The sequence below is a fragment of the Neoarius graeffei genome, chromosome 15 (assembly GCF_027579695.1).
Source record: "Neoarius graeffei isolate fNeoGra1 chromosome 15, fNeoGra1.pri, whole genome shotgun sequence".
Lineage (NCBI taxonomy): Eukaryota > Metazoa > Chordata > Actinopteri > Siluriformes > Ariidae > Neoarius > Neoarius graeffei.
In genome coordinates, this window is record NC_083583.1 from 58495260 (window position 1) to 58639438 (window position 144179).

Here is a 144179-nt window from a genome sequence, read left to right on the forward strand (position 1 = left end):
AGAAGATAGAGTTCTCTTTAATTTCCCTTTAATATTTTATCAAAGCTTAAAGATGCACTAAATATTAAGGAAATTGATGTCCAATTGTTGTCTTACATTATGTTCATGTATGTAGGTAGCCTACTAAGCTAATCTGTCAATCATGTCAACCATCAAATTCCATGTAATTTCCACATTAATGACCTTGTAATCTTGGTTAATTTTAATTTTAACAGTGTGACAATGGTGAATGTGCATTGCTTGTATGAGAGAACATATAATTTAACATTTTAATTGCATTTATATTATGTTTTATCCCTGAGATATTGAAAAATCTCCAATCGGCGGCCATTTTGGACGCCATCTTGAATTTCTCAGAGAGCACAAGGTGGATTTCCGGGGACTTTTAGTATGTTATTCCTAAGGGTGTTCTGAACATATTCTGAAAAATTCAGCTTACTAATTTGTTCCGGGTTGGACTCAATTTTGAGCTAATGCTCTTGGGCTAACTCAATACTTGACAAACCTACTTATGAGTATATTTTATATGAACCACACCATAGAGCTTTTTATTCTTTATATTTCCAATAATTGTGGAACAGGTGATTTTATGAAAAATAATTATTTCTTAGTCAGGGATTTTTTTTTTTTTTAAATTCACTTGAGGGTTGCATTTTTCTACAATTTTCAGTGTGAGATGATGCTTCTGCAATAAAAATTGAATTTATTTTAAGGCTTTTAACACATCTTAACCAGGGGTGCTAATAATTGTGGAGGGCGCTATATATGTAGTCACTACCTAAAAGCAGAGCTCCTGATAAGTGTATGGGCAAAATATTTGCAAGGGCACAAAATCAACCTGAATAGAATCATAACATTATAGCATATGCATATGAATTGTGCCGTGTATTTTGCATCAATAAGTTGCTGCATTGCCTTGTGACAGTGATACCAATCATGAGCATAGTATCACAGTTACGAATACATATTTATTCCTTTGTTTGACAATGCATGCCACGCACCAGAAACAACACCACGACCAGTGGCGTGCACAGACATTTTGGGGGGCAAGTGCTCTGGGGGGAAAAAAGGGCACTTTTTTGCACATGTGGAACACCTTATTATAAAAGTCTGAGATTTAACCCTCCTCTTGTGTTCGGGTCGCCACTGACCCGTTTTAAAGGTGTAAAACAACCACTTAATGTTAATTTATTACATCAAGGCTTTTTGACTTTGCCAGGAATCTCTAGTTGAACAAAACAGAAAAAGAAATTTTTGTTTTCCTAAATCTGAAAATGGTCTAGCAAAAAATACAATACTTATGTGCAGTTGTTTCTGTATGCGACGGGCTACTTCACGACAAAATAATTACAGCTTGGGCTTAGAGGGCAAACAATACATTTTCACTCGATTCATGTGTTACCTGGCTGGTGGGGCAGGGGAAGAGCTGACTGACTGCCCGATGTGTTGTCTGCGCTATGACAAGGCCGTGGCTTCCAGGACGCTATGCTGCTGCAACCTCACATTGAATGCACTGCACGCTTGTTCACGTGACAGAGCAAGAGAGACAGAGGTCCGGTGTGTGTGCGGAGGGGGCACACATCGGGACATTATTTTCACACACGCTTTTAATGCCGCGGCTTTTCTAAAAGATCATGTCGACATTGGCCTCAGTAAACTGTTTTTTAAAAAAAATTCAAAAGGGCACTTTTTTGGACAGAGGGCAGAGGGGCAGGTGCTTGAGCACCACCTCGTGTCTATCTGTGCACGCCACTGACCACGACATATTATGGTGTGACTCTGCTGGGTGCCTGGTAGACAGCAGTGAACCAGCGCTTTCACTTTGCATCATTACTATATAGGTTACTATCCAATATCAAACTTGACGTGTTAAACAGTTTTCTGATTACATTTGTCAAATTCACGTGCGTTTGCACGCACACAATGCCATTAGGACCAATTACCATGCACCTGTTCCTGATGAGAGTGCAGTCACAGCGCATACATATAAGGACTCTCAGTGACACACAGACTTTGCGAAAGCCTTGTATTTTGGATCGTTTTTTCTTTGTGTTTTTGGACTGTGAGTATTAAATTACCTCTGATATCCTGTCTGTGCCTCACGCCTGTTTTTCAACTTTGCCTTTATCTCCGTTTTGGATCTTTTATAAATTACAATTTTCATCAGTTTCATGTTGAAATTATTTATACCACTTTTACAGTCAAACAGGCCAATAACGCAATATAAGAAACGAGCTGTGGTTTCCACCACTGTAATTTTTTTTTTCTTAAATTGCGCTTCACTTGCTATGCTTCATGGACCCTGGGTTTTAAAGGCTGGTTTAATTTAATGTCCTGTTTAGTTATTTTTGCAATATGTTGTTGTCGTCAACATAGCTTATATTTCACCAACCATAGGGTCTTTCATATAAGCGTCATCCACTTTATATAAACTACGACTTGAGAACTGCTGCTACTCACTCGTCCTGGATGACGGACTTATTTGCACATCTTTTGTTAATCTTTATACTATAGTTATTACTACATTTCCTGTTTCATTATTGATCTGCGTCATTGTCCCCCCATCCCTTGCCAACCTCTCCCTTGCTTAACTTATAAAAAGAGTTCATTCTTAGTACTTTTTAAACACTTGTGGTAGCTGTGTTTTGTTTTAATACTTGTACATGCCTATACACCGGGGTCAGAGAAAAACGCCATTTCAACCCTCTGTGTGTCCTGGACATATGACAGAATTGACAAAATTGATTTTGACGTTGACCTTTTACTAATACAAGATGCAGTGGGTACGGCCAAATGGCATGGTGGTGTAGTGGTTAGCGCTGTCGCCTCACAGCAAGAAGGTCTGGGTTCGAGCCCTGTGGCCGCCGAGGGCCTTTCTGTGTGGAGTTTGCATGTTCTCCCCATGTCCGCGTGGGTTTCCCCCGGGTGCTCCGGTTTCCCCCACAGTCCAAAGACATGCAGGTTAGGTTAACTGGTGACTCTAAATTGACCGTAGGTGTGAATGTGAGTGTGAATGGTTGTCTGTGTCTATGTGTCAGCCCTGTGATGACCTGGCGACTTGTCCAGGGTGTACCCCGCCTTTCGCCCGTAGTCAGCTGGGATAGGCTCCAGCTTGCCCGCAACCCTGTAGAACAGGATAAAGCAGCGAGAGATAATGAGATGAGAAGATGCAGTGGCTTTGGAGAGATTCACTTTCACACTGTGATATAACTTAAAAGGGGTTCAACTAAACTTCTTTGCCATTTATCTACACAAAATAATCCATAATGATGACGTGAAAAGTTTTAAAACGAAATCTCTCATTTAACTAAGAATTCAGACCCTGAAGTAAAGGCACCCCATATGGAGCTCAGGAGCATCGATTCCTTTTTGCTACATTTGTTTTATCTCAAGATGTCTCTAGAACGTGACCAGAACTCATCCATTTCTAAAGCTTTGGATGTTCCCAGGAGCACAGTGGGCTCAATCATTGTGAAATGGAAGAACTTTGGAACCACCAGGACTCCTCTTAGAGCTGGCTGTCTGGCCAAATGGTAAGCAAGTCCTCTGGTAGAGAAAGAAGAACCTGCTGGAAGAAATACTTCATCAATCAGGCCTTTATGGCAGAGTGACCGGTATAGAGCAGACACATTAAGGACCCGACCCTAAGATCATGAGGAAAAAGATTCTCTGGGCTGATGAGGTAAACTCAAAGCACTTTTTTTGGCACTGCTCAACAACTTGTAATAATGTGTCTATGGTGAAGCATGGTGGTGGTAGCATTATGCTGTGGGGTGCTTCTCAGTGGCAGGGATGAACAGACTGGTCACAATTAAGGGAAGTATCATTATAGCAAAGAAAACCTGCTCCAGATTGCACAAAACATCTGATATGTACCCAAGAACTGGGTAATTGCTGGAAAAGGTGCTTCACAAAAATGAATACTAATTTTACAGGGTCAGAATACCCAAACATTGTGTTTTTAAGTAAAATTTATTTAAAAAACAGGGATGCAAACAGTGCGCCTTTTGGCGGATGCCGCCTTTTTCACGGCTGAATCGCGCAGATCAGATTTTTTTTTTTTTGGGGGGGGGGGGGGGGGGCGTTGGAGTGTCTGATTATAATTTCAAAGTAAATTCTGTATTAAAATTACTAAATAAGCAAATCCGTTACAGTCCATGAAACATAGGAAGTACAGTGGTGCTTGAAAGTTTGTGAACCTTTTAGAATTCTCTATATTTCTGCATAAATATGACCTAAAACATCATCAGATTTTCACACAAGTCCTAAAAGTAGATAAAGAGAACCCAGTTAAACAAATGGGACAAAAATATTATACTTGGTAATTTATTTATTGAGAAAAATGATCCAATATTACATATCTGTGAGTGGCAAAAATATGTGAACCTCTAGGATTAGCAGTTAATTTGAAGGTGAAATTGGAGTCAGGTGTTTTCAATCAATGGGACGACAATCAGGTGTGAGTGGGCACCCTGTTTTATTTAAAGAACAGGCATCTATCAAAGTCTGATCTTCACAACACATGTTTGTGGAAGTGTATCATAGCACGAACAAAGGAGATTTCTGAGCACCTCAGAAAAAGCGTTGTTGATGCTCATCAGGCTGGAAAAGGTTACAAAACCATCTCTAAAGAGTTTGGACTCCACCAATCCACAGTCAGACAGATTGTGTACAAATGGAGGAAATTCAAGACCATTGTTACCCTCCCCAGGAGTGGCCGACCAACAAAGATCACTCCAAGAGCAAGGCGTATAATAGTCGGCAAGGTCACAAAGGACCCCAGGGTAACTTCTAAGCAACTGAAGGCCTCTCTCACATTGGCTAATGTTAATGTTCATGAGTCCACCATCAGGAGAACACTGAACAACAATGGTGTGCATGGCAGGGTTGCAAGGAGAAAGCCACTGCTCTCCAAAAAGAACATTGCTGCTTGTCTGCAGTTTACTAAAGATCACGTGTACAAGCCAGAAGGCTATTGGAAAAATGTTTTATGGATGGATGAGACCAAAATAGAACTTTTTGGTTTAAATGAGAAATGTTTTGTTTGGAGAAAGGAAAACACTGCATTCCAGCATAAAAACCTTATCCCATCTGTGAAACATGGTGGTGGTAGTATCATGGCTTGGGACTGTTTTGCTGCATCTGGGCCAGGATGGCTTGCCATCATTGATGGAACAATGGATTCTGAATTATACCAGCAAATTCTAAAGGAAAATGTCAGGATATCTGTCCATGAACTGAATCTCAAGAGAAGGTGGGCCATGCAGCAAGACAACGACCCTAAGCACACAAGTCGTTCTACCAAAGAATGGTTAAAGAAGAATAAAGTTAATGTTTTGGAATGGCCAAGTCAAAGTCCTGACCTTAATCCAATCAAAATGTTGTGGAAGGACCTGAAGCGAGCAGTTCATGTGAGGAAACCCACCAACATCCCAGAGTTGAAGCTGTTCTGTACGGAGGAATGGGCTAAAATTCCTCCAAGCCGGTGTGCAGGACTGATCAACAGTTACCGCAAACGTTTAGTTGCAGTTCTTGCTGCACAAAGGGGTCACAGCAGATACTGAAAGCAAAGGTTCACATACTTTTGCCACTCACAGATATGTAATATTGGATCATTTTCCTCAATAAATAAATGACCAAGTATAATATTTTTGTTTCATTTGTTTAACTGGGTTCTCTTTATCTACTTTTAGGACTTGTGTGAAAATCTGATGATGTTTTAGGTCATATTTATGCAGAAATATAGAGAATTCTAAAGGGTTCACAAACTTTCAAGCACCACTGTATAAGGATGAGAAAAAAAAAAATTTAAATCGCAAAGCTGCGCACATTTGTGCAGCCCGAGCGGTGTGCAGGACTGCGCAAATATGCGCAGCTTTGCGATTTAAACTGTTTTCTCATCCTTATACTTCCTATGTTTCATGGACTGTAACAGATTTGCTTATTTAGTAATTTTAATACAGAATTTACTTTGAAATTATAATCAGACACTCCAACGCCACCCCCCAAAAAAACCCCCCTGATCTGCGCGATTCAACCGTGAAAAAGGCGGCATCCGCCAAAAGGCGCGCTGTTTGCATCCCTGAAAAAAGTAAAACTGCAAATTTAATCCATTTTAAATAAGTCTATAATACAATAATGTCCAAAAACCAAAAGGCATCAGGATACTTTCCTACACCACTGCATGGTGGGGTTCTTGTGATTAGTTAAAAGTTGAATGAACTTCCCTCAAAATTGGAAAATTTGATGAGCTACGATTTTTTTAAAACAAAACACACCGTAGAGCAGCATAACCCATAGTAAATGGCAAAATAATTTATTTTTATGTAGTGATTATTAGATAAATGGCACAGTGGCATAGTGGTCAGCACCGTCGCCTCACAGTAAGAAGGTTCTGGGTTCAAACCTCACGGCCGACAGGGGCCTTTGTGTGTGGAGTTTACATGTTCTTCCCGTCTCTGCGTAGGTTTCCTCCGGGTGCTCCGGTTTCCTCCCACACTTCAAACACATTCAGATTAGGTAAAATACCCAGCCACTGGGGTTACACAAGCATACTTAGTGCTGATCCCAAGCCTGGATACATCAGGGAGGGTTGCATCAGGAAGGGCATCCAATGTAAAACCTCTGCCAAATCAAATATTCGGATCATAAATTGGATGATCTGCTGTGGCGATCCCTAACAGGAGCAGCTGAAAGAAGATCAGATAAATAGCAGAGGACAGGGCTTTATTTTGTAATCAATATCACAATCATGATATCCAAAAAGGCTTCGATATGCAAACGATGCCTCTGAATAATCAGTAAATTGTACAGTATTGGCTGATGGGCACTTGCAGTGACACATTGCAACAAACAAACAGTCATTTGAATGCTTTATTGTCAGTTTGGGAAAGATGGACCGACTGTAGAAAAAGTAGCAAGCTCTCCTGTTTAAACACCTCCATAACGATAGAAATAGTTGCCCACTGTTAGTGATCAGAGACGGGCATTTTAGGTGCAAGATTTATCTAGGAAAGATAAAAATAGGGCCTTTTTTCCAATTCTGACAAAGTCACCTAACAACATTGAATGGGGGGGAAAAATACTAAAATTAACCAGTAAAGTAAAACCCTGAATTTGGTCAGTGCACATAAAGTTGGCATTTCATAATACAAGTTAGACAAAAGATAAAGCAAATCTACAAATGCAGCTCCATTTCATTAGACAGAAACCTCTTTAAATAGGGAGTGAAGCTTTCTAAGGCAACATTAAATTGATAAAAAGGGTCATCTAATAGGCTTGTGTGGTACAGGAATGAAACTATACATTGTCTCTTCTTTGCTCATTTACAATATACACAGTCCTTTTTCTTCAGGTTTGGCCAGAGCAGCCGATACACCCGTTTGTGTAACAAATATCCTACATTTTGTGGTCTCCAAGATATACCTGCATGTACTCAGAGACACGATACGAACATACCTATGCACAAACATTTTCTCCTTAAAGTACTCTTAAGAAACTGGACGTTAAACATCGATATAGTCCTGGCTGGAATACATTCCAAAACTCGTGGGTATCTATCTGTCAGACTGTTTGAATTACATGAAGTTGTACTGTATTATAGCTGGATCTGGCCAAGTCATCAAGTTCATTTCCCTCCAACAGTGTCTTGCGTTTGCAAAGGTAAGTCCATATGTCTACAAAGGTAACAAATTTGTACCCAATTCCCAACTTCGCCATCTGAATATCAGATTCGATAATCAACTCTAAAACGTCCAGAACATATCATCTAAATAATTATATGACTAAATACCGTACAGCTATCTTCTGTATACGTTTCTGAAGTTTTCAATTTACGACTTCTTAACTGGCGTCCATCAACTGTTCTTCCACACTCGGGGCATGATTGTCCAGTCACAGCAAAATATATTCATTCTAAACAGCCGTTAAATGTTACAAAATGTTATGTAAGGAGGATAAGAGCATTTCAAACTTTTCAATTCTGGGGGGGGGGGGGGGGGGGGGGGGGACCCAAAAAAAAAAAAAAACACCCACCATGGCTGGAGTATAGAGCAAGTCCAAGCATTTTCATATGTACAAATATACCGTATGTCTGAATATAAGCAAACATTTACATCATAAAAGCTGTCCATGAGCTGCTACAGACCAGTCAAAAGGCTCAACGAAATAAAACGCATAAAACTGCTCTAAAACTTAATATGGGGGAAAACAAAAACCCCAGAGCTTCTTGGCTGGAGTACTTTGTTGGTGCTGCAATTCATGTCTTGAGATCCACGGTGCACACATTCTGCTTCCTGCTGAGGAAGAACAAACTGACCCAAACACTCAGGGATTCCCAAACTACACAACCAGTGTCGCTTTCCTGATCCTCATGTTAGACACATGGCCAGCCCTCCTATGACAAACGGGATGAGTTGAAAATGAGACACGGGGCCTGGACTAGAACACACCATGTGTATGATTTGGATGAGGGGAGGGATTTTCCTCCATTAACACCCTGACTCAATCCCTGTTCCTTCCCAGGGAAAGGTTTTCTTTAAGAGTTTTTAAATACTTCTGCAAGCACGTGTTCACAAGTTCTTCGTGTTCAGGTGCGTTTTGTAATGCTTTGTGAGGTGGTCGCTCCGCATGAATCGCTTCTGACACTTTGAGCATTCGAAGCGCTTGTCTCCTGTTAAAAAAAACAAACAACAAAACAGTAATATAATGATTAAAGCTGGCTGGATAAGACAGCATCAGCAAAACTCCACTTACAAGTTAAGCATGCACATTTGCAAAAGTTACGTAGATACACTTGTGTTCAAAATAATAGCAGTCCAACATGACTAACCAGATCAATCACTGTTTTTGGTGGAAATTATATTACTACATGGCAAATAATTTACCAGTAGGTGTAGTAGAGTCATAGAAAACCAACAGACCCAACATTCATGATATGCATGCTCCCGAGTCTGTGTAATCGAATAATTAAGTGAAAGGGACGTGTTCAAAATAATAGCAGTGTGGAGTTTAATTAGTGAGATCATTCATTCTGTGAAAAAACAGATGTCAGTCAGGTGGCCCTAATTTAAGGATGAAGCCAGCACATGTTGTACATCCATTTCTCTCTGAAAACCTGAGAAACATGGGTCGTTCCAGACATTGTTCAGAAGAACAGCGTGCTTTGATTAAAACGTTGATTGGAGAGGTAAAACGTATACTGTAAAGAAGTGCAGAAAATGATGGGCTGCTCGGCTAAAATGATCTCCAGTGCTTTAAAATGGACAGCAAAGCCAGACAGACATGGAAGAAAACAGAAGACTACCATTCGAATGGATCGAAGAATAGCCAGAATGGCAAAGACTCAGCCAATGATCAGCTCCAGGGTGATCAAAGACGGTCTGAAGTTACCTGTGAGTACTGTGACAATTAGAAGACGCCTGTGTGAAGCTAATCTATCGGCAAGAAGCCCCCGCAAAGTTCCACTGTTAAAAAAAAAAAGACGTGCTGAAGAGGATACAATTTGCCAAAGAACACATCGACTGGCCTAAAGAGAAATGGAAAAACATTTTGTGGACTGATGAAAGTAAAATTGTTCTTTTTGGGTCCAAGAGCCGCAGACAGTTTTTCAGACGACCCCCAAACACTGAATTCAAGCCACAGTACACTCTGAAGACAGTGAAGCATGGTGGTGCAAGCATCATGATATGGGGATGCTTCTCTTACTATGATGTTGGGCCCATTTATCGCATACCAGGGATCATGGATCAGTTTGCATATATCAAAATACTTGAAGAGGTCATGTTGCCTTATGCTGAAGAGGAAATGCCCTTGAAATGGGTGTTTCAACAAGACAACGACCCCAAACACACCAGTAAGCGAGCAGCATCAGGGTTCAAGACCAACAAAATGAAAGTTATGGAGTGGCCAGCCCAATCCCCGGACCTTAATCCGATAGAAAACTTGTGGGGTGGCATCAAAAATGCTGTTTCTGAGGCAAAACCAAGAAATGCAGAGGAATTGTGGAATGCTGTCAAATCATCCTGGGCTGGAATACCTGTTCACAGGTGCCAGAAGTTCTCAGAAACCGTGGTTATACAACTAAATATTAGTTTAGTGATTCACAGGAATACTAAATCCTTAAGATTTTTTCAGTTTATACAGTAAATATTTGGAGTTTGTAATGAAAAATGGAGACACTGCTTTTTTTTTTTTGAACAGCCCAATGTTCATTTTTCTTCATTTTCTGTAAAGTAATTAAAATATTGATACATTTTTCTTCATGTTTTGATGTAGAATATAATGTGCAGTGTTCCCAATGCATGGAAATAAAAACTATTATAAGGATTTTGAGCTTTGCTCACGTTTTTAAACACACTGCTATTATTTTGAACACAACTGTAAGCCTATAGTCAAGATTACAGTAACATACAATGTGGGGGAAAGAAATAAACAGCCATATCCAAAGGAAGAGCAAGAGACGGGGAGGGGAGACACATTTTCAAAATGTACCATGATTCTGCTCAATGCACAAAACGTCAAGTGCATTTTTCATCACTCCAACAGCCCGAAAACTCTTATAATGGATTGAAACTATATTTAAATACAGAAAATGGCTATAGCAGAGACATCATAAATTGAGATGTATCAGCATACATACAGAGCTAGGTTAGAATCATCACAATCAGGGCAACGTCATGATGATCGCAGCTTTGTGACTGTCTGGGAAAGCCTACAGACCTGGGGTGGGTTTCCCGAAAGCCTCTTAAGGCCAAGAGTTTCTTCAATTACCTCCTAAGATCCTGTGCTCACTCGAGGACCCAAACTGTTTTAGCGAAAAGTGCTAAAGACTCAAATTTTTCTTTAGCAAATTTCGCTTAGCAAGAAATGCTAAAAGAACAATTTTCTTTTTAGCAAAGTAATTTTTTTTTAGAAGTATGACCTATCTTGCTAAATGTTTCTTGCACGGACATAATACTGAAAAATGAATTGTTATTGTAGTTTGTTGGTGTTTCAAGTGTTTGCAAGCTTGTTTCCTGCCTTTGTCTTTCCATGTTCTTGATTTATGTTCATAGCATGCCTATTTATTCTTGAATCCTCTTATTTTGATCATTTCATCAACTGTATATATGTAATGAAATTGTGCGTTTAATTTAACCCGCTTAATCTGGTTTACAGTGTCCATATTTTTCATTATAATTATATCTAACGTCTGGTGTGATGTGCTTTGCATTCTTTGCTATCTATGCACCTTTTAGCTCTCTGCATGCTCTTGCGACAAGGCTTTCGCAGACAGCTTTTCACAGACAGCTTTTCGCAGACAGTTGTAATTTATCGTTGAGCGGGGAGTAATAGGCGTGCGCGATGTTATTCACCGCCACAACGCAAGGGGGCGCGAAGTCGCGAAATCGCTAGGAGTAGTTGGTGGGTGTGGTTAGTGGAGTGTTTATCCTCCGGTTACTTATAATGACTAGAACTGGAGTCGTATAGATGTACGTACTTCCTCACTTCCTCGATCAACCGCTCTTCGTGCTGCTCCATCTTCGCTCGTGTTTTTAAAAATGGTGGTCGTGAAAACAAAACAAACCAGGAAAGTAGGGAAGCGGAAGTGCGTGTACAGCGGATGTAGAGTGGACCAATCAGAGCCTTCTTGTCTGCGACGCTGTCTGCGAGGCTGTCTGTGGTGGTCACAATTTTTGGGAGGTGCGAGGGGGGGGGGGGGGGGGGGCTTCGCAGACACCATCTGCGAGGACTGGGTTGTCGGCATAAATTGGCCTTTAGTCACCCTCTGTAGCATGCTGTCTGGCTGTGTAACATAACTGCATGGTGAGTGGCTTCCAACTCTATCAGGGATTTATCACACCTATGGGTCATGTATAAATTTGAACTGGCCAAGTTGGCCTGGCCAACATCAGTGTCTGACTTGACCAATATCAGTGGCTGGCCTTGCTAATATATTAATTTTATTTTTTTCAAAACTCTATTTTAACATCTCAACCACCAGTATTGCCTCATGTGTGTGTGTGTTTTCATTATTGAGATGTGCGCAAGTGTGTGGTTGGGATTGTATGTATGTGTAATTGGGATCCGTGTGTGTTTAGGGGGAGGGGGGGTGTCTTTATGGGTAGGATAAAGGGAGCTCAGGGAGTTAAAATCAATGGTTGTTTCTTATAAATTAATCTCATAACCCAAATATAACGATATTCACCATTAATTTCTCAAATGAAACACTTGCAGTCAAAACTTTGAACCATGTGCGTCAAAACGCTCTGAAAACAAGGTACACTTGGTCGATATATCCTGGTTCATCTGTGAGCTCTTCCAAAGTTCTGTCAGGTTGATATTATGTAGAAAATGCATCTTTAGACTGGTTATATCATGTTTTTATCCCTAACTGAGAAAGCTAACAGAATATTCTAATATGTTATCTCACTTTTTAGATAAGTTTGTGTCATACGTAAAGTCGGATAATTTATTTTAAACAAACCTCGCTATAATCTTGTTCACTAATGAGCGAGAACTGCCGACATTATCAGCGCAACTCGGAAATTGATCATTTCATATGTAAGGTCCGATGCTATTGGAAGACGTAATTTGCGGTCAACCAATAAGAAGCTTCGAAACTTGGGGGCGTTGGTTATAAATCAAAACATCGAAGATGGACATGAAAGGTACTGTTTATCTTGAGAAATCGCAATTGTTTGATGGCTTTTGCTTAAACTTGAAATGACTTTCGCATAAAATGCGAATACAGATGATTTTCTTTTCGCAAATTGGAATAAAACTTCGCAATTTGCGGACGTGCGAGCGGCTAGCATGAGCCCAGAGATCCATCATCAAGCTAACGTGATTTTCCCAAACAACAGTGTAGCTAAAGTGGTCCTTTAGTTTGCTCTGAATTTACGAGAGACCCGGACCACTCGTTCACAAACAAAAGAGCGACTCGCTTACAGCCAAATACACAGAATGTGCTGCGTCTCCGAGGGACTCTCACAGTCAACCGGGGAAACTGGTGTTGAATCTGCTGCTGGTGTTCAATTATTTTTATTGTACGTATACTGCAAGTACATAGAGTTAATTAAATAAATAAAATATACACAAACACGTCGTGAATATTTCAATGTTATGGAATTACATATGGATATGGGAAATGTCACACTGATGGCCACATATTTATCAAATTTAACTCCATTAGGCGAGCGATTATCTAAATTTAGTGGCATAAATGAAACATTTCTGCACCTCTAACATTGTGCGCGCGCGCGAGCGAGAGAGAGGTTTTGATCTGTTTCTGCCCAAGAAGGTTGAATTGACTTGTTTTTAATATATAATTTTATAAGCCGGACTAGTTCCCTTCCAAAGTAACTCGCCAAACAGAAAATCAACTCGCCAAAATTTGTTCATGTATGAATTTTACTTCTGTCAAAAATAACACAGAGTAGTTACCATTGTTCATGACTAATGTGCATTTATTTCAAGACTCGAGTATTCTGATACTGTTTTTTTTTTGCACACTTTACAAACTGGCATTTGCTGTTCCACGCCCTCCTCGCGATATCCAAAAAAATGCTGGATGACTGACCCCTTACTAGTTCTTTTAGGAACCAATTCGTCCACTTCCATTTTTAATTTGTCGCTGAAATTGACAGAGTTTACACGGTAGCCTGTGCAACACCAGCGATTGCACGAACCGAGTCAGCGCTGTAAACCGAAACTAGGAAATCTTCCCGCAAGTTCCTTTCAGCACAGAGATGCCGCCCGGGATTGGTTGGCGAGTGCGTGACGTTATTGGGGTTTTTTTTTTACCCTTAGGTAGCCGCTCACGTTACTGCCTGAGGGACAGAGAGAAAACCACCGGAAAAGGTTTTAAACAAACGCAACAAACATGAAACAAATGCAAGTCGGCAGATGACCATAAAATACTCGATAGTTACGATATAATAATTATGGCTATGTTCACACTGCAGGCTGAAGTGACTCAAATCCGATCTTTTCGCCCATATGTGACCTGTATCCGATCTTTTATTGACAATATGAACGACACCGATCCGATTTTTTCAAATCCGACCCAGGCTGTTTGGATATGTGGTCCTAATTCCGATCCCTATCCGCTCTTTTCATATGCGACTTCAGTCTGAACCGCCAGGTCGCATTCATCCGACTTACACGTCATCAACAAGCCACAAACGTCACTATTCTGCGCTGAAGTAGGCGGTGGGTCTCTCAAAAAAAGTTACAACAACATGGCGCATAATCACGGGCGCAGATAGAGGGTGGGACGAGTCCCACCCAGATTTAAATTCACCTCGCTCGGTCCCCCCCACTTATAGGGAGGAAAAAACGTCTATGCTGTCTTTCTTTGCATAAGGCAAACCTCACGGAAAAATCAAAAGACTAATTACCATTCGGTTTATTGAGGTGCACGGCAGTGTATACATAGTTGCAACAACTCACATAAAACAAAGACTGATATTCGGTTGGTTGAGCTGCGCAGACTGCACAGGTTGCGAGCTCGAGCTTGGTTGCTATGGTAACCCAAAACAAGTTTGACAGGCATATCGGGGTTGGGGTTGGTTTGCTGGCAGCTTTGTCCCCCCCCAGTTCAAAAAACGTATCTGCACCCCTGCGCATGACATCAATGCGAGGGACGCTTCGGGCTGTGAAGGTTCTGAATCTTCTCAATGGAAGGACGCAGAGGTTAGGGAGCTGATTTCCATTTGGGGGGATACAGCTATTCAAGCTAGATTGGATGGGTCATACCGCAACCGGGCGGTTTTACTTCCGTAAACACTGGCCATGCTCACTGCGTGTGACGTCGTCGTATCCTGCAATGCACACGCGGAACACTTTTAGGTCGCTTTTCGTTCATACTGAGGATCACATACAAGTCGCATATATTTGTTAATGTGAACGACCTCAAAAAAATCGGATTTCACAAAAAAATCAGAATTGAGCATTAAGCCTTGCAGTGTGAACGTAGCGTATATATATCTGACACAGAATTTTCAGAGATATATCGAGTACCGTATTTTCTGGACTATAAGCCGCTACTTTTTTCCTAGGTTTTGAACCATGCGGCTTATACAAAGGTGCGGCTATTCTGTGGATTTTTCTTCCACCGCTAGGGGCGCTCTTCTTCTTCTTGGATTTTTATGGCGGTTGGCAACTTAACGTATGAGGTGCATTACCGCCACCTGCTGGACTGGGGTATGGTTCAAGAGCCTATTCTACAACTAACCTGAGTGACTAAAAAAAAAAAAAAAAAAAAAAAGAGCGAGCGAGCTAGGGGCGCTCTAACCGGAAGTAGAATCAAAAATAAGATAGACGAAAAATCAATGCAAAGAAGAATTAGCAGATCTTTAGCAGATAGAACACGCATGACAAATTACTAACTGGTAATTATTTTCAAATCCAGCGAAGATGATTAAAGTGACTTGTGGTTTCAAACACAGGAGAAATGAAGGTAAATAAATACCGGTTATTTTCTCTTGGTTCTGTTCCGTTTTAATCAGCAAAGTTGCTGCCGTGTTAAAAGGCACTGTTCGGAAAGAATCTGTTCAGGTACATACATGTACATTTACAGTACAAAATCGTTCTGTACATGCAGTAAATATCTAATTTTTCAACATAGATATCTGCGGCTTATAGCCCGGTGCGGCTTGTATATCTTTTTTTAAATTTTTTTTTAAAATAGAGTGGATGCGGCTTATATACAGGTGCGCTCTATAGTCCAGAAAATACGGTATATTCGATATATTGCACAGCCCTAGTCTGAATCTTCGCTTTATATATATTTTTTATTTTCAACTAGCCAGCCGGGCTGCCTAGTGACAGGAATTACCCGCCAAATGACAAATTAAGTTGCCTTGGGCGACCGGACCACCGCAAATTTCAAGCCCTGAGAGAGAGAGAGAGAGAGAGAGAGAGAGAGAGAGAGAGAGAGAGAGAGAGAGAGAGAGAGATTTACACACACCCCTCCTTAGATAGAGACAGACCAAAATCTCTCTCTCTCAGTAAGGGAGAACATTGCCAACTTGGCATTGTGTATAACAGTTGAAATAATCCTCACTGCATGTTTGGGTAACAGTGAAATAAGCAGGCACGGGGAAAACATTTACTTAATTAGTTTATTATTTGCTCATTCCTTCATGTGAACGTTTATTCATTCAATTTAAACATTCAATTTTAAAATGAACTAGATTCATTTTAATAGATTAACATAAGGCCAGAACAACAATACATATGAGGGGATCTTCTGTTCTTGTCTGAACAGAAGAACTTGTTCATGGCAGAGTCTAGAATTTACTCAGGTCTCAGCTCTCCTCTTTATTTGAGGACTGAGATTCGTCTCACAAAGAGGCACGAGTAACAAAAAATAACCCAGGTCAAACAATAAATCAAGGCAAAATTGCAGAACTGTGGCACTGTCAGGATCTGAATGTGTAATATTCTGATAGCAGGTCAAATGTTTTTATTTTGTGCTACGTGGGGTGGGGGGCACAAAATTTTTAACCAATGCTAACTATGCGCGTGATATATAAGGAGAGTTCAAAACGTCCGTGTAACAAATCACTTTAGATTCACATGCTGATTAGATTATCTGCTATTATTACGAGGGTGATCGAGTTCTTCTCCAAAACGTGTAAAGGATGGCAGGTCTGAAATGCTGCCTCAAGGATAGCAAACATGACAAAATATAAACGATTTCTGGATTACATTTTCTGTAACCAAAATTTCATTCATGCTCCTCATTAATAAACTGCAGTGTACCTGTATGTGTCCTAGCATGTCTCTGCAGTTCGTCACTGCGTGTGAAGCTCTTCCCACAGAAGACCCAGCTGCAGGTAAAAGGCCGCTCTCCTGTATGCAGCCGCACGTGCGCTCGCAGCAGGGACGTCTTCCGGAAGGTCTTCCCACAACCTACTATGTGGCAGATGTGCTTCCTCTTCCCAACCTCACCCGGCCTAGAGCAGCCAAGACGAAGAAACAGTTACCTTCGACTAATGAGTTACCACACCACGGTTCTGCTCGGCGCACGCAATACTGCTATGGGAAATATAAAAACACCTTTGTTCATGTGTTTTACCGAATTAAAGTAATTATAAAATTATGCTAAGTGCACTGCCTGCTCCTTTGAAACAACAGCTGAAGATTTGATGCCTGGAATTGATCCAGGGTTTCCCCAGGTTTGACCACCATAAATTTAAGACGTTTTTAAGACCACTTAAATGAGAATTAAGACCTACATCGCACCCATTATGCGGTCGTAGAACACCAGATCAAATTCCCAATAATGACAAATGCTTCAAGTAAAAATACTTTTATTATAAAAGTTATATACTTAAAAGTCATTATGTACATTGCTTGTTAAATCTTCATATTCAAGACAAGCAAGAGCGAATTTTGTTATACAAGACGTTTTGTTTTTTCCACAGGAGAATGTTGTAGCGACTTCCAAGTCTGGGAACACAGCCTTAAAGGAACAGTCAACCGTATTTCCATAATGAAATATGCTCTTATCTGAATTGAGACGAGCTGCTCCGTACCTCTCCGAGCTTTGCGCGACCTTCCAGTCAGTCAGACGCAGTCAGACGCGCTGTCACTCCTGTTAGCAATGTAGCTAGGCTCAGTATGGCCAATGGTATTTTTTGGGGCTGTAGTTAGATGCGACCAAACTCTTCCGCGTTTTTCCTGTTTACATAGGTTTATATGACCAGTGACATGAAACAAGTTCAGTTACACAAATTGAAACGTAGCGATTTTCTATGCTATGGAAAGTCCGCACTAGGGATGTCCCAATCCGATCATGTGATCGGAAATCGGGCCCGATGACGTGGTTTCAGACTCGATCGGAATCGGGCATTACCTCCCGATCAGGGATCGGATATATATCTATATAATATATTCTCATTTTTAACACATCAATAACTATGCATTGGCACAGAGTGAGACCAGACCTCTTGTCTCAACACAGCAACATCAACGCGTGCGGCATGACATCACTTTGTAGCAGAGACACTATTGGTTATTGGCTGCCCGTTGCCGGCAAAGTTGAACACGGAAGCAGTTCGAAGCAGAAAGCAAAGCATGTCTGCGGTGTGGCAGTATTTCAAAGTTGATGACAACATTGCCATAGCAAACTGTGAAATATGTAAAGTTGGAATTTCAAGGGGTGGACAGGAAAGGGCCGCATTTAATACAACAAACCTGATACGGCACCTGAAAAACAAACACCCGACACAATACAGCGAGTTTTTAGTGCTGTTGCAAACGTGTTGGATGACAAAAACAGGCTCAAACCTGAAAGGGTAGAAATGCTTGTTTTCATCAAGAAAAACGTTCATTTCCTTAATTGAAATTACTGTATACCACTTTGAGATGCGTTCTTAAAAGCAAATTACTGGCACTGTGGCAGTTTTATTTTTTTTTAAATTTGTTTACATTCCTGCCAGGTATTTTAAGGTTATGTTTTTAATTTATGTTATTTATTGTTCAAACTACCTCACATAAGTGCTCTGTTTGCTAACGGAGTTGTTGGATGTTAAAATAAGGTGTTAAATAAAAAAATGAGGAACATCCTGGATCCGTTTCTTTCCTCGTCTTTATTATTTTTTATGGATTATAAGAAGTATCGGATTGGGACTCGGTATCGGCAGATACTCAAAATCAAATGATCGGTATCGGATCGGAGGGCAAAAAAACCTGATCGGGGCATCCCTAGTCCGCACTATAATGACAGGCGTACTAACACCTTCTGCGCGCTTCGGCAGCGCATTGATATCTGAGCTCCGTATCAATGCGCTGCCGAAGCGCGCAGAAGGTGTTAGTACGCCTGTCATTATAGTGCGGACTTTCCATAGCATAGAAAATCGCTATGTTTCAATTTGTGTAACTGAACTTGTTTCATGTCACTGGTCATATAAACCTATGTAAACAGGAAAAACGTGGAAGAGTTTGGTCGCATCTAACTACAGCCCCAAAAAATACCATTGGCCATGCTGAGCCTAGCTACATTGCTAACAGGAGTGACAGCACGTCTGACTGCGTCTGACTGACTGGGAGGTCGCGCAAAGCTCGGACAGGTACGGAGCAGCTCATCTCAATTCAGATAAGAGCATATTTCATTATGGAAGTACGGTGGACTGTTCCTTTAAATTTAAGACTTTACGACTTTTAAGACCCCGCGGCTACCATGTGATCAGAAAATTAAGGCCACAGGATGTATAAGAAAATGCTAGCCCAAGGGTCCTGAAAACCTACTTACAATATTAACACTCATGGCAATTGGCAGACGCACCTAAAGTAGTACTTTTATGTCCATTAGACAAAAACACAAAGGAAAAAAAAAAAATCCTTATGCTAGTGTTATTCTAGATGCCAACAAACTAAGGCACTGCCAGGAACAGAATCAGATCCATAAATATATACATGTTCGATATATCTTTAATTTTTTTTTAAATATTCTGCCAAACATGCAGGATATTCTCTGAATACTCCAGCCAAACAGATTATTATAATGCAAACATCCCGTTAATTTAAAATCTCACTATCTGACAACATACAGACGATGCTGGATTCCCCCTTCACGTCTAGCTCATCTAAAAGCAATACCATTATCTTTTTAACAAGTTAAAAATTATTTTAAGTTAAATAGCACTTTCAGCTGCTTCCATGAACGTAATCACGGTGTGCTTTACCTTTTCTCTGCATCTTTGCAGTTGGGACAGGTGCATGCCATGCGCCGTTTCTTCTCTCCTGGCTGGCTCTGTAGTTCAAGAGTAAGTGTCTGCTCCACCTTCAGCGGCTGCTCCTGCGTCTGCACACTTCCCAGCTGAAGCCCACCTCCCTGAACTGTCTGTACCGTCAGGTGCTGCTGTCCTGGGAGTCAAACAAACAGGCAGATGTAGAGCTTGTTCTGAACGCATATTAGCGGAGCTCCCCACGCGCTTCGAGCAGAGCCCCATATGTAACAGGAATGCATCAACCTAATTTTTGATGGCCTGACCGCATGACATCCATCCATATGTACGTACATATGTGTACCACCACAGGGAACCCGATCATAAGTGCAACACAGCTCAAAACACTTGACAATGAAATTCGTATCTTTATTTACATAAGATAGATGGGTTTTTAAATCCAGAGCTTATTTTTAAATTTGCTTCTTAAAAAAACCCCATGGGATTACCGTATTTTCCGGACTATACGTCGCTCCGGAGTTTAAGTCGCATCAGCCAAAAAATGCATTATGAAGACAAAAAAAAAAAAAAAAAAAAATATATATATATATATATATATATATATATATATATACACACACACATATACACACTATATATATTATATATATATATATATATATATATACACACACATATACACACTATATATATTATATATATATATATATATATATATATATATATATATATATATATATATATATATATATATATATACACGTCGCACCGGACTACAAGTCGCACTTTTTTGAAGGGTTATTCTATCCATAGAATCTGTGATTCTATCTGATAAGCGGCGCGTGGTTACTGCGCGACTGCATTGTTTATTTAATAAACGAACAGCTGAGCAGTGATAACGCGCCCTTTGCCCTGTAAGTAGCCTAGTCTGATTATTTTAAATATCTACTACTATCTTTAATACCATCACTATCGTTATTACTAATAGCCTATATTATTATTATTATAACTAATATTATTAGCCTATTACTGATGCATTAATCAGTTTGCGTTTAGAATATTTTTACCGGTAGGGCTTATTATCGCCCCATGGCTCTTTCATCTTTGTTATTAAAGCTGTAGTCATCATCGAGGAGTGTCATTCTTCATTTTTGTCGAATTTTATTTCATCTAATCAGAGGTCAAGTAGGCTATAGGTATATCATCTCCAAAAGACAGGTACGGTAGTAAAAACAACCGTCTACTGAAAAAAAAAAAAACCCACCGCTCAGAGAAAAAAAAAAAAAAAAAAACAGGCAGAAAGTGCGCCTGCCAGTTAACGTCATATCAGATAAAAACATTAAACGTTATCCAGACCATTAACACCATAACATCAGAGACAAAGAATAAAGTTCATCTTGGAAGGAGAGTTATTTTTAAAAATGCAAAACAAAATCATTTATAATAGCCCAGAGAAAAACTGGCTGAATATGTACCGTAACATCAAGTTATTCAATAGCCTATAAGCCTAAAATCATTACATAACTTATTTTTTTATTTTTTTTTTTTAAAGATATTTTTTTGGGCTTTTTGCACCTTTATTGGATAGGACAGTGCAGAGACAGGAAACGAGCGGGAGAGAGAGAGACAGGAAGGGATCGGGAAATGACCTCAGGCCGGAACCGAACCCGGGTCGCCCGCATTCACGGCACGGCGCCCCAACCACCTGAGCCACGACGCCCCCATTACATAACTTATTTAAATAACTATAGGCCTATCAATAATAATAAAACACAGGTCAATCAAGTTTATCAAGCTGACGATTTCACTCCAAATCAGCAAATCCATTGAATTCCTCATCCTCGGTGTTGCTTCTGAACAACTCTGCCAACTCCAGCGGCAGACGAAGCGCCGTTTCCTCTTCTTCTGCGTGGCTGTCGTCAGACTCGGCATTAGCTCCAGTTATTCCGCGGTGAAAAAAAAAAAACAAAAAACACATATATACGTCGCACCGGAGTATAAGTCGCATGGCCAGGCGAACCATGAAAAAAAAGTGCGACTTATAGTCCAAAAAATACGGTATTTAACACATTTTACAGAAAGTATTCATGACCGTTTCATATAAAACTAGTTAAAAAAAACAGTTACTAGTCCACTAGCTTGTTGGACAGTTGGCAGTTTCTGTCATGTAAGGGCGATAGAGTCATGTTTTAGTGCTGTCAAAAATGTTGCGTTATTAACGCGTTAACTTGACTCAATTTTAACGGCGATAATTTTTTTTATCGCGAGATTAACGCTCTGTGACATGATGTAGGTTTTTCATAAGCTTCTGAAACTGCCAGGAACTTGGAACAGAGACTTTGCTTAGAAAAACGATAGCAGCTAGACTGTAATGCCACGCCCCGCACAGCCAGAGTCCTCTGCCCTCCCCCCAAAGAACCAGCGCGGGCAGGGCGCGCTAGCCCCGCGCCTCGGGACGAAGAGCCACGGTGCTCGGCTTAGGTTTCGTTTTCCCATCGGTGGCTCCAGCCCGACTTTGCAGTGGCTGTGACAAGACGTGTTATGCTTTGCAATAAAAAAAAAAAAATTGGTACAAAGCAAGCCCATTCACTTTATGCTGATAAGAGAATTACAATGGTTTTTCATGTGACAAAAATGTGCGATTAAATTGCGATTAATCGCGAGTTAACTATGACAGTCGCGACATTAATCGCGATTAAATATTTTAATCGCTTGACAGCACTAGTTCATTTAAAACATGTTAGCAAACAAATCCAAAACATAAAGGCAGAGTCGAAACCCAGGCAGTGGTCGAGTAGCTGCTCACTCCTATTATTCTACTCAGGTTAAGTTTATGCCCTTGCAACTGTTTTGTTCATACACTTATCCGGAGCGCTGCTTTAAGGCAGTGCCGAAATATCTATATTAAAGATCATACTACAGGATATTCTCATACTAGGTACAAGTATCTGAGGGGCAGTTTGCAATGTTGAAACGTGTTTCTAGACTAGGAATTATATAACACATTTGGAAAACTGATGCACAATATTGCCTTGCAATGGATTCAGGTAATTTCTTTATTAAAGGCTACTCTTCAGGGACTCGACATTAACTTTTAAGCCCACTTACCCTAGGGGGCAAGCGGGGGTTCATTTCCACTTGGCCCCAATATTATCACTTGCTCCCAATTTTGCGAGTACTACCTTTTTTTTTTTAGGAAAACCATAGAATTAGTTGTGAATTGCGACATAAAATGAAGATCACACATTGAGTTGAAGTTTGGTTATTGATTACTTTTTACGGACAATAACAATTTTATCCAAATTAGTTTTTCCTGCCTTAGTCGATTTATTTCCATTTCATATGCATGCAGCTGTTGTAAAGTTCAGTGTGTTTGTGTAGAACTCTCTCAGACTGTAGGTTCATTACTCGATAATGTAGAAATCATAAAATAGAAATCTATAACAAAGTTTATATGAAGAAAATAGGGTGCCAAAACATTTGAACAGTACCATGTTTGAGAATGTATATTTTTTTTAATCATGCACCTCTAGGTTAAAGGGGGAAACTAGATAGAATTCGACGCCAACGGCGTCGATGGGGATGCCTCCGCCCGGTAGACTACACGCCTTATTAAGTTGTGATTTGGGGACGGACATTTGACCTCACAGTAATCTTGACCTGGTGAAATTACTTGTATCAGCCTTGGAGACATGGTGTTCACAAAGTTTGCGGACAGACATTTGACCTCACAGTGACCTTGACCTTAGACCTTTTGATCTCAAAATCGAATCAGTTCATGTTTGTCCCAAAGCGCACGAATGGTGACAGTTTGGTGAAATTCCTTTCATTAGCCTTTGAGATATCGTGTTCACAAGGTTTCGGGACGGATGCACAACCCGAAAACATAATGCCTCCTGCACCTTACAGTGGCGGAGGCATAAAAAAAAAAATATAATAATAATAATAACCCCTGTGCTGTGTCATGACAGACAAGATGACGTTCGAGTTTAAAATTACTGTTCAAGTGTGTAGGTTGTGGGTGTTTTATACAGACCTGGCAACCTGTAACTGAATCAGTGCAGCCGGTCTGTCACGACGCAGCGCAGGTTATTTTTTTAAATTAATATATATAAATAAACCTAGTGGTGGGTGATATAAATAAATAAAACCGATATATAAATATTTTGCACAGGACTGTGTTCCTCTGATAACTGAAACAAAGCTCCAGCTCTCTCTGCTCTTAATTTGTTCTTTCAGGATTTATCACGAATGTCGTTTATTGTTGTTTTCTTTTATGCCCGAGTTGTTTGAAACCAATCTGATTTTTTTATGATGAATAAGGAAGCGGCTTCACCTTTAAGAAAATCAAACACTTTCATGAAGGAGCTGACTCGAATGCGAGCAGGAAAAAAATAAAAAATAAAACGAGATTCTTAAGCAAACTCTTCCATCCTCACTTCCGACTTTGTTTTTGTAAAGTACATTTTTAAATAAAATCGTGAATTTCTCTGGAGTTTTCAGGCTGAGCTCCTCTCATCGTATTCTTTAACCACTCATTTCCTCGTTGTTCTTGAAGCATTTGCTTCTATTTGTTAGCATTTTTCTTGATAGCGGGGAGACGGTAACGCCTTTTATCCATTTCTCTGTTTGAAGAAGCAAAAACAGCGCAAAAATTAGCCATACTGAAGACAGATTAAGCCTTGCTTACGTGAAAGACGGTGACTGTCTGACCCCAGCTGTAATTATAACGTGATGCGTGACGTCATGCACAAGGGGTCTATAAACAGTACGTGTACCATACTACAACAGCGGGGGGATATAAAATAACTTGCAAAGCAATAAACCAAGACTAAGAAAACAGCCAAGACATAATGGCGGATACATAGTGAGGGACTCTTTTGGGAACTGAAAAGATCAAAAAGCCTAATTTTTGTGGTACTAGTTCGTAATAGATGCTCGTTCCAACTTGACCGGTTGGGCATGTCGGGGACATATCCCACTTACCTGAATGCATGTTTCACTTGCCCTGGGCAATCGGGCAGTCCTTAATGTCAAGCCCTGCTCTTTACTTTCATCTTTCTGACTATTAATAATACTAATAAAAGGATAACAGAACAAGGAAGTCTATGGACATGAGAACACACTATCCACATAAACCCTATTGTGACCATAAATGGGTCAGTCAGACCTCGACTCACCCCCTGAATTGGTGATGGTGACAGGAACTCCTTGTACTTGGACGCCGTTGATATTAATGGTCTGCACGGCTTGAGCTGCTGAAGTGAGCTGTGCTGCATTAAGGGTTATCAGACCACCACCAGCAGGGGCGATCTTGGCAAGGGTCCTCTCTTTCCGTGCCCCCGGCTGGGCTTTCTTACTCACTGCAGCTGGCGTGACAGGAGTGGTGGTAGGTGTCGGTGGAGTGGTTACAATGGTCTCCTGCAGCTGGACTGCCTGCCATTCACCTGAAGCTGTTTTAATCAGTACCTGTTTAAAAAAAAAAAAAAATCCTGATTGCAAAGCGAAAACACCAAACGCTGATAAATTATACAAATTACAATACCGCCAGTTGTAATTATCACAAGCTTATCAGCTGTTTGCCAACTTGCTTTATGATGCAAAAGCTGATCCCCTTTAAAAACATGACAAAAAAAAAATCACCTGAATACAGACAGATCATTGGCATTAACTAAACCCCCACCCTCCCACGATGACTTGTTCATAAGCAGAAAACAGAGATGCTGAGGTACCTGCGTGGGTTCTGAGGGAGCCACTTGCACACTGGGAGTAGTTGGCACTCGCTGGGGCACAGGGGGGAGTGTTGCAGAGGCAGCTTGTACCACTTTTAGGGCCTGAGGTGGTATCTGCACCACCTGCTGATCTGATTTCTGCTGAACCAACTGCACCTGCTGTACCACGGGCTGGCTCCCTCCTGGACTCTGCACAATCAGGAGATTGTTCCCTGCCTGACAGGAGGGGGAAAATGACATCATTAACCACTAGCTTTTACAGTATGCAAAAAAAAAAAAACTGGACTACCAAAAATGTGCATTACAGCACATTTAATGTTGAATCCAAGTGTTTAACCATTACTCATGCCTACCAGTGTTCTTGCTACACTCTGCTTTTGCATCACATGATTAGAGGATTTGTGCAAAGAGACATTATGTGGTTTTGCAATAGTTGTACAGCTTGCTTACTAAAAAAACTCCATACAGGATAGAGTTCACTTAACAAATCTAAAAATCATAAAGCTCCAGTTGTTCTAAAGGTCAAAAACAGAGCATGATTAACCTACTTGAATGATGTTATCAGCTGTTGTTTCTATCAGCACTGTTTCCACCTGCTCAGCAATAGCTGGAGGAGAGGCTGGCGGGGGAGCAACTACTGCAGCCAGTCTCTTCCGCCCCCTCTTTCCTTTTACTGGCCGCGGTGAGGAGGCTGCTGACTCTGTGACGATCTGAGTTGCACCAACTTCACCTGTAGCAACATTGAGCGGCAGAGCAAGTCCACTAGGCAAACGCACTATGTTAGTGGCGGGTGTAACGTTTGTGTTGTTCTGCCTACGCTTTTGCGTTGATGGCTTGATGGGTACGGTCTTCTGTGAGGAAGTGGGAGTAGCAGCCTGCACTGTAACAGGGGTGATGATAGCCTGGTTGGTCCCAGGGATGATCTGGATCTGTCCACCCTGGGGTACCATCTGAATGGTCTGACCTCCCTGGATCTGGGGCACCACCTGGTACTGAACGTTGGCAGTAGATGTACCTGCTTGGCGAGCTGGGGGCTGGATAGTTAGGAGGATCGGACTGGATCCTGAAGAACCTACACTTGCAGGGAGCTGAATGATATTTCCTTTGGCTGACAGAAAGCCCAGGTTTTTGGGTGGAGCTGGAGCAATGGGAGCAGGTTTGATGGGGTGAAGGCGGCGTGTGGTTGGCTGGGCTGGTGGAGCGCTGGCTGGAGCTTGGGCAGCAGGTGGGCCGATCTTACTGCAAGTGGCAGCCAGGAGGGCCAAAGGTGACGGCTGAGAATCCTACAAAACAGATGGCAACAAAGCAGACACTCAATCTGACCCATCTATAATTTTAACCTACACATGCTGATAGTTCTCAGAAACAGATGCAGACCCTTCAGTGAAGTTTGACCAACAGTGATCCTGCAGTCAATTTTAAAAGTGAGGAGTTAGAGCATTCTTCACACAGAGCTGGCTTATGAAGAAAAGCTAGTCCCATTAGAGTCAGGGTACAAAGCAAGGATGGACAAGTCACTAGTCTTGATGATATATATATATATATATTTATTTTTTTCGCAGTCCGATTTCCATCAAATCCAGCGCTCTGATTGGCTGGCGAGCGGGTCCATATCCTATGGTACGGACCCAAGTTACGGACCGTTGGCGACTCGCTCGTTCACAACAAACAACATAGTAGCAATTTTTTGTCAACATTTATTTTCGGGGGGCGTTGTGGCTCGGGTGGCTAAGGCGCCATGCCATGGATCCGGGGACCCGGGTTCGATTCCGACCCGAGGTCATTTCCCGATCCCTCCCCGTCTCTCTCTCCCGCTCATTTCCTGTCCTGTCTCTACACTGTCCTATCCAATAAAAGGTGAAAAAAAGCCCCCAAAAAAATCTTAAAAAAAAAAAAAACATTTATTTTCGCATTTCTCAGGAGAATAGCATTAATTTTACATCATGGATAACGACAGTGCTCACAGCAATAGCGAGTTTTACTACCCTGAGGAAGAAGAAATAAAAGAAAAAACATTTCAGGAGAAAGCTAAAAACCTCTAACTTGCTAACGCCGAGCAAAAACATGGCTGAATCCTGAATGACTTAATTTTGTATAAACAGGGGACTACATAGGCAGCAAAATGTAGTTTTTTTCCTGCCATGGAAGTGCACTTGTATACCGAGGAGGAAGCCATTTGCATTACAGCCGTGAATGAGGATTCAAAATGACAGCTCGGCTTGGTTTTCCCTTTTGGGCGCTCTCGTTTTCTGTTAGAATTTGGTAAAGAAAAAAATAAATATATTACTTACCAGCTTAAGGTCGGTCCGTATGGTGAAATACTGTGACCTCGGCCTTAAATACTGACCTCAGCCCAGAGGGCCTCGCTCAGTACTTTCAAGACCTCGTTCACGGTATTTCACGATACGGACCTCCCAGCTGGTAAATAACATTTTTTTTCGTGGTCCGGTTTCCATCAAATCCTGAGCTCTGATTGGCTGGCGAGCGGGTCCGTATCCTACTATACGGACCTCAGTTACGGACCCCAGCTATGGACCTCAGGCGACTTGCTCATTCACAACAACAAACATAGTAGCATTTTTTGTCAACATTTTTTTAATAAGATTTATAAGATTATCAAAAATCGTATACATTTTTGCTTGCATTTCTCAGGAGAATAGCATTAATTTTACAGCATGGATAGCGATAACGACAGTGTTCACAGCGAAAGCGAGTTTTACTACCCTGAGAAAGAAGAAATAAAAGAAAAAACATTTCAGGAAAAAGCTAAAAATCTCTAACTTGCTAACGCCGAGCAAAAACATGGCTGAATCCTGAATGACTTAATTTTGTATAAACAGGGGACTACATAGGCAGCAAAATGTAGTTTTTTCCTGCCATGGAAGTGCACTTGTATACCGAGGAGGAAGCCATTTGCATTACAGCCGTGAATGAGGATTCAAAATGGCAGCTCGGCTTGGTTTTCCCTTTTGGGCGCTCTCGTTTTCTGTTAGAATTTGGTAAAGAAAAAAATAAATATATTATTTACCAGCTTAAGGTCGGTCCGTATGGTGAAATACCGTGACCTCGGCCTTGAACACTGACCTCGGCCCAGAGGGCCTCGCTCAGTACTTTCAAGACCTCGGTCACGGTATTTCACCATACGGACCTCCCAGCTGGTAAATAACATTTTTTTTCGTGGTCCGGTTTCCATCAAATCCTGTGCTCTGATTGGCTGGCGAGCGGGTCCGTATCCTACGATACGGACCTCAGTTACGGACCCCAGCTATGGACCTCAGGCGACTTGCTCATTCACAACAACAAACACAGTAGCATTTTTTGTCAACATTTTTTTAATAAGATTTATAAGATAATCAAAAATCGTATACATTTTTGCTTGCATTTCTCAGGAGAATAGCATTAATTTTACAGCATGGATAGCGATAACGACAGTGTTCACAGCGAAAGCGAGTTTTACTACCCTGAGAAAGAAGAAATAAAAGAAAAAACATTTCAGGAGAAAGCTAAAAACCTCTAACTTGCTAACGCCGAGCAAAAACATGGCTGAATCCTGAATGACTTAATTTTGTATAAATAGGGGACTACATAGGCGGCAAAATGTAGTTTTTTTCCTGCCATGGAAGTGCACTTGTATACCGAGGAGGAAGCCATTTGCATTACAGCCGTGAATGAGGATTCAAAATGGCGGCTCGGCTTGGTTTTCCCTTTCGGGCGCTCTCGTTTTCTGTTAGAATTTGGTAAAGAAAAAAATAAATATATTATTTACCAGCTTAAGGTCGGTCTGTATGGTGAAATACCGTGACCTCGGCCTTGAACACTGACCTCGGCCCAGAGGGCCTCGCTCAGTACTTTCAAGACCTCGGTCACGGTATTTCACCATACGGACCTCCCAGGTGGTAAATAACACACACACACATTTTTATATTACACACGCGCACACGGCTCGAAATTCGCGGTGGTCCGGTCACCCGAAGCGACTTAATTTGCAGGGTTCCTACACATTTTCAAATTTAAAATTCCAGACTTTTTCCATACTCAAATTCTCAGGTTTGGAGACTTCAGCGAGCAAACAACTACTCATATATTTAAAATAATTACTTGAAAATCAAACAGGTACTCACATTATGACATACCACCAAAATGCATACCATATTTAGCTTGGCCTAAAATTTGTATCAGTGCCCTGTTTTTGTCATAAATATATATACACACATTACACAAAATACAGGATGCCACTCTGACGCACACGTATCTGATGCACACTTCAAGACATTAAAACGCAGGTGTGTGAAGATGTCAAGCACATACAGGATGTCCCGAAAAAAAATGTATACACACTTTTAATCACTGTACTGTATGTGTTTATTAAAATCCATTTAATTTTCAAAGAGTAATAGAATTTACAGACATTTTATTATTTAGTCACCGCCTGTTCTCAAACTGACATCCATTCTGGTCCAGTCGCTGCTGACAATGCAAATCACATTCAATTCTCTTGGTATTTTTGGACATTCACTTTCAGTGACTGCTGCAGGTCTCATAGCGTAGACTATAAACATCAGTTAGAGGCAGTGATAAAACAATAAAGTGATGTCTGTAAATTCTATTACACCTTGAAAATGAAATGAATTTTAATAAACACCTACTTCACAATGATTCAAAAAGTGTGTATACATTTTTTCAGGACACCCTGTATGTTGTGCACACACAAGTTTACTGAAGCTTCTAATTTGAAAACAGTCATTATGGCATTTTTTGTATTTACTATTGTGTTTTATGAAGGCCCTGTGTTAGTTCCACTGTAGATCGCATTTTGTCCACATACCAAGAGATGGCAGACGTGGCCGAGACGTGGCCACCCTAACCAGTATGTAATGGCTGCAGTGCCCTTGAGCAAGGCATTTAACCCCACATTGCTCCAGGTTGTAACCATGTTGTACCCTGTAATAACTGTAAGTGGCTTTGGATAAAAGCGACAACTAAATGTAATGTAATTATAATAATAATGTAATAACAGCATTGTTCAGTTTATATGTATGTTTGCGTACACAGCCTTCATATTTTTGTTGGCAGTTTTTTTTTTTGTCTTGGGTCGCTTGTTTTCAGGGTTCATGTGCCTTATTTTTCTAGCAAATTCTGGCAACACTGCCAAATAAGCCATAAGCATTTTTACACTGACTGGAGCTATGATGTGTGTTCACACGTGTTCAAGAGGCGTTTTGTAGCAGGGGGTTTTCCTGCGTCTTGTCCAAAGTCTTGCAAGAAGCAAGCAGGTTCAGGGGGTGTGGCGGAGCGCATGCCAGTACAACAGAACACCCGTTTCCCTCCCTCCGCATTTCAACACATTTCTTTGGCACAATTCAACTGAATGTCAGAATGTTGAGCTTCATTTTACTATGTAGCGGCAAAGGTCTGGAAACACAAATATTTCTCCATACCCTAATTTCCATTTTCCATACTTTTCCAGACCTGGAAAATACTAAAATAAAATTCCATACTTTTCCATACTGCGTAGGAACCCTGAATTTGTCATTTGGCGAGTAATTCCTTTCACTAGCCAGCCCGGCTGGCTAGTTGAAAATAAAAAAATATATATATGAATAGGGCTGTGCGATATATTGAATATACTCCATACATCTCTGAAAATTCTGTGTGAGATACATAAAATTCTTTCGTAACTATCGAGTATTTTATGGTCATCTGCCGACTTGCGTTTGTTTCGTGTTTGTTTAAAACCTTTTCCGGTGGTTTTCTCCCTGTCCCTCAGGCAGTAACGTGAGAGGCTGCCTAAGGGTAAAAAAAAAAAAAAAAAGTCACACACTCGTCAACCAATCCCGGGCGACATCTCTGTGCTGAAAGGAACTTGCGGGAAAATTTTCTAGTTTTAGTTTACAGCCAGTGTTGCCAGATTGCCGGTTTTGAATTCTACTTTGCGGGCAAAAAATGGCCTGGGCTGGTTGACAAAAATTTGGCAGGTTTGACGTTAGTTCGGCGGGTTTTTATCAGATGTTTATAAATATTTCTCACCAACGTTCTGTGTGAGAATGCAGCCAGAGACACTTATGGCCCTTTTCCACTACCCTTTTTCAGCTCACTTCAGCTCGCTTCAGCCCGACACGGCTCGCGTTTCGACTACCAAAAACCAGCACGACTCAGCTCGCTTCAGCCCTGCTTAGCCCCTAAAACTCGCACCGTTTTGGAGTGGGGCTGAAGCGAGCCAAGCCGTGCCGAGTGAGGTTGGGGGCGTGAGCAGACACTCCCCTGTGCACTGATTGGTGAGGAGGAGTGTCCTCACATGCCCACACACGCCCCGCGAGCGCGCTGGGATCTGTAAACACCGCAAACCCGGAAGGAGAAGAATTACGAATTACGAGAATTTCTGAAGCCTTATGCGCCTCGCCTCATCTATACGCTCTTGCCAGCATCTGTTGGCGTTGTCGGTGACAACAAGCCACAGCACCAAGACCAGCAACACTAACGACTCCATGTCCTCCATGTTTATTGTTTACTCTCCGGGTCGTGAGACTACCGCTTAAAAGATCACTGATGTCACTGTTTGCGCTGCTTAACGACATCACCTGACGTCCACCCACTTTCGCTAACTCCACCCAATGTGTCCACCCACTTCCAGCCAGCACGGTTCAGTGCGGTTGTAGTCGAAATGCAACTCCAACAGCCCCGCTCAGCCCGACTCAGCCGCGTTTGTAGTGGAAAAGCGGCATTATATAGCCTTAGAAGGACTTTGATGCAGCACATTCTATGTACTATCTACGTCCACTAGTCTACATCCAATCCATATTAAACACTTCTGTGACCCAATCAGAGATCGTGGGCATCACACGACACAGAGCATTGGCCTAAATTAATCATTAACAATAAACATTAATCTCATTAAGTATTATTTAAACAAAGAAAAGTTGATGTAACTGTAAGACTAATATGAATGTGTGTAATGTAGTGCAGAAACTGAACTCATAAACTAGTAAATAAGAATGACGCAATCCATTCTCCATTTTCTCTTCTCATGTTACATTCAGCCATGCATCGGAGCCTCACTTTTTTTAATTGAAGTATATAAAACAGGTACAATCTAACAAATCCACAAAAACCAGGAGAACAGATGAAGAAAATACATGGATGTAGACAAAAATAAATTAAGCAGAATAACTAGGCCTATAAAATTAATAAAACAAACAGAATAAATAAAAGACAAATAAAAAATAAACCTCAGCAATGCAGATGTTAGATAGCCGAACATAGCCTACATAATATTATGCGTGTGCGTAACCTACTGGTGCATGTAGGATTCAGAACACAGCAGGTGATTGCAAAGTTATAATCTGATTCAACCATACGGAGCCAAGTACCAGACAGCAGATTTTTCACCTCCAGCACTGACAATCTCATGTTGCCATTTAGAAGTTGTTTGCACTGTTGTTCGATTTACAAATAGCATTACTGGTCTTTAGCTGCATATTTTTACTTTGCAAGATAGGCATCGAGTACATTTTGGGCGGTTTTTGAACATATTTTGCACTGGAAAACGTCAGCAGTATCTGGCAACACTGGAAGATTTCCTAGTTTCGGTTTACAGCGCTGACTCAGTTCGTGCAATCGCTGGTGTTGCACAGGCTACCGTGGAAGCTCAGTCAATTTCAGCGACAAATTAAAAACGGAAGCGGACGAATTGGTTCCTAAAAGAACTAGTAAGGGGTCAGTCATCCGGCATTTTTTTTGGATTATATTATGGTGCTCTGTGTTGTTCTCATTTATGTATTTAGCAACAGTATCAAAATACTCGGGTCTTGAAATAAATGCACATTAGTCATGAACAATGGTAACTACTCTCTTCTGTGTTATTTTTGACAGAAGTAAAATTCATACATGACCAAATTTTGGCGAGTTGATTTTCTGTTTGGTGAGTTACTTTGGAAGGGAACTAGTCCGGCTGGCTGGTGAAAAAAATATATGAATTTCGAGCCCTGATATACATGATTTATTTATTTTAAATCACAGCTCGATAGACTAGTTAGTGACCAGCAATTTATTTTCTCTTTTTCAACCACCAGAGAAAGAAATCCCTACTTGCTACCGATTTTGCAAAACAAAACCATTTACTTGATATGTATACTGACGCTTAATGTGCTTTACACCTTGACGCTGAAACTATAAACACTCACTACTCATTCTGAGTCCTACCAACTGCTTGAACACGTTAACTAGTCGGGTTAATAAGCATCCACAAAAACACAGGACCTTTTCAAAATCACAAACAAGCAGGTATGGTGGCAACACTGAGAAACATGGGCAAAACAAACACCCCCTCAACTGCATACTACACGCAGTCACCTTGTTTGTGTCTATATTCAGGCACGTAACATGCTATACTTTCTCATATTATGCTAGCTACCATTTTCACAGGCCCCAATTTCAGAAAGTATTATGAAACTAGACCAAGAAACAAAACAGAACCCATACCGAAGACCAGTTGCAATGAGGACACACAATGATATTACAAAAGTGAGAGTTCTTACTTGAGAGGTGGTGGTCGAGGGCTGAAGATATTCACTGGGACTGACAGCAACTGTGGTGGCCATACTGTCCTTTTGATCTTGGGGGAGAGAGAAGAAGAAAGAGGGGGAAAAACAAACAAACAAAAAAAAAACACACACACACACACACACACACACACACGACACAGAACTTTTAGCAAGTGGTCAAATTTGAAGTTAAAAAAAGCTGCTATGTTGAAAGAGATGTGGACCAAACTTTGAACTGCACTTCTAATCAACTTTATGTTAGTGTTGTCTACACAGCTTTCGTTCTGGGCCTTTTGTAAAAACACACACCCATGTTGAACATGTTTTGAAAAAAAAAAAATTAAACTAGCTCAGGGTTCTCCCATTACAATTCCGGGGGACTGGAGTCTGGACTAAATCTGCTAATTAACTGGTGAGGTGACTTGAGTGCCCTTATAACTGGAATTGAACCCTGAAAACTTCGGCCTTCTCTTTTTGTCAGGATTAGGTATCCAAGATCAACAATTGAATGACTCCTGCCCATATTCATGAAGTACCACCTCCAGGATCTACAGTAGCTCAGTGTCTATAAACTGAATGACAATAGGCACATCTGAACACTCATACAGCCTTACTATATAGTATGTAAAAAGCAGCACGTATAATCTGTAGGATGTCCGAATACTCAGTAGGGACTTAATAATCGTCAAACAATACCTGGATGATTTACTACATCCGAAGCGCGCAAACATACTACACTTTGCTATCTCGTAAGTCAGCTGGAGCCCAAATAACCTCCTCATCTCATCTCATTATCTCTAGCCGCTTTATCCTGTTCTACAGGGTCGCAGGCAAGCTGGAGCCTATCCCAGCTGACTACGGGCGAAAGGCGGGGTACACCCTGGACAAGTCGCCAGGTCATCACAGGGCTGACACATAGACACAGACAACCATTCACACCTACGGTCAATTTAGAGTCACCAGTTAACCTAACCTGCATGTCTTTGGACTGTGGGGGAAACCGGAGCACCCGGAGGAAACCCACGCGGACACGGGGAGAACATGCAAACTCCGCACAGAAAGGCCCTCGCCGGCCACGGGGCTCGAACCCGGACCTTCTTGCTGTGAGGCGACAGCGCTAACCACTACACCACCGTGCCGCCGCCCAAATAACCAAAGAATAATAATTCTCTGGGAAAAAGAGAAAGGAGGTGGCAGACTGAAGTGAAGCTGGTGAAGAGGTGTCTCTGGCGAGGTACAAATCCAAGTATGAGGAACAGTTTAAACATTTCTGCCTTTGCAAAAATAGTTTATCGAATCAAACAAAAGGTAATTTTCCTGGCATACATCATCTGTAAACATCCGGGTCAAAAAACAGGCAAGACGGCAGCGGAGTACATCCTTACTACTCACTCACAAACCTACAGAAACTACTAAAAATAATGATCCGGTAGTAGGTACTTAAACATCATTGGTGCACGTTGAGTATTCAGATTCAGCCTAGGTCTCGAAGGTCTACATTTGAATGATTCCCACCCAGGATGTACGGTGGCCTACAGCGCGTCTATAAACTGAATGACAGCAAACACATCCAAACACAAACAAGCTTTCCGGACCAGGAAGCGTACTACTGCACCTTTAAAAAGACACTCATGCAATTTCACAGTCAAATGGGCATAGCTAAAGAGGTGTTACATGTAAACAGACCAGAATGCACAAAATCATTCGTTCGCAGGGACTTTGCAGAGTTTTAGAATTAAAAACAAATCCTGAAAAAGCATCACATCCCCCCGACCTCAAGTTCATGCTCATAGATGAGATTGTGTGATATGATTAACCAGTTGATACACATACTTACAGGTGCATCACAAACTATTAGAATATGGTGAAAAAGTTCAATATTTTCCATCAGTTATCTAAGAAAGTGAAAATTTAATATAGTCTAGACTCATGGGATGTAAAGTAAAATGTTTCAAGCTATTTTTTTTTAATTTCAGTAATGGCCTACAGCAAAAAAAAAAAAACACATTTCCAAATATGAGAATATTTCATTTTGAGTAAATTACTATTCAAACAGTATAAATACAACGCATCTCTTGGCCTAGTTCAGTTCACGAAATCACAATCATGGGGAAGACTGCTGACTTGACAGTTGTCCAGAAGACGATCAACACCACTTAAGGAGGTTAAGCCACAGGTCGTCATTGCTGAAAAGGTTGGCTGGAAAAGATGCACAAGCAACAGAGATGACCGCAGCCTTGAGAGGTTTGTCAAGAAAAGTTGAGTCAAGAACTTGGAAGAGCTCCATAAGGAGTGGACTGAGGCTGGTGGCAGTGCATCAAGAGCGACCACACACGTGTCTTCAGGAAAGGGGCGAGAACTGTCACATTCCTAATATCAAGCCACTCCTGAACCAGAGACGATATCAGAAGTGTCTTACCTGGGCTAAGGAGAGAAAGAACTGGACTGTTGCTCAGTGGTCCAAAGTCCTCTTTTCAGATGAAAGTAAATTTTGCATTTCATTTGGAAATCACAGTCCTAGAGTCTGGAGGAAGAGCGGAGAGGCACAGAATCCAAGGTGTTTGAAGTCCAGTGTGAAGTTTCTGCAGTCGGTGATGATTTGGGGTCCCATGTTATCTGCTGGCCACTGTGTTTTATCAAGTCCAAAGTCAACGCAGCTGTCTCCCAGGAGATTTTCGAGCACTTTCTGCTTCCATTTACTGACGAGCTTTATGGAGATGCCGATTTCCTTTTCCAGCAGGACTCAGCACCTGCCCGCAGTGCCAAACCTACTACCAAATGGTTTGTTGACCATGATATTAGTGTGCTTGACTAGCCAGCCAACTTGCCTGACCTGAACCCTATAGAGAATCTATGGGGTATTGTCAAGAGGAAGATGAGAAGCACACGACCCAAAAATACAGACAAGCTGAAGGCAACATGGGCTTCAGTAATACCTCAGCAGTGCCACAGGCTGATCGCCTCCATGCCACGCCGCACTGATGCAGTAATTCATGGTAAAGGAGCTACGACCAAGTCGCTTACGGCTGTCCGTCGATGGCGAGGTCGTTATCTTCTTTGCCTTCCCAGGTCTTGCTGCTCTTGACAGAGAAGCCCGATCCTGGGACAAAGACGACAGGCGAAGGGACCAGGCACGGGAGCACATGCCAACCAAGTATTTGAGTGTATAAATGTTAGACGTTTCTGTTTTTGATTGATCTTAGGAATTAGTCTAATCATTTACGATACTGGATTTCTGATTTTCATGAGCTATAAAAGGCATAATCATCTAAATGAAAAGGAAAAAAAAGGCTTCAAATTTTTCACTTTACATATAATGAGTATGGAATATAAGAAAGTTTATGTTTTTGAATTAAATTACAAAAAAAAGAACTTTTTCATGATATTTCTAATTGTTTGACATGCACCTGTAGTTAATTCACAAGCTTCCTAAACAATTCTGTTTAATTCTCTAGATAAATAACCCTTATTAAGTATGACTGGGGTTAATCATGCAGTCAACCTCTCTACTATCTATTTACGTAGCTATAATAAGTAGACAGACTATTAATAATGAAAATAAAAATCCGCTCTCCTGACTAAAAGCGAGCAGTGTGAGGTGAAAACGCATGCACAGTTTTCTAACGCGACCTGACAGTGTCCCCTCAAAGATGAACAGAAACTAACCTTAGCTAACAGCCATCTAACCAAAACAGACTGCAAGCCAGAGAAATAGCAAACGACTCCGCGTTAGCAACCAGGCTAATGAAGCTAACACCGCTGAGGCGCTCCAGTCTGTTTTTCAGTTTCTGTATTTTTTGCTTGTTTTCTTCAGCTACTTTGTCGCTCCTACGCTTCTTTACCGCACTTCTACATTTAAAAGACAAAGCAAACATCCACCGAAATAACATGCATGAAAAAAACCACCGAGACTCAACTCTGAACATCGTAACTGCAAAACTGCAGAGCCGAACTCCGCTTTGCTAGCTAGCATGCTAACGAGCCCCGAACTAGCCACATAAACTCTTTGATACAGGAAAGCACCCTGATTCCGGAAGTGTGCACTATGTTGCAGTGTAATAGATAATTTTGATACACATTTCTTGCTAGTCTGGATAATGCACCACTGTGGTCAATAAGTAAAGGGTACGGGAATATATTTTTTTTTATTTTTTATTTTTAAGTAGATAGTAAGATAAACACTAACGTTATAATTCCTACCCACCGCTCATGACGACATTCGCTCTCCGTTAAACCTTCAGGCGCAAAGCCTATGTCTAGAGACCGCCCGCGCCCTTCCACCAATCCGCCTGCGTGTAGAGAAATGAGTGATCGGATTGCTGTCCAATCAACGCACAGCATCTTCGTGATTGAGTTTTGATCTGACCAATAGCGTGTCTAAACACTACGGAGGCTGTCGATATGCCTAGTCTTGACCAATAGCTTGTCGCGGTTTAGTAAAAAAGGCGGGCACTGAGCCAGGATAAGCGAGCTAGACTGAGCCAATTATACACGGTGGCGTATTTCACTGACGTCCAGCTCGACCAGTTAGAACCAGCTGGAACATATCAATCAAAAGTAATTGACATCCATTTTGATCCGCTTGAACCTGAATTGCCTTAAAGATGCTACAAGTGATCTTAGACCTTAGTACTTTTACCAAAGTATAGAGAATTAGAGATACAGTTTTGTCTAATGGGCTATACTTTCACATTTTGTCTCCATCCTAATAAATCCTATGCATTTACTGTAACTCAGAGTCTTTGTCACTGTACATCTGACTCTGTGGAGTTTATGTTCTCAATGGATTAACAGTAATCATTGCACTACTGTGGGTGGTGCAGTGGTAGTGCTGTCATTGTGTCACAACAAGCAGGTTATGGGTTCGAATCTATCAGTCGGTTGCGGCCTTTCTGTGTGGAGTTTGAGAAGAAGAAGAACCTTTATTCGTCACATGCACACTTCAAGCACAGTGAAATTCATCCTCTGCATTTAACCCATCTGAAGCAGTGAACACACGCACACACTCAGAGCAGTGGGCAGCCACACCAGAGCGCCCGGGGAGCAGTCAGGGGTTCGGTACCTTGCTCAAGGGCACCTCAGCCCAAGGCCGCCCCACGTCAACCTAACTGCATGTCTTTGGACTGTGGGGGAAACCGGAGCACCCGGAGGAAACGCACGCAGACATGGGGAGAACATGCAAACTCCACACGGAAAGGCCCTCGTCGGCCGCTGGGTTCGAACCCGGAACCTTCTTGCTGTGAGGCGACCGTGCTAACCACTACACCACCATGCCGCCCCAAGTTTGCATGTTCTCCTCGTGGCTGTGTGGGTTCCCACCACCCGCAGCCCAAAAACACGTGGATTACGTCAACTAGCTACTCTAAATTGCCCATAGGTAAGAATGAGAGTATGAATAGCTGTCGGTGTCTCTGTGTTAGCACTGTGATAAATCGCTGACCCCTCCAGGGTGTACCCTGCCTCTCACCCAATGCCAGCTGGGACTGGCTTCAGCTCACCTGCTACCCACAATGGATAATTGGCTTAGAAAATGGATGGGGATGGATTGCACTATGATTAGGTGTGTGTATACAGCCTTTTGACAACCGGCTATCATAATAATACTGTACAGTTCACGTCTTCAAATGACTGTCATTGTCACTGGTACGAGACGTGAGTCACAACAATGCTAGTTCAATACAGAATTTGTATTGAACCCCAGTAGTTTGCGCATTGCTTGATGGACATCGATTACACATAAGAAAGAGTGATTGGTTGTTTCTCAATGAATCATCCATCCATCCAACCATTATCTGTCGCTGCTTTATCCTGTTCTACAGGGTCGCAGGCAAGCTGGAGCCTACAGTGAATCATATAAAATTGATTAATTCTCAGTATGGTGCCACAGCAGGGAGCACTTCCCCTTCACTCTGGTCTGGGTTCAATCCTGAGCTTCAGGTACTGTGTGTATCATGTTTTGTGCCCTGTCTTCACAGGTTATCTGGTTTCCTGCCACCTCAGAGAAAGATGGATTGCTAAATTGCTCTGTGCGTAAATGAAGCTGCGTCCCATTCAGGGTACGGCCCTGTCTAGTGCTCAGTGGTCTTGGGATAGGCACTGGATCAATCACAACCCTGAACAGGACAGGGCAGGACAGTTGGTGAAGATAAATGAATAATTCTATTATTTATTTATTTATTATTTTTTTAACAGTATGCTCAGTCTGTACTGTAACAGTATAGCTGTGCAAGTTGGTGAAGAAGAATTCCAAAGCCTTTTTCAGTTTTACTTTCTTTTACTGAAAAGATGGCCTGCAGTCAGGCTGAGGAAGTTACACTTAAGGTAACAGGCAAATAAAGGGGACCAAGATAACAGAGAGAAAAAGAACAAAAACAAAGGAAAATGATACACAAATGTGTCCAGTTTAAAAAGTTTTCATGAGCTACAGATGGAGGTTTATGTCATAACTCCAGATCACATTTAATGTTCTAGCCATTTCATTTCACAGTTCTGTGCGTGTCCAGTAAGTCTAATGCCTGAAGGATCATCTCTGACCAGTTTCATGTGGACAGTATTCCAGCATTTTACTACCCCATCTTGACTTAATACAACTCGCAGCCATTCTGATGATGTCCATTGGCTTCTGCTGGAAGACTGATGGGGAATTTGGGGCAGAGATTTGCATCAGGAGCATCTATGCACTATCCCATCTGCTATCCATCCAGAGAAAACCTGAAGGGGAAAACACACATCATTCTTGTCCTTTCATATTTGGTAAATAAAACACCAATTTCCAGTTTTTCCCCCATTCATTCTTTTCTTACAGCAAATCTGGCTCTCCCGCTACGTCTCAGACTCTGGCTCTTGGTCCACACCTGCCATCTGGCGCATACGTTTGATTGACAGGTACATCTCTTCCTCTGGGTCATAGTAGTAGAACTTTTTCAGATAGGTAATAAGGGGTCTGGAGCAGAAAGGAAGTAAGAATATTTTCAGTACAGTATAAGTACAACCCCGATTCCAAAAAAGTTGGGACAAAGTACAAATTGTAAATAAAAATGGAATGCAATAATTTACAGATCTCAAAAACTGATACTGTATTCACAATAGAACATAGACAACATATCAAATGTCGAAAGTGAGACATTTTGAAAATTCATGCCAAATATTGGCTCATTTGAAATTTCATGACAGCAACACATCTCAAAAAAGTTGGGACAGGGGCAATAAGAGGCTGGAAAAGTTAAAGGTACAAAAAAGGAACAGCTGGAGGACCAAAGTGCAACTCATTAGGTCAATTGTCAATAGGTCATTAACATGACTGGGTATAAAAAGAGCATCTTGGAGTGGCAGCGGCTCTCAGAAGTAAAGATGGGAAGAGGATCACCAATCCCCCTAATTCTGCGCCGACAAATAGTGGAGCAATATCAGAAAGGAGTTTGACAGTGTAAAATTGCAAAGAGTTTGAACATATCATCATCTACAGTGCATAATATCATCAAAAGATTCAGAGAATCTGGAAGAATCTCTGTGCGTAAGGGTCAAGGCCGGAAAACCATACTGGGTGCCCGTGATCTTCGGGCCCTTAGACGGCACTGCATCACATACAGGCATGTTTCTGTATTGGAAATCACAAAATGGGCTCAGGAATATTTCCAGAGAACATTATCTGTGAACACAATTCACCGTGCCATCCGCTGTTGCCAGCTAAAACTCTATAGTTCAAAGAAGAAGCTGTATCTAAACATGATCCAGAAGCGCCGGTGTCTTCTCTGGGCCAAGGCTCATTTAAAATGGATTGTGGCAAAGTGGAAAACTGTTGTGTGGTCAGACGAATCAAAATCTGAAGCTCTTTATAGAAATCAGGGACGCCGTGTCGTTCGGACTAAAGAGGAAAAGGACGACCCAAGTTGTTATCAGCGCTCAGTTCAGAAGCCTGCATCTCTGATGGTATGGGGTTGTATTAGTGCGTGTGACATGGGCAGCTTACACATCTGGAAAGACACCATCAATGCTGAAAGGTATATCCAGGTTCTAGAGCAACATATGCTCCCATCCAGACGACGTCTCTTTCAGGGAAGACCTTGCATTTTCCAACATGACAATGCCAAACTACATACTGCATCAATTACAGCATCATGGCTGCGTAGAAGAAGGGTCCGGGTACTGAACTGGCCAGCCTGCAGTCCAGATCTTTCACCCATAGAAAACATTTGGCGCATCATAAAACGGAAGATATGACAAAAAAGACCTAAGACAGTTGAGCAACTAGAATCCTACATTAGACAAGAATGGATTAACATTCCTATCCCTAAACTTGAGCAACTTGTCTCCTCAGTCCCCAGACGTTTACAGACCGTTGTAAAGAGAAAAGGGGATGTCTCACAGTGGGAAACATGGCCTTGTCTCAACTTTTTTGAGATGTGTTGTTGTCATGAAATTTAAAATCACCTAATTTTTCTCTTTAAATGATACATTTTCTCAGTTTAAACATTTGATATGTCATCTATGTCCTATTCTGAATAAAATATGGAATTTTGAAACTTCCACATCATTGCATTCCGTTTTTATTTACAATTTGTACTTTGTCCCAACTTTTTTGGAATCGGGGTTGTAGCACTAGTCAGATAGAATAGTGTGTCTGTGAAGATTCTCAATCATCCAGGTCATAGTAAACTGTGGGTGGTAGAAATGGGCAACTGGACTTGCTTGAAGATTCTTGAAAACGTTTCACCTCTCGTCCAAAAGGCTTCCTCAGTTCTGTCTGACTAATAGGGAGTATCAGATATTTATCCTCTCCTGATTCTGATCCAGGAGAGGATAAATATCTGATACTCCCTATTAGTCAGACAGAACTGAGGAAGCCTTTTGGACGAGAGGTGAAACGTTTTCAAGAATCTTCAAGCAAGTCCAGTTGCCCATTTCTACCACCCACAGTATAGAATAGTGTGAAACTAAATAAAACAGAGCAGTACTTCGGGAGAGGGAGCTCCTGAATGTGGTCTATGCGGACAAGCTGTCGGATACAGAAGCGACAGAGGTGTTGCAGGGATTTGACGTTACAGAAGCGGGAGACTGGATACAACAGCTGCACTGGGGTTGGTGGGAGTCCTGTGAGACAGAGACCAGACAAGCTTTGTAATCATCTGCACAGTGTACTTTAGTTGTGGCCAAAAATTTTTTCAAGCTTGCGTGAGACCTATTTCAAAATACCAAGAACAGGACAGGAAAGTAAACTTACCAGGTACACGTGACCGCAGAAAGTAAAGGAATTTTCCATTTTTTGAATGCATGATGGCACGCTCTATGAACTCCACCACAGAATGGCAGCGGTCCTCAAACTTCGGATGGCACCATAAGCTGAAGGTCCCTGAACATGCAAACATGTATCTGTCATTCTGCATGTGAGGGATCTTTACATATTTTGTGTCTCGCACTTGTGTATTCTGCTTACCTCTGTAATGCTCCATGCGTGTGTGGTGTGTAACTCCTTGTGAGCGGAAACTGAGGCTGAGTATGTATCGGGGATCTGAACTGTCTCGCACCAGAAAAGAACCATCTGGTTTCCCTTTCAGTTTCAGTTCTGCGTCCTCCCAGTTCATTGGTCCCCAGTACCAGCCACACTGTGGAAAGACAATGTGCACCTACGTAAGTATCCATCACAAGCTATTCCATCATAAGCTATTAGATAAACCCTATGGCCAACATATTGAGCTTCATGTAGTTATCTCAGAGCAAAAGCACCAATATTATACAACCCCACTTCCAAAAAAGTTGGGACGCGCTGTAAACTGTAAATAAAAATAGAATGCAACAATTTGCAAATCATGGAAACGTTACATTTCTTTGAAAATAGTACAAAGACACCATATCAAATGTTGAAACTGAGAAATTTTATTGTTGTTTGAAAAATATATGCTCGTTTTGAATTTGATGTCAGCAACACGTTTCAAAAAAGTTGGGACAGGGGTGTGTTTACTACTGTGTCGCATCACCTCTGTTTTTAACAACACTCTGTAAACGTTTGGGAAATGACGGGACAGATTGCTGTAGTTTTGAAAGAGAAATGTTGCCCCATTCTTGCCTGATATACAATTTTAGTTGCTCAACAGTTTGGGGTCTCCTTTGTCATATTTTATGCTTCATAATGCACCAAATGTTTTAAACGGGAGACAGGTCTGGACTGCAGGCAGGCCAGTTTAGCACTTGGACTCTTTTACTACGGAGCCATGCAGTTTTAATATGTGCAGAAAGAGGTTTGGCATTGTCTTGCTGAAAGAAGGAAGGCCTTCCCTGAAAAAGATTTTGTCTGGATGGCAGCATATTGCTGTGAGGCGTGTTTATATCATTCAGCATTAATGATGCCTTCCCAGATGTACAAGCTCCCCATGTCATGTGCACTAATGCCCCCTCATACCATCACAGATGCTGGCTTTTGAACTGTGCACTGATAACAAGCTGGATGGTCCCTCTCCTCTTTAGCCTGGAGGACGTGGGGTCCATGATTTCTAGAAAGAATTTCTACTTTCGATTCGTCAGACCTCGGGACAGTTTTCCACTTCGCCTCAGTCCATCGTAAAAGAGCTCGAGCCCAGAGAAGGCGGCGGTGTTTCTGGATATTGTTTATATCTGGTTTTAACTTGCATTTGTGGATGCAGTAATGAACTGTTTTCACCGACGATGGTTTTCTGAAGTGTTCCTGAGCCCATACAGTGATTTCCACTACAGACACGTGTCTGCTTTTAATGCCGTGTCACCTGAGGGCCTGAAGATCACAGGCATCCAATGTCAGTTTTCAGCCTTGTCTCTTGCATACAGAGATTTCTCCAGATTCTCTGAATCTTTTCATGATATTATGTACCATAGATGATGTGATTCACAAATTCTTTGCAGTTTTACATTGAGGAACGTTATTCTTAAACTGTTGCACTGTTTGCCCACGCAGTCTTTCACAGAGCGGTGAACCCCTCCCCATCTTTACTTCTGAGAGACTCCGCCTCTCTGGGATGCTCCTTTTATACCCAATCATCTTACTGACCTGTTTCCAATTAAACAAATTAGGCTTTTGGGGTTTTTTAGCATTACACAAGTTTTTCAGTCTTTTCGTGCCCCTGTCCCAACTTTTCTGAAACGTGTTGCTGACATCAAATTCAAAATGAGCCTATATTTTTCAAAAACCAATAAAATTTCTCAGTTTCAACATTTGATATGTTGTCTTTGTACTATTTTCAATGAAATATCGGGTTTCCATGATTTGCAAGTTATCGCATTCTGTTTTTATTTACAGTTTACACAGCGTCCCAACTTTTTTGGAATTGGGGTGTATCATTTAGCTTGTCAGCATGATGAGGCTCATTAGGACAAAAGAAGCAATCGCCTTTCATCAGGTACTCCTTGCTCTAAGAATCCCGATACATATGAACTTTTTTTTTTTTTTTTTTACAGTTTCACATCCTCACCCTCTCCAGTTCTCTCAGGCTGGCTGTGAAGCTGCTGGAATCAACTCCCCTCAGAGGACACACATTTGAAGGTGGAGCTACTCTCACTGGAGGTGGAGTCTCAATTGGTGATGGCGCAGAATGAGGGAGGGCTCGGAAGAACGCATCTAGAACAGAAAGATTAATTTAACCAATATTTATGATATTATTTTATGTTTCTGATGTTCATTTGTTGGCTAAATATGGAAACTATCAAGAACTATTACTAAATGCAATATTGAGCATGATGCATAATATATACCGTAGAGGACTGTAGTAAATGGGTCATTATCTGGTCTTGATCATTTAACATAGCATAACACAACACTGTGTAGGCAAGGGCAAATCACTAGCCTGCAGATTATCCATTTGGACCATCAGTTTGTTATTTGTCAACGCCCAGCAGACGAGGGATTTGATACGTTGATCAAACTGAATCCTGCTCATTAGTGCACTCCAGGCATCAACCAAGGACACTTTCTGAATATTTTTATTAGCAAGATAAATTGGTTTTAGCACGAATTTATATATCATCACAGAGTACCAGTCAAAGGTTTGTACACCTTCTAATTCATTGTTTTTTTCTTTTGTTAAAAGTCACTTCATGTCTTAAAGCAGCCTTTCTCAACCGGGGTGCCGTCTGGCTTCGTTAGGGGTGCCGTCAAAAAATTATATATTCTCACATTGAAATAAATAAAATGAATTAAAATTCCAAAAAATGATAGTTACACTAATGTAGATCATCGCCGTCTCATGCATCATCAAAATTTGTCTCACGGCCCCCTTTCCCATGTCACAACGTCACTGCCAGGGTCAGCGTATGGTCAGCGTGACTGCGTATATTTTATATGGGGGTGCCTTGAGAATTTGCATACTTCTGAAGGGTGCCGTGACTGAAAAAAGGTTGAGAAACGCTGTCTTAAAGTAATGATGGATGTCGTTTTTCTTTCCTTACTTGAGCGGTTCTTGACATAATATGGATTACTACAGTTGTGGTGTTGAACAGGGCTGTGTTTTTTATTATTTACTATTTTCCGTTTGATCTCAAACGCATTAAGAAGGCAAGAAATTGCTGTAATTAATTTTTGACAAGTCACACCCGTTAATTGAAAAGCATTCCAGGTGACTACCTCATGGAGCTGGTTAAGATAATGCCAATAGTGTGTAAAGTGTCATCAAGGTAAACGCTGGGTACTATGAAGAATCTAAAATATGAAGCATATTTTGTTTTTTAACACTTTTTTTTGTTTACCACATAATTTCATATATGTTCCAAATGTTATTTAATAGTTTTAATATCTTCAGTATTGTCATACAATGTAGAAAACAGTCACAATACAGAACAAGAGTGCTCTGAGAGCGCAATATCCCCCGCTGGCAACTAGATCTATGCTATAAGTGCTTAATACACCCTCATGAAATTGTCAAAGTACAAGTTTGGTAATCAAGGGCCATAACTCTGGTAAAATGTGACTGAATTGAACGAAACTGCAATATGCGTATTACTGACATACAGTACCGTTCAAAAGTTTGGGGTCACTTTGAAATGTCCTTATTTTTGAAAGAAAAGCACTGTTCTTTTCAATGAAGATCACTTTAAACTAATCAGAAATACACTCTATACATTGCTAATGTGGTAAATGACTATTCTAGCTGCAAATGTGTGGTTTTTGGTGCAATATCTCCATAGGTGTATAGAGGCCCATTTCCAGCAACTCTCACTCCAGTGTTCTAATGGTACAATGTGTTTGCTCATTGCCTCAGAAGGCTAATGGATGATTAGAAAACCCTTGTACAATCATGTTAGCACAGCTGAAAACAGTTGAGCTCTTTAGAGAAGCTATAAAATTGACCTTCCTTTGAGCAGATTGAGTTTCTGGAGCATCACATTTGCGGGGTCGATTAAATGCTCAAAATGGCCAGAAAAATGTCTTGACTATATTTTCTATTCGTTTTACAACTTATGGTGGTAAATAAAAGTGTGACTTTTCATGGAAAACACAAAATTGTCTGAGTGACCCCAAACTTTTGAACGGTAGTGTATACCAAAGAATCCTCTCAAGTTTCGTGAAATTCCTCCAAAAATTGTGAGAGGAGTTGATTTTAGAAGGTGAGTACCCTTCCTGGGACGGACAGACATCGCCACGACATAATCCCCTTTGGACCTTTCAGCCAGCGGGGGATAAAAAAATTATGAATGAGTGGGGGTGTCCAAACTGTTGACTGGTACCGTATATGTGGGTTGAATGAAGCTATGTTTTTAGCAGAGATTTTTGTTTCTCTCAAGCTAGCAACAGTAGCAAATGTATATGTGTGCCTCTTTTTTGCTAGCTGTCTGACAGAGCACTGACAGTTTCCTTTCTAGCGAAATGTCTTTGTGCTTAAGATATGAATTCAGGGCACAAACATGTATTCGTCGATATACTAAGTAGGCCAACTGTCATGTCTTTGTTTTTGAGCGTGATATCATCTGGAGAGTGTCTGAGCAACCAAATCATTAACTGAATAAGCAGATTAGAGTTTACCTACGTAGTGGGCTAAACAAATGTATGATTTGTCCACTCTTCTTGTATGCTAGAATATATTCTAAATACTCAAATATATTCTAATCTACTGTATGGCTTTTCAGTTTATAAACTCAAAAATTAACCTTATGTATGCTGCTGCAAACACTCTGTCCGGTTTTATACTTAAAGGTCAAAGCAAGCCCTCAAATGCATTGTCTTTAAACCTCATGTATGTATTTCCTCTGGCGCTGTGGTTGCTGGCAATGATGCGCATGTGGGCGAGCTTCTCTGTTTCTAAGGTAGACAGAGCACACTTTGCGACTCTGCCGTGGTTCAGTGCTCGAGTGTTAGATTACACTATTTGATGTGACGGATATATACAAGGCGTGCACTCTCTCCCATGCTCTATAGTACACGGTTCCACCATCTAGCAGAACCATGAGATGTTACATCGTGATTGTGCTGTTGCTAGGTTAGAGGCTTTCTCCTGACTGTAAGCAGACTGTTGTATTTCCATGGCACATCTCTCTGGGTGGGTGCCAATGTATATAGGTCAGAGAGCCATTATCTGGGTTCTGATGTGGCCATTTTCTACTCACACAGTGCTCGTGAATAATCTTGGACTATTTTGTATAATTCCACAACAGAAAAAAAAAACAAAAAACAAACCAAGAGCTTGAGGATGGTGTCATTCTGTTGCCATGACAACTTAACATACCCACCAATAAAACATATATTTTTTAAATAAATCCATGTCTCAAGAGAACTATTTACTGGTAAGTGCAAGAAGGTGAATGGAAACATGTCTCGTAACTCTGATGTACCATCGTTGTCAGTGTGGAAGTGTAATTTTAACCTTATTGATTAACACACTTGCAGTGGTTTGGCTCATAAACTGGCAAAGACGTGGAGTAGTTCTTAAAAAGGCTTTTTTTAAACAAGCACCAACTCAAGTAGTGGCACAATATCCATGGAAAAGCAGTAACAGAGCCCACATTTCACCCAAACGGTGATGCAGTTGTCTTAAACCCGTCTAACAAATCCCCAAACTTGGGTTATGCAGCCGGGCATTTCTAATGATTAACCATGTAAAAACTGCAGTTCACAATTTATTTTTGTCCAAAGTCACAACTGAAAGCTTGGATTAGCAGCCAGTTTTTTGGACTTACATAACGTCTATCATGACAGATTAATGCCACCAACCTTAGACACTACACGGATACGTAATGATTTACTAAATTCAGATTAAGCCACCTTGATGGATGTACAGTTGTGGTCAGAAGTTTACATACAGTGACATGAATGTCATCTCGGATATGAATGTCATGGCAATATTTGGGCTTTCAGTCATTTCTTTGAACTGTTCTTTTTCTGGAGCAGAATGATTGTAAAGCATACATCTTTAATAAAAAAAACGCTAGAATTTGGTGCACAAGTTTTAATTTTCTTTGGGTTTTCTGAAATCAACACAAGGTCAAAAATATACATACACCACACCTAATATTTGGGTAAAACGTTTCTTCGCAAGATTCACCTTGACCAAATATTTTTGTTTACCATGAACAAGCTTCTGGCAGAATTCTGATTGGATATTTCACGACTCTTCATGGTAGAATTGGTAGAGTTCAATTACATTTTTTTTTTCTTGGCATGGACTCTGCTTATAAGCACGGTCCATATATTTTCAATAAGGTTGAAGTCAGGACTTGTTTGAAGCTTAATGTTAGCCTGCTTTAACCTCCACAACCAGCTCTGATGCGTGTTTGGGTTCATTGTCTTGTTGTAACTCCTAAGTTGTGTTCAAGTTTCTGATGGTTTATGCTGAAGAATTCTGAGGTAGTCCTCCTTCTTCATTATTCCATCCACTTTGGGCAATGAACCAGTTCCACTGGCAGCAAAACAGCCCCAGAGCATGATGATCCTACCACCACCACCAGCTGGTACAGTGTCCCTCTGTACATGGTGGTCATTGTGGCCAAACAACTCAATCTTTGTCTCATCTGACCATACAGCTTTCCTCCAGACGGCTTTTTTCTTTGCCCGTGTGGTCAGCTTCAAACTTTAGTTAAGCTTGAAGGTGTCAATTTTGGAGCAGGGAGGTTATTTCTTGGATAGCAGCCTCTTAGTCCATGGTGACCTGAACTGTAGACAGTGATCCATCAGCTTCCAGTTCATGGCAGGGCTGTGCCATGGTGGTTCCCAGGTTGTTCCTGACCATCCAAACCAATTTCCTTTCAGCTGAGGATGACAGTTTGGGTTTTCTTGAAGCAAAGTGGCTTAGCAAAGTGACTACACCTCACGATAACTGGGAGACAACTGTTTGAACTGATCTTGGAATTTGCAGTTGTTTAGAAATGGCTCCAAGAGACATTCCGGAGTTGTGTGTATCTGCGATCCTCTCTCTCAGATCTGCACTGAGCTCCTTGGACTTTCCCATTTTACTGTGTATTGGTCAGTCAAATGAGTGCTGTAAACAAACCCATTTTATGAAGGCACAAAGAAGCTACCAGCTGTAGTCAATCATGATCACTAACAGGAAGTTAAGAGACCTTGGCTTTTGCAAGATAAGAGACATTTTGGAAGTTTCAGCACCTCTGAATTAATAATCTAAGTGAGCGTATGTAAATTTTTGACCCTGTATGTATAATTTTGACCCTGTGTTGATTTCAGAAAACCCAAAGAAAATTAAAACTTGTGCACCAAATTCTAGTGTTTTTTTTTAATTAAAGCTGTATGCTGTACAATCATTCTGCCACAGAAAAAGAACAGTTCAAAGAAATGACTGAAAGCCCAAATATTGCCATGACATTCATATCCAAGATGACATTTATGTCACTGTATGTAAACTTCTGACCACAACTGTAAATCATGTTACAAAATCTACTTCAATAAATAGCTTGCAATACCATTTCTACTAAAAAAGGTTTACAAATACCTAAATCTCCCCCAAAACACATAGCACTACTTTTAGAATAAGCTATTAAAATGGAAATACAGTACTTTAACATCTTCCTTTATTAAAACTTTGGCTTGAAAAAATGAAAACAGATCTAAGCTACACTTCAGTTATCCTTGTTATTTCTTCCTGAATAACTTGCTCATTACCATCATCTTCCTACACTAAATGAAAAGCTATATTCAAGCAGTCTTATAAAGGTAACATATGCAATAGGAAGCCTGTGTAGCATTTGGCTATTCAATATTCTGCAATCATCTTGGCACAACAAGGGACATACAAGGGGCGTAAGGATAGACGGTAAGGGAAGAAGAGTGAAAGGGAGGGTTGGAGTCTGCTGTTAGAACCAAAAAGTCTGCTTGAAGCACCAGCACACACATACACACACACTCTGCCACCATCACACCCTTACCATTGAGGCTGAGGCTATGCTGGATGGTGGCATGGAGAGGGGGAGGAGGAGGAAGAGGCAGAGGGAGAGACTGCAGGGATGCCCCCATGACATTCACTAGGAAAGGCCCTGGTTGTGGCCCACCTATATCATCTGGAACAGAGTAGCAAGTATTCAGAAACCAGGAGGAAGTATTTCAAACACAAGTGTCAAACTCAAGACCCCACATGTCAGACACACTAGTACACTATTCCTCAACATTTTCACACTATCTACGATTCAAACCACACCCACAACACAGAGAACACCCACGTTCTGTAACCACATATGGGCTCGCATCTCACAGGGCTGTATCGCTAGTTAAAACCAATGCCCGCATTTGGTGCAAGTCAGACCTGTGCCCCAAATGATTCAGAAACATATTGGATGGTGGCCTTTAGTGTGATTCAGTCAATGACACCAAATGTATCACCAAACACAAATACAACCCCGATTCCAAAAAAGTTGGGACAAAGTACAAATTGTAAATAAAAACGGAATGCAATAATTTACAAATCTCAAAAACTGATATTGTATTCACAATGGAACATAGACAACATATCAAATGTCAAAAGTGAGACATTTTGAAATGTCATGCCAAATATTGGCTCATTTGAAATTTCATGACAGCAACACATCTCAAAAAAGTTGGGACAGGGGCAATAAGAGGCTGGAAAAGTTAAAGGTACAAAAAAGGAACAGCTGGAGGACCAAATTGCAACTCATTCGGTCAACTGGCAATAGGTCATTAACATGACTGGGTATAAAAAGAGCATCTTGGAGTGGCAGCGGCTCTCAGAAGTAAAGATGGGAAGAGGATCACCGATCCCCCTAATTCTGCGCCGACAAATAGTGGAGCAATATCAGAAAGGAGTTCGAGAGTGTAAAATTGCAAAGAGTTTGAACATATCATCATCTACAGTGCATAATATCATCAAAAGATTCAGAGAATCTGGAAGAATCTCTGTGCGTAAGGGTCAAGGCCGGAAAACCATACTGGGTACCCATGATCTTCGGGCCCTTAGACGGCACTGCATCACATACAGGCATGCTTCTGGATTGGAAATCACAAAATGGGCTCAGGAATATTTCCAGAGAACATCATCTGTGAACACAATTCACCGTGCCATCCGCCGTTGCCAGCTAAAACTCTATAGTTCAAAGAAGAAGCCGTATCTAAACATGATCCAGAAGCGCCGGTGTCTTCTCTGGGCCAAGGCTCATTTAAAATGGACTGTGGCAAAGTGGAAAACTGTTCTGTGGTCACACGAATCAAAATGTGAAGTTCTTTATGGAAATCAGGGACGTCGTGTCGTTCGGACTAAAGAGGAGAAGGACGACCCAAGTCGTTATCAGCGCTCAGTTCAGAAGCCTGCATCTCTGATGGTATGGGGTTGCATTAGTGCGTGTGGCATGGGCAGCTTACACATCTGGAAAGACACCATCAATGCTGAAAGGTATATCCAGGTTCTAGAGCAACATATGCTCCCATCCAGACGACGTCTCTTTCAGGGAAGACCTTGCATTTTCCAACATGACAATGCCAAACCACATACTGCATCAATTACAGCATCATGGCTGCGTAGAGGCGGCACGGTGGTGTAGTGGTTAGCGCTGTCGCCTCACAGCAAGAAGGTCCTGGGTTCGAGCCCCGAGGCCGGCGAGGGCCTTTCTGTGTGGAGTTTGCATGTTCTCCCCGTGTCCACGTGGGTTTCCTCCGGGTGCTCCGCTTTCCCCCACAGTCCAAAGACATGCAGGTTAGGTTAACTGGTGACTCTAAATTGACCGTAGGTGTGAATGTGAGTGTGAATGGTTGTCTGTGTCTATGTGTCAGCCCTGTGATGACCTGGCAACTTGTCCAGGGTGTACCCCGCCTTTCGCCCGTAGTCAGCTGGGATAGGCTCCAGCTTGCCTGCGACCCTGTAGAAGGATAAAGCGGCTAGAGATAATGAGATGAGATGGCTGCGTAGAAGAAGGGTCTGGGTACTGAACTGGCCAGCCTGCAGTCCAGATCTTTCACCCATAGAAAACATTTGGTGCATCATAAAATGGAAGATATGACAAAAAAGACCTAAGACAGTTGAGCAACTAGAATCCTACATTAGACAAGAATGGGTTAACATTCCTATCCCTAAACTTGAGCAACTTGTCTCCTCAGTCCCCAGACATTTACAGACTGTTGTAAAGAGAAAAGGGGATGTCTCACAGTGGTAAACATGGCCTTGTCCCAACTTTTTTGAGATGAAATTTAAAATCACCTAATTTTTCTCTTTAAATAATACATTTTCTCAGTTTAAACATTTAATATGTCATCTATGTTCTATTCTGAATAAAATATGGAATTTTGAAACTTCCACAACATTGCATTCCATTTTTATTTACAATTTGTACTTTGTCCCAACTTTTTTGGAATCGGGGTTGTATGTTGAAAAAAATTGGTCGAGCACAAAGACAAGGACATGTATATCTTAGCACACGATAAATGAGAGTTCTTTTTATATTTATTTGGAAAAAAATTCCTCATGTCTAATCTTTTCTGTTGAAGAGAATATGGGTTCAGATGACACTCTGATGGATTTGATCAAAAACGGATCAGGGTTTTGCACAAACTTGTGGAGTCCATGCCAGCTCGAGTGATTCTACTTTTCACCCAGGAAGTTGTCAGGAATATAATTTGTAATAAAAACTGTTGTACTGTATTAAATTAGAAAAGAATGCAAAAAGAAGCATTTTTACTTTGGACCCCTCTGTGTGTATGCGTGCGTGTACTTACTACTTTCTACATATTGAGGACCAGTTAGGACATTTTTGGGAAATGAGGACCTTTTGGCTGGTCCTCACTTCTTCAAATGGCTGTTTGAGGGTTTAGACCAAGTTTTAGAGTTCAGGTTAGAATGAGGTTTGGGTTCGGGGCCAGGGAATGAATTATGTCAGTGAGTGTCCCTACAGAGACAGAAGTGTGTGTGTGTGTGTGTGTGTGTGTGTGTGTGTATATAGAGGATATTACATGGGTATAGCGCATAAGATATTAAGTTTATCTTCGAGTGGTGAACAGAAGAAGACAGACTTCATATCTTTGCGCCACCGTGTAATGTTCTTTATATTATACATCCACCAGTGTTGTGCATGAATGCATTGAAAAGAACGCGTTCACTGAACACGCTCGTTTTTCCATGAACTTTGAACTGAACGCAACAACTTTGTAAGAAAGAAATTGAACGTGAATTCGTTCAAATTATGCGACATGAACGACAAACATGAAGATGAACGAAACATGAAACCTGATGAATCGAGTGGCACGTCTACTTGCAAGATATTTTACATTCTACTACTTCACTGTCAGTCTGATGTTGTTGTCACTCACTGCCCTGAGGTGCCGCGTGTGTGCAATGCGTCATGGATAACGTAGTGTGAAGCCGGAGATAGTGGATGGCTCTATGATTTGGCTCCATACTACGTTACCCATGATGCAGCAGAGCAGAGTAGGCGTAACCCAGTGTTCCCTAGCTACAGGCAGCAGACAGCGCGCACACCACAGCCGGCGCACACTCACAGCAACATGGCCAGTGAAAGTTCAAGTAGCGGCACGGAGAACACAGATGAGTACAATGCCAAATAATTTTAGAAATTTGATTGTTGTGTGCATACACAGATGTGTACTGAAGAATGAGGCTATCTGAAGTTTTCCTGTTTTGTATTTTGAGAAATAAAAAGCCCTTGAGCATGCATCCCTCTGTCTGATCAATATGGTTGATATGGTCAGTGCTGTTGATATGGATCTTAAAATAGCACTCCTTCAGTGTATATACATATTGGCAGTCATCTTTTTAGAAACACACACATTTATGAGGAAGTCTAGTTGTCGTTTATTAGAAGTTACTGTTGGTTGAAACTGAAAGCATTTGTTTGAAGTCACGTGTAACGTTTTGGTAGCAGTGGTTGAGTCAGTGAAGAAATCAAAATATTTTGTCCTTTTTCCATATATAGTATGTACAATAACTTCCATTTTGTGTGATAGAATATAATATCTATAATATGTGAGTAGTTTTGAGCTAGAATGTAGCATATTATTTTAGTCTTTATTTTCATATCCCGCCTAAAAGTAAAATGAACTGAACTTTGAACTAGTTCAGAATTAAAACTGTGAACGATGAACGTGAACAGTTCACTTTTAACATGTTTGAACTGAACTTGAACTAGTTCAAAAAAAGTGTGAACTTGCACAACACTGACATCCACAAAAAAAAATACGCAAGTTAATCAAAAGAATTTTAATTTTGAACCGGTTTGCCATTTTGACAACGTGTGTCAAGTTAGCGGGAAAACACTGGGACTGACGTCATCGGAGTGAAATATCGGGAATTATTATACATACAGGACACTTTTTCCATGGAATAAAAACGTGTTCTATTCACTTCTAGCGGGTTTATTGATCGCATGCACTATTGTTATCATATTGCTTATCCTCCATGTATGACGCTACTCTCCCCAATGGAGAATGAGCATGCAATATTGTTATAATACTGCACATTATCAACACAACACAACGTCACACATCGGCGCTCATGTGAAGATCCAATGACAAAACTTTTCTGCTGCACATACGCACAGTCATTTCTTTGTTGGCCGGGAAAGAGAGAAGACGGGGTTAATTCAGTGCTCGGTTTAAGCACTAAATAAATAAACTGAAAAATGAAACTAAAGATGCGCTGAACACCAAGATGCACTGTTCACAAACATGGCTGTGAGGTTTGCTTCATTAAAAGCAGATGATTTAAAGAGAAAGACGCACTGAACACCCGAAAGGTTACGAAAACGTCACTGGATATTCGTCACGCATATTTACAAGAGAAAAACATACCAATGGACATCGAAAAACTGGAAAAGAGAGTAATAGCGGAAATATTGTCAAAGTTCTACTTGGAGGTGAGGAAAAGTGACGGAGACTTTTACAAGAGGACTTCACTCGTGGACTTCACTCAGCAAAGCCCTTTTGTTTTGAACAACTGCAATGGAACAATTAACTACGACCAAAAGTAACTTTGAACTTGAACTATCAGCCTGGATATAGCTTATATATAAGTTGGGTTGTTGTTCAGGTTTCTTGGACTTGTACCATTTTTATTGTTATAACTTTGGCTTTGTACAGTACATTGGATTGACAGAATATTGAACTTCATTCGATCAGAATTAGCATTCAATATTGTTAAGTTAACCCCCTGTTCTTAACTGTTTGTAAAATCTACAATTGTTCCATCGAATGTGTATGTATAATACTACTACTACTACTACTAATAATAATAATAATAATTAGAAGAAGAAGACAGAGTCATCTATATCCCCCACCCTATATACCAAGTTTCAAGATATTATTTGTCACATTTTTCAAGTTCTGCTGCAGGAAACCAACCCTCCCTCTTTACACTGACCTCAGCAGACCATGGCATAAACCCACCGGACCTTTGGTCCACGTGAGCTAAAAATTTAAATTTCTCACATTTCTTAGTATCAAAAGGCACATATACATTACTTAATCAACACATATACCAACTTTCAAGACCGTACCACTCATAGTTTTCAAGTTCTGCTCCAGAAACAAAACCTACCCCTAAGACTAACCTGAGAGACCAAGTCTGAAATTGTTTCCATGGAAACATGAAAATTTAAATTTCTCATATTTCTTAGTATGAAAAGGCACATCTACCGTACAATACCTTGTTAACATGTATACCAAGTTTCAAATCTGTATCATGAATAGTTTTGGATATATGCTCAGGAAATGAACATTGCTCTTAGAAACTAAGTCAAAATCTATTTTTTATGTAAAAATTGGAAAAATACTTTTTTTCCAAATATCCAAAATAGCAAAAGACACCAGTTCACATGTTGCTTGATATGCATACAAAGTTTCATGAAGATATCTTCAGTAGTTTTAAAGGTATGGCCCAGAAACAAAAACGTGACCGGATGGACGGAACCAGTTTCTATATCCCTCACCAAACTTCGTTTGGGCGGGGGATAATATTGGCTGGCTTTTTTCATGGTATATCAGACATATTCCATTCAGCTACTTGTCTTCGACTCATTCAATATCATGCTAGCTGAATGGAATATATCTGATATACTGTACCACTCAACGCGGTTAGCGCTGTCGCCTCACAGCAAGAAGGTCCGGGTTCGAGCCCTGTGGCCGGCGAGGGCCTTTCTGTGCGGAGTTTGCATGTTCTCCCCGTGTCCGCGTGGGTTTCCTCCGGGTGCTCCGGTTTCCCCCACAGTCCAAAGACATGCAGGTTAGGTTAACTGGTGACTCTAAATTGACCGTAGGTGTGAATGTGAGTGTGAATGGTTGTCTGTGTCTATGTGTCAGCCCTGTGATGACCTGGCGACTTGTCCAGGGTGTACCCCGCCTTTCGCCTGTAGTCAGCTGGGATAGGCTCCAGCTTGCCTGCGACCCTGTAGAACAGGATAAAGCGGCTAGAGACGATGAGATGAGATGAGATGAGATGAGATCTGGGATGTATTTTGTCTGAAAAATATGAGTTTTTCAACGAGAGAAGATAAACTTCATATCTTCAAGCCAACGTGTGATTTTCTTTTTATTATATCGACACATTCACAAACAAAAAGTCCCCAAATTTATCAAAACAATTCATTGATTTCCTCACAAGTGAAGATATTGGCGAAAATATGTTACTCCATATCTCGGATGTAGTTTGTATGAAAAATACGAGTGGCATATTTCCCAGTAAAACACTTGTGTCATATATATATATATATATAAAACCAAGCATCCTCACTGCTGGTAAGTCCAGATGCCAGTGATGGTCAGAGGTCTGATCTAGATCTGGACTAGTGATGGAAGATTGTGAGTTTAAATTCGCGCACGGCCGAGCTGCCGCTTCTGAGCACTTTAACAAGAGCCATAACCTGAATATGCTCAGCTTAATTATCAGTCACACTGAATACTGAGGAAATGTAAATGTAGAAGTACTTGTGATGAAGTAAAGGGTTTGAATAGTGTATATAATTTTTGCTGCAGAGCTGTGTTTAACAGTATGCTTAAAGCATATATGCAGAACCATGGCCTCACTTTTGTTGATAAATGCCTTGAGACCTCAAGAATGGCATCGGAATAGTTTTAAGCATTAACAATAAATCTAATATAGTAATATTTACGATTAAAGTGATTCATATAGGTAGCGGGCTGAGTGAATGACCTTGACATCTGTGACGTCACAGCAGGAAGTCTATCGGTCTCATTGCCATTTCCGCTATGCTAAAACGCAGAGCTGACTGCAACTCCGATCCTCCATTTTGAGCTAATTTATCGCCATGTCACGTAGATGTGTTGCTGGCGGGTGCAGCAACACGACAGAAGGTGGATTTACGTTGCATTCATGGCCCAAGAATGTTCAAACTGCAAAGATTTGGACGCGTTTTGCGAGAAGTTCACGGGCACATTGGGTGGCTATGAAGTGGTCTCTACTCTGCTCTGCATATTTTACTGAAGACTCGTACGAGACCTCTGATCTGTTGAGGAGCGTTGGCTATAAGCCCATATTGAAAGAGGGTGCAGTACCAACAATTAAAGAAAAAGAAAACAAGAATAGGAAAGTATTTATTTATTTATTTTAAAGTGAGTTCAGTTGCACCAGTTTTCCCGGAGTGTGAGCCGAGGGTTGTTGGTAAAACCCGGGACGGAATGGGACGGGACATATTGCTCGGGCAGTGACCTCCCCGCGATTGTTGCTAAAACCGGTGACATCCCGTTCCGTCCCAGGTTTTAGTAATTGCCTAAGCCGAGCAGTAATGGCAGAGTACTCAGTATGGAGAGAATGGAGAATGAGTGGAGCAGCCGTCTGATTTCTAAACTGGATATTGCTGCCATCTCGCCCTTACGTGGAAGAAGCGAATGAACGGAGAATTGAACGAACAACTGAAAGTCAGATTATTTCAAAACAATCGGCCACAAGATCGGTCTTCAAGAAGCGAGAACACAGACGGGTAAGCTCCAACTTGCATTGGGATATAAAATAACAAAAACAACACTCGTTGTTTACCTGCATTTAGATTAATCCATGTAACTTGTATTGTGTGTTTAAGTTAGCGGTATAAGATTATTTAATTTGCTTCAGAATGTGATTGTTTCGGTTCATCTGATTATTTAAAGAGCCTTTTACGTTTTATCAGTGAAAATGCATGCATGCACATGTATGTTGCATAAGTTATAGCACCTATCCTGTTTTAATGAGAGTCAACCCACAATCAATGAAGTCAAATCAGTCTTAGTTGAGCAAGTCTCATCTCATCTCATTATCTGTAGCCGCTTTATCCTGTTCTACAGGGTCGCAGGCAAGCTGGAGCCTATCCCAGCTGACTACGGGTGAAAGGCGGGGTACACCCTGGACAAGTCGCCAGGTCATCACAGGGCTGACACATAGACACAGACAACCATTCACACTCACATTCACACCTACGGTCAATTTAGAGTCACCAGTTAACCTAACCTGCATGTCTTTGGACTGTGGGGGAAACTGGAGCACCCGGAGGAAACCCACGCGGACACGGGGAGAACATGCAAACTCCACACAGAAAGGCCCTCGCCGGCCACGGGGCTCAAACCCGGACCTTCTTGCTGTGAGGCGACAGCGCTAACCACTACACCACCGTGCCGCCTAGTTGAGCAAGTCGGTAACAGGATTTCTTACTTTCACCATAAAATTTTATTTACATGACTTTGGTCTGTAGCTGTAAAAGGCCTCGGCCTTAAAACCGGTTCCCGCTGTGATGTCACGCACTCAGGGCTGGCTGGCTCAGCAGGGCGGCTCAAACGCCAACTTTGCGGTCGATTTTAACTCTCAAAAATATATTTTTTAAAATTCCCATTTATGCAGCATACAAGAGTCAAGGATGGAGATACTATCCACTCAGAAACTTATTTAAAAACAAAGGTTCTGCATATCTGCTTTAAATGTAAAGCTCTGAATGAATTCATTCCAATTGCAGATTCTGAATGCACAATTTATATGCATCCTAAACGGGACACACTCTTCATTTACATATAATCCAATCCAAAGTTATGTATATGTTTAGAGCAGGGTTTATCTTCACAATGAGAAGCACATAAGTCCGGTCAACACGGTCAGCTTTTTAATCACGCTGCTTGTTCTTTTAACCCGTTTTCAATGATTTCTATCTAAGCAAAATGTCAAAGTGTGAATTTTTTAAACAGACAGCAAGAAGAAAAGTTTCTGAGTGCAGTAAAGTTGCTCAACATTTCATATTTACCTGAATGTAAAGTAAATGTGATGCCTCTAAACCCCACTTTTTTCCTTGTACAAAGCAACAATCATTATGCTGATTGACCAGGTGTTTTCGAACCATAGCTGATCCGAAAGGCCATAAATTGATGGAAAATCAATAAAATCAGCCAATTTTCATGGAATCTGCCGAGACTGAACCGGAAGATCCCGAAGGGGTGCGCGACATCACAACAAAAACAAAAAGTCAATTTCGTTCCCGTGTGCAGCAGTGGTTAGAGCAGTCTCGATATGGAATCACGTTTTGGAGAGAATTCTGATAGTGATTGGGATTCTTATAGGTCGGATGAAGGGGCAGCTTTTCCGGAGTAAATGGTTATCTTTTCAAGGCCCCCAAGACAAGAAACAGATGCCAGTTCACTCAGTTCACAACAGTCTTCCTCTGTAGCGCACGCAAGATAGAGAAATGGATAGAGAGAGAGATGTGCAGAACGCAGTGTTTATCTTTCATCATGTTTTCTTGAACAAAACTAAAAACAAATCGAGTCTTGCAATATTGCAATCTGAGAGCATTTAACACGTTTCAGTTAATAATTAATGATGATGATTGCGCGCACGTGCACGTTCCTGTTAAAGTGCATCAGATATGATAAAATCGGATGTCGCAAGCATGTAAATGTTGCTCATAATCCTGCGTCTGGTGCACTGTGTGTGTGTGTGTGTGTGTGTGTGTGCGTGTGTGTGTGTGTGTGTGAGTGATAATAAGGGAATCGACGACTGTCCAAATGTCAGACCAAATGTCATTTATTAAATAAACGGGTTTCTTTTTGCTCCAATAATTCCCATGTGGTCGTTCTGGTGGTGACGAACACTTGATGAATCAGATTTATTATTAGTAGGCTACATGAAATCTGCCCACTTCGTCTGCACAAACCTCACCCACTGTCGCTTTAGATTAGCGTTATTTCTCGGAAATTTGTGAACCGAATGTCCTGTTGTATCGGGATTTGAACATCCAAACACAACACAGCGCTTTCCCATTGTTATTTTTGTAAGATTCCAACAACAATATCCAATTTCAGTGAGTAAACAAACACGGAGTCAGATGAACGGAAATGACCCAGATAACCGGGGTTCATGCGTGACATCATGCGAGATTAGCCCTGAGGCAAGGCTGCCTTTTTCCGGGATCCAGAAGCCACGATTTATCGATAGTTTTGTGCTTGATAATAAAATAACAAATAATTATTTTAAAATATTATTTTCCCCCTGCTTTATTAATTCATTTTGGTCGTTACTAATGATACAGTGGTGCTTCAAAGTTTGTGAACCCTTTAGAATTTTTTATATTTCTGCATAAATATGACCTAAAACAACATCAGATTTTCACACAAGTCCTAAAAGTAGATCAAAAGAACCCAGTTAAACAAATGAGACAAAAATATTATACTTGGTCATTTATTTATTGAGGAAAATGATCCAATATTACATATCTGTGAGTGGCAAAAGTATGTGAACCTTTGCTTTTCAGTATCTGGTGTGACCCCCTTGTGCAGCAATAACTGCAACTAAACGTTTGCGGTAACTGTTGATCAGTCCTGCACACCGGCTTGGAGGAATTTTAGCCCGTTCCTCCGTACAGAACAGCTTCAACTCTGGGATGTTGGTGGGTTTCCTCACATGAACTGCTCGCTTCAGGTCCTTCCACAACATTTCCATTGGATTAAGGTCAGGACTTTGACTTGGCCATTCCAAAACATTAACTTTACTCTTCTTTAACCATTCTTTGGTAGAACGACTTGTGTGCTAAGGGTCGTTGTCTTGCTGCATGACCCACCTTCTCTTGAGATTCAGTTCATGGACAGATGTCCTGACATTTTCCTTTAGAATTCACTGGTATAATTCAGAATTCATTGTTCCATCAATGATGGCAAGCCGTCCTGGCCCAGATGCAGCAAAACAGGCCCAAACCATGATACTACCACCACCATGTTTCACAGATGGGATAAGGTTCTTATGCTGGAATGCAGTATTTTCCTTTCTCCAAACATAATGCTTCTCATTTAAACCAAAAATTTCTATTTTGGTCTCATCTGTCCACAAAAATTTTTCCAATAGCCTTCTGGCTTGTCCACATGATCTTTAGCAAACTGCAGACAAGCAGCAATGTTCTTTTTGGACAGCAGTGGCTTTCTCCTTGCAACCCTGCCATGCACACCATTGTTGTTCAGTATTCTCCTGATGGTGGACTCTTGAACATTAACATTAGCCAATGTGAGAGAGGCCTTCAGTTGCTTAGAAGTTACCCTGGGGTCCTTTGTGACCTCACCGACTATTACACGCCTTGCTCTTGGAGTGATCTTTGTTGGTCGACCACTCCTGGGGAGGGTAACAATGGTCTTGAATTTCCTCCATTTGTACACAATCTGTCTGACTGTGGATTGGTGGAGTCCAAACTCTTTAGAGATGGTTTTGTAACCTTTTCCAGCCTGATGAGCATCAACAACGCTTTTTCTGAGCTCCTCAGAAATCTCCTTTGTTCGTGCCATGATACACTTCCACAAACATGTGCTGTGAAGATCAGACTTTGATAGATCCCTGTTCTTTAAATAAAACAAGGTGCCCACTCACACCTGATTGTCATCTCATTGATTGAAAACACCTGATTCTAATTTCACCTTCAAATTAACTGCTAATCCTAGAAGTTCACATACTTTTCCCACTCACAGATATGTAATATTGGATCATCTCATCTCATCTCATTATCTCTAGCCGCTTTATCCTTCTACAGGGTCGCAGGCAAGCTGGAGCCTATCCCAGCTGACTACGGGCGAAAGGCGGGGTACACCCTGGACAAGTCGCCAGGTCATCACAGGGCTAACACACAGACACAGACAACCATTCACACTCACATTCACACCTACGGTCAATTTAGAGTCACCAGTTAACCTAACCTGCATGTCTTTGGACTGTGGGGGAAACCGGAGCACCCGGAGGAAACCCACGCGGACACGGGGAGAACATGCAAACTCCACACAGAAAGGCCCTCGCCGGCCCCGGGGCTCGAACCCAGGACCTTCTTGCTGTGAGGCGACAGCGCTAACCACTACACCACCGTGCCGCCCATATTGGATCATTTTCCTCAATAAATAAATGACCAAGTATAATAATATTTTTGTCTCCTTTGTTTAACTGGGTTCTCTTGATCTACTTTTAGGACTTGTGTGAAAATCTGATGATGTTTTAGGTCATATTTATGCAGAAATATAGAAAATTCTAAAGGGTTCAGAAACTTTTAAGCACCACTATATATATATATATTCATTTTAAAGCATTACAATCAGGCATTACATTCACTTTAAAAGCAGTAAAAGCCATTGTTTCGGAATAACACAAGAAATTTAGCATTTGTTAAAATATTTCCCTCTGTTTTTACTGGAAGTTTACTATTGCTAAAATTCTGATGAACAATGAATGCTGAACTTTCAAGATTGCATCCAACATCTGCTTCAGTCTATAATGCCTCATGATACTAATCCAAGCTCACATTTATTTTCAACAGATTCCAATTTCTAACATGAACGTCCATGTAAAGAATTTTTAAAAGGACACTCACTCATTTTGTTCAATCGGACAGCAATTTCGTTCAGATTGGGCTCAAAATGTCTACTCTTTTCCGATCGAGGTGTACTGTATACATGAATTTTTTTTCTGATCGTGCGGATTATTAAACTGCATGTAAACATTGACAGTGTTTCTCAGTTCTGGGCCTGGAGGACCCCTGTCCTGCCTTTCACATTTGAATTTGGTACGTTCGAAAACAAACAAACAAAAAAAACCCACTAAAAATGTACATGGCAGCGTATTGAGAGACCAGAACTAGGAGGAAAAAAAGACTGATTTAACATCACTGTCTTCAGGTGTACTGTACTGAGAATATTTGGGGAAAATGATCCACTTGTGCAGAGCCAATTAAGTCGATGTAACATGTTTCGTTTCACACTGTGTAAACCACAGAATCCCTCCACTTAGATAACAAGAAGTCATCCACAGTCTGTCATCCCCTCACAGCATGCACAGTAGGACTGACAGGCCACAGATTATAGACTTCTGCAGTGGGATGCAATTTGGAACAAAAAACACGGATATGCTTCTGTGAAAGAGAGAACGCAGGCTGATGTGCGCATTCAAACACGTGAATGGAAATGTTGATGAAATAGCCTGATTCCGAACATCTCATCTTCAAACAAGATGGGAGAATATTTTAAATATGAAGACAGAAAAGACCATGTGAATATAAAGTGTAATCAACCGAAAGATTACATCAGGAAGAAGATGCGGCTATTTCAAATCACACGAACCACATAATCAACGTAATCTAAAAATCATGCTAACCTACTGTACGTAAACGGGTTCGAAAGTGTCTTTTGTCTATTCCTCAGAATTGATGAGACATTTTATCCAGCCAGCATTTTATTCACAAAGTAAGACCTCAGACAGACTGATATAAGAGTTAGGAATCTGAGATAGCATGAGTCAGAGGAAAATAAGACAGAAGACAAAGAATATTTGAAGAGATTCCTGGAGAGATGGAGGTGAGACAAACATACTGGGAATGTCAACAAAAATGGCAGACGGTAGAAAAGATATAAGATAAGCTAAGATACAGAGAGAGCGAGAGAAACAAATGTAGGCCAGAAAAGAATGAGATCATGAGAATTGTTGTTTGTGTGTGTGTGTGTGTGTGTGTGTGTGTGTGTGTGTGTGTGTGTGTGTGTGTGTGTGTGTGTGTGTATACCTAGCAGGCTGAGACTTCTACGTGGAGGTGGAGGAGGGGTTGGGGGATGAGGAGAGTTTCTCCCTCTCTGTGAGATGTCCACATCCACCAGCGACACGGTCTCTCCTGCAACAGGACACGACAGAAGCTAAAGCCCAAATGCATAACCATTCTTCATCACCTTCATTAACACACAAGTCTGTCCATTCATCTTCAGGAACTACTTTATCCTGGTCAGGGGTCTGGCAAAATATAATATTGCTTACAGTATCTCTCCTCATCATTTGCCTAGATGGAAAGATTCTGAGTCTGAAATAAGCCCGGTTTAATGTTTTCATGTTTGTTTCTGTTCTTAGCACCTTACCAGTGAAGACAGGAGTGAAAGCAGCACCAGAGAAGGCACTTTGGGCCCTTGTTAATCCAGGTTGGCTAGTGAAAGACATGATGTGAAGAGTTAATGCATGGCGAACATGCTAACAGTTAAGAAATAGACATAGTACTATGAGCATAAATACAGACACAGAAAAAAAAATAAAAGAAAACCCGGTGCCACTGTTATATTGGCATAGTTTGGGCCCCACATGTCCCTTCAAACAGAAGATTAATACAAATTATTATATGGCACGAGCTACTTCCGGCGCCACGGTGGTGTAGTGGTTAGCGCTGTCGCCTCACAGCAAGAAGGTCCGGGTTCGAGCCCCGTGGCCGGCGAGGGCCTTTCTGTGCGGAGTTTGCATGTTCTCCCCGTGTCCGCATGGGTTTCCTCCGGGTGCTCCGGTTTCCCCCACAGTCCAAAGACATGCAGGTTAGGTTAACTGGTGACTCTAAATTGACCGTAGGTGTGAATGTGAGTGTGAATGGTTGTCTGTGTCTATGTGTCAGCCCTGTGATGACCTGGCGACTTGTCCAGGGTGTACCCCGCCTTTCGCCCGTAGTCAGCTGGGATAGGCTCCAGCTTGCCTGCGACCCTGTAGGACAGGATAAAGCGGCTAGAGATAATGAGATGAGGGAATGAGCTACTTCCGGTAAAATCGTGCGCTCTGATTGGTTCCTTGGCGGGCAGTATTTTCCCCTAATGCCCGGGGCGATTACGGAGTTTCTTTCCAAGGCGCCGGCTTTCAACGTTGCAAAAACAAAACGACAAAAAAAGATTGATTGGAAATCAAAACCGAATCAAAAACAGCCAAAACGCAAAAGATAAACAAGAGTCATTCAAGAAATGAGCAACGAAGAGCATTCAGAAACCGCTAACAGAAATTCATTTTTGAAACCACTAGCTGTTTATTCTGCATGCGTGACTCAACTAGGTTACAAATATGACGTGACTGAAAGAAAGCAGCGTCACGCCTCGTTATAACGACTGTCTATTTTAATCTTAGAAATAAGAAATAAAAAAGCCATATAATAAACTCCTTATTAACCTTGCCTGTTCGGTCTTTTCAGTAAAATATCAGACCTCGGTCTTTTTGTACGGACCTCGTCTACGGCTCGGGCCGTACTGTCAAGACCTCGGTCTGATATTTTCCCGTAAAGACCGAGCAAACGAGGTTAATAAGTACTTATTAACACAAAGTTATTCAGACTGATCACTTTTATCCTATGAGGAAACATTTCTCTCCTAATGGGATGACAATGTCCACATCCACAGGACAGGACAGGACAGGATGGGACGGGACGGGACATGGAAGCTCACTGAATAGTTTGAGGAGTCTACAAATGATGTAAGGTTATTGCAGTAAGCAGATCTCAATCCAATTGATTCTGGGAGATTCTGCACCCATATGGCGTTCCCTTCCTCCATCATCGATTACCAGTTGATGGGATAATTGTAAAAGAAAAGGCTTCTTTAAAGGTTTGTTGTGTAATTAAAGGCTCTTAGTAAGGGTTCTACTTTCAACTTTTCTATTGTAGGGTTCTACACAGGGGTTAGCACCGTCGCCTCACAGCAAGAAGGTCCTGGGTTCGAGCCCAGCGCCCGGCGAGGGCCTTTCTGTGCATAGTTTGCATGTTCTCCCCGTGTCTGCGTGGGTTTCCTCCGGGTGCTCCGGTTTCCCCCACAGTCCAAAGACATGCAGGTTAGGTTAACTGGTGACTCTAAATTGACCGTAGGTGTGAATGTGAGTGTGAATGGTTGTCTGTGTCTATGTGTCGGCCCTGTGATGACCTGGCGACTTGTCCAGGGTGTACCCCGCCTATCGCCCGTAGTCAGCTGGGATAGGCTCCAGCTTGCCCGCGACCCTGTGGGACAGGATAAGCGGCTAGAGATAATGGATGGATGGGGTTCTACACAGAACCTTTAAGGTTTCCCCAGAGGGACAACTGAAGAACCATTGTACAGATCCAGAGCCCAACATGTTCCCAAGACTTTTATGGTGTCTTTCCTTTTAATCCATGTACTTTTTTGTGTTAAAAATACATCAAAAAGCCCGAAGGGAAAAATCAAACCCTGTTATGACATTTTTTTCTTTATGTATGAAAGTCTCCACTGAGTCCTCTACCTGGCCGTGTCGTGCTCCACAGCGCTTGTGCCCGACATGTCCACCAAACTTCCGGCTGAAGAAATGGAAAACGTCACCGACGGTCTCTTATCCAGAAGATTATTAGAGCCGCTGCAGCTTTTAGTTCTGAAAAGTTTGCTCAGACGGATTTTCAGAGACCCCTTTCTGGACTTCCCTGGCACTTTCAGAGCTTTCTCGCTTCCGCTGCCTGAACCCGGAGCCCGGGATGCACCGGCGCTGCTCTCTGTCTGCGGGCTGCAGCTCGTGCTGTCAGGACGCCCTTCTACAGCAGGCTCTACTGATGATGATGATGATGATGGTGGTGATGATGGTGGTGATGATGGGAATTGTGGTGAGTGTTGGTCAGTGTTGTTCCTTTGAGCCTTTATGGTTAGGGAACCCCGGAGCAAACAGCAAAGCTGCGAGTCACGACATGCTGGTAAGCAGAGAGCACCGGTCACCCCGACCGCCTGACCCGAGAGCAGCCCGACTGAAGGGAAACACCTGAGCGCGAGCTGGGTCTTCACCTGTGCACTGTCTTGGCACTCAGAGTTGTTGTTCTTCATGCCCAGGCCGCTGACCTCCTCTGATCCCAGGCCCTCCAGTACAAGCAGAGCATCGCTGGTCTCGGTCGGATCTTCTCCTTGTCTGATTCCGCTCGTCGTGGAGCACGAGCAGTGTTGGAGATCGCCGTCCTTGAGCAAAAAGTCGGGCACCGGGGCGACTCCCAGGTCTCCAAACTGCCTCGCGAGATCCAGAACCGGAACAGGCCTGTCAGGGAGCCGGAGCTCTGCCTGCGCCCTCATGCTCCAGTTCGGGTCCGACACTGCGGTTGGGTTTGATTTGTGCGCCCAGCTGCGTTCATCTGTGATGATGCGGTGCCGGTGGCACAGTTCGGCTGTGTGTGTGTCCGCGGTGTTGAGCTTCAGCTGAGGATGCAGCGCCCAGGGAGGATGGAACGGAGGATGATGCTGCGCACCTACAGCGCAGAGCGCATTGTTATTTGTGCTGGCGCTCGACTCAGAAGGATGTGTGGTCTGCTCCTCGAAAGCCCTCGACGCATCCGCATTGTTTTCAGACAATCCATCATTGTCTCTCGGTACATCTCGGAACACCAGCAGCTGAGGCCCGATTCCGGCTCCGTGGCTGAGATCGAAAGCGCGGGCCTCGGCGGGGCCGGGCTCAGGTGCCTCGCTTCCGCCACACTGCGGAGCTTTGTTCCCCGCCGGGAGGTGACTGAGACCTACCTGATTCTGCGCGCAGTCCAGTTTACCCCTAACGCTTCCGTGGCTCAAGGCGTCCTGCCCGAATCCAGCCACCTCTCCGGAGCCCGACGGCACACCGCCGTCCTCCTCGGCCGCAGAGACCAGGCGCATCAAGACGAAATCGGGAGACATATCTTTCCCGGTGTTCATTCTTATTCCTCGGTGCGCGGAAGGAACGAGCGATATCGGCGTTTCACATCGCCCCAGTGTCCAGATCGGTATCGCGCCTGTCGTGATCAAAGAAGCCGCTTGCTGTGGTTCACGCGCTCAGCTACAGAATGGAAAAAAAAAACAAAAAACAACCCGGAGATTAATATTTCCGCCGGAGCTTCAGCATCGCTGTTCGGAAACTGTTTACCGACAACCCAGATATTCATACAGAAAACAACAATCCATTCTGTAAACGACAACGGCTTCTCGCACTAACGGAACGCACGCGCGTCTTGATCACGTTACCGTCTGTTCGGCCCCACCCGCGCGCGCGCGCACACACGCTCTCTTTCTCTCTCTCTCTTTCTCTTCCTCTCTCACCCACTTCCGCACATCCTGTGCGCGAGCTCATCAGCGCCGATGCTCTGCCACTTGGCTGCAGGTTTTATGGTTCAATCCCAAATGCTTTCTCAACACGTGCACTTCATGATCTAGAGGTGCCTTCTACACCACAATATGAGCGACTCAGAGCTTTCATGTTCTAATGGTTTTTAATGCGCCCTAATGGTAAGATGTGCTGTTGTTGTTGTTGTTGTTGTTGTTGTTGTTGTTGTTGTTGTTGTTTACGGCTGTACAGAATGTGCCAGATTTCATTAAAACAGCATGTTTGAGAGACCTGGTCTTAATGAGTGCCTTTGGGCTGAAAAGTCCGAACTTGTGAAAATGTTTCTAAGCCCTTCTTTACGGAAGCTGAGAGAGGCCCTCCATATAATCCTTTTTTTATTCACCTTGTTATCCCGAGATAACGACATAATTAATTCAGGATCTCGAGAAAACAACACAACTATTTCGAGATCTCGAGGAAACAAAACCGTTATTTCGGGATCTCGAGAAAACAAAACAATTATTTCATGATCTCGAGTAAACAGCTGAGAAATGGTTCATTCAGGTGCGCCAAGAGACTTATGATATGCTGACTTTGGGGCTGTTTCTCATTCTGTATAGACGCAACTTTGGTCATTAGAATGTCTGGAATAATCGATCACTAAGGCAATTTTTATCCTGAATTAATTATGTCGTTATCTCGGAATAACGGTTTGTTTTCTCGAGATCTCGAATTAGTTGTGTTGTTTTCTCGAGATCCTGAATTAATTATGTCGTTATCTCGGAATAACGGTTTTGTTTTCTCGAGATCTCGAATTAGTTGTGTTGTTTTCTCGACATCCTGAATTAATTATGTCGTTATCTTGGAATAACGGTTTTGTTTTCTCGAGATCTCGAATTAGTTGTGTTGTTTTCTCGACGTCCTGAATTAATCATGTCGTTATCTCGGAATAACGGTTTTGTTTTCTCGAGATCTCGAATTAGTTGTGTTGTTTTCTCGAGATCCTGAATTAATCATGTCGTTATCTCGGAATAACGGTTTTGTTTTCTCGAGATCTCGAATTAGTTGTGTTGTTTTCTCGACGTCCTGAATTAATCATGTCGTTATCTCGGGATAACAAGGTGAATAAAAAAAGATTATATGAAGGGCCTCTCGCGGCTTCCTACTTCTTGCAGTGAAAGTGCTTGATAGAAATAGCATGACTTCATTCATGCGACATCAAACACCAAACAGGAAGTTGGCTCTAATTTAGCTCGTTTTTTTTTCATGCGAAATTAGTTCAAATCATGTATGTGTTTATGATGTAATTATTTTCAGTGACCAAACATGGTTCAGATGAATTAGAAGAAGAAACTTTTATTTGTCACGTGCACACTTCAAGCACAGTGAAATTCATCCTCTGCATTTAACCCATCTGAAGCAATGAACACACACACACACACACACACACAGAGCAGTGGGCAGTCACACCAGAGCGCCCGGGGAGCAGTCAGGGGTTCGGTACCTTGCTCAAGCCCCACGTCAACCTAACTGCATGTCTTTGGATTGTGGGGGAAACCGGAGCACCCGGAGGAAACCCACGCAGACACGGGGAGAACATGCAAACTCCATACAGAAAGGCCCCCTGGGTTCAAACCTGGAACCTTTTTGCTGTGAGGCGACCGCGCTAACCACTACACCACCGTGCCACCCAGGAAAATACAATAAGTGGAGAGAGGATAAATATTGGGTCCATGAATGTTTGCATGAAACACCCTACAACTGTGGTTAGACGATGCTTGGAAAGATTTTATGTGCATTAAATGGTGTTTGGTGAAACATCTTAATAAGCCGGGGAGTAATAGGGAATATAGAAAATAACTTAGGCCTACTATTTACACAGTTTACCTTGTTGATATCATTTTAGACATTGATGTCAATATTTATTAACCATTTGTTATATTGTTACTGCAAGAATCGGCCTAAATTGTCAAATGTTAATGTTGTAAGGGCAGCAAACCTGTTCCTGGATGACAATGTCCCCGCGCACAAAGCTAGTCCCAATGAGACATGATTTGCTGAGATTAGAGTAGAAGAATTCAAGTGTCCTGCACAGATCCCTGACCTCAACCCCACTGAACACCTTTGGGATGAACTGGAACTCCAAATGGGCGGCACGGTGGTGTCGTGGTTAGCTTAGCACTGTTGTCTCACAGCAGGAAGGTTTTGGGTTCAAGGCCAGTGGCTGACAGGGGCCTTTCTGTGTGGAGTTTGCATGTTCTCCCCGTGTCTGTGTGGGTTTCCTCATGGTGCTCTGGTTTCCCCCACAGTCCAAAGACATGCGATTAGGTTAACATGGGCTGAAGTGCCCTTGAGCAAGGCACCTAACCCCCCTGGGCGCTGTAGCATGGCTGCCCACTGCTCTGGGTATGTATGTGTGCTCATTGCTCACTTGTGTGTGTTCACTGCTTCAGATGGGTTAAATGCAGAGGAGACATTTCACTGTGCTTGAGTGTACATGTGATAAAGTGTGTTCTTTCTTTCTGTCTAACTTACATGTTAATTGTGGTTTTCTCTTGTGATTTTTACCAATCTGTTTATATTGAATTTTAGAACAGATGGATCGTGCTAATACAATGTTAGAATATTTTGATGAATTTGGACAAGACATTATGAAGCCCTGTTTTTGAAATTTCATTTAAGTATGCTACAATTAAATAGTGTTTTAATGTCATGCAGAGGTGGCACTGTGGTGTAGTGGTTAGCACTGTCACCTCACAGCAAGAAGGTTCTGGGTTCGAGCCCCGTGGCCGACGGGGGCCTTTCTGTGCGGAGTTTGCATGTTCTCCCCATGTCCGCGTGGGTTTCCTCCGGGTGCTCCGGTTTCCCCCACAGTCCAAAGACATGCAGGTTAGGTTAACTGGTGACTCTAAATTGACCGTAGGTGTGAATGTGAATGGTTGTCTGTGTCTATGTGTCAGCCCTGTGATGACCTGGTGACTTGTCCAGGGTGTACCCTGCCTTTCGCCCGTAGTCAGCTGGGATAGGCTCCAGCTTGCCTGCGACCCTGTAGAACAGGATAAAGCGGCTAGAGATAATGAGATGAGATGAGACAATTAAATAGTGTTTTAATGTCATGCAGAGGCGGCACGGTGGTGTAGTGGTTAGCACTGTCACCTCACAGCAAGAAGGTTCTGGGTTCGAGCCCAGTGGCCGACAGGGGCCTTTCTGTGTGGAGTTTGCATGTTCTCCCTGTGTCTGCGTGGGTTTCCTCCGGTTTCCCCCACAGTCCAAAGACATGCAGGTTAGGCTAATTAGTGGCTCTAAATTGACCGTAGGTGTGAATGTGAACGGTTGTTCGTCTCTATGTGTCAGCCTTGTGATGACCTGGCGACTTGTCCAGGGTGTACTCCGCCTCCTGCCCATAGTCAGCTGGGATAGGCTCCAGCTTTCCCATGACCCTGCACAGGATAAGCGGCTACGGATAATGGATGGATGGATGTCATCCAGGGTGAAAGTAAAGGCTGAAATCAATGAAAAAATACATCCCAAATTCTCAAATATTTTGCACCATGTTGTTAAAATGTGTTTTTGTCAGTCAAAAGGGTAAGCCATGCTTCTTAATAATACAGCATAAATATTTTACTTCATATGATGGTACTCAGTACGCTGAGGATTTCAGAAATGTATCATGTGTTTGTGTGTTTGGTTGATATGGCAAAAAATCTTAGACAATGTTGAAAATCAAAAACTGTCCCAATATATCTGACTTCACCCAAACATTCATTCTCGGCACATGTTCTGGAAACATCGCTATAAATGGGATAAATGGGAGATACTAACATATTTGACTGGAACTCCGCACCACACAGCTACAATTAAAATATTTCAGAAGAGTTTGTGATGAGGGTGGCACGGTGGTGTAGTGGTTAGCGCTGTCGCCTCACAGCAAGAAGGTCCGGGTTCGAGCCCTGTGGCCGGCGAGGGCCTTTCTGTGCGGAGTTTGCATGTTGTCCGCGTGGGTTTCCTCCAGATGCTCCAGTTTCCCCCACAGTCCAAAGACAAGCAGGTTAGGTTAACTGGCGACTCTAAATTGACTGTAGGTGTGAGTGTGAATGGCTGTCTGTGTGTCAGCCCTGTGATGACCTGGCGACTTGTCCAGGGTGTACCCCGCCTTTCGCCTGTAGTCAGCTGGGATAGGCTCCAGCTTGCCTGCGACCCTGTAGAACAGGATAAAGAAGCTAGAGATAATGAGATGAGATGAGGTTGTGATGATACATATCTCATCTCATCTCATTATCTCTAGCCGCTTTATCCTGTTCTACAGGGTCGCAGGCAAGCTGGAGCCTATCCCAGCTGACTACGGGCGAAAGGCGGGGTACACCCTGGACAAGTTGCCAGGTCATCACAGGGCTGACACATAGACACAGACAACCATTCACACTCACATTCACACCTACGGTCAATTTAGAGTCACCAGTTAACCTAACCTGCATGTCTTTGGACTGTGGGGGAAACCGGAGCACCCGGAGGAAACCCACGCGGACACGGGGAGAACATGCAAACTCCGCACAGAAAGGCCCTCGCTGGCCCCGGGGCTCGAACCCAGGACCTTCTTGCTGTGAGGCGACAGCGCTAACCACTACACCACCGTGCCGCCATGATACATATCATTGTTTTGTTTTTTTTTCCACATTTGAAAATACTTCTAATCTGTAAATGTAATTTCTCATCAGTCAGCTTTGATACCTTCATATGTGGCTTGAGGTTATATGCCTCCTGCAATATCCATGAGGACCAGATGATGTTGCTGTAATCCAACAGTTCTCTCTGGAGGCTAAGAACAACAAACATGGTTTATACATTTTCAGGTGTGATACACAGAGATACAGCATGACTGCTTCATGGTTAGGAGCGAGCGAGAGAGAGAGTAATATTCTTTGGTTTTAGTTCATTTGTTCATTCTCACTGAAACAAAAAACAATCCCGTGTTACAAGTGTGGCGGTACTTTCCTCTAGATGTGCAGCCAACCTTTTATTTACAGAAACAGTTAGATCTTGGCATCAGAGAAACACATATACAAACACACTGACCACCATAAAAGACCCCTCAATCTGTAGAGTGCTGAGTTAATCCAGAGCGTGATGAGCTTCGGCTCCATGCTGTAATAATCAGGATTACCCTCCAAATCACTTGTCTACTCACACACATAGCACAACTCTAATATTCACAGATGTATCTGTTTCATCACCCTCACTACTAGGGAGAGATCTGAGTGATAGAGTGAGATGTAGAGGAGTTCCAGATCAAATGAGTACTGGGGGACTTTACACTCCTGTCTGTGATACTGTCTCTGTGTCCTACCGTAGCCTCCTCAACGGTTGGCTGTTTTTTTGTACTCATCACATCTGTGCACCACTGGAGCAACAGATGTTGCAGCTTCTTCATTTCTGCTGGCTTCATCCAGGATTCCGAGAGTGGACAATTCTCATATATTTTTAAAATCATATCTATGGCAGGAAGTTACATTGCATGTTCGTGTACCTATGTAAAAGAGGACCACTGATAACAGTAAAGAAAGGTGCAGCCTCTCCAATACCACCTACAACTGCTACAGCTTTGCTACCTCTATGCCTGAGAGTAGGAACCTCAAAGACCAGAAACAGGTGAGCAACTCCTGATCAGCACCAGCCGGGCAGGTTTCCAAAGGTCTTTCTTTTTTTTTCAAGAAAAATTGCAGCGAGTGTAGCAGAGAGATGTGGATCTGTATGAAAATGAGCTTTCCAGACAAACTGCTGATCCTGCTCCTCCTTTCTTCCCTGGTCTCTGCCCAGCTCAGACATAATTTCAGTTCCAGGTCTTCTTCCATCCAGGAACCCACTCCATCAATCTCCAACACAAGCTCTACAGTAGAAGAGGAGCTTGCTGGCAGTATACAGCCTCCCAGTGTGAGCCAAAAACCTCAAGAAGAGGAAAAACAAGATTGGTCTGTGCCTGAAAATTACCTCTATACCGGTGATGCCTCTCTCCTGAGTTCTTCAAGCTGCCGGGATTCTTTCCAGCTGACTGCTCAGCATGGTGCTATGCCACAAGACATCAAGGCCCTCCTCTACCAGCCTACACTGTCCTTGACTAACACTGTGAACTTCCTCAACCTTATCTTTCAGGCAAGTGAACTGAGGGAGACCAGCATAAGGGAGGACATAGAGTGGTACCATGCGTTGGTCCGGTCCATGCTTGTTGGTGAAAGGCCTAGCCTGGTGAGACATGCTCTGCTAAGCTTTGATGCTGATCCTACAGCACCTCAACCACAGCTCGTACTCTGGGCGTCCAAGGGCTCATCTCAGGACATCTACCTACAGGACCTCACATTAGCCTGGGACAAACTTCACTTATTGCCCCATGGCCTTGATCAGAGCTGGTTCACCTTACTGAAGTCCAACAGCCTATCCTTTTCTAGCCTGTCTAAACAGGTCCTGCTCAATGACCTCAGCACCCTGGACACACCCAAGTGGGCACACGGGGGCACCTATGTAACTAATAGCAGTGGACTGCAGTGGGGTGAGGCTCCATTCTTGGAATGTAAGGAAGGGCATTTCCTGCCTGGGTGGCTACTTACACTTTCCATGCCTTTTTATGGGCTGAAACCAGACCTCAGTCCTGAGTTCAGGTCAGTCACGGTTCTGTCTCATTCTTCTAAGACCCTACACCCTCAGAATAATCTCACACCCTTAAATGTTCTTTGGCTTGTCTGTTTTTTGTGGGACCCCTTAAAGGTTTTATATAGAACCCTAAAGCAGTGTTTCCTTATTAGAAAGGGTTGCAAGTAGAACTCCTTTGCACTAAGAACAGTTAACTGTTTATAGAACCATCGAACCCTTTTGTGTGGTGTTGGTTCTAATGTTATTCAAAGTGAATAGATCACTGGTGCTGAAGATGTCTTGAATTTTAAAAAATAAGCTGCAATCAAGGGTGGCACGGTGGTGTAGTGGTTAGCGCTGTTGCCTCACAGCAAGAAGGTCCTGGGTTCGAGCCCCGGGGCTGGCGAGGGCCTTTCTGTGTGGAGTTTGCATGTTCTCCCCGTGTCCACGTGGGTTTCCTCCGGGTACTCCAGTTTCCCCCACAGTCCAAAGACATGCAGGTTAGGTTAACTGGTGACTCTAAATTGACCGTAGGTGTGAATGTGAGTGTGAATGGTTGTCTGTGTCTATGTGTCAGCCCTGTGATGACCTGGCGACTTGTCCAGGGTGTACCCCGCCTTTCGCCCGTAGTCAGCTGGGATAGGCTCCAGCTTGCCTGCGACCCTGTAGAAGGATAAAGCAGCTAGAGATAATGAGATGAGATGAAGCTGCAATCAAAACGCAAAATGACTAAAACTTACCATTCCTTTATCAAATTCTTAATTAATGATTTAATTAGTTGACTCACCTAATTAACTCTTAGTTAATCAGACCAAACACTATTTTCTTTCCCTTCCTTCAGTTGGACGTAACATCCTTACAACATAGCTATCAGTTACAGGCAAAGCCTGAGCTCACAATACAACACCTGTCTTTCTGTGTTTTTGGTTCTGTTGCTAGAGGTGTGATCCGTGTAGATGTGAATATCCAGGATTTTGATGTAAACCAGTGTGCCACTGGGGACTTTTGGTTTGCTGACACACATCAGTGTAACCGTACCAGCATGGAGGTAAAAATTCTCTGCAATCACCAATCAACATGATTAACACACAGTCAATTTAAGGAGGTCCAGTGGTGTAGGGGCAGGGCACACAAGTGTTTTAATTTAATTATCATGCAATTCGACTAAGAAAATGTATAAATGTACAAAAAGCATAATTGTCCAGCTGGCTTTTTTTTCTTTTCATGCTATTTAGAATTTAAAAAGGCATTTTAAAATGTTTAAACATTGAATTGTTATTACAATTATTCCACTTCTAATTGCGTTATATTTAATTTCCTACATTTCCAATAGTTTAGGCGTTTAGGTTTTGGTTTTAGTTTACCATAATAACTCGCATTTCAAGTGGGTCTGTCATTGTCCATACTGGGTTTTTTTTTCCAGCAGATATAATGCTCATGCATAGGAATGTTGTATATACACTCGCCGGCCACTTTAACAGGAACTTGTTCTTGATTCTAAGATTCCTGTTCTTGGCTGCAGGAGTGGAACCCAATGTGGTCTTCTGGTGTTGCATGCTGAGATGCTTTTCTGCTCACCACGGCTGTAAAGAGTTGCTATGAGTTAATATATCCTTCCTGGCAGCTCGAACCAATTTGTGTCAAGTTTCCCAAAAGCATCGCAGCACAAAGATCATCGTTAATTGGTAGAGCAAGAAGCACAATGAACACTCTCTCTCTTAGTTAAGATGCTCTTAGTGTTAAGAGGCTTTTGAAACCCACTGCTGGCCATTTTCCTCTGACCTCGCTTATCAGCAAGACGTTTCCACCCACAGAACTGTCACTCACTCAGTGTTTTTTGTTTTTTGGCACCATTCTGTGTAAACTCTAGAGAGTGTTGTTTGTGTGTGAAAACCCCAGGAGATCAGCAGTTTCTGAAATACTCAAACGAGTCCATCTGGCTCAAACCAACACCCATGCCACAGTGAAAGAAAGTCACACTTTGAGACCACAATTTTTCCCATTCTGCTGTTTGAAGCGAACATTAACTTAAGCTCTTGATTTGTATCTGCATGATTTGATGCGTTGTGCTGCTCTGAAGGGATTGGCTGATTAGATAACTGCATAAAAGAGCAGGTGGATGGGTGTTCCTAATAAAGTGGCCGGTGAGCGTATATGCGTTCTTGTAAACAATTTTAAATACAACATCTTTTGAGCATCGAATATAACGTCATGTTATTATGTTATATACAACTCATAATAGCTTCCGATTAACAGGATTTAAAAAGAGTAAATCAATAATATGTTGGGATTTCAGGGGTTAAAATATCAAAACCTCACCACAGAAAATCCAGTAGTTTAGTACGACACTCCATATACAATCAGAGTAAGCAGAAGACACTTTCTCACCTGCCTCCTTAACTTATTGTGTTTTGTACAACATTGACATTTTCACTGAGACTTTGGGTTTGCTTTGTATTTCTCGCTACAGCACTTATAGCATAACCTTTTTCTTTTATCAGGCGCTCTTTCACTCTTTCTCTCCCCATCTGTCTCTGTCGCACTCATTTAAAGAGCTTTGTGCTGGGTGGTACAGGGATAATCTAGGGGATTAATTCAGTATAAATCCAGTGATGTCAACATTATTTTCCCCAACCCACTTGAGTCGAACAAGAAAAAGTAGTGTCATATACAGTTGTGGTCAGAAGTTTACATACAATGACATGAATGTCATCTCGGACATGAATGTCATGGCAATCTTTGGGCTTTCAGTAATTTCTTTGAATTGTTCTTTTTCTGGAGCAGAATGACTGTACAGAATACAGCTTTAATAAAAAAACACTAGAATTTGGTGAACAAGTTTTAAGTTTCTTTGGGTTTTCTGAAATCAACACAGGGTCAAAATTATACATACAGGGTCGAAATTATACATATAGCACACCTAATATTTGGGTAAAATGTCTCTTCAGAAGATTCACCTTGACCAAATATTTTTGTTTACCATGAACAAGCTTCTGGCAGAATTCTGGTTGGATATTTCACGACTCTTCATGGTAGAATTGGTAGAGTTCAATTAATTTTTTTTTTCTTGGCATGGACTCTGCTTATAAGCACAGTTCATAGATTTTCAATAGGGTTGAAGTCAGGACTTGTTTTAAGCTTAATGTTAGCCTGCTTTATCCTCCGCAACCAGCTCTGATGCGTGCTTGGGTTCATTGTCCTGTTTTAAGTCCCAAGTCGTGTTCAAGTTTCTGATGGTTTATGCTGAAGAATTCTGAGGTAGTCCTCCATCTTCATTATTCCATCCACTTTGTGCAATGAACCAGTTCCACTGGCAGCAAAACAGCCCCAGAGGATGATGATCCTACCACCACCACCAGCTGGTACAGTGTCCTTCTGTACATGGTGGTCATTGTGGCCAAACAACTCAATCTTTGTCTCATCTGACCATACAGCTTTCCTCCAGACGGCTTTTTTTCTTTGTCCGTGTGGTCAGCTTCAAACTTTAGTTAAGCTTGAAGGTGTCAATTTTGGAGCAGGGGGTTATTTCTTGGATAGCAGCCTCTTAGTCCATGGTGATCTGAACTGTAGACAGTGATCCATCAGCTTCCAGTTCATGGCAGGGCTGTGCCATGGTGGTTCCCAGGTTGTTCCTGACCATCCAAACCAATTTCCTTTCAGCTGAGGATGACAGTTTGGGTTTTCTTGAAGGAAAGTGGCTTGGCAAAGTGACTACACCTCACAATAACTTGGAGACAATTGTTTGAACTGATCTTGGAATTTTCAGTTGTTTAGAAATGGCTCCAAGAGACATTCCGGAGTTTTGTGTATCTGCGATTCTCTTTCTCAGATCTGCACTGAGCTCCTTGGACTTTCCCATTTTACTGTGTTTTGGTCAATCCAATGAGTGCTGTAAACAAACCCTTTTTATGAAGGCACAGAGAAGCTACCAGCTGTAGTCAATCATGATCACTAACAGGAAGTTAAGAGACCTCGGCCTTGGCAAGATAAGAGACATTTTTGAAGTTTCAGCACCTCTGAATTAATAATCTAAGTGAGCGTATGTAAATTTTTGACCCTGTATGTATAATTTTGACTCTGTGTTGATTTCAGAAAACCCAAAGAAAATTAAGACTTGTGCACCAAATTCTAGTGTTTTTTTATTAAAGATGTATGCTGTACAATCATTCTGCTCCAGAAAAAGAACAGTTCAAAGAAATGACTGAAAGCCCAAATATTGCCATGACATTCATATCCAAGATGACATTCATGTCACTGTATGTAAACTTCTGACCACAACTGTATATTTAGATGTCCTAGTAGGGCAAACACTGGGATTTCTGGGGAAAAAGACACACAGCACAATGTTATTTTGGTTTAGTACTCCAACACACTAAATTTGAAATAAAATTATGATTATGAAGTTACAATGTAGAATTAAAAACTGTAGCACAAACTGCTGAAAAAGTTAATGCTGGCTGAAACAGAAAGGTGTCAGCGTTAACTTTTTCAGCAGGTTATCCTACAGTAGCTCTTCTGTGGGATTGGCTCATATGGGCTAGCCTTCGTGCCCCCTGTGAATCAATGAGCCTTCGGCACCCATGACCCTGTCGCTGGTTCACCGGTTGTCCTTCCTTGGACCAATTTTGGGAGGTACTAACCCCTGCACACCGGGAACACCCCACAAGATGTGCTCAGACCTAGTCATCTAGCCATCACAATCTGGCCGTCGTCAAAGTCGCTCAGATCCTTACGCTTTCCCATTTTTCCTGCTTCCAACACATCAACTTCAAGAACTGACTGTTCTCTTGCTACTGAATATATCCCACCCCTTGACAGGTGCCACTGTAATGAGATAATCAAAATGTTTTTCACTTCACCTGTGTTTTTAATTTTATGGCTGATTGGTGTATGTATGAGCTCAAGCTAGTGTAAGAGGATTATGGAAACTTTGCAATCACAACTTTGCATTAAATGTACAGTATTTCAGGTCTGTAAATAATAGAGAGTTTATTGGATTTTTTATGGAACACAAAATAAGTGAGTTGGGGGTTAGAGTTTCCTGGAAAAGAGCCTTTAAAATAGGCATTAGCGATCCATTTAGATTAGCACAGCTTTTCTGATACAAGGGCTTTTCAATGCTGATGAGTCCGTTTATGTAATTACAACAGAGCTCTCTCACACACACACACACACACACAAAATGTGTTGAAGCAGTTGGTCACTCTATTTTCCCGATTAAAGCAGGACACAGATATAAAAGTCTTTTTTCCCCCCAAACATTGTTTATTAAGTTTCACAAAAAAAATACAATTGTGTCACCAGTACCTTACAAAAAGTATAACAGAATATATATATATATATATATATATATATATATATATATATATATATATATACACTGTATATACTAGTGCATCTCAAAAAATTAGAATATTGTGAAAAAAGTTCAATATTTTCCATCAGTTATTTAAGAAAGTGAAAATGTTATATATTATAGACTCATTACACATAAACTAAATTGTTTCAAGCATTTTTCTATTTTAATCAGTATGGCATACAGTACAAAAACATTTAAAAAATCATCTCAAAATATTAGAATATTTCATTTCGAGTTTAAGTAAAACAGTATGAACACAGTGTATCTCTCGGTCTAGTTCAGTACACACAACCACAATCATGGGGAAGACTGCTGACTTGACTGTTGTCCAGAAGATGATCACTGATGCCCTCCACAAGGAGGGTAAGCCACAAAAGGTCATTGCTGAAAAGGGTGGCTGGAAAAGGTGCACAAGCAACAGGGATGGCTGCAGTCTTGAGAGGATTGTCAAGAAAAGTTGATTCAAGAACTTGAGTGAGCTTCACAAGGAGTGGACTGAGGCTGGTGTCAGTATATCAAGACCCATCACAAACAGACATCTTCAAGAAAGGGGATACAACTTTCGCATTCCTAATGTCAAGCTACTCCTGAGCCAGAGACAATGTCAGAAATGTCTTATCTGGGCTAAGGAGAGAAAGAAATGGACTGCTGCTCAGTGGTCCAAAGTGCCTGTTAGGCTTTTGCTGGGAATCGAACCCGGATCGCTGGTGTAGTGATCCAGCAAACCCCCACTAGGCCACCAGGGGAATGACTTAAGTACAGAGGCGTGAGGCGAAAGTAGAGTATCAAAAAAACCAGTTTATTTACAATATATACACTATATACAATCCAGGGCAAAAAACAAAAAGTATAATCCAAAGGTTCAAAGTCCAAAAAATGAGAAAAGAGGCCAAATGCAAAACACTCAGAAGATCCAAAAAGGTAGTACAAAGTCCAAAGAAAAGAAAAGGCAAAATGCAAAACGCTCAGAAGATCCAAAAGGGTAGAACAAATCCAAAGAAAACAAAATACAAAAAAATACAAGCGCATAAGCAAGGTACACAGGAAAGAGAAAACAAACCATAGGTAGCACAAAGACTCCTTGACTAGGGACCAAACTGAGGGAGTACATCAGTGGCGGCTGGTAGTCTTTCAAACAGGGGAGGCTGGTCAGTTACGATATTTCCAGATTTTAAAAGAAAATACATCAATTTTGCCCATACTCTCGCCTCTGATCTGGCTGATTGTTGGCAGGGTCACAAACTGTGAAATAACAGGTTCTTTTGGCCCATTAGCCTACTGTCCAATATACATGACGGTGGTGTTGGGGGGGTATATTTTAACATTTTATATTTTAAAATTGTGGCATGTTGTTTAAAAATTAATTATTGAAAGCAGCTCTTTGTCAGGAACCTCAGCAGTAGAGCTGGGTGCCACACATTTCATTCAATGACACTTTCCCTATATTTTACTTATTTTGACTGAGAAATGTTTTATTGACAATTTTGATAACCCTTCACTTTTAATCCAGGTCTGTAGTGTGAAATGTTCTCGGCTGTGTTTTTGTTTAAAAATGTTTTCCAAATTGTAGCTGTGTTTAATTCATATCCAGAGAAATATATATTCCAATATAATATACTCAGCATAAACATTTTAAATAGATTCTATATTTTTGGTCCATCCATGACATATTACTAAAGTAGCCTATTTACTGTTGTTGATGTGGGTCACTTGCTGTTAGCCAATTCACTTTCTCGTACCAGGAGAGCTGAAAGGAACGAGTATTATTCCCTACCTTTTTCACCAAGTCAATTTGAGGCGTTGGTCTACCCTGCTCTTTAATTTTAATTTTTTCCTCGAAAGGAAGACTGTCAAATGGCTTCGCCAAAATTAAATCAGCAATGCTTGGCATCCGTGCGCAGCTTTCTTGCTAGCTGACTAGCCCCCTCAAGTTCAAGTTCAGTCACTCAAATAAACAACATTTCTGGAACTAAGATAGTAAACTTGACAACACTATATTTACACTTTATTTACAATGAAAATATATACAAACTAAAAAAGCTGGTAGAAACCGTATGTAATGAATGAAATCGAAATGTAAGCTGATCTCTTACAATACACCACAGCACTTGCAAATCCGCATGGGACTGAACTGAGATTCACCGCTGCCTGTCTATAGTTGAAACGAGCTGTCAGTCAAAGAAAATATCTGGCCGCTTTCACCAATCACCAGTCTCCTCGCGGAAACTGCCATGTCCCTCCCATGTGAGGCTGGGAGTCCGTAGGCGGGTGTTTTCACAGTATTTGTCCAATAACCGTCTTGCATTTTGAGATTGAAAAGCGCAGAGCTCCCAAATGCCATTGAAGTCCACTGAGGCTGGGCTGCATCGCGCTGTCAGGGGGAAAAACTCACGCACACATTAAAGTAATAACGGAATGATTTCGCACTGTAGTTGGGTTGAGCACATATATTTCTATGATTCTGGATCTGAAATAGCAATGTTATAAGGTCGGCTATAACATAAGCCTAGCACAATTCATCCTACAGGATGTTCGTCATTTTTAGAGGAGGCTGAGCCTCCCTCGTTGTCTTAGAGCAATCGCCCGTGGAGTATATATACACAAAACTAAATGGGAAACAGGTGACACTGATGAGGACAAACAGGCAATCAACACAAACACAAAACACAGGAACAGTGGCGGCCTCTAGAGGCCAAAACAAACAAGACAAGATAAGGAAATAACAGCGGCCTCTAGAGGCCAAAACAGTCCCAGTCCTAACAGTCCTCTTTTCAGATGAAAGTACATTTTGCATTTAATTTGGAAATCACGGTTCTGGAGTCTGGAGGAAGAGTGGAGAGGCACTGAATCCAAGGTGTTTGAAGCCCAGTGTGAAGTTTCCACAGTCTGTGATGATTTGGGGTGCCATGTCATCTGCTGGTGTTGGTCCACTGTATTTTATCAAGTCCAAAGTCTTCACAGCCATCTACCAGGAGATTTTAGAGCACTTCATGCTTCCATCTGCTGACGAGCTTTTTGGACATGCTGATTTCCTTTTCCAGCAGGACTTAGCACCTACCCACAGTGCCAAAACTACTACCAAATGGTTTGCTGACCATGATATTACTGTGTTTGATTGGCCAGCCAACTTGCCTGACCTGAACCCCATAGAGAATCTATGGGGTATTGTCAAGAGGAAGATGAGAAACACCCGACCCAAAAATACAGATACACTGAAGGCCACTATCAAAGCAACCTGGGCTTCAATAACACCTCAGCAGTGCCACAGACTGATCACCTCCATGCCACACCGCACTGATACAGTAATTCATGGTAAAGGAGCCCCAACCAAGTACTGAGTGTATAAATGAATATACTTTTCAGAAGTTGGACATTTCTGTATTGTAAATCCTTTTTTTGATTGATCTTAGGGAATATTCTAATAATTTGAGATACTGGATTTCTGATTTTCATGAGCTATAAGCCATAATCATCAAAATTAAAACAAAAAAGGCTTTAAATATTTCACTTTACATGTAATGAATATAGAATATATGAAAGTTTACCTTTTTGAATTAAATTATGAAAAAAGGAGCTTTTTCATGGTATTCTAATTTTTTGAGTGTGGCAGCAGGGGCGTGGTCAAGCGCCAGTCCGTGACGGGAGGGCGGAGTCAGGGAAGGTGAGTGGCAGAATCACTACACCTGACGGCAATTAACCTGTGTTTGTGTGTCTTCCCAGTAACCGCGCCCTATTTAAGGAGGCAGAGGGAGAGCTTCCCCGGACGAGACTACAGTGTGTGTGTCTGTCTCTGTCTCTGATTGCTATTTGAATTGTCTACTGAAAAGTGCGGCAATAAAGCCTCCGTTGAATCCTGATCTCTGTCCTGCCGTCCTCTGTGCTCCACCCACCCATAGGGAACTTACTACAGTGGTGCCGAAACCCGGGACAGTGGAGCACCAACCCAGCAGCCCCATGGAATCCTCCCCGTTCGCCGACCTGGTCCACGCCCTCGCCACGGCTCAGCAAAGCCAGCACCAGGTGCTCGTCACACTCCGAAAGGAACAAGAGCGGCGCTTTGAAGCCCTGGTGCTGGCCCAGCAGGAAGATCGTGAGGCGTTCCGGCATCTCCTCGCGTCGGCGGGGTCCACCAGCGCTCCGGCCGCGGGCCCGTCCCCCCCCACTGTCACCAAGATGGGCCCGCAGGACGACCCCGAGGCGTTCCTCACGTTGTTTGAACAGGTTGCCGAAGCCTCGGGGTGGCCGATGGAGCAGCGCGCGGCGCGCCTCCTCCCCCTGCTATCGGGAGAGGCACAGCTGGCCGCGCTACAGCTCCCCGCCGACCGCCGGCTGGCCTACGCGGACCTCCGCCGGGCCGTCCTCCAGCGCGTGGGGCGCACACCGGAACAACAGCGCCAGCGCTTCCACGCGCTGCGTTTGGAGGAAGTCGGCCGGCCGTTCACGTTCGGCCAGCAGCTCCGGGACGCCTGCTGGCGGTGGTTGAGGGCCAACGATCGCGACGCCGAGGGAATCGTCGACCAGGTGGTACTGGAACAGTTCATTGCCCGCCTACCAGCAGAAACCGCGGAGTGGGTCCAGTGCCACCGCCCGGCGTCGCTGGATCAGGCAGTCGGGCTGGCGGAGGATCATTTGGCGGCTGTTCCGGCGGCAGGACAGCCGAAGACGTCAACCCTTCTCTCCTCTTCTCTCTCTCTCTCCCCTTCCTTCTGTGTCCCGTCCTCGCCCCATTCCCCCACCGCGGAGACGGGGGCCGGCTCCACCCCAGCCGGCCCGCCGCACCCGTGGTGCCCTCCCGTTTCTCCCTTCTGTGTCTGTCTCTCCCCCCCCCTCAGGTGAGTGAGCCCCAGAGCACCGGTGCAGAGGGAAAGCCCGGGCCGGTTTGCTGGTGCTGCGGGGAGCCGGGCCACCTGCAACAACAATGCACAGCAATGGAAGTGGGCGCGGTGGTACGGATCCCCGACGCGCCAGAGGCCGCCCTCGATCGGGCCGGAGCGTATCGCATACCGGTGAGTGTCCAAGGGGCTACATATCAGGCGTTGGTGGATTCTGGTTGCAATCAGACCTCAATCCGCCAAAGCCTGGTTCAAGACGAGGCATTGGGGGGAGCACAGGGGGTGAAGGTGTTGTGTGTGCACGGGGATGTTCACAGCTACCCTTTGGTGTCGGTCCACATATTTTTTAGAGGGGAAAATTTTATAGTGAAGGCGGCGGTTAATCCTCACCTTACCCACTCTTTAATTTTGGGGACTGATTGGCCGGGATTTCGGGGTTTAATGACGCGCCTAGTAAAGAGTGGGTCCTGCCATTTGACAGGGGGAGGTCCCGGTGTCGCTTTGGCAGGAGTAGCTGTCGCAGAGCCGTCTACGTCATCTTCGCGTCCGAGTGAGGAGCCGCCGGCTCCTCCTCTCTCTATTGGGGAATCCCTCGCGGATTTCCCATTAGAACAATCGCGAGACGAGACTCTGCGGCATGCGTTTGACCAAGTGAGAGTAATCAATGGTCAAACGCTCCAGCCGAACGCCACCCCATCCTTCCCCTACTTCGCGATTATGAAGGATAGATTATACCGAGTGACACAGAACACTCAAACTAAAGAGCGAGTCACACAGCTGTTAATTCCGAAGAGCCACCGGGAATTGGTATTCCAGGCGGCTCACTTTAATACCATGGCTGGACACTTAGGGCAGGATAAAACACTAGCCCGAATAATGGCTCGATTCTATTGGCCGGGGATTCGCGGCGATGTCCGTAGGTGGTGTACGGCATGCCGCGAATGCTAGTTAGTAAATCCAGCGGCCATTCCAAAAGCGCCTTTGCACCCTCTTCCGTTAATCGAGACCCCGTTCGAGAGAATTGGGATGGATCTCGTCGGGCCATTAGATCGGTCAGCACGAGGGTACCGCTTTATATTAGTTCTGGTGGACTATGCAACACGATACCCGGAAGCAGTGCCTCTGCGCAATATCTCAGCACGCAGTATTGCGGAGGCACTCTTCCGCGTCATCTCCCGAGTTGGAATCCCAAAAGAGATTCTGACTGATCAAGGCACCTCGTTTATGTCACATACACTGAACGAACTGTATGGGTTGTTGGGGATTAAGCCGATCCGCACCAGTGTGTATCACCCACAAACGGACGGTTTAGTAGAACGGTTCAACCGCACCCTCAAAAATATTATTAAAAAATTCGTGAGTGAGGATGCACGTAATTGGGATAAGTGGCTCGAACCCTTGCTGTTCTCAGTGCGAGAGGTCCCCCAAGCCTCCACGGGGTTCTCCCCGTTCGAATTATTATATGGGCGTAAGCCATGCGGCATCCTAGATGTGCTGCGGGAAAATTGGGAGGAGGGACCTTCACAAAGCAAAAACGAAATTCAGTACGTTATGGACCTGCGCGCAAAACTCCACACGCTCACCCACCTAACTCAGGAGAATTTGCAGCAGGCCCAGGAACGGCAAGCCCGCCTGTACAACAAGGGTACGCGCCTTAGAGAGTTCACTCCGGGAGATAAGGTACTCGTACTGTTGCCCACGTCGAGCTCCAAATTGATCGCCAAGTGGCAAGGACCCTTTGAGGTCACACGGTGAGTCGGGGACGTCGACTATGAGGTGAGGCGAACGGACAGGGGTGGGGCGCTACAGATTTACCATCTCAATCTGCTTAAACTCTGGAATGAGGAGGTCCCCGTGGCGTTGGTGTCGGTAGTTCCAGAGAAGGCGGAGCTGGGGCCGGAGGTTCAAAAAGGGACATTGGCATCACGTACCTCTCCGGTCCCCTGTGGAGACCACCTCTCCCCGACCCAACTCACGGAGGTCGCCCAGTTGCAGACTGAGTTTTCGGATGTGTTCTCGCCCCTGCCCGGTCGCACTAACCTCATAGAGCACCACATAGAGACGCCCCCGGGGGTGGTAGTGCGTAGCCGCCCTTACAGGCTACCCAAACACAAAAAAAAGGTGGTTCAGGAAGAACTTCAGACCATGCTTGAAATGGGCATCGTCGAGGAGTCCCACAGTGACTGGAGCAGCCCAGTGGTCTTGGTACCCAAGGCCGACGGGTCGGTCCGGTTCTGTGTGGACTATAGAAAAGTCAACGCGGTGTCTAAATTCGACACGTACCCAATGCCTCGTATTGACGAGCTGCTCGATCGACTAGGCACGGCTCGCTTTTATTCGACACTGGATTTGACGAAGGGATATTGGCAGATCCCCTTGACTCCATTATCCCGGGAAAAAACGGCCTTTTCCACACTGTTCGGCTTGCACCAATTCGTCACACTTCCTTTTGGGCTGTTTGGGGCACCTGCTACGTTTCAGCGGCTGATGGACAGGGTCCTCCGCCCCCACGCCACCTATGCGGCCGCATACCTGGATGATATAATCATTTATAGTAACAACTGGCAGCGGCAGTTACAACACCTGAGGGCTGTCCTTAGGTCGCTGAGGCGAGCGGGTCTCACTGCCAACCCGAAGAAGTGTGCGATTGGGCGGGTGGAAGCACGGTATCTGGGCTTCCACTTGGGCAACGGGCAGGTGCGTCCCCAAATTAACAAGACAGCAGCAATTGCGGCCTGCCCGAGGCCCAAGACCAAAAAGGGGGTGAGACAGTTCCTGGGGCTGGCTGGCTACTATCGTAGGTTTATACCTAATTATTCGGATGTCGCCAGCCCGCTGACTGATCTCACTAAAAAGGGGGCACCAGATCCAGTCCAGTGGACGGAGCAGTGCCAGTGGGCTTTCTCTGAGGTAAAGGCTGCACTGTGTGGGGGGCCACTATTACACTCCCCTGACTTTTCTTTCCCTTTTGTGTTGCAGACCGACGCGTCGGACAGAGGGCTGGGGGCGGTGTTGTCCCAGGAGGTGGAGGGGGAGGACCGCCCCATCCTGTACATCAGCAGGAAGCTGTCGGTGCGTGAGGGGCGCTACAGCACCATAGAAAAAGAATGTCTAGCGATCAAGTGGGCGGTCCTCGCCCTCCGTTACTACCTGCTGGGGCGCCCTTTCACCCTCTGTTTGGACCATGCGCCCCTCCAGTAGCTCCACCGCATGAAAGATGCCAACGCGCGGATCACCCGTTGGTATCTGGCACTCCAACCCTTCAATTTCAAGGTGGTCCACAGGCCGGGGGCACAGATGGTCGTGGCGGACTTCCTCTCCCGTCAAGGGGGGGGGGAGTTGGCTGCAGGCCGGACAGCCACCCGGCCTGAGTCGGGCGGTGGGGGTATGTGGCAGCGGGGGCGTGGTCAAGCGCCGGTCTGTGACGGGAGGGCGGAGTCAGGGAAGGTGAGTGGCAGAATCACTACACCTGACGGCAATTAACCTGTGTTTGTGTGTCTTCCCAGTAACCGCGCCCTATTTAAGGAGGCAGAGGGAGAGCAGAGGGAGAGCTTCCCTGGACGAGACTACAGTGTGTGTGTCTGTCTCTGTCTCTGATTGCTATTTGAATTGTCTACTGAAAAGTGCAGCAATAAAGCCTCCGTTGAATCCTGATCTCTGTCCTGCCGTCCTCTGTGCTCCACCCACCCATAGGGAACTTACTACATTGAGATGCACCAGTATATACTGCAGAAGAGTGACTACTATCTAAGAAAGTAAGCACACAAAAAAGCACAAAAAAGAAATGAAAAGAAAAGAAAAAAAACATCAGTCAGCAAACAGTAGCGTCACTACTAGGCAATAAGTTAATACAGCAACAGTAGAATAGCACCGAGCCAAATATTGATTCCAGTATAAACTATAAAAAAGTGCATCAGTCTGGGATAAATGGGAAATTTATTAGCTTTATAAACTGAAAAAATGAACCCCATATTTTCTGGAATTTACCAGCAGAGCTACTCAGTGAAAGTGGAAGTTTTTCTAATTTAAGAAAGTAGAGAATGTCTCGAACCCAATGAATGTGAGAGGGTGGTACCTGTGACTTCCATTTTATTACTATAAGCCTTCTGGCCAAAAAAGTGGTAAACGCCAGGAAGTCTTTTTTTAACTGCTGAGAGAGATGGTAACAAAGGAAAGACTCTAAACAATGCGGCAAAAGCATCAGGCTCAACCTTTTCCCCACTAATTGCAGAAATTATACTCAAAATTTCTGTTCAATATTTATGCAAAGATGGGCAAAGCCAGAGCATGTGTATAAGATCCGCAGGTGAATGCTGACATCTATTACATGCAGAGGACACCCCATTGTAAAACTTAGACAAACGTGCATTAGTATAATAGGTGCGATGAACCAGTTTACATTGAATAAGGCCATGCCTTACGCAAATAGAAGACTTATGAACCCGTTTTAAAATCTCAGCCCACGTTTCCTCTGGTATTGCCTCCCCCAGATCATTCTCCCATAACATCTTAATGGGATTCAAAGAGTCCGGACGTAAAACATAGATTAAGTTATAAATATGTGAGATTGAGCCTTTTAAGGTTGGGAATGGCGTCAGAAACCTATCTAGAACAGAATCGTCAGGTGGGTGGTGAAACATGGGAAACGTGTTATGAGCAAAGCTACGGACCTACAAATATCTAAAGAAATGTTGCTTAGGAAGTGAAAATTTGTCAGACAATTGCTGAAAAGAGGCAAAAACATTATCAATATACAAGTCTTTAAAGGTATTAATGCCAAGCCTTTCCCATTTTAAAAAGACACTATCCGTCAGAGAAGGAGGAAAAACATGATTGGCGGCTAGAGGAGCATAGGAAGAAAATGACTGTAGGCCAAAGTAGCGCTTGAACTGAACCCAGATTCTACGAGAAGTTTTAACGATTACATTCTTAGTATAGGGAGAAGTGGAAGAATGAATAGGAGAGTGTACCAGGTTTAGCAGAGTTAGAAATCTATGATAAGCCGTGCTGGAGGAGGTTGAAAGGCCTCGTATTGAAGCCAGTATTTAAAAATCCTTATATTGGAGGCCCAATAATAAAATCTAAAATTAGGCAGCACCATTCCTCCAAGTGGTTTGGGCCTGTGTAAATACTGCATACGCATTCTAGGAACCTTCTTATTCCAAATAAGAAGGTTCCTAGAATGTACAAACTCCAGGATCAAACTGTCCATTTTGTGGAAGAAAGTCTGAGGGAGAAAGAGAGGTATACATTGGAACAGATAGGAAAAGCTCGGGAGAATATTCATTTTGACCGTGTTAATTCATGCAACTAAAGAAAAATTAAGAACAGACCAGCGATCAAAATCTTCCTTAAATCGGGTCAACAAAGGGACAAAATTTGCTTTATAAAGATCCTCAAATTTTTAAGGACACAGATATGTCTTAAGTAGGAAATAAATATGTGGTTACATGGGAAAACCCTTCCTGAACTGAAATCATGAAAAAAAAGTGAAAAGGAAGGAAATTGCTTCAATTAGGCTTATATCCACTTTGATAAGGCATGTAACCAGCCAACAACTCGAATCATGATATTGACTGTTTGAGGAAATCATATTTAGGTAGCAAGGTTTTAGACACCTCGAGGCAGAACGACTGCATTTCCCACCACATTTGTGAAACTAGCTCCTTACCCAACTTTATCTAAGCAAGATTAAGAAGTAACTAAAACTTTTGTTTTAGTGAAATATATTTATGGTAGCGTTCTAGTCGAGTCACTAAACCTTGAGTCTGAGTCCAGTCTCGAGTCCCCAGTGTTCAAGTCCAAGTCATTAAAAAAAATTTCTAGTTGAGTCCAAGTTGAGTCCACTATTGATTCAAATTGAGTCTGAGTCGAGTCCAACACTCCAACCGTACCATTTGATGGTGGCTGTTTCAGCGCCATTAACATGAGTTTGTTCCTGAACATGACATATGACAGAGCATTTTTTAAGGATTTTCCACTAGGAGACCAACTGGTCTGGGCAATACAATCACAGGCACCAGAGTCCATGCGGCTGCACCGCTGCGGCATATTCTGTGATGCAAACTGCCGCATTACGAATCCTCGTTTCAGCCAGCATAATATCAACATAGTTAATGCAGTGTTTTCCTTGTTAAATGTATACTTACATGGTACTTGGTTAATTAATTGCAACTGATTGAACCAAATGATAAGACATAACTTGGTTTAAAATTTGGTCTCCCAGTGAAGCTGGTTTGGCATTGACTAGGAGACCAAATCTGGCCACTGGGAGACCATTTGGTCTCCCAGTAACTGTTAAAAAATGCTCTGATGTATGAACAGGTGAATGTGCTTCTCTTTGTCAGGGAGTGTGAAGTATTCTGTCAGAGATGGTTGGGAGATGGATGTAAGTGCAGAACAGGGGCGATTTCTCAGAGACAACAAGGGAAGCCGAGCTTCCCCTAAAATTCTCTCCCCAAACTGCGGCATCTACGACGTTGAATTCTCATTAAAACAATAACTTGCATAACATAATATATGCCCAAGATTGTATTTACGTTCATAACTATCCTGTAACTTATTTGAGTGATGTCTGACGAACTTGCAGTTCGCTACGAGAATCACCTTTGCTGCCAGGCTGTAACCAGCGTTGCCAGATACTGCTGACGTTTTCCAGGCAAAATATGTTCAAAACCCACCAAAATGCACTTAAAACCACCCAATCTGGCAACACTGGCTGTAACCTTTCTTATTTCAATGGGCTCTATGGCTGGCAGCCGGGTATCCGTTGCAGTCTATGAGAGGGCTCTGAACAGCCAATTTCGGCTAGTTGTTATTGGTTAAAATCGACAAAATCGTCACTTCCAGGGAAGCCGGGCTTCTCTGGGACTAAACGAGACAGTGGGAGGGACAAGAAGCCGGGCTGATGAAGGATTATTGGAGGTAGTGTTTGAAAGACATGAGGAGGGCGGGCTCTGTACTTCGGCGTCGGCGAGGAACACGGAAGTATGATCAGTCAGTCCTCAGCGGATGTCGAGAAAGTGTAGTCGTGTGCCAAAGTGCTGTCCAACTTTCTTTTCATATAAACGTTTCTTCTCATTGATGTCTCTGTACATTACTCTGTAAATAAATGTAAATATTACTCGTTGTGCTCCGTTAACTTTCATCCATTCTATCAGTTTGATCATTCGTGAATTCACTCGTTTATTTCATTTGTAGTTCAATCTGGTTGTAGGCTAGCTTGAGCCTTATTGGGATCTGCAGTGCTAGCTGCTAACAGAAATTGGTGAAGTCTCTGGAAAGCACAACCAGCTGGTATGACAGGGTCACAGACCATTTTCTGGAAAAGGAGCGGAGGGCAGAATTTGTGCATAAATAGTGTGCATCATATAATGTTCATGAATCTGAAGTGTGTATATTGTTCAGTAATGTTAAGAGAATGGTGGGCTCTGTGTTATAGGTTATACCTGGGTATAATATTCAAGGTTCTGTGTGTTGCATAGCCTACCTGGTTATGAATTTTCAGACTGTGTTACAGAAGATGTTCAAGAATGTGTTGCACAGCTGGGTGTTGTGTTAAAGACTCTGTGTTGCATATCAGGGTATGATGTTCAAGGCTCTTCATTGAATAGCCAGTGATTTTTGGATGTTTGATATTTTTGATTAAGGATATGAGGCACTAGCCTGGCAAGCCAGACTATAACATGAAATGTACAAGCAAAAATACTTTCTGCCACTAGGTAGGGTTGTCTAGTTCACTATGCTAATGGGGCACACCTTTCTATGCTTTGATATCCGGCCTACAGGTTTTACGATGAATGCGTAAAATGGGCTTCCCCTGTTTTAAAAACCAGCAGCCGCCACTGGTGCAGAAGGTGTGTTTATTAATCCAAGTGAAGACGGTAACCAATCCAGAACGGCAGGCAAAATCGTAAAACAGTGAAACGGGCGATAGGTCGAGCAAACAGGCTATCGTAGACTCGGCAGAATCAAAGACGAGAAACAGGAAATCAGGGATCAGGAAACCAAACAAGGAAATAAGGCTTGGTAATGTGTCAGTAACGCAACTCAATACTTTGCAAAGTAAGTGTGTTTTCACAGTTTTTATATACAGTGGATATAAAAAGTGTACACACCCCGTTAAAATGATAGTTTTTTCTGATGTAAAAAAATGAGACCATGATAAATAATTTCAAAACTTTTCCCACCTTTAATGTGACCTATAACATGTACAATTCAATTGAAAAACAAACAAATCTGTTAGGGGGGAAAACATTAAAAAAAAAAGTACAATAAGCTAGTTGCATAAGTGTGCACATCCATGTTGGTTTCTGGTTCTGTCACCATCTTGCTGTCTCTTTGCTTTTCCTCTACTTAGTGTGAGCCGATTCCTGGGCAAGGGTTTCGTTTTGGCCAGTACTGCTGCCGATGTAAAGAAGGATACTACAGCCTGACAACAGTCACAAATAACCAGTGTACAGCTTTTTGTCCAAACTATACAGTAGAATAATTATTAACCAACAATAAAATAACCAAATGTTCTGCTGCTACTTCAGTTTTACTCTGTACTCTGATTCTGTGTTGGTGAAACAGTGGATGATGGTTCGAGTAGTACTCAGGGGTGTTACCCTATGATTCCTGTGTGTGTGCCCTGCTGGCCGGGCTGTAAGCAGTGTCAGGATGGTTCCCCATGTTGGGTTCAGGAGGACTGGAACCTGAGAACAGTGCTACTAATTGTGCATGGTTTCTTCATGGCACTTGTGCTTATCAGCATGCTGAGAGTGTACCAATGCCGGAAGACAAGGGTGAGTAATCAGAAGTGAGCTGTCGTTCTTTTTTTTTTCTGTTGTTGCACTATATATGCAAAAGTATGTGGACACCTGACCATCACACCCAAATGTGGTTCTTCTCCAAACTCTTGCCACACAGCTGGAAGCACACAGTTGTATAGAATGTCATTGTATACTGTAACACTGCCCTTCACTGGAACTAAAGGGCCCAAGTATGTTCCATAAAGTTTAGAGACACCTAAGCACAGGGGTGTCAGAAGCATTTTTAATGTGGGGGGGCCACACTGGTGGGGGGTCTGGGGGTCCTCCCCCAGAAGATTTTTAATTAATTAGATGCCATTTCTGGGGCGGCACGGTGGTGTAGTGGTTAGCGCTGTCGCCTCACAGCAAGAAGGTCTGGGTTTGAGCCCCGTGGCTGGCGAGGGCCTTTCTGTGCGGAGTTTGCATGTTCTCCCCGTGTCCGCATGGGTTTCCTCGGGTGCTCCGGTTTCCCCCACAGTCCAAAGACATGCAGGTTAGGTTAACTGGTGACTCTAAATTGACCGTAGGTGTGAATGTGAGTGTGAATGGTTGTCTGTGTCTATGTGTCAGCCCTGTGATGACCTGGCGACTTGTCCAGGGTGTACCCCGCCTTTCGCCCGTAGTCAGCTGGGAAAGGCTCCAGCTTGCCTGCGACCCTGTAGAACAGGATAAAGTGGCTACAGATAATGAGATGAAATGAGATGCCATTTCCTGCATTCTGGTGTATTTTAACAGGTTGTTAAACACCTAATTTTACCTACAAAAGTCACTTAATTCAATGACTATTTTAGAGACTCAACAATAAGTCCTCAATCAACTAGTCCATATGTTAATCAGCCTGTTTTTAAACCCACCGCTCTGCCTAAGATAATGAGATGAATGTGACAATTTATCACCAACAATGACTTTATGGGTGCATTTTACTTTTTATTTTGTGTTTCCTTTTTTATTTAGTTTTAGATGTAACACAACATGCCACTGTGCCAAGCAATAGTGACACTCAACTGTATGCTTAAAAATAAGAATATTCATAATTTCACACAATGAACAGGCATGACATGGCATCATGCAAACTTCATAATACAAAATCACACTGTGTCAAGCAACGGTGACATAAAAAATAACTTCACACAATGAACAGGTGCAATTTTGTTCACCACCAACAGTGACTTTAGTGGGTGCATTTTACTTTTTTCCGATTTAGTGATATAACAAAAATGGCATGGCATCATGCAGTCTTCATAACACAAAATTACACTGGGTCAAGCAACGACACATAAAAGAGAACTTCACACAATGAACAAGTGCAGTTTTGTCAACCTACATGCAATGGTGGTACTACAGTAGCATTTACAGATTAGTATAACAAATAGATTTATAGATATAACTCCTTCTTATATTGGTGCCACCACAATTTCTACCACTTCATAACTTTTATCCCCCTTTCCTTCACAATCCACCTGGAATAACATCCATCTCTCTCCATCGCTTTCCTTTCTACTGTTCCTTCCCCATACACTGATTTCCCATCTTACTTTCCAGAAAACTGCCAAAGACCAGACAAAACAAGGAATCAATAAATATCAGAGCAGACTTGACCTCATTCTTGGCATTACAGTAAGGCAGGCCTACTGGGTTTGAATTAAATGATAGCTAACATTAAGCTAGCTGATACGTCTCCTAACATTGACTAGCCAGCTAACTGCACTAGCATTTCCATTGGGACAAAAAAACCCTGTCCTGTGGGGAAATTTTGACTGATTTTCCGCTTCTTTGTAAAGAATGTCCTTATGTCCATTGTGTCTGGGGAGGGAGCAAATACTGCAAACAATTCATCATCAACCAAGAATACCCCATTAGGCTAAGCTTATTTCATTGTTTAGTTGAACATTAATTTAACGTGGCCTCGGGTTAATTTTGAGGGCAGATAACAAAAGAATAAGGTTTTAGCAAAAGCTAGACATTGTGAGATGGCGATGGGCTGACGTCACCTCCTCCACTTTCGAGCAGCTGCACCAACATGTCTCTGCTCGTGCTGAGATTCACTCACACACGATGAGTTGTTGTCGGTAACGCCCGGAAAACCCAGAGTGGATTTTCAGTGGTCTGTGTATTCTCTTATTGATCAAGTGGAATGGATTCTTTCACGAAGCAATAGAAACGGCGCTGGGTGAACTAATATTTTATGTTAAATGTGGGGGGGTCCAAACGAAGAATTATGAAATGTGAGGGGGACACGCCCCCTTCACATTCAATGGTAGCGACGCCCATGCCTAAGCATCATATTCATGTGTGTCTTGATGTAGTCCCTCTTTCCTGTTATAATAACCTCCAATCTTCTGGGAAGGCTTTCCACTAGATTTTGGAACATCCTGTGGGGATTTGTGTTCATTCTTCCACAAGAACATTAATGAAGTCAAGCACTGATGTCAGGTGAGGAGGTTTGGGGTGCATTTGGAGTTCCAGTTCATCCATCCATTCATCCATCATCTGCAGCCACTTATCCTGTGCAGGGTTGCAGGCAAACTGGAGCCTAACGCAGCTGACTATGGGCAAAAGGCGGGGTACACCCTGGACAAGTCACCAGGTCATCGCAGGGCTGACACATAGAGATAAACAACCATTCACACTCACATTCACACCTACGGTCAATTTAGAGCCACCAATTAGCCTATTTAGCATGTCTTTGGACTGTGGGGGAAACCGGAACACCCGGAGGAAACCCACACAGACACTGGGAGAACATGCAAACTCCACACAGAAAGGCCCCCTTTGGCCACTGGGCTCGAACCCAGGACCTTCTTGCTGTAACGTGACAGTGCTAACCACTACACCACCATGCCACCCATTTGGAGTTACAGTTCATCCCAAAGGTGTTCAGTGGGGTTGAGGTCAGGGATCTGTGCAGGACACTTGAATTCTTCCACTCTAATCCCAGCAAATCATGTCTCATTGGGACTAGCTTTGTGCACAGGGGCATTGTCATACAGGAACAGGTTTGGGCTCCTTAGTTTGGGGAGAACATGCAAACTCCACACAGAAAGGCCCCTGCCAGCCACTGGGATCGAACCCATATATATATATATATCCTGCACCTTATAAATGTTTGTCTTTGTCCTGTTTCTTATCTGTCTCTCATTTTTCTCTCTCCTTTTAAACAACAGCTGATTCGAGCATCTGGTCTCTTGTTGCTGGAGATTGTTCTCTTCGGGTCTCTGCTTCTTTACTTTCCTGTGAGTGTACTAATAAAACCTTTTCAGATTATACCATATTGGGCTTATAACATAATCAGATTAATGCATAACAGAGTGTGATATGCAGATTCAGAATTAGAGAGAAATTTATTCAGAGAAAGTTTATTCAAATCCTGAATCATTTTAATTCGAATTTTATTACTGGGAATAAAGAATGAGGATAAGCCGGACATGAATAAGATCACTATAGTACAAAATGTCTTTTTGTATTTGTAGCAAAATGAACAAGCAACAGATCCACATTTTTCTATTGAAAGTCTTAGTTGGTTCTCTATACATATATTAAGACAAATATTAGACCTTAATTATTTTTCTTTGCATTGTGTCTAGAATCACAATTTGAATCAGTCCAGTTATAAAGCGAGATTCTTGGTAAACTATGTATCCAAATCTCTGTTTATAGGTCTTGATAATATATTTCAAACCCAGCACGTTCCGCTGCATCCTGCTCCGTTGGGTCCGTTTGCTGGGCTTTGCCATTCTTTATGGCACTGTGATGTTGAAAATGTACAGGTCTGTATTGCTAATCTGATAATCACCATTCGCTATTATAGCTGAACAATAGCAGGGTAGAGTAGGGGCAGCTGTCCATCAGGTTATTAAATGGGTTTGCTCTGGCTGTTTTTTGGTATTCAATCAAAATAAATTTTTGGGTTCATTTGTGGCTGTAGATAGCAGTAGTACTCTATACATTTATTGCGTGTCATACAGTTGTACATTTTCCATGTTGGACTTTATATTAATGGAGTAAGAAAAACTACATTCTCACCTTAACACCTTAACGTTTTCCTGTCCCGAATACACACTGTAACAGACTTAGCAGGACCTTTAATATGAGGAATATATCCTGTCAATTATACAGTGGTGTCAAAAATATTTGGACACTTAAGTCACACTTACAAATGCATGAATTTCACTGCATTAGAGAACACATGGCATTTATTTTAAAGAAGGGTACTACTAGCATACTTTTTAGGCAAAGCATTTCCCAAAAATAGATTTTTATGCTTAGAAATATAAAAATAATAGTTAATGTGATGAACTATACCATGTTGGTTACTGTACTAGGGAAGCCTGTTTCAAGTTGAAGGTTTCTGGTGACACACATCCACTATAAATTATCTTGGGATCATAGTTAAAAGGAATTGCAAAAAAAAAAAAAGATGAAGTTGTTTTAAGAAAAGTTCTAGCATTATCTGTTTGTACAAAGAAGGCCTTGGTTAGTTTGATGTATGTATACAGTGGTGCATGAAAGTTTGTAAACCCTTTAGAATTTTCTGTATTTCTGCATAAATGTGACCTAAAACATCATCAGATTTTCACACAAGTCCTAAAAGTAGATAAAGAGAACCCAGTTAAACAAATGAGACAAAAATATTATACTTGGTCATTTATTTATTGAGAAAAATGATCCAATATTACAGATCTGTGAGTGGGAAAAGTATGTGAACCTCCAGGATTAGCAGTTAATTTGAAGGTGAAATTAGAGTCGGGTGTTTTCAATCAATGGGATGACAATCAGGTGTGAGTGGGCACCCTGTTTTATTTAAAGAATCTATCAAAGTCTGATCTTCACAACACATGTTCGTGGAAGTGTATCATGGCACGAACAAAGGAGATTTCTGAGGACCTCAGAAAAAGCGTTGTTGATGCTCATCAGGCTGGAAAAGGTTACAAAACCATCTCTAAAGAGTTTGGACTCCACCAATCCACAGTCAGACAGATTGTGTACAAATGGAGGAAACTCAAGACCATTGTTACCCTCCTCAGGAGTGGTCAACCAACAAAGATTACTCCAAGAGCAAGGCATGTACCGTAATAGTCGGCAAGGTCACAAAGGACCCCAGGGTAACTTCTAAGCAACTGAAGGCCTCTCTCACATTGGCTAATGTTAATGTTCATGAGTCCACAATCAGAAGAACACTGAACAACAATGGTGTACATGGCAGGGTTGCAAGGAGAAAGCCACTGCTCTCCAAAAAGAACATTGCTGCTCGTCTGCAGTTTGCTAAAGATCACGTGGACAAGCCAGAAGGCTACTGGAATAATGTTTTGTGGACAGATGAGACCAAAATAGAACTTTTTGGTTTAAATGAGAAGCGTTATGTTTGGAGAAAGGAAAACACTGCATTCCAGCATAAGAACCTTATCCCATCTGTGAAACATGGTGGTGGTAGTATCATGGTTTGGGCCTGTTTTGCTGCATCTGGGCCAGGACGGCTTGCCATCATTGATGGAACAATGAATTCTGAATTATACCAGTGAATTCTAAAGGAAAATGTCAGGACATCTGTCCATGAACTGAATCTCAAGAGAAGGTGAGTCATGCAGCAAGACAACGACCCTAAGCACACAAGTCGTTCTACCAAAGAATGGTTAAAGAAGAATAAATTGAATGTTTTGGAATGGCCAAGTCAAAGTCCTGACCTTAATCCAATGGAAATGTTGTGGAAGGACCTGAAGCGAGCAGTTCATGTGAGGAAACCCACCAATATCCCAGAGTTGAAGCTGTTCTGTACGGAGGAATGGGCTAAAATTCCTCCAAGCCGGTGTGCAGGACTGATCAACAGTTACCGCAAACATTTAGTTGCAGTTCTTGCTGCACAAGGGGGTCACACCAGATACTGAAAGCAAAGGTTCACATACTTTTGCCACTCACAGATATGTAATATTGGATCATTTTTCTCAATAAATAAATTACCAAGTATAATATTTTTGTCTCATTTGTTTAACAGGGTTCTCTTTATCTACTTTTAGGACTTGTGTGAAAATCTGGTGATGTTTTATATTTATGCAGAAATATAGAAAATTCTAAAGGGTTCACAAACTTTCAAGCACCACTGTATATATATTCCAACTAAGCTGCATTAAGGCTACTGTAAAACAGAGGTGGCTGAGTCTGTTTCTCCTACAGTGGTGGTTGTGTGCATTAATGGTATCATGAACACAGAAGCATGTTGGATGCAAACCTGTGGAACTCAGTAAAGAAATTATTCAGACGACAGAAGTGGATTTTTCTGCAGGATAATGATGCAAAGCAAAGCAGCCACCTTTTGAAAGAAGACGTCCCAGAGCCCTGACTTAAACCCTGGTGCATCTCATGGAGAAGAATGGAGAAGAAATTGTTGATTGTCAATGCTCTAGTGTGGACGAGCTAAAAGTTTTACAGAAACTGATTGATTTCATGCCCCAGATGTCAACACAGAATGGCAAACTAAATACCAAACCACTGTCACTGTGATCTTTAATGAATCCAAAATTGAGTGCTCAAATTTTTTTTCTGTAATTATGACCAGTATATCTATTATTTTTTATTATTTGAACATACCAATCTATTTTTGGGAACACTTTTGCTTGAAATGTGTGCTTGTGATGTCTTTTGCTAAAATAAAGGCCACTTGGTTTGACATGCATGTAATATATTTGACAAGTAATGACTGCTATCATCCACCTCTACAGGGTTCTAAATGTATTCCTCTCATGCATTGCCCAGAGAGTCCCCTACATGTCCAGCACCAGTGTACTCAGGATGCTGGGAGTGATGGTGCTCACAGTGAAATGGTTTTTGTGTGCTTGGACTGTGGGGGTCCTTCAGAACCGGGATCGTAATATCCCTCTACTGATAACATTAACCACCTCAGATGGGCGGCGTTTCCAAGTGTGTGATTTGGACCGATGGGATTACATGATGGCTATGGGTAGGTGAAATCAGCAGGATTAAGTCCTATGGAGTCTTTCATATCATTATATTCTTGCTATTTTATAAAAAACAACGACAACAAAGCCATATAGACGATTATAAATTTAGCAACCAGAACACCTTTTTAATGATAATATTTAGGACCTTGTCAGGAGATGGGTTTTCAACAGCAATACAGAGCGGCGGCTACAATTATCGACAGTCCATAATTATCGACACCTTTTCAGATTTACCAATAAAAAGCAATTTTACACAGGTGAGTTTCAGTTACAACAGTTATTATTGGTTAATTAATCAACCGGAAGACCCCCTCACCCTTTGATCTTGTCGTCTGATGACTCAGCTCGTTACCTGAGATGGTATTTTTTTACAAGTTCAGCAATTTGAGGAAAACCCGGATGTTATCATCGCAGGTAAGCATGGTGGAAAGATCATGGACATGTTTTTACTAATCAAATTCACCGATATTCCATGATCTCCTTGTCGAAACCTACTTTGTTTCTTACTCTTTCATTCGACAGTCGCCGTTTTGTATCTAAACACGCGTTTGAGAAGTCACGTGAGGTGTCGATAATAGTGATCATTTTCACCGGTGTCCACCATTATCGACACCCTGTAGAATTAAGTGACATTTACAACTGTTATGGATCAATCTTTGTGTAACACTGTTGAAGTAGATGAAGTAGTTAAAAAACGTGCTGTGATTTATAATACATTTTTTTGTGATTCATAACAGAATGGAATGTTTATAGAGTATTTGGAATCCGATTGCAATAAATAGAATTAGACCAGAATTAAATTCCTAGCATATAAAAAAATTACACGCTTGAAATATTCAGATTTTTCTATTCCATTTTTTTTTTTTTTGCAGTTTGTTGTAAATATCTACCACATATTACAATATCAGCAGACATTTTATATTTTGGTTCGAAGAATGACATGCGACCTTTGACCTGGATTTTCATGCTGTTACAATGTCAACTGACTTGACATTTATTGGTAAACTACAAAACTAGAAATTAATACAAACAACAACGAATGGTTAACAAAATGTGATCTACGAAAACGCTTAGAAAGCGGGTAGAAAGTGGAACAAAAAGATTTTCTGATGCAGGTTAAACATCTCATCTCATTATCTCTAGCCGCTTTATCCTGTTCTACAGGGTCGCAGGCAAGCTGGAGCCTATCCCAGCTGACTACGGGCGAGAGGCGGGGTACACCCTGGACAAGTCGCCAGGTCATCACAGGGCTGACACATAGACACACACAACCATTCACACTCACACCTACGGTCAATTTAGAGTCACCAGTTAACCTAACCTGCATGTCTTTGGACTGTGGGGGAAACCGGAGCACCCGGAGGAAACCCACGCGGACACGGGGAGAACATGCAAACTCCACACAGAAAGGCCCTCGCCGGCCACGGGGCTCGAACCCGGACCTTCATGCCGTGAGGTGACAGCGCTAACCACTACACCACCGTGCCGCTACATTTTTTTCATAATTGGATAAATCAATATTTGATGTCTAGACTTTGTATGGAAAAATACTGTAAGTAGAAACTAAAAGGTGTCAATATTTTATTTAAAAAAATTTATGGAAAAATAATTAATTTCCTATTTTACTGTGTGCCAAATAAATAAGATAGATAGATAGATAGATAGATAGATAGATAGATAGATAGATAGATAGATAGATAGATAGATAGATAGATAGATAGATTTTTTCATTTCAATATGAAAAATAAATGAGTGGACCATACACAGACATGTCAAGTTGACCACTGTTGATGTCTGTGGTTCTCAGCGGAGGTGCTGTTCTTGTGCTGGGGCAGCTCTCTCGGCAGTGCAGTGAAGGCTGTGCCTTCTGCCTTCCATGAGCCTCGCTACATGGGCATCGCCATCCACAACGAACTGCTCTTCTCCACTGTCTTTCATCTACTCAGGTAAGGTCTCAAGGTCCTGCTAACGTCACCAATCAACAAAACCAAGTAAATATAGCAAATGTAACACATTATTTGAATCGTGTCATGTATTTATTCCACTCTCAGATTCATAAAGCCATCTCTACATCCTGACTGGATGCTCTTGCTGTTCTTTATCCACATACATGTCACAATCACTGTAACACTTGGCCTGCTATTCTTTCCCAAGGTACTTCCCATTTAAGGTTAAGGAGACCTTTTAGTTATGTGGCTATGCAACCCCAATTCCATAAAAGGTGGAACACTGTGTAAAACATAAATAAAAACAGAATGTGAAGATTTGCAAATCATGGAAACCCCATAATTAATTGAAAAGACAAAGACAACATATCAAATGTTGAAACTGAGAAATTTTATTGTTTTTTGAAAAATATATGCTCATTTTGAATTTGATGTCAGCAACACATTTCAGAAAAGTTGGGACAGGGGCAACAAAAGACTGAAAAAGTTGTGTAATGTTAAAAAAACAAACAAACTAATTTGGCTAATTGGCAACAGGTTAGTAAGATGATCGGGTATAAAAAGAGCATCCCAGAGAGGCGGAGTCTCTCAGAAGTAAAGATAGGGAGGGATTCACCGCTCTGTGAAAGACTGCATGGGCAAACAGTGCAACATTTTAAGAATAAAGTTCCTCAATGTAAAACTGTAAAGAATTTGGGGATCACATCATCTATGGTACATAATATCATTAAAAGATTCAGAGAATCTGGAGAAATCTCTGTATGCAAGAGACAAGGCTGAAAACTGACATTGGATGTCTATGATCTTCAGGACCTCAGTGGACACGGCATTAAAAACAGACACGTGTCTGTTGTGGAAATCACTGGATGGGCTCAGGAACACTTCAGAAAACCATCATCTGTGAAAACAGTTCGTTACTGCATCCACTAATACAAGTTAAAACCAGATATAAACAATATCCAGAAACACCGCCACCTTCTCTGGGCCCGAGCTCTTTTATGATGGACTGAGGCGAAGTGGAAAATTGTCCCGAGGTCTGACGAATCAAAAGTAGAAATTCTTTTTAGAAATCATAGACACCATGTCCTCCAGACTCAAGAGGAGAGGGTCCATCCGGCTTGTTATCAGTGCACAGTTCAAAAGGCATCATCTGTGATGGTATGAGGGTGCATTAGTGCACATGACATGGGTAACTTGTACATCTGGGAAGGCATCATTAATGCTGAATGATATATACACGTTTCAGAGCAATATACTGACATCCAGACAAAATCTTTTTCAGGGAAGGCCTTCCTTCTTTCAGTAAGACAATGCTAAAACACTTTCTGCACAGATTAAAACTGCATGGCTCTGTAGTAAGAGTCCAGGTGCTAAACTGACCTGCCTGCAGTCCAGAGCTGTCTTCCATTTAAAACATTTGGCATGTTATGAAGCGCAAAATATGACAAAGGAGACCACGAACTGTTGAGCAACTAAAATTGTATATCAGGCAAGAATGGGACAACATTTCTCTTTCAGATCTACAGCACTTGGTCTCCTCAGTTCCCAAACGTTCACAGAACGTTGTTGTTAAAAGTAGAGGCGATGCAACACAGTGGTAAACACGCCCCTGTCCCAACTTTTCTGAAACATGTTGCTGACATCAAATTCAAAATGAGCATTTATTTAAAAAAACAAAACAAAACGACAAAAACAATAAAATTTCTCAGATTCAACATTTAATATTTTGTCTTTGTACTATTTTTAATGAAATATGGGGTTTCCAAGATTTGCAAATCTTCACATTCTGTTTTTATTTATGCAGCATCCCAACTTTTTTGGAATTGGGGTTGTAAGTATTTTGGTACTTGTTATGATTGCTCTGCTTTTAAGTAAAATCAAGATCAATTCAATGTTATTGCAGTTCCTTCATATATCTCAACTCAAAAAAGAAGATATTGTTTCAGAGATGTATGAGGATGAAGTCGTCCTGCCACGCTCATGTTTACACCTGAATAACAGTTTTACATCTGCCTGCTGGAGCGACCACAACCTGGACCCTGATGACATTCGGGTAAACATCCTTGGCCCTAAAGAGCACACAGGCCAAGACAAAGCATACAAATCACTTATAGTTGTACAGTATAAAAATTATATAAGTATGATATAATTTCTCAATGCACTGTTACACTATGCCCCATATTAACATAATATACTGGAAATATAAATTATTCTTTAAATAAAGAACAGCCTATGTGATAAGCTTCATTATAAGATTATAAATTATCTCACTGTCCTGGACTCATTTCAGCAACTCCAACAATTCACCTGTATAATAGCTATTGCTTGACCTTTTCTTTCTCTTTCCGCATTTTCTACCTTTTCCTGTTTTTAATGAATGCTTCTTCTTCCTCTTCTTCTTCTTATTATTATTTTTGTTGTTTTATTCACTCGACTACAACAACCATGAAAGTCTGTGGCTCTCAAATCTTTTTTTAACTGAATCTGCTCTATCTTCACTGGCATCAGGGTGAGCTGAAGAAACTTTATGCTCAGTTAGAAGTCCACAAGACCAAGAAAATGGGAAACAACAACCCACACCTGCAGAAAAAGCGCAGCTCTCGGCTCATGCTTGGCCGTTCCCTTGTTAGGCGGATAGCCGAGATCCCAGACAGCATGAGTCGGCAGGGTAGCCGTGAAGATAAGGACACGTCAAGAACTGGAGGAACACGAAAAAGGTCTGGGTCTTGCATGGCAATTTCCGAAAGCACCTGTGTCATTATGAGAAATGAGACAGCAAAGCTGCCATCACCAGAGATACAAAAGTGTGTGCCAGTGAGAGATACCTCACTGATAAATTCTTCAGTGAAAAACTGTATGAACAAGAGGGCCTCGGAGACGGAGTCCATCGACACAGCACCACTTTTCTGTAAGTCGGTCAGTGCTCAAAACCTGGCTGTAGACAACAGCTTCCTGCAGCCAGTGTCCACCCGGGTTCAGAAATCATATAGTTTTACAGAGAATCACAGGGATCATAATCCTCATTCTCCTACTAAGAGCATGGTGGACACATCACATATTTATAAAACGAGCCCAAAAGATCAGTCACTGGACAAGGTCGAGGTTAAAGAGAAACAGCCTACAGACACAAACATGTCAAACCAAAAACATGTTACTTGCATGCTCTCTGAGCAAGAAACCCTAACACCAAAGCTTACATCAACCCCTACACTACTGTATGTTTGCCCCTGGGAATTTGCCTCCTCATTGCCTTCCTCTTCCCCTCCTGTGGCAAAAAGAGAGAGTGGTCTAGACTCAGATCTTGAATCTTCAAGACCAAAACCTCCAATCTCCTCAAGTGCTCCAGGATCACCATATAGCTTTGCCAAGCCAATGGCCCACTGTGGTTTCTCTTTCCATTCTGCTACCCAGACCCTCCTTTTAGCAAGGGGCTTGGTGGCTAAAAAATCGAGTGACCAATATAGCAGTAAAAATGAACTTAGCAAACAGGAGAGTACATCACAACAGACCAGATCAGTGACTCTAAGCAGTGCTATAAAGTCAATGAAAAAGACACCACAAGCACCAATACGATCTATGACTTGTGTTGATTCAAAACCTTGCCTTGTGAAACAGGCAGCAATAACAGCATCCCCAGGGAGGAACTCCATCAGCAATGTCCCACCACAGATCCACTTGTGGGAGTCAGAGGACACGGAGTATGAAAATATAATTCAATGTCAGAACAAGGGCAAGCAAAGAATGTGTCTGACTCCTAATATCGAGAGCACCAAACCATCCTGGCACCAAAACAGAGCTTCTTTGACTGTTCCAAGATCAACAGTGCGTCAATGGGATTTTCCAAACAAGACTTGTCAAAAAAGCAGCATTGCTGATCTTTGCCCCTCAGAAGTGAAGCAGCAAGATCAATTACAACCTAAAGGCTTTTATGATGATGATTCGACTTGTGAAGTGGACAGCAAGCAAATACAAATAACATCAGGGGACAAAGGTATTTGTACAAGGGAATCGCTAGGGCAGGCATCAATAATCAATAGCAAATCTAGAAAAGGACATCAGAGCCATAGAGAGGCAGAAGTGCTCCCTTGCCATGTGAAACAAAATTCTGCCAAGTTAGTTTCTCAGGCAACTAAACCAACTGAGAGAGTTATTTACGTAAATGCTCATCCAGACATAAAGAAGCAGAGTCTGGTGCGACAAAATACACTCCGAACAAATGTCTGTAAGCGGGAAACGAGTGACACATATACAAATCGAGAGAGCACTGATTCAAAAAGTCTAACTACGCCGAGTCCAAGGCATCGCTTAACAAAACAACTTACCAGTACTGTAGATATGAATATATGCCCATGGGATTTTCCTGAGGGATTTTCTTGCCAATGGGAATCAGAAAAGTTACTTAAAACAGATGGTGAGAAAACAATAGACGATGTAAAAAATCCTATAGCAACACCATATCCACTGACTACACAGCTGATAAGCACAGCAGAAATCTGTCCATGGGATTTCCCTGAGTCACCGCCTAATGTGAAAAAAAAATATCTGTTGGAGTCAGAGGAAGCATTACTGGAACCAAAACAAGAAGACATGGAATTGTCTTCACGAGTGTCAACAACTAAGAAAACTGATAGCTGTTCCCAAGAAGCAGAGACAACTGAGAGATCAGAAAGTATTGCCATAACAGGGAACATAGAACAGTCATCAAAACCAGCTCAAAGTCAAAATGACCTTCAAGCACCTTGGGAACTAAAGGTCTCAGGAAAGTCTAAAATGCAATCAAGTGCGTGTGTAGATGTTTCTCCTTGGGAAATCGACTCTGAACGGGCAGCAAATACAAAGGACAGCATCATTGAGAAGGGGGAGGAAGATACCAGTGTACATACTGCACACGAGGCAAGGGCTAATCGGCCTTTGACTCGATGTGATGCATTGTGTCCATGGGAAATGAAAGGAGGATCACAAGCATCCATTACTAAGCATGATAACTCAGATATCTTCACATGGGAGGAATCGATTGCAGAGGAAGAAAGTGATGCAGAAACAGCGGCAGAGGCCTTCATCTTCCCACCTGACTAATAAGCTCCAAGCTAATTAGCATGTGCTTTGTTCTGTAAACCATGTTTTAACAAATTAGACCACTAGTTATACACCACATGGTAAGTGTCCACATGGAAAATATACTAGACGACTGCAAATCTACTACCCAAATGAATGTTCAGATCAAATTCCTACTCATCCAGCAAGATCATTGTAATACACAACAACTACCCATAGCTGTAACTTGCAACAATATATGGGAAAGTGTTCCTGGACACCTGACAGTTACACTCATATGTGCTCTTTGAGCATCCTATTCCAGATTTAGTCCCCCTTTACTGTTACAATAACCCTCACTCTTCTGGGAAGGCTTTTGGGGTGTGGTTGTGGGGATTAGTGTTCATTCAGCCACAAGAGCATTAGTGAGGTCAGGCACAGGTGTTTGGTGAGGAGGTCTGGTGCACAGTCAGCGTTCCAGTTCATCCCAAAGGTGTTCAGTTGAGCTGAGGTCAGGGATTTGTGCAGAACACTCAAGTTCTTCCACTCCAACCTTGACAAACCATGTCTTCCTGGACCTCACTTCCACAGGGGCATTGTCATGCTGGGACATGATTGGGCCTTGTGTACTTCTAACTTTGTGGCAACAGTTTAGGTAAGGAGCACATATGCGTGTGAAAGCCAGGTGTCCACATACTTTTGGCCATATAGTGTACATGTGGACATAACAAGGTTCTGTTTTTTTTTTTTAACCTCCCATGTAGCATCACCAGCTATCAAATTCAGTATAGAAACAATGACATCCTGATAATGTGGTGGCAAAATTTAAGTCTACTATGTAGGAAAAATTGTATCCCAAGACAACCCAATCACCTTCAATGAATTACCTATAGTGCCTTGAAAAAGTATTCATACCCCTTCAACTTTTTCACATTTTTCCACCTTACAGCCACAAACTTAAAAGTTTTTTATTGAGATTTTATGTGATAGACCAACACAGAGTAGCACATAATTGTGAAGTGAAACGAAAATGATAAATGGTCTTCAAAATTTTAAACAAATAAAAATCTGAAAAATGTGGTGTGCATTAGTATTCAGCCCCCCTGCGTCAATACTTTGTAGAGCCACCTTTTGCTGCAATTACAGCTGCAAGTCTTTTGTGGTATGTCTCTACCAGTTTTGCACATCTAGACGCTGAAATTTTTGCCCATTCTTCTTTGCAAAATAGCTCAAGCTCAGCCAGATTGGATGGAGAGCGTCTGTGAACAGCAATTTTCAAGTCTTGCCACAGATGCTCAATGGAATTTAGGTCTGGACTTTGACTGGGCCATTCTAACACATGAATATTTTTTGATCTAAACCATTCCATTGTAGCTCTGGCTGTATGTTTAGGGTCATTGTCTTGCTGGAAGGTGAATCTCCTTCCCAGTCTCAAGTCTTTTGCAGACTCCAACAGGTTTTCTTCCAGGATTGCCCTGTATTTAGCTCCATCCATCTTCCCATCAACTCTGACCAGCTTCCCTGTTCCTGCTGAAGAAAGGCATCCCCATAGCATGATGCTGCCACCACCATGTTTCACAGTGGGGATGGTGTGTGCAGGGTGATGAGCAGTGTTAGTTTTCCGCCACACATAGCGCTTTGCATTTAGGCCAAAAAGTTCAACTTTGGTCTCATCTGACCAAAGCACCTTCTTCCACATGTTGGCTGTGTCCCCTACATGGCTTCTGGCAAACTGCAAACAGGACTTCTTATGCCTGTCTTTCAACAATGGCTTTCTTCTTGCCACTCTTCCAAAAAGGCCAGATTTGTGGAGTGTATGACTTATAGTTGTCCTGTGCACAGATTCTCCCACCTGAGCTGTGGATTTCTGCAGCTCCTCCAGAGTGATCATGGGCCTCTTGGCTGCTTCTCTGACCAGTGCTCTCCTTGCTCGCTCTGTCAGTTTAGGTGGACGGCCATGTCTTGGTAGGTTTGCAGTTGTGCCATACTTTATCCATTTTTGAATGATGGATTGAACAGTGCTTCTTGAGATGTTCAGAGCTTGGGATATTTTTTTATAACCTAACCCTGCTTTAAACTTCTCCAGAACTTTATCCCTGACCTCTCTGGTGAGTTATTTGGTCTTTGAAGTCCAGACCTAAATTCCATTGAGCATCTGTGGCAAGACTTGAAAATTGCTGTTCACAGACGCTCTCCATCCAATCTGGCTGAGCTTGAGCTATTTTGCAAAGAAGAATGGGCAAAAATTTCAGTGTCTAGATGTGCAAAGCTGGTAGAGACATACCACAAAAGACTTGCAGCTGTAATTGCAGCAAAAGGTGGCTCTACAAAGTATTGACGCAGGGGGGCTGAATACTAATGCACACCACATTTTTTAGATTTTTATTTGTTTAAAATTTTGAAGACCATTTATCATTTTCGTTTCACTTCACAATTATGTGCTACTCTGTGTTGGTCTATCACATAAAATCTCAATAAAAAACTTTTAAGTTCGTGGTTGTAAGGTGGAAAAATGTGAAAAAGTTCAAGGGGCATGAATACTTTTTCAAGGCACTGTATTGTGTTTTACTCATAAGACCAGATTTTAACTTCTTGCTGAGAGTTATGCAACACACATATTATGTGTAGACATCTGAAACAACTATGATATAAATATGCGAGTATACATGATAACATAAAGTCCAACTCCAGTTCCAAAAAAGTTGAGAAGCCGTGTAAAACATAAATAAAAATAGAAGCCTTATAGAACATAAATACATTTTTTTCATTAAAAATAGTACAAAGATAACATATCAAATGATGAAACTGAGAATTTTTTATTGTTTGTTGAAAAATATATGCTCATTTTGAATTTGATACTAGCAATACATTTCAAAAAAGTTGGGACAGGGGCATGTTTACCACTGTGTTGCATCACCTCAACTTTTAACAACACTCTGTAAATGTTTGGGAACTGAGGAGAACAGTTGCTGTAGTTTTGAAAGTGAAATGTTGCCCCATTCTTGACTGATACACAATTTCAGTTGGTCAACAATTCGGTGTCTCCTTTGTCATATTTTGTGCTTCATGACTCGCCAAATGTTTTAAATAGGAGACAGGTCTGGACTGCAGTCAGGCCAGTTTAGCACCCAAACTCTTTTACTACAGAGCTGTGCAGTTTTAATATGTGCAGAAAGCAGTTTGGTATTGTCTTGCTGAAAGAAAGAAGGCCTTCCCTGAAAAAGATTTTGTCTGGATGGCAGCATATTGCTCCAAAACATGTTTATATCATTCAGCATTAATGATGCCTTCCCAGATGTACAAGCTACCCAGGTCATGTGAACTAATGCACCCTCATACCATCACAGACACTGGCTTTTGAACTGTGCACTGATAAGCCGGATGGTCTCTCTGCTCTTTAGCCTGGAGGACGTGGGGTCCAGGATTTCTAAAAAGAATTTCTACTTTTGATTCATTAAGACCTCAGGACAATTTTCCACTTCGCTTCAGTCCATCGTAAAAAAGCTCGGGTCCAGAGAAGGTGGCGGTGTTTCTGGATATTGTTTATATCTGGTTTTAACTTGTATTTGTGGATGCAGTAATGAACTGTTTTCACAGATGATGGTTTTCTGAAGTGTCCCTGAGCCCATACAGTGATTTCCACTACAGACACGTGTCTGCTTTTAATGCAGTGTTGCCTGAGGTCCTGAAGATCACAGACATCCAATGTCAGTTTTCAGCCTTGTCTCTTGCATACAGAGATTTCTCCAGATTCCCTGAATCTTTTAATGATATTATGAACCATAGATGATGTGATTCCCAAATTCTCTGCAATTTTACATTGAGGAACGTTATTCTTAAATTGTTGCATTGTTTGCCCACGCAGTCTTCCACAGAGTGGTGAACCCCTCCCCATCTTTACTTCTGAGAGACTCCGCCTCTCTGGGATGCTCTTTTTATACCCAATCATGTTACTGACCTGTTGCCAATTAGCCAAATTAGGTTCCCCCCCACTAAACAACTTTTTTGGTCTTTTGTTGGCCCGTCCCAACTTTTCCAAAACGTGTTGCTGACATCAAATTCAAAATGAGCATATATTTTTCAAAAAATAAAACAATAAAATTTCTCAGTTTCAACATTTGATATGTCTTTGTACTATTTTTTAATGTAAAATAGTGTTTCCATGATTTGCAAATCATCACATTCTGTTTTTATTTATGTTTTAGTGTCCCAATTTTTTTGGAAATCAAAAAGTCGTCTCAAAGTCCTTCCCATGCCACAAGGCCCATTGGGCGGTGCCGATCTCCGTTTCAGTAGCCCTCGGCCTCTCACCTATTACATAGCTAGGGTTACAGTGGGGGGCTGGTCCTCTGGTAACCATGAGAGTTTGAAGGTATAAATGGGGTTGTAGAAATCTCATCTCATCTCATTATCTCTAGCTGTTTTATCCTGTTCTACAGGGTCGCAGGCAAGCTGGAGCCTATCCCAGCTGACTACGGGTGAAAGGCGGGGTACACCCTGGACAAATCGCCAGGTTATCACAGGGCTGACACATAGACACAGACAACCATTCACACTCACATTCACACCTACGCTCAATTTAGAGTCACCAGTTAACCTAACCTGCATGTCTTTGGACTGTGGGGGAAACCGGAGCACCCGGAGGAAACCCACGCGGACACGGGGAGAACATGCAAACTCCGCACAGAAAGGCCCTCGCCGGCCACGGGGCTCGAACCTGGACCTTCTTGCTGTGAGGCGAAAGTGCTAACCACTACACCACCGTGCCGCCCAGGTTGTAGAAATTAGTGTTTAAAAAAAACCCAACAACAACAACTGCTCTTTTAAAGACTATTCATAATCATAACAGTAGCCAGATCAGTCCGCCAGTTTGTTAGCAATTAGCAATTGATGTAGAACATATTCATCATTGTGATATATTAACTATAATACATTTCTGCAGTGTAAACCTCACACAAAATATGACCCTGGCTACAGTCCTGCTTCTACCAAGCTATATTGTCCCATTTGGTCCTACATTACTATTTCTCTCTTGTGTCTTTGTGTTTCAGTCTGGAGATTTAAATCTCCAGTCGTATCATAAGATCTCTTTCATGTCAAAGACTGATGCAAACAGAGGTAGTATTCTCTCATTTGAGCCAATGAAAGAATTAACATTCTTATTGGATGATTTTATCTTGTTTGTAAGCATTGTGCCATTCTTTCGGAATACAAATTTATAGTGATATAACCAGGATATATTCACAAGGCTATAACGATCGTAAGTGTATCAATTTGTTTTGCGATAATTTTACTTATGTTAAATGTCATGTTCTTACCTCATCGTAAAGAACTGTGTGCTTCTTAAAAGGTTATTTTGACTTTCCATTACACTTCATGCTTCATGACACTGGATGTAATGTGTAACATCTCACCTGTAATTGTTTGTGCAGTGACAAATACTAGTGCATCTCAAAAAATTAGAATACCATGAAAAAGTTCCTTTTTTTCATAATTTAATTCAAAAAGGTAAACTTTCATATATTCTATATTCATTACATGTAAAGTGAAATATTTAAAGGCTTTTTTGTTTTAATTTTGATGATTATGGCTTATAGCTCATGAAAATCAGAAATCCAGTATCTCAAATTATTAGAATATTCCCTAAGATCAATCAAAAAAAGGATTTACAATACAGAAATGTCCAACTTCTGAAAAGTATATTCATTTATACACTCAATACTTGGTTGGGGCTCCTTTACCATGAATTACTGTATCAGTGCGGTGTGGCATGGAGGTGATCAGTCTGTGGTACTGCTGAGGTGTTGTTGAAGCCCAGGTTGCTTTGATAGTGGCCTTCAGCGTACCTGTATTTTTGGGTCGGGTGTTTCTCATCTTCCTCTTAACAATACCCCATAGATTCTCTATGGGGTTCAGGTCAGGCAAGTTGGCTGGCCAATCAAACACAGTAATATCATGGTCAGCAAACCATTTGGTAGTAGTTTTGGCACTGTGGGTAGGTGCTAAGTCCTGCTGGAAATGGAAATCAGCATCTCCAAAAAGCTCGTCAGCAGATGGAAGCATGAAGTGCTCTAAAATCTCCTGGTAGATGGCTGTGTTGACTTTGGACTTGATAAAATACAGTGGACCAACACCAGCAGATGGCATGGCACCCCAAATCATCACAGACTGTGGAAACTTCACACTGGGCTTCAAACACCTTGGATTCTGTGCCTTTCCACTCTTCCTCCAGACTCTAGAACCGTGATTTCCAAATTAAATGCAAAATGTACTTTCATCTGAAAAGAGGACTTTGGACCACTGAGCAACAGTCCATTTCTTTCTCTCCTTAGCCCAGATAAGACACTTCTGACATTGTCTCTGGCTCAGGAGTAGCTTGATATTAGGAATGCGAAAGTTGTATCCCCTTTCTTGAAGATGTCTGTTCGTAATGGGTCTTGATACACTGACACCAGCCTCAGTCCACTCCTTGTGAAGCTCTCCCAAGTTCGTGAATCAACTTTTCTTGACAATCCTCTCAAGACTGCGGCCATCCCTGTTGCTTGTGCACCTTTTCCAGCCACCCTTTTCAGCAATGACCTTTTGTGGCTTACCCTCCTTGTGGAGGGCATCAGTGATCATCTGGACAACAGTCAGCAGTCTTCCCCATGATTGTGGTTGTGTGTACTGAACTAGACCGAGAGATACACTGTGTTCATACTGTTTTACTCAAACTCGAAATGAAATATTCTAATATTTTGAGATGGGTTTTTTTTAATGTTTTTGTACTGTATGCCATACTGATTAAAATTAAAATAGAAAAATGCTTGAAACATTTTAGTTTATGTGTAATGAGTCTATAATATATAACATTTTCACTTTCTTAAATAACTGATGGAAAATATTGAACTTTTTCACAATATTTTAATTTTTTGAGATGCACTAGTATATGTTTGACATGCTTGAAATTGGAACTGGCTGTTCTGATTCCTACTTGTTTTGGTTAAGTTACATCGTTGAGATTTATTTTTGCTCACACATTCTGCTCTCTGCTTAATGAAGGTGATGTTGACCAGTAATGTCTGTCTTTCTTCTTTTCATAAGACTATGATCCTGACTGGTGATGTAATGGTACATAATGCCTCTCTTCTTTCATACAGTAGTGTAGTCTAAACCAGTGATGTAATGCTTCATCAGCCATTTATGTTATACCTAAATAACTTACCTTCATCAACTACAGTGGCGCTTGAAAGTTTGTGAACCCTTTAGAATTTTCTATATTTCTGCATAAATATGACCTAAAACATCATCAGATTTTCACACAAGTCCTAAAAGTAGATAAAGAGAACCCAGTTAAACAAATGAGACAAAAATATTATACTTGGTCATTTATTTATTGAGGAAAATGATCCAATATTACATATCTGTGAGTGACAAAAGTATGTGAACCTTTGCTTTCAGTATCTGGTGTGATCCCCTTGTGCAGCAATAACTGGAACTAAATTTTTGCGGTAACTGTTGATCAGTCCTGCACACCGGCTTGGAGGAATTTTAGCCCATTCCTCCGTACAGAACAGCTTCAACTCTGGGATGTTGGTGGGTTTCCTCACATGAACTGCTCGCTTCAGGTCCTTCCACAACATTTCCATTGGATTAAGGTCAGGACTTTGACTTGGCCATTCCAAAACATTAACTTTATTCTTCTTCAACCATTCTTTGGTAGAACGACTTGTGTGCTTAGGGTCGTTGTCTTGCTGCATGACCCACCTTCTCTTGAGATTCAGTTCATGGACAGATGTCCTGACATTTTCCTTTAGAATTCGCTGGTATAATTCAGAATTCATTGTTCCATCAATGATGGCAAGCCGTCCTGGCCCAGATGCAGCAAAACAGGCCCAAACCATGATACTACCACCACCATGTTTCACAGATGGGATAAGGTTCTTATGCTGGAATGCAGTGTTTTACTTTCTCCAAACATAACGCTTCTCATTTAAACCAAAAATTTCTATTTTGGTCTCATCCGTCCACATAACATTTTTCCAACAGGCTTGTCCACGTGATCTTTAGCAAACTGCAGACGAGCAGCAATGTTCTTTTTGGAGAGCAGTGGCTTTCTCCTTGCAACCCTGCCACGCACACCATTGTTGTTCAGTGTTCTCCTGATGGTGGACTCATGAACATTAACATTAGCCAATGTGAGAGAGGCCTTCAGTTGCTTAGAAGTTACCCTGGGGTCCTTTGTGACCTTGCTGACTATTACATGCCTTGCTCTTGGAGTGATCTTTGTTGGTCGACCACTCCTGGGGAGGGTAACAATGGTCTTGAATTTCCTCCATTTGTACACAATCTGTCTGACTGTGGATTGGTGGAGTCCAAACTCTTTAGAGATGGTTCTGTAACCTTTTCCAGCCTGATGTGCATCAACAACACATTTTCTGAGGTCCTCAGAAATCTCCTTTGTTCGTGCCATGATACACTTCCACAAACATGTGTTGTGAAGATCAGACTTTGATAGATCCCTGTTCTTTAAATAAAACAGGGTGCCCACTCACACCTGATTGTCATCCCATTGATTGAAAACACCTGACTCTAATTTCACCTTCAAATTAACTGCTAATCCTAGAGGTTCACATACTTTTCCCACTCACAGATATGTAATATTGGATCATTTTCCTCAATAAATAAATGACCAAGTATAATATTTTTGTCTCATTTGTTTAACTGGGTTCTCTTTATGTACTTTTAGGACTTGTGTGAAAATCTGATGATGTTTTAGGTCATATTTATGCAGAAATATAGAAAATTCTAAAGGGTTCACAAACTTTCAAGCACCACTGTAAATCATCATCCAATCACGTAGCTACAACACACTCTTGAATGTGAATATATACTCGCGTTTGTCCTACAATAAACTGAGAAACATCTCTGAGCAGCTGTGTCTGTGTCAGTGACTGTTTGTTCCCAGATCAATCCAAGAGGCAGAATCTCTGAGGCGGCAGAGGTTGACATTCCTAAACCATATTTTGTCGATTTGACCTCCTTGTGTACACACAGATCAAAACCTAACATGCAATGTCCAGCAAGTAAATGTCATGTACAAGCGATACAGGAATTTTGTGATTTTGAAAGTGATACAGTGTGCATAAAAACCTTATGTAAAAATATATTTTTCATAACCTTTCTGAAATCAGCTGTACATTCCCAAATAGTTTTGTGTTGTAAATGGACCAAGGCTGAACAAACCTTTCCAAATTCCTTCCCTACACACTGAAACAGTTCAGTGAGGACACCAGTGGAGAGCCATACAGTTTCAGGAACATTAGTTTATTTCACAGGTCAATAATTAAATCTGTACAAAGACGACTTGAACATCCCACCCTACAGCTTATTTATGCCACTGTACTGCCTTGGGCTTTGGCACCTCATAATTAAGAGTCTCAAACTCCTCTTCTGGCTTTAGCTTGGGGCCTGGGATCATAACAGTCTGTGGAAAAATGACCAGGAATTAGTACGAATGAACCATTGTCAAGAGTAACACAACAGAAATGACAAGCTTACCATTAAATCTGTTTAAAAAAAATTGAACAAGTACAAACTGCTGAAAAAGTTAATGCTGACTAAAACAGAAAAGTGTCAGCATGAAATTTTTCTGCAGTTTGTGTTACAGTAGCTCTTCTGTGGGATTGGACCATATGAGCTAGCCTTCGGCACCCATGACCCTGTCGCTGGTTCACTGGTTGTCCTTCCTTGGAGCACTTTTGGTCGGTACTAAACACTGCATACTGGGAACACCCCACAAGATGTACCATTTTGGAGACACTCATCTCATCTCATTATCTCTAGCCGCTTTATCCTGTTCTACAGGGACGCAGGCAAGCTGGAGCCTATCCCAGCTGACTACGGGTGAAAGGCGGGGTACACCCTGGACAAGTCGCCAGGTCATCACAGGGCTGACACATAGACACAGACAACCATTCACACTCACATTCACACCTACGGTCAATTTAGAGTCACCAGTTAACCTAACCTGCATGTCTTTGGACTGTGGGGGAAACCGGAGCACCCGGAGGAAACCCACGCGGACACGGGGAGAACATGCAAACTCCGCACAGAAAGGCCCTCGCCGGCCACGGGGCTCGAACCCGGACCTTCTTGCTGTGAGGCGACAGCGCTAACCACTACACCACCATGCCGCCTGGAGACACTCAGTCCCAGTCATCTCGCCATCACAATTTGGCCCTTGTCAGAGTCGCTCAGATCCTTACACTTGCCCATTTTTCCTGCTTCCAACACATCAACTTCAAGCACTGATTGTTCTCTTGCTGTCTAATATATCCCACCCCTTAACAGGTGCCATTGTAATGAGATCATCAATCTTATTGACTTCTTCACCTGTCAGTGGTCATAACGTTATGGCTGATCGGTGCATTTCTATTAACGGGGTCTCCATAAACCTCTACTGTGTCTGTATAAAACTTATATACTGCTGCTTTAATAATCCTCCTCAGAAAACAATTCATAGGCCAAAAATGCATTTAATACTTCATAGCTGAAAAAAAAGGAAATCATTTAATCTTACGCTCGCAACTTCAGTCAGTCCAGAGAGAACTATACTCTACTACACTATGCTATGCTACTTATGGTAACAAACCTTAAGGATGGGTCCTTTAGGTGGCGCCCATGCTGGAACAATCTTGCCGTGGAGTCTCCAAAGGCCATATGGGTTGACCAGGTGTCTCTCCATCACCAAGTACTCCAGGACATCCCTGGGCTCGTCTTCATCTCCAAGCATCAAGCGACCAAATCGGTCATAGATTGCCAATGTCTACAAAAAGAGGACTGATAAAGCACTGCCGCAGTCAGTGACACAACATAAATTTTTGTTTATGTTTATAACTCACCTGTCTCGAGTGCATGCGGATCGTTACTTGACCGTACAGATTGCCCTTACTGATCATGTCCGGGCATCTAGCATGGACCAAGCGTGGCGGCTCCAGAGACTCAACAAAGCGCCATCGCAGTGTTTTATACCTATTCCCTCGAACCATCTCCTACAACACAGAGCAAGCTCGTGACCCTCATGACGAACACTTGTGACAAACGGCTTAAAGGTGTGGTTTGGAAACAGTTTGGTATTGAATTTCCATGAACATGAAATGCAATTTTTTGATATAATGAATCACTTTCATCTGCATGTCATGAACAATACAATCATAACTTTTACACAGTGAGGACTGAATACCACAAAAGCAGTTTACATACAGGGTAACACCTTTCCGTGACCAAAGAATGAAGTTTCTCTTTGTTGAACCTGGAAGAGTGGAGAAATAAAACATGACTTTGTATTCAACTCATATTCATAAACATAAACAGTGCTAGATCACAGTAAAAGAATGGGCCAGGGGATAATGACACTGAGGGAAAAAACAAACCCCTTTCAGTGAACACTGGAACTTGTTCAAAACTAGAGGCTGATTGATAAATTGGCATACCGATATCATCAGCTGATATGAGCTAATTGCAAATAAAATCACTACCAGCATTTATAACAGCTGATAATTGACAATTAAAAAAAGAAAAGGAGAGACAGAACATGAATACCCCATGTATAAGTGTTGTCATTGTGTAATTTGTCCACCAGAGGGCACTGTGTGCACATTTGGAACACCACAAATCACAACAATCAGCTGACCCAAGCAGAGCAGCCCTTATTTATTTATTTATTTATTTATTTATGGTTTCATATTTATATGTTCATATGGAAGCCCCACACAACACAAACACACACTTTCATGTTCGTTAGTAGGGGTACTTTATAGTTTCTAACTGGTTCTTTTAAACTTTTTTTTGCATTTTTATACATTTGACCTTTATTTATTAAAACTTTAATATATTTAGTTGTACCTTTGCTCAAAGTACTATTTACAGGGTGTCTACAGGTTTGTCCAAGTTAAATTTAAGACTTTTTAAGACTTTTTCATACCATGTTCCAAAAAAAATTAAGACCAAATCTAAAGTCATGCAAAAACGTACTCTTTTGAAAAAAAAAACTATATAATTTAATGTAACTTATTGTTCTTGTAAACATTCACCAGAAAACACTATTCTAGTAGAAGTACTTCATTTCTTTTCCTTGACAGGCGTTCACACACTCAGAACACAATATAAGGATCGGATCAACTTCTAACTATGTGACAGTCAGAATGCAGTCACAATGTTTGAAACCAATGTAACAGTGTGAAAATGTGAATGAAGTCACACACACAGAATCCAATGCAACAGGTTTTTTTAATTATTATTTTCTCTGCTTGGGGAGTCACATTGCAAGCAGAATTGTTCAATTCCATCTTTGGTCAAACAACAATGCAGAAAACAACAGTTAAACAATGTGAACGCACATACACCTGAAACTTCGGCTCACTCACTTGAAAGGTATGCTCACTTGCACTTCTTAAAACACTTGGAACGATACCCACACACAAACAATACTATTCTCTCACATGCACGCAATAGAATATATTCTCTCTCTCTCTCTCTCTCTCTCTCACACACAATATTCTCTTCCATCTCGCAGATCTATCCTCTTCTCCACGACCGTTAGTGGTGGCAGCGCTGAAGTCGGATATTTGAGGCTGATGCTCGCGGCCTTTAGCAAAAGCAACATGCTTGGAGCTCTTCATACGAGAGTCCACCGCCCTTATCCCCATTGTGCCCGACTTAAAAGTCTTACAGCATGCTACACAGTATGCCTCGTTGGCATCTTTGGGTACAGCTTTCAGCCACCACGAGTATTTTGCATCTTGCAGCCAGTTATCATTAAATTTACATTTACCCATTGTGGCTCGGACTACCCTCCATCAACAGATCAGGCACCGAGTGGTTGTCAGGCACGCGTGTGTCTAGCAACCGGTGGATTCGGAGCCTGCGCGGTATAATTGTGAGCATCAAAAACGATTAAACTTTTTCCCCATCCAAAGTGTACCACATTTTAACGATATGACTGAGTAAAATCTCCATAAATTTAAGATTGAAAATTTAAGACCACGGGGTTTGAAATTTAAGACAATTTAAGACTTTTTAATGGCCTTATTTTAGGAAAATTAAATGTAAGACTTTTTAAGGACCCGCGGCCACCCTGATTTATGACAATAAAAAGCTTATTTCTAAAATACATTGTATCATGTGATCTTGGACTCTTAACTACAGACAGTAAATGTTTGGGAAAACCTTTATGTTATGCGTTTCTGAAAAAATTGACGTATGTCAACCAGAGTGATGAACCGTTACTATTAGAGCTGGGACTTGAGCTCTGCCAAAACTTAGCTAGACACACCAAAAAAGCAACAGGGCAAAGAATTTTGTGAGGGATTAGCAGCAGGCTGCCAGGTCGTTCCGGTGTGTGTAGCTGTCAAGGTTGATTTTAAAAGTAGCTCAGTAAATTACACAGAGAAATGAATACTTAAGTCTGAGTGAAAAATACTGTAGCGAGCGTGCAGCGTGGAAGAAGAGTTTGGAGACAGAAACATGAGTTTCTCAGTTGTCAGCCTCTGCTATTTGCTCTCGATAGCACTGGCTTGACTGCTTTATTTAGCATTCACTAACACTACTGATGAACGCTACAACGGCTGGAAGGTGACTTCACTGCCGCGCTGACTCGCGGTTAAGCTCACGCTGGCCTTCGAGAAAGCCGAGTCTGATAAATTTTTGGTCCCTCCCACTACAAATCAAAATCTGACTGGTTAATTCATCTGTCACTTCCTACATAAACATACACTACCATGGCCTTCTGTCCTGGCAATGAAGTCCTAACCAATGAGTGAGCAGCTCTAAACTCTTCTCTGCTTAGAGACAACAAACAAACAAATCTCATTAGATAAGTCTATTTTAATATTTTCAGGACAGTAACGCTTTCATTTCTGAAGCAAATTTGACAGAAAATGAGGCCAAATTAGAATTCAAAGGGAATAATTATAATCAAATTATGAGAGAAATTAAAGAATGAAAGAAATTAAATAGAACATCTGAAATGCTGATATGTTTGTCCCTTCTCTGATGGTTCCCCTCTGGTCGACCGGTATATCATTATCGGATTTTTAAATCCTCAAATATCAAAATTGGTATTAGTCCTTAAAAATCCTATGTTGGTCGGGCTCAAATCACATGTAGAGACGACCTTCATAATGTATAAAATAGAGATTACTGAGGTACCAACATTGCTAATATGAAAATCTTAGTAAGCAGCAAGGGCGGCTGGTGCATAAGGGCGATTGGGCGATGCACTGCCAAAACTTTAAAAAAAAAAAGTTTTTTTTTCTTTTTTTAAAACAAACTTTCACCAGCGCTGCTCGAGGCCGTTTTAATCTGTCTCTGGGTATCATTGTCCAATCAGGGTGGTCTTGCTTCTAGAGTACCGCCCCTTTTGGGGTGATTTCAGTCATGCTGAAAATCGCCCAAGAGTTCACTGATAGAGTCCCATGTTAATATTTTTTTTTTCTCCTGAATGACACTTCAATGCAATCTCTATGGGTTCCGGGGGGGCTTGCCCTAACGTGCTTACGTCACTGCGAAGCGCGGCAAAGTTGCATTCGATCCGCTCAGTTTCTGAGGTGAGATGGATGTGGAAAGCAATTCAGTGCGGTCCTTAAAAGAAGTTCCATTTAGTCAGCGATCAAATCGAGCTAAATTGGCAACAAAACAAGCTGGACCCCCTCGACCAAATCTAAACATAAAACAAATTTCGACAAGGGGGGGAAATCATATACTCGAGGTTTTACTTCAACATGGTCCCAGCGCAAATCCTGGCGAGCTGGCTGTGGGGACGCCTCAGCGGTTTTCTGCTACCCCTGCTTACTTTTCCACCCTGGAGGTGGCTCCACGGACAACACTGCTTGGACGGTCACTGGAGTTTCGGACATGTATCATTTGTCGGAGAAAATAAAAAAACATGAGTCATCAAAGATTCACATGGGCAGCTGCCTGAAATGTTCGGCTTTTGGGAGAGTGAACATCGCTACACAACCGGATGAGGGCTACAGGCTAGCAGTTCGCCGCCACAACGTTGAGGTGAGCAAGAACAGGCACATATTAAACTGGCTCACCCAATGCGTGAAATTTTGTGGAGTGTTCGAGTTAGCTCTACGAGGCAAAGACGAAACTGAGGGCTCCAGTCACCGTGGTGTTTTTCTGGGTTTGGTTGACTTCGTGACTCACACACACACACACACACACACACACACACACACACACACACACACACACACACACAGTCACAGAATCCGTTCACTTTTGATGTTTTCAATGTGCATTTTTATATTTGCCACACTTTGCTCTGAGAGTTAGCACTTTGGTAATATCCTTGGTAAATACCAGTAATTGCAAGATCTAAAGATCCACTCATCTATTTATTCAACTGCTATTGTTATGTTAGCCAACTATTTACAATGTTTTGTTACAGTAAGTGCACTTTCCTGTTTGTCCTTAAGTTGCACAGTCTGTAAAATTCTTGCTGGTCATGGAGTTTGAAGTACAAAATCTATTTACTTCAGTCCTGTGGACATTTATGGTCCGTGTAGACATAACGAGGGAAAATTGCCCCCCCTGAAAAAAAATTCAGGAGCCGCCACTGGTAAGCAGGGAGGGAAAAAAAAACCCTCTGAATTTTATCACGAAAAAACACCTAGCGTATGTGGGATGGCTCCACAAATGCTAAATATTTATTGATCACCCCCCTGCTTCGTCATTGATCCACAAATTCACAGGTCAAAGTTGATCTCAATAAAGTCAGCAAAAGGGTAAAGTGTCTGCTCCCAAAAAACAAACGTGTCCTTTCCTCTTGAGCAAACTGGCTTTTCAGCTTGGTGAACTGTATTCATATTTGCTCTAACTGCTGCTTTAGCTGAAAAACACTCAACCTTTGAACGAACGTATGAAATTCACATTACATTATTTTGCACTGTATAAACTGTACTACAAACGTGCATTGGTAAACACAGTAAGCATCCCTGTGCCTGCTGTGTTCACACTTCATCGCCCGTTAATACACTTCACTTCATATAGTACATCTTCAACAAAGGGGAGGCAGTGCAGTGGGTCCTCAGGTTCTCGCCATCATACTGCTTCAAACACACATCTCAACATTTACACGAACAACCAGCTCAGATGCTGAGAAGAAGCAGCATTGTGATTGAAGTAACTGTACTGACTACATTTACAAAAAAAAAAAAAGGAGAGAGAAAAACAAAAACAGCTTATATACAGCATCTTGCGAAAGTATTCATCCCCCTTGTTGCTTGTCCTGTTTTGTCGCATTACAAGCTGGAATTAAAATGGATTTTTGGAGGGTTAGCACCATTTGATTTACACAACATGCCTACCGCTTTAAAGGTGCAAATTGTTGTTTTATTGTGACAGAAACAATAATTAAGATGAAAAAACAGAAATCTGGAGTGTGCATAAGTATTCACCCCCTTTCGTATGAAACCCCTAAATAAGAGCTGGTCCAACCAATTCACTCCATAAGTCACCTAATTAGCTGATTAAGCTCCACCTGTGTGCAATCAAAGTGTCACATGATCTGTCACATGATGTCTGTATAAATCAACCTGTCCTGGAAGGACCCTGACTCTGCAACGCTACTAAACAAGCAACATGAAAACCAAGGAGCCTCCAAACAGGTCAGAGACAAAGTTGTGGAGAAGTATAGATCAGGGTTGGGTTATAAAAAAAATATCCCAAACTTTGAATATCCCAGGGAGCACCATTAAATTCATTATAGCGAAATGGAAAGAATATGGAACCACTACAAACCTAACAAGGAGGGCATTAATCAGAGATGCAAGAAAGACACCAAAGATAACACTGAAGGAGCTGCAAAGATCCACAGCGGAGATGGGAGTATCTGTCCATAGGACCACTTTAAGCCGTACACTCCGCAGCGTGTACGTATGGCTTTATGGAAGAGTGGCCAGAAAAAAAAAGTCACTGCTTAAAGAAAGGAAAAAAAAAAAAAACATTTGGAGTTTGCCCAACAGCATGTGGCAGACTCTCCAAACACATGGAAGATTCTCTGGTCAAATGAGAATAAAATTGAACTTTTTGGCCATCATGGGAAATGCCATGTGTGGCGCAAACCTGTCACCCTGAGAACACCATTCCTACAGTGAAGCATGGTGGTGGCAGCATCATGCTGTTGGGATGTTTTTCATCTGCAGGGACAGGAAAGCTGGTCAGGACTGAAGGAAAGATGGATGGCACTAAATACAGGGCAATTCTGGAGGAAAACCTGTTTGAGTCAGCCAGAGGTTTGAGACTGGGATGAAGGTTCACGTTCCAGCAGGACAATGACCCTAAACATACTGCTAAAGCTACACTGGAGTAATTTAAAGGGAAACATTTAAATGTCTTGGAATGGCCTAGTCAAAGCCCAGACCTCAATCCAATTGAGAATCTGTGGCATAACTTGAAGGAGTTGGAGAGGTTTTGCCTTGAGGAATGGGCAAACATCCCAGTGGCTAGATGTGCTAAGCTAATAGAGACATAGCCGTAGAGACTTGCAACTGTAACTGCAGCAAAAGGTGGCTCTATAAAGTATTGACTTTTTTTTCCTCTGGGGGGGGTGAATACCTATGCACACTCCAGATTTCTGGGTTGTTTTTTTTAAATCTTAATTATTGTTTGTATCACAATAAAACAACAATTTTCACCTTTAAAGTTGTAGGCATGTTGTGTAAATCAAATGGTGCTAACCCCCCAACAAACACCAAGGGGGATGAATATTTTTGTAAGACACTGTATGCAAGCAAGGCTCATGACATATAAATCAACAGACTTATGACAAATGGTACATTACTATGTCGAATAAAAACTCATGCTGTCCAGTCTGTTAGAAGCAGTGAAAATAATGGAAAAGGTGTTCCATGTCCCTGAGGAATTTATAGACTTCGAAACATCGTAAGGTGGAGCTAATGAACAGACGTCTGTCTGGCAGACTGGTGGTAGACATTTCTTCAACACAGTGTTCCTACACATTTTCAAATTTAAAATTCCAGACTTTTTCCATACTCAAATTCTCGGGTTTGGAGACTTCAGCGAACAAACAACTACTCATATATTTAAAAGAATTACTTGAAAATCAAACAGGTGCTCACATTATGACATACCACCAAAATGTATACCATATTTAGCTTGGCCTAAAATTTGTATCAGTGCCCTGTTTTTGTCATAAATATATATATATATATATATATATATATATATATATATATATATACACATTACACAAAATACAGGATGCCACTCTGACGCACACGTATCTGATGCACACTTCAAGACATTAAAACACAGGTGTGTGAAGATGTCAAGCACATACAGGATGTCTCATCTCATCTCATCTCATTATCTGTAGCCGCTTTATCCTGTTCTACAGGGTCGCAGGCAAGCTGGAGCCTATCCCAGCTGACTACGGGCGAAAGGCGGGGTACACCCTGGACAAGTCGCCAGGTCATCACAGGGCTGACACATAGACACAGACAACCATTCACACTCACATTCACACCTACGCTCAATTTAGAGTCACCAGTTAACCTAACCTGCATGTCTTTGGACTGTGGGGGAAACCGGAGCACCCGGAGGAAACCCACGCGGACACGGGGAGAACATGCAAACTCCACACAGAAAGGCCCTCGCCGGCCACGGGGCTCGAACCTGGACCTTCTTGCTGTGAGGCGACAGCGCTAACCACTACACCACCGTGCCGCCCCATACAGGATGTCCCGAAAAAAATGTATACACACTTTTAATCACTGTAAAGTACTGTATGTGTTTATTAAAATCCATGTAATTTTCAAAGAGTAATAGAATTTACAGACATTTTATTATTTAGTCACCGCCTGTTCTCAAACTGACATCCATTCTGGTCCAGTCGCTGCTGACAATGCAAATCACATTCAGTTCTCTTGGTATTTTTGGACATTCACTTTCAGTGACTGCTGCAGGTCTCATAGCGTAGACTATAAACATCAGTTAGAGGCAGTGATAAAACAATAAAGTGATGTCTGTAAATTCTATTACACCTTGAAAATGAAATTAATTTTAATAAACACCTACTTCACAATAATTCAAAAAGTGTGTATACATTTTTTCGGGACACCCTGTATGTTGTGCACACACAAGTTTACTGAAGCTTCTAATTTGAAAACAGTCATTATGGCATTTTTTGTATTTACTATTGTGTTTTATGAAGGCCCTGCGTTAGTTCCACTGTAGATCGCATTTTGTCCACATACCAAGAGATGGCAGACGTGGCCGAGACGTGGCCACCCTAACCAGTATGTAATGGCTGCAGTGCCCTTGAGCAAGGCATTTAACCCCACATTGCTCCAGGTTGTAACCATGTTGTACCCTGTAATAACTGTAAGTGGCTTTGGATAAAAGCGACAACTAAATGTAATGTAATTATAATAATAATGTAATAACAGCATTGTTCAGTTTATATGTATGTTTGCATACACAGCCTTCATATTTTTGTTGGCAGTTTTTTTTTGTCTTGGGTCGCTTGTTTTCAGGGTCCATGTGCCTTATTTTTCTAGCAAATTCTGGCAACACTGCCAAATAAGCCATCAGCATTTTTACACTGACTGGAGCTATGATGTGTGTTCACGCGTGTTCAAGAGGCGTTTTGTAGCAGGGGGTTTTCCTGCGTCTTGTCCAAAGTCTTGCAAGAAGCAAGCAGGTTCAGGGGGTGTGGCGGAGCGCATGCCAGTACAACAGAACACCCGTTTCCCTCCCTCCGCATTTCAACACATTTCTTTGGCAAAATTCAACTGAATGTTGGAATGTTGAGCTTCATTTTACTATGTAGCGGCAAAGGTCTGGAAACACAAATATTTCTCCATACCCTAATTTCCATTTTCCATACTTTTCCAGACCTGGAAAATACTAAAATAAAATTCCATACTTTTCCATACTGCATAGGAACCCTGTCAACACTCACAAGGGATTAAACAAACAAAACAAAATAACAAAAAGATGCTTCTTACTGCATTAGAGCCAAATGAGCCTCGATGAAGATTTCCTTTGCTCGCACGGCGAACTCTTTCGAAGAGAACTCTGGGTCGTGCTCCTTTATTTTGCGCATCCTTGGCAAAGAAATTCACACAAACAGGAGAAGTGTTAGATGTTACATGTCTGATCATGATATGGAACAAAACTGAGCAGAAACCTACACAAGATCAACAACCAAAGTAAACTGTCGACCTTTTCTATTAATTCAAGGCTGACGATTTAAAAGGAGTTGGTCTGGTTAAGTAAGTGTTAAATCCCATCTCGTCTGACTCCTCTGCTCGATCTGAGATGAAGAAGCAGAATACAGTAGCACATGTGTAAATGCTGATGTTTCTTACGCCAGCTGTGAGGCAGCACTCTGTCGCAGCTGCTCTGTGCGCTGTTTCAACCCGTCTTTGGACAGAGAGGAGAGACGAGCATCGCCCTCTGGAGGGATGTATGGATCAAAGACTCCGGCTATCACAGTCATGCAAAGCAAAAACACAACACTTAGAAGAAAAAAAAACCCCCAAACGATTCAGAGATATTTGAACAAACAAACCACAGCCAGACAAAACGAGCTGAAGTTAAAATGAGGTCGTATCTGAGATTGTGAGCAACATTAACATGAAAGGAAAATTCCATCTTCAGTGACTTGTATAATCGATATTACAATTTAGAATTAATATGCGATCTTCGATGGCATCTAAAACTCGTCCACCCTGTAATGAAATTCTGACTTTTTTAGTCGAAACACTGATCAGCATGCTGGTCCACTAGTTTTCATCTTCACTAGTTAACGGTTTCTGACATTACTCACAATGCTGTCAGAGTACCCGCTGACACTGGCGCCAGTGGCAATCAGCCTTTGCTTCATCTCTACCTAAAGAAAGTGTAGTCATCGTGCATATCACTATTTATTCCATAAACATTCACTGGATATGAGCGATCGTGCGCTCTGATAGCCTAGTAGTAGAGTAGCCAATCAGCTCATATACCGTGAGTAGAGAAAAACAAAATGGCGGCGCATGTTGCTGAACCAACCAAAGGACGAAATAAAAACTCTACTCAAAAACAAAACCCCAAAAAGCAACAAAGTATGGAATAAAAGTATTTGATACCAAGAACGTATCTTTTCTATTTTTTAAGAATTATTATTACAGCATTTTGCCGGTTTGTTTACATTCTAAGTGGAAATTATTTTGTCAGACGTTTTGTATAAAAGTTTTTATTTACTGAATTTGGAAAAAAAAATAAAATAAAAATGCTCCGTTTCTCAAAATCCAGTGAATTTGGATAAAATAAAACCGTTATTCCACTCAATCTCATCGTACATGGCTTATAGCCAAGTCGGTGCTACGCGCCTCGTCGGCTATCAGCTCATGTACGACTCAATTTCATGGAATAACTTAATTATTATATGGCACAAGCTACTTCCGGTAAAATCGTGCACTCTGCTTGGTTCAAATTTGCAAAAAATAAAAATGCTACATTTCTCAAAATCCAGTGAATGTGGACAGAAAAGAGTTATTCTACTCAATCTCATCATAGACAACTCAGTGCTACATGCCTCGTTGGCTATCAACTCACGTATGACTCTTATTTCATGGAATAACTTAACCAGCCGCCAGTGCAGTTGCCTCATTAATGGGAAAATTGAATGTAGAAATCTCATCTCATCTCATCTCATTATCTCTAGCCGCTTTATCCTTCTACAGGGTCGCAGGCAAGCTGGAGCCTATCCCAGCTGACTACGGGCGAAAGGCGGGGTACACCCTGGACAAGTCGCCAGGTCATCACAGGGCTGACACATAGACACAGACAACCATTCACACTCACATTCACACCTACGGTCAATTTAGAGTCACCAGTTAACCTAACCTGCATGTCTTTGGACTGTGGGGGAAACCGGAGCACCCGGAGGAAACCCACGCGGACACGGGGAGAACATGCAAACTCCACACAGAAAGGCCCTCGCCGGACCCGGGGTTCGAACCCAGGACCTTCTTGCTGTGAGGCGACAGCGCTAACCACTACACCACCGTGACGCCCTGAATGTAGAAATGGTGGCGAGATTTTTTTTTTGTTTTGGGGGGAGGGGTTAACAGTGAAATCTTGATGACTGGTCCTCTTGTGACATCAGTGTGGCACACAACCCCTAATTAATATATATATATATTCATCATCATGGCATCATCTGTCTTGAAAGACAATGGTATCCGCTTCAAGGACAACAAACTTAGTGTTGGCATTTTTTCATGTGGCTAATTAACCCAAGTCTAGCACGACACAGACCATTGCAGTTAGAAAACATGAAGTCCTGGTCTGCTATTTCATCAGCGGCTGATCTGCGCCTATTGTGTCTTCTATGTCGCTTTTCTTGGTAGCGCTCTGCACGAGCCTCCTTGTTCTTTCTCTTCCCCCTCGAGCACCGTCATTTGCCACAAAGCTCTATCAGCATTCAAAAGGGCCCAGTCCACAAACATTAAGCTCTTTGTTGCAAACATCTTTGAACCTGAGCTTAGGGCTTTCCACTGGCCTCTTTCCTTCAGCAAGTTCTCCATAGAGAAATACCTTTGAAATCCTCTCATCGTTCATTCTACTAACATGTCCTAACCAGTGAAGGCATCGCTGGAGGAGCATGGAATGAAGGCTGGTGAGCTTTGCACAGTTCAAGATCTCAATATCAGGTATTTTGTCAGTCCAGTGTATACCAAGAATACGCCTCAAACAGCGCATAAAGAAAGTGTTGAGTCTATTACTAGTTTGCCTTGCATAAATTGGCCAAGTTTCACTACCGTAAAACAAAGTACTTATCTTAAAGAAGAACTGAAGGCAATTTTTTTATTATCAAAATTCTATTCCCTTTTGGGTCTGGTTCCTCTCGAGGTTTCTTCCTCGTGTCGTCTGGGGGAGTTTTTCCTTGCCACCATCGCCACGGGCTTGCTCATTGGGGATAGATTAGGGATAAAATTGGCTCATGTCTTGGGTCATTCAGATTCTATAAAGCTGCTTTGGGACAATGTCTATTGTTAAAAGCGCTATACAAACAAACTTGACTTGACTTGACATGTTTCAAACACTCTGATCTTGGTATTTTGGGTCAATTTAGGATTTTTCCATACTCTCCTCTGAAGTCTGCCCATAGTAGTAGCAGCTTTGCCTATTCTGATATCTAGCTCAGTATCGAGAGACAGAGCATCAGTTACAGTGGAACCTGGATAGGTAAATTTATGCACAGTCTCAAGGGTATGGTCATCAATAGTAATAGTAATCATGGGAGGTTCTTCACGACCCTGTCCCAGAACTTGAGGGGGTTTTTTTTCAAGTTGATGGTGAGTCCAAACTCTTTACATGCAACAGAAAATTTGTTAATGAGAATCTGAAGTTCTGCCTCACTGTGGGCAGCCAGTGCTGCATCATCAGCAAACAGCATTTCATGAATCATGAACTTCTGAACCTTACGCTTGGACCTGAGTCTTGAGAGATCAAAGAGATTACCATCAGTGTGGGTGTGCAAGAATATTCCCTCTTCATCTAATGGAAAAGCAAACTTCAGAAGCACTGAAAAGAAAATTCCAAACAAAGTTGGTGCCAGAACACACCCTTGATCTCAAAAGGACTGGAGGTATCCCCACTGAACTCAACAACACTCTTCATACCAACATGAAATGATTTGATAACTGCAAGCAACTTAGGTGGACAACCAATCTTCCTAAGAAGTTTTATCAAACCATCCCCACTCAAGATCAAATGCCTTGGTGAGGTCGATGAAAGCAAGATATAGAGGTTTCTACTGTTCCCTGCAGCTGTCTGAGGGAGAATAGCTTGTCTATAGTAGACCTTTCTGCTCTGAAGCCACACTGGGATTCAGGATACACACGTTCTGCTATGGACTAAAGTCTTTTCAGGCATATCTTTGCAAAGGCTTTTCCAGTAATACCGAGGAGTGAGATGCCACGATAGTTGTTGCAGTCACGACATTCACCTTTGTTCTTGTAGAGAGTGACAATCTTTGCATTCTTGATATCTTGGGGAATGTATCCTTCCCTCTAACATTTACTCAGGAGATGATGTAACTTCTCCAGCAACACAGGTTTGCCACATTTCAGGATCTCAGCTGAGAAACAGTCTTGACCTGTGGCTTTATTGTTTGCCAAACTATCAATAGCATCAGTCAATTCTTCAAGAGATGGCTCAGTATCCAGCTCTGTCATGATTGGCAAATCTTCAAGCACTTCCAATGCTGCATCAGAGACCACGTTCTCTCTGGAATACAACTCTAGATAGTGTTCAACCCATCGTTCCATCTGCTTTTGACCATCTTTGATAACTTCGCTATCCAAATCCTTGAGAGGAGCTGTCTTCTTCACAGTTGGTCCAATGACTTTCTTGATGCCGTCATACAAGGTTCGAGCATTGAAAAGGCTTCTGAAACAGACAATGTCATCACAAAGCTTCAACCAGTATTGGTCAGCACATCTTCTAGCTGCTCTCTGTACTACACTTCTTGCCTCATGCAGATGTTGAAGGTTCTTCTGTGAGGGATCAGCTTTGTGTTTGAGGTAAGCATTGTGTTTCTCTTCTAAGAGAGCACTGAGGTCTTCAAATGATGCCTCAAACCAGTCTTCATTCTGGTGTTTCTTGCAACCAAATGTGGCAGTTGCAGTGTCGTATATAGTTGTCTTTAATGTGTTCTAGGTCTCTTCAATTGAGTCACTTGTTTGCAAAGAACCAAACTTTGTTTCAACTCTGTCAAGAAATTCAACAACTCTGTCAGGATTCTGACATTGAGAAGTGCTGATCATCTTTCCTGCTGTCTTTGATCGGTGTATTTTCTTTGGGGTAATTTTCAATTTGCTGCAAACAAGTGCATGGTCTGTATCACAGTCTACGCTGTGATATGATCTAGTGTTTTGCACATCACATAAGTCAGATCTTTGAGATAAGACGAAATCTAGTTGATGCCAGTGTCCAGACCTAGGGTGCCTCCAAGAAACCTTGTACATTGGTTGAGATCGAAAGAAGGTGTTTGTAACACAAACCATGCTGCGAACAAGGCTCAAGTGATCACTGCCCATTTTCATTCATGTTACCAATGCCAAAGGGCCCAAGACAAGTAGGCCAAGTGTCATAATCATTACCAACCCTAGCATTGAAGTCCCACGGCTCGAAATTCGCGGCGGTCCGGTCGCCCGAGGCCACTTAATTTGTCATTTGGCAGGTAATTCCTGTCACTAGCCAGCCCAGCTGGCTAGTTGAAAATAAAAAAATATATATATGAAGCGAAGATTCAGACACACCGTCAACTAAAGCTGCCACATATTAAGCGCGTGCCGTGTCTGTGTTCATCGATGTGTTTATCGGCAGGACGGAAAATACCGAAGAATTCCGAATCATATCGTGTACGAGTCAGGCTGTCGGTTTTTTCACTACCGCGCATGCATATAACGCATCTCGTTGAATATCGCGGTAATCACGTTAGCAAATTCAATAGATGTGGCCACATTATCGCCCATTTAAACATGTGTTTTTGTTGTTGTTTACATCTACCAAAGCTATGTTGCGATGTGGAATTTTCTGAAAGGTGTACAGAAACTGCTAGAGACAGGGACAAAGCGACCTCGGTCTGAAGAGGAGAAAAAGGCAGCCGATAAAGTGTACGAGAAGGAGAAACGACAATGGGACTTATAAGCAAACATGGGAGCAGGGTAGGCCTTGGCTGCGGTACAATTTTTATGGAATAATTTATTTTTTTCAAGTTGATTCCTAGTCAATATGAAGCTCCTAATGCTTTCTCTCTCATAAATGGTTAAATACAGAAAGCATGTTGGACATATTTTGGGTGCTAGAGTCATGATAGTAAGTAGATTTGTTTTCAATACTCATACACCAAGTTGCCAAGTTTTCCAATATATTATTATTTGTTGATATTATATTATGGTGCTCTGTGTTGTTCTCATTTATGTATTTAACAACAGGATCAAAATACTCGGGTCTTGAAATAAATGCACATTAGTCATGAACAATGGTAACTACTCTCTTTTGTGTTATTTTTGACAGAAGTAAAATTCATACATGAACAAATTTTAGCTAGTTGATTTTCTGTTTGGCGAGTTACTTTGGAAGGTAACTAGTCTGGCTGGCTGGTGAAAAAAATATATGAATTTCTAGGCCTGAGTCACCTGCCACATATAACTTTTCATTGCTAGAAATTCCAGCGGTGTCTCCCATAACCCGGTACGGAAAGTATGAACCGGAACGGGACGGTACATTACAATAACGTTACGTTTTCCAAATATTCAGGGGTTTCATACTTAACATCTTGTACTCACACATATCACTGTCATGTATTCTTTGATTATCTAGTGCTATTAATATATCCCGTCACACTGTATTAACGTTATATTCATGATATTTTCAATCGAAATTGATCTAAAAGCCCAGAACTCCAATTACGGAATATACCTCGGCGTGACGTCACAAAGAAATCCCGTGTGGTGGAACAAGCGCCATCTCAAGTAAAATGTGGTTTCACACTGATTGTGAAAACATGGGTCATAAAACAGAAGCAGAATCAAAAAAAAGATAAGAACTTGAAATGTATACAATGTCAGCTGAAGAAACGAAAAGGTAGAGGTAGGGGAAGGCAAGAAATTGTAAAATAGATAAATAAATAGTAGTTAAGTTATATGTTTTGACAATAAAACAACAAACAATACATTTTGTTTTTCTTCTAACTTTATTTATCATACATGACGGGACCATCTATAAAGGCGGGATGACTAATGTAAGTACCGATTAATAAAATGGTGGACGTGACGGCTGTCTCTGTGAAACTGGAACAAAAAAGGTAAGATTATACATTATGTAAATAAAGGCCACAAAAATGGTATTGCGGGACGGAACACTTGTTATACATGGGATGGAACAGCATATAAAAACCCGGAAGACAAATATAAGAAAATACGTGACACCACATTAAAATATGTGACGGTATTGTTCCATCCCGTTCTGTTCCATACCGGGTTATGGGAGATGCGATTCCAGCTAACACAGCATGCAATTCACCATAGAACTGATCTTTCAAGGACTGCTCAGATGACAGGGTGGGAGCATAAACATTCACAGTGGTGATGGGACCATTAAAGGTATCAAGAACTAGGATAGAGATACGGTCATTCCGGTGAGGTTCTGTATTCTATTCAACAAGGAGTTCTGAATGGCAAATCCTGTGCCATGTTGTCTCGGTTCATCCTTACTTTTCCATTCCAGAAGAAAGTATAGTTCTTTTCACATAGCAAGCCTTGATCTGAGAGATGTGTTTCTTGAAGACCAGCAATATCAATGTTCAACTTTGAGAGTTCCTCATCAGTGACTGCTGTCTTTCTGACATCATCAACTTGTGTGAGGTCATTAGTGTTACCGGGGCACATGGTCCTCACATTCCATGTGGCCAGTCTGAAAGTGAATTTTTGTTTGTCTGGTGCGTGTCTTATGGTCCACTTGTCAGGCGAAACCTTTAGCCCCAGGCACCCACTGTGGCAGGCAGCACCTTGTTGGCCAGAGGCTGCCCAGCTAGAACAGGCGGTAGCTGACCAGTGAGGTAAGAGTACCTCTCCCATCGTCAGAGATGACCCGTGGCATCCATGTTTTACGCCAATCAAACTTGGACTTATAACCCAACTGCCATCTCCCGTGTTGTGCCCTCATGCTTGCACACGAGGCTAGAGTGTCCTCTCCAGGACACTCTGGGGGGGTGGGGAGAGTAACAGTGAAATCTTTATGACTGGTCCTCTTGTGACATCAGTGTGGCACACAATCACTATACAGTTAGGTCCATATATATTTGGACACTGACACAAATTTTGTTTTTTTATCTGTTTACTGAAACATTCAAGTTATAATTATATAAATAATGAACATGGACAAAGTCCAGACTTTCAGCTTTCATTTGAGGGTATCCACATTAAAATTGGATGAAGGGTTTAGGAGTTTCAGCTCCTTAACATGTGCCACCCTGTTTTTAAAGGGACCAAAAGTAATTGGACAATTGACTCAAAGGCTATTTCATGGGCAGGTGTGGGCAATTCCTTCGTTATGTCATTCTCAATTAAGCAGATAAAAGGCCTGGAGTTGATTTGAGGTGTGGTGCTTGCATTTGGAAGATTTTGCTGTGAAGAAAACATGCGGTCAAAGGAGCTCTCCATGCAGGTGAAACAAGCCATCCTTAAGCTGCGAAAACAGAAAAAACCCATCCGAGAAATTGCTACAATATTAGGAGTGGCAAAATCTACAGTTTGGTACATCCTGAGAAAGAAAGAAAGCACTGGTGAACTCATCAATGCAAAAAGACCTGGAAGCCCACAGAAGACAACAGTGGTGGATGATCGCAGAATGAAGAGAAACCCCTTCACAACAGCCAACCAAGTGAACAACACTCTCCAGGAGGTAGGCGTATCAATATCCAAATCTACTATAAAGAGAAGACTGCATGAAAGTAAATACAGAGGGTTCACTGCACGGTGCAAGCCACTCATAAGCCTCAAGAATAAAAAGGCTAGATTGGACTTTGCTAAAAAACATCTAAAAAAGCCAGCACAGTTCTGGAAGAACATTCTTTGGACAGATGAAACCAAGATCAACCTCTACCAGAATGATGGAAAGAAAAAAAGTATGGCGAAGGCGTGGTACAGCTCATGATCCAAAGCATACCACATCATCTGTAAAACACGGCGGAGGCAGTGTGATGGCTTGGGCATGCATGGCTGCTAGTGGCACTGGGTCACTAGTGTTTATTGATGATGTGACACAGGACAGAAGCAGCCGGATGAATTCTGAGGTATTCCGAGACATACTGTGTGCTCAAATCCAGCCAAACTGATTGGTCGGCGTTTCATAATACAGATGGACAATGACCCAAAACATAAAGCCAAAGCAACCCAGGAGTTTATTAAAGCAAAGAAGTGGAATATTCTTGAATGGCCAAGTCAGTCACCTGATCTCAACCCAATTGAGCATGCATTTCACTTGTTAAAGACTAAACTTCAGACAGAAAGGCCCACAAACAAACAGCAACTGAAAACCGCTGCAGTAAAGGCCTGGCAGAGCATTAAAAAGGAGGAAACACAGCGTCTGGTGATGTCCATGAGTTCAAGACTTCAGGCAGTCATTGCCAACAAAGGGTTTTCAACCAAGTATTAGAAATGAACATTTTATTTACAGTTATTTAATTTGTCCAATTACTTTTGAGCCCCTGAAATGAAGGGATTGTGTTTAAAAAATGCTTTAGTTCCTCACATTTTTATGCAATCATTTTGTTCAACCCACTGAATTAAAGCTGAAAGTCTGAACTTCAACTGCATCTGAATTGTTTTGTTCAAAATTCATTGTGGTAATGTACAGAACCAAAATTAGAAAAATGTTGTCTCTGTCCAAATATTTATGGACCTAACTGTAAATTCACAGAAATAACAAAAACAGCCCCAGCATCGTTAAACTCTTCATAATTACTCACTCAATGTGTTTCAGGGTGGAATTTTCCCTTCATGTTCAGCAGAGAATAACACTGAATCTCTCTGCCTAAATGTGAAGCATGTATTGATCAGACTGAACATGTTTAAGTGTCAAAAAAGTATTAATTGCATATTTAATACATACATCAGTGATCCAACAACCAAAACAGCATCCATATTATCAAGATGTTTGGTCTGTCCATGGGTTGGACGCTTTGCAAAAAACTATGTATGTCTAATATTAAAAGTATGTGCTGAAAAACAACAGATACCCGTGCAGGAGATGTTGATGGGTCTCTCCATGTACTCCTGTCTGATGACCACTCCTGCAGCGCGCGCCTTCGCCTCCTGCTCAGAGTGTGACTTTTCCTTCAACCCCACAGCTGGAGGGATGAAGTAGCGCTTCTTGGTGCGAACGGGAATCAGTGCAGCCTGGGGCCATTGCACATCCAGGAAAAGCCCAACACACTGCATACAGACAGATACATCACGCCATGAGTCATCTACATCATTATACGGCATCAATGCTGTGGCACACCTCTCCCTCCATGATGCCGTGTGTCCGTCATGAACTTGTGTACGTGTTGCTACCAAACAGTCCATGCCCAAGTTTCATCTTTAGTGGATAATCTTACCTGGATATTCTACACCTGAGACTTGCTGCTGTATCTTTATGACACAAAGACTATCATGGTCATATTGTGCATCCTTTCAAACATGATTACTTCCAAAAGTAGAATAGTAATGATTTATAATTCCACCCGGTGTTGTCGTTAGGCCCCATCACTCGGGGCTATACCCCTGGGTATTTTGAGCCTAGCCCTGGGTATTTTCACCCTCAAAAAAAAGTAAGAGGTTAATAGAAAACTACTGACTGAAACAGATCTGAAATTGACTTGCAGCATCCTAAGACGGAGGGGGGACGGGGGACATAATTGAGCGCGGCACAGTGCACACTGAAGATTTTGGTAACCGCCAACAGGAGATGGTCATTCAGAAATGGTTGGAAGACGACTTCAAAAACAAACAATCCACTATTGTTGGATTTTTCTAGATGAAAACGCACGGTAAGTCATCGACTGTGGGTGTTTATACTGTACAGAATGTATCAACAGCGTAACCTCTCGAATTAGGTTGATACACAAAAAACGCTCCGTGTAGTTGGCTATGTTGAGTTTACAGTGAGGGTGTGTATGATTAGTGTACCAGGCGAGCTCAGGAGGTCGAGTGGTTTAATGGATATCTACAGTCGTGGTCTATTTGCCCCGACTAAGTTTATTGAACAGGTCAACAACAATTTGTGTTCATGTAGACACCAATAGTTGCCCTAACATAATTTAATCATATGTTTTAATGCTACATGTAGCCTACACAGAACCAGCCAGCTGACCATCCCATAGCCAGCCTTTGGCAGATGAGTCACATATAGGGATAAAATAGTGTTTGTTTTCCCTGCTTGTGCCAGGGAAGGGGAACTCTGGAGCACATCCTCAGCAGCTGTCCTAAAGCACTTGGAGATGGTCGCTATCGCTGGCGCCACGACCAGGTGCTGAAGGCAGTTGCTGAGTCCATCCACTCTGCCATTGTCCACAGCAAGCGCTTGCAACCACTGAGGTATGGAATAACATTCGTAAGAGCGGGGGAACAACCTCCTCCCCAACCAAAGGCCCAAACAAGACTTCTGGGAACAGCGAAGGACTGGCAGCTAAGGGTGGACCTAGGAAAACAGCTAAAGTTCCCTGAAAACATCACGGAAACCAGCCTGAGACCAGACATCGTCCTACACTCAGAGTCTTCCAAGCAGGTCATCATGTTGGAGCTGACAGTGCCTTGGGAGGAGAGAATGGAGGAAGCCAGTGGGAGAAAGAGGGAGAAGTACGCCGAGCTGGTGGAGGACTGCCGCAATAGGGGGTGGCATGCAAGATGCTTGCCCATTGAGGTCAGGGGAAGGGGCTTTGCAGGGAAGGGGCTTTGCAGGGAAGTCACTCTGCAGGGCCTACAGTCTCCTAGGCATCACAGGGGCACGCAAGAGGAGAGCCATCTGCTCAGCTTCAGAGGCCGCTGAGAAAGCATCGCGATGGCTGTGGATACAGAGGGACAAGGCATGGATGAGCGCTTCTTGGACACAGGCCGGGAACCGATCACTCCCGGTCGGGTCGCCTGGGTGAGGGGGTCTGAAGTTGAAAGACCTGAAACCCCCCGTGACCCCAGGTACTATCACTGATGATGTGTCCAAGATTCCGCATCACAAGATGTATCTAACAACTGTTTGTTTTTTCCCACGTAATATTCATGTCAAAATTAATTTGTGTTGTCCAGACACTACAAGGGGTGGCACAATGGTGTAGTGGTTAGCACTGTTGCCTTACAGCAAAAAGGTCCTGGGTTCGAGCCCAGCGGCCAGCGAGGGCCTTTCTGTGTGGAGTTTACATGTTCTCCCCGTGTCTGTGTGGGTTTCCTCCGGGTGCTCCGGTTTCCCCTGCAGTCCAAAGACATGCAGATTAGGTTAATTGGTGGCTCTAAATTGACCGTAGGTGTGAATGTGAATGGTTGTGTCAGCCCTGCGATAACCTGGTGACTTGTCCAGGGTGTACCTCGCCTCTCGCCCATAGTCAGCTGCGATAGGCTCCAGCTTGCTTGCGACCATGTAGAACAGGAGCTACAGATAATGGATGGATAGACAGACACTACAAATGAGCTGCTGCAGTCAACTGAGCCTGGATGCACTGGAGAAAATTGTATTTGCGTGCGTGCATGCGAGAAACCTGGGAGACATATTTCTATGATCATAGTCTTGTGAGATGGGATGTGATCTGGGATGTGATCTGGAATTTTGAATGTTGTAATATAATAATGTAGCTTAGAATGTGTGTCTTTGTGGTCCTAAAGGAGAGAGATGCGAGTGAGAAATGATATATTTTTATTAAACTAATGATAAATTTTACAAGTGATATTTAAGTCAATTGACACGTGTTGATGATAATTTAATAATAAGGAAACAAACTGAAGCGAAGTACAACCCCAATTCCAAAAAAGTTGGGACGCTGTGTAAAGTGTAAATAAAAACAGAATGCGATAACTTGCAAATCATGGAAACCCGATATTTCATTGAAAATAGTACAAAGACAACATATCAAATGTTGAAACTGAGAAATCTTATTGGTTTTTGAAAAATATATGCTCATTTTGAATTTGATGTCAGCAACACGTTTCAGAAAAGTTGGGACAGGGGCAAGAAAAGACTGAAAAAGTTGTGTAATGCTTAAAAAAACTAATTTGTTTAATTAGCAACAGGTCAGTAAGATGATTGGGTATAAAAAAAGAGCATCCCAGAGAGGCGGAGTCTCTCAGAAGTAAAGATGGGGAGGGGTTCACCGCGCTGTGAAAGACTGTGTGGGCAAACAGTGCAACAGTTTAAGAATAACGTTCCTCAATGTAAAACTGTAAAGAATTTGTGGATCACATCATCTATGGTCCATAATATCATTAAAAGATTCAGAGAATCTGGAGAAATCTCTGTATGCAAGAGACAAGGCTGAAAACCGACATTAGATGCCTGTGATCTTCAGGCCCTCAGGAGACACTGCATTAAAAGCAGACACGTGTCTGTAGTGGAAATCACTGTACGGGCTCAGGAACACTTCAGAAAACCATCGTCTGTGAAAACAGTTCATTACTGCAGCCACAAATGCAAGTTAAAACCAGATATAAACAATATCCAGAAACACCACCACCTTCTCTGGGCTCGAGCTCTTTTACAATGGACTGAGGCGAAGTGGAAAACTGTCCCGAGGTCTGACGAATCGAAAGTAGAAATTCTTTCTAGAAATCATGGACCCCACATCCTCCAGGCTAAAGAGGAGAGGGTCCATCCGGCTTGTTATCAGTGCACAGTTCAAAAGCCAGCATCTGTGATGGTATGAGGGGGCATTAGTGCACATGACATGGAGAGCTTGTACATCTGGGAAGGCATCATTAATGCTGAATGATATAAACACGCCTCACAGCAATATGCTGCCATCCAGACAAAATCTTTTTCAGGGAAGACCTTCCTTTTTTCAGCAAGACAATGCCAAACCACTTTCTGCACATATTAAAACTGTATGGCTCCGCGGTAAAAGAGTCCAAGTGCTAAACTGGCCTGCCTGCAGTCCAGACCTGTCTCCTATTTAAAACATTTGGTGCATTATGAAGCATAAAATATGACAAAGGAGATCCCGAACTGTTGAGCAACTAAAATTGTATATCAGGCAAGAATGGGGCAACATTTCTCTTTCAAAACTACAGCAATCTGTCTCGTCATTTCCCAAACGTTTACAGAATGTTGTTAAAAACAGAGGTGATGCGACACAGTAGTAAACACACCCCTGTCGCAACTTTTCTGAAACGTGTTGCTGACATCAAATTCAAAATGAGCATATATTTTTCAAAAAAGCAATAAAATTTCTCAGTTTCAACATTTGATATGGTGTCTTTGTACTACTTTCAATGAAATATAACGTTTCCATGATTTGCAAATTGTTGCATTCTGTTTTTATTTACAGTTTACAGAGCGTCCCAACTTTTTTGGAAGTAGGGTTGTACACACATTTAAAAAGAGCAGCAGTGCAAAAATCAGTAATAAAGATGTCATAACCTTTGAATGTGTATGGGTGATATTATTATCTTGTAAAGTTAGATATAACCTCACCAATCTCCCTGAAAAAAATACAAGCCCAGAGGAAACTGGACTTAGCCCCTGGTCCCACCAGAAGATGGGTTCCCTTTTGAGTTTGATGCCTCTCAAAGTTTCCTTTTGCTGTCACTAGGGACCTTAAATAAAATCTACATCTGGATTTGTGTAAAGCTGCTTGGTGATCATATCTATTGTGCATCATGGCTACTACATTAACACTAAATATCAGCCCATTCCGTTTTTGGAGATGATGAAAACTGAGGAGGACAGAAATGCTCTTCTCAACCTGTTCCTAATTTTCTGCTGTCCATCAGAAAGTCAAACCGTATCCTACAAATTAAACAGTGGTACATTTAAAACTATTCATCAATACGACATAATTTCATACCTTTAAATTACTGCATGTGCTCTGATGAAGGAAGTTTAACGTCCTGCAAATGGAGGCCGCCATTTTCTCCTCCTCTTCTTCTTTCTCTATGCCTTTTCTTTGTATTATTAAGTAGAATGCAGCGCCACCTAGTGGCAGGGAGAATACAGCTATCAGAAAAGCCCTGAAATAATGATTAATGGGTGGTTGACATGACATGGCCTTTTTTTGGTCCAATATGTCAAAGATAAGTAAATTATAGAAAAATATGTGGGCGGCACGGTGGTGTAGTGGTTAGCGCTGTCGACTCACAGCAAGAAGGTCCGGGTTCGAGCCCCGTGGCCGGCGAGGGCCTTTCTGTGTGGAGTTTGCATGTTCTCCCCGTGTCTGCGTGGGTTTCCTCCGGGTGCTCCGGTTTCCCCCACAGT

The 144179-nt window shown here is 42.1% G+C and overlaps 4 protein-coding genes across 8 annotated transcripts; 1 reads left to right on the forward strand and 3 right to left on the reverse strand.

Annotated features, from left to right (window-relative positions):
- Positions 1 to 6709: 6709 nt before the first annotated feature.
- sp2 (sp2 transcription factor) lies at positions 6710 to 38225 on the reverse strand. Of its 4 annotated transcripts, none has more exons than XM_060941718.1 (8): positions 38156 to 38225; positions 33946 to 34022; positions 25960 to 26694; positions 25408 to 25627; positions 24860 to 25144; positions 19677 to 19857; positions 16750 to 16943; positions 6710 to 8671 (listed from the first exon to the last, which is right to left on the reverse strand). In XM_060941718.1, exons 1-8 carry the CDS (start codon positions 38160 to 38162, stop codon positions 8571 to 8573), a joined length of 1800 nt encoding a protein of 599 aa, XP_060797701.1. In that variant the 5' UTR covers positions 38163 to 38225; the 3' UTR covers positions 6710 to 8570. The 4 variants fall into 4 exon arrangements, with proteins under 4 accessions (XP_060797701.1, XP_060797703.1, XP_060797702.1 ...); XM_060941720.1 differs by having other exon boundaries at positions 38138 to 38177; XM_060941719.1 differs by lacking the exon at positions 38156 to 38225 and adding an exon at positions 37618 to 37945.
- A 2022-nt stretch (positions 38226 to 40247) lies between these two features.
- socs7 (suppressor of cytokine signaling 7) lies at positions 40248 to 69559 on the reverse strand. 2 transcript variants are annotated; one of them, XM_060941722.1, is made up of 10 exons: positions 67836 to 69559; positions 65702 to 65766; positions 65359 to 65463; positions 51283 to 51414; positions 45390 to 45535; positions 43385 to 43553; positions 43172 to 43300; positions 42906 to 43041; positions 40755 to 40894; positions 40248 to 40662 (listed from the first exon to the last, which is right to left on the reverse strand). In XM_060941722.1, exons 1-9 carry the CDS (start codon positions 69248 to 69250, stop codon positions 40774 to 40776), a joined length of 2418 nt encoding a protein of 805 aa, XP_060797705.1. In that variant the 5' UTR covers positions 69251 to 69559; the 3' UTR covers positions 40248 to 40662; positions 40755 to 40773. The 2 variants fall into 2 exon arrangements, with proteins under 2 accessions (XP_060797705.1, XP_060797706.1); XM_060941723.1 differs by lacking the exon at positions 51283 to 51414.
- Positions 69560 to 75389: 5830 nt separating this feature from the next.
- gpr179 (G protein-coupled receptor 179) lies at positions 75390 to 109214 on the forward strand. Its single transcript, XM_060940684.1, has 12 exons — positions 75390 to 76285; positions 77196 to 77304; positions 94807 to 94915; positions 95022 to 95233; positions 98404 to 98472; positions 98897 to 99006; positions 101953 to 102191; positions 104000 to 104138; positions 104244 to 104346; positions 106042 to 106191; positions 106647 to 107631; positions 108931 to 109214. Exons 1-12 carry the CDS (start codon positions 75390 to 75392, stop codon positions 109212 to 109214), a joined length of 3405 nt encoding a protein of 1134 aa, XP_060796667.1.
- Positions 109215 to 118459: 9245 nt separating this feature from the next.
- On the reverse strand, positions 118460 to 143855 carry mrpl45 (mitochondrial ribosomal protein L45). Its single transcript, XM_060940601.1, has 8 exons — positions 143773 to 143855; positions 138982 to 139177; positions 129554 to 129671; positions 129191 to 129289; positions 120417 to 120465; positions 120056 to 120205; positions 119806 to 119979; positions 118460 to 118638 (listed from the first exon to the last, which is right to left on the reverse strand). The coding sequence occupies exons 1-8, from the start codon at positions 143833 to 143835 to the stop codon at positions 118540 to 118542; spliced, it is 948 nt and encodes a 315-aa protein (XP_060796584.1). The 5' UTR covers positions 143836 to 143855; the 3' UTR covers positions 118460 to 118539.
- Between the last annotated feature and the right edge of the window lie 324 nt (positions 143856 to 144179).

Coding starts and splice junctions, on each gene's coding strand:
- socs7 (XM_060941722.1), bottom strand. CDS start 69,250: ATGAACACCGGGAAAGATATGTCTCCCGATTTCGTCTTGATGCGCCTG. Junction 43,554..45,389: donor GCCTGAGAGAACTGGAGAGG/GTGAGGATGTGA, acceptor GTCTTTCCACAG/TGTGGCTGGTACTGGGGACC. Junction 43,301..43,384: donor ACGCATGGAGCATTACAGAG/GTAAGCAGAATA, acceptor TTGCATGTTCAG/GGACCTTCAGCTTATGGTGC.
- gpr179 (XM_060940684.1), top strand. CDS start 75,390: ATGAGCTTTCCAGACAAACTGCTGATCCTGCTCCTCCTTTCTTCCCTG. Junction 95,234..98,403: donor ACCAATGCCGGAAGACAAGG/GTGAGTAATCAG, acceptor TTTAAACAACAG/CTGATTCGAGCATCTGGTCT. Junction 104,347..106,041: donor GCCTGCTATTCTTTCCCAAG/GTACTTCCCATT, acceptor ATGTTATTGCAG/TTCCTTCATATATCTCAACT.
- mrpl45 (XM_060940601.1), bottom strand. CDS start 143,835: ATGGCGGCCTCCATTTGCAGGACGTTAAACTTCCTTCATCAGAGCACA. Junction 129,672..138,981: donor CATCAACATCTCCTGCACGG/GTATCTGTTGTT, acceptor TGACTGTGATAG/CCGGAGTCTTTGATCCATAC. Junction 120,206..120,416: donor TCACGGAAAGGTGTTACCCT/GTATGTAAACTG, acceptor TCTGTGTTGTAG/GAGATGGTTCGAGGGAATAG.
- sp2 (XM_060941718.1), bottom strand. Junction 26,695..33,945: donor CCTCGACCACCACCTCTCAA/GTAAGAACTCTC, acceptor TCTGTTTTGTAG/GATTCTCAGCCGTCACCTTT. Junction 25,628..25,959: donor CAGCTGATAACATCATTCAA/GTAGGTTAATCA, acceptor CCCTCCTGTCAG/GCAGGGAACAATCTCCTGAT.